The sequence below is a fragment of the Lynx rufus genome, unplaced genomic scaffold (assembly GCF_022079265.1).
Source record: "Lynx rufus isolate CCGP_SWC_20201006 ecotype Redwood Valley unplaced genomic scaffold, mLynRuf1.p SCAF_8, whole genome shotgun sequence".
Classification (NCBI taxonomy): Eukaryota; Metazoa; Chordata; class Mammalia; order Carnivora; family Felidae; genus Lynx; species Lynx rufus.
The window spans coordinates 4359428-4501367 of NW_025814896.1; the positions used below are offsets into that span (position 1 = coordinate 4359428).

General features: G+C 49.9%; 2 protein-coding genes and 1 pseudogene across 9 annotated transcripts; all 3 read right to left on the bottom strand.

The window, feature by feature from the left end:
* Positions 1 to 38579: 38579 nt before the first annotated feature.
* On the bottom strand, positions 38580 to 48134 carry LOC124503273 (phosphorylated adapter RNA export protein-like; annotated as a pseudogene).
* Positions 48135 to 48509: 375 nt separating this feature from the next.
* On the bottom strand, positions 48510 to 103183 carry GNAS (GNAS complex locus). Of its 8 annotated transcripts, none has more exons than XM_047067720.1 (14): positions 101344 to 103183; positions 63254 to 63326; positions 60059 to 60103; positions 59531 to 59533; positions 55738 to 55792; positions 55528 to 55647; positions 53553 to 53650; positions 50358 to 50412; positions 50151 to 50224; positions 49977 to 50035; positions 49750 to 49870; positions 49480 to 49610; positions 49093 to 49160; positions 48510 to 48866 (listed from the first exon to the last, which is right to left on the bottom strand). In XM_047067720.1, exons 1-14 carry the CDS (start codon positions 103181 to 103183, stop codon positions 48720 to 48722), a joined length of 2889 nt encoding a protein of 962 aa, XP_046923676.1. In that variant the 3' UTR covers positions 48510 to 48719. The 8 variants fall into 8 exon arrangements, with proteins under 8 accessions (XP_046923676.1, XP_046923674.1, XP_046923675.1 ...); XM_047067718.1 differs by lacking the exon at positions 59531 to 59533 and adding an exon at positions 101029 to 101148; XM_047067719.1 differs by lacking the exon at positions 59531 to 59533.
* A 12314-nt stretch (positions 103184 to 115497) lies between these two features.
* Positions 115498 to 116247, bottom strand: LOC124503255 (neuroendocrine secretory protein 55). The gene has a single exon (XM_047068155.1). It carries the CDS (start codon positions 116245 to 116247, stop codon positions 115498 to 115500), a length of 750 nt encoding a protein of 249 aa, XP_046924111.1.
* Between the last annotated feature and the right edge of the window lie 25693 nt (positions 116248 to 141940).

Below are 141940 nucleotides of genomic sequence, written 5' to 3' on the forward strand. Positions count from 1 at the left end.
TTTTATTTGTTTTTTTTGTCTTTGGTTTTTTAGTTTTGGAACTTTCTATTGTCATATTCCCAAGCTCAGAGACTCTTTCTTCAGCCGCATCCAGCGTACCAATAAGCCCAACAAAGGCATTCTTCTTTTCTGTCACAGAGCGTTGCCTGTCCAGCATTTTACTTTTTCCTAGAATTTTCATCTCTCTGCCTACATCCTCCATGTGTTCTTGCATGCTGTCTACTTTTCCCATTAAAACGATGAGCATGTTGGGGCGCCTGGGTGGCTCAGGCGGTTAACCGTGGGGCTTTGGCTCAGGTCACGATCTCACTGGCTTGTGAGTTCAAGCCCCGTGTGGGGCTCTGAGCTGACAGCTCAGGGCCTGGAGCCTGCTTCGGATTCTCTCTCTCTCTCTCTCTCTCTGTGTCAAAATAAATAAATATAAATAAACATTATAGTAAAAATGATGAGCATGTTACTCTTAATTTTTAAAAACTGCTGTCATCTCCGAGTCTGGTTCTGATGCTTGCTCTGTCTCTTAACAGTACCTTTCATTCGGCCTTTTAATTACCTGCCGAGAGCTGGGCATGATGCGCGGGGTAGAAGGCACCGCAGCGAACAGGCCTTGAGAAAGGCCGCGGCCAGGTGCGGGGGACCGAAGCGTCTGTGGCCCGCGGGGTGGTCCCAGTCCCTCGGTGAGGCTGCGCCCACTTCCCCCCTGCTTCTGCTCCTGCTTTCCCTCCTCAGGCGGGACAGGAGCGCTGGAGCGGCCCCGGGTCGGGGGTTCGCTGCCCCCAGGCCGGCCATGCCCCCTAGCACCCGGCTGGAACGGCCTCCCTGGCGAGCACCCACCCGGGAGCAGAGGCACGGAAGGCGCCTGCGTGCGTGGAAACGCTTCCGGCCGCCCTTCCCCCACCGGAAGCAGCACGGAACTTTCTCTGATACCCACAGCCGAGGCCCCGGCAGGCTCCGGGACGCGAACAGCAGAAGTGGAGGTCTTCCTAGCTCTGCTCGCCCCCCCCCCCCCCCCGCCGGAGTTGTGACCCCTCAGAACAGTGCACACGGAGCCTCCGGCAACTGGTCGACGACAGTTCGGGTGTCCCCGCCAGGCGCTGCCCCCGCGCCCCAGTTGCTGGGCTCTCCCCACCTGCGGGCGCCGCCGATTTGGGGGACGGCGGTCGGCCCCGTGGCCTTGTTACCGCCTCGGGGGACTCGCCACGCAGCGCCAGTCGAGGAGGGACGCGGCACAAAGGGAAGGGCCCCGCAGCCTGGCCCCGGAACAAAGGCCCGGGTAGGTTTTCCCCGAAGGCGGAGGCGGGAAAAGGGCGGCTTCCGGGCGCCGACGGGGCGGGAGGGACACCCGGAAGTTGTGCGCACGGGTGCGGTGGGCAGAGGCCAGGCCCCTCGTGCGGCCACGGCCCTCCAGCATGTTCGATCTCCGGCCCCTGCTCTGTCTCCATCTCACCCCTCTGGAGGATCCCAGAGCCCTTGTCGATTTCTCAGTTTGTTCAGGTTTTTGTGCGGTCTTTTGCTTTAGGATGGAGCGGTGACTTCAAATCTCCTTACACGCCAGGCCACCGGGCAGGAGCCCCCCCCCCCTTTTTTTCTTCTTTTAAAAACCGTGTCGGCATTTCCTTTCTTTGTCTTTCCCTATACATGTTAGAATCAGCTTGTCTATTTCTACAAAAATCTTCCTAGGATTTTTGATCGGTGTTGTACTGAACTTATAGATCCATTTTTTTGGGGGGGGTGGAACTCACACCTTGATAAAATCTAGTCTTCCAACCCCAAATACAAAGATACAAAATATCTCTGCATTTCCCAAGGCCTTCTTTGATTTCTTTCATCAGTTTTTGGTATTTTTCTGCATGCAGATTTTGCACGTTTTGTTAGATTTTAGCCTACACATGTCATGATTTTTAATGCCTTTGTAACTGGTATTTCAAACTTTTTCATTTTCTAATCGTTCGTTGCTAGTGTGTAGAAATGTAATTGATTGAATCGACATTGTGTACTGTGACCTTGCTAAATTCATTTATTAGCTCTAGAAGTTTTAAAAATTATAATTTTGTATGAATTCTACATAGACAATCATGTCATCCGTGAATTGAGAGTTTTATTCTTTATCACCAATTTATGTGACTTTTTTTTCTTATTCTTCCCTTATTCCACCAGTTAGGGCCTCAAGTATGATGTTGAATGGAAGTGGTGACAGTGGGCACTCTTGCATCGTTCTGATTTTAGGAGAAAGCTAAAACTGTGTTTCACGGTTCAGTACGGTGTTAGCTGTGGATTTTTTTGTAATTGCATTTTTATCAGGGCGAGGAAGTTCCTCCTACTCCTGGTTTGTGGGAAGTTTTCATCATTAATTGATGTTGAGGTTTGTCAAATGCTTTTTGAATTTTTCTTCTCTTTTTTGTATTGAGGTGTTCATACGGGTTTTCTCCTCTGGTCTATTGGTTACAATTAATTGGTTTTTGGATATTGAACCGATTTGGCCTTTCCAGGATCACCTCCTCTACTTTGTCATGATGTATGTATTACTGCTTTTATGTATTGTTGGGTTCGACTTGCTAAGAGTTTTTGACAATTTGATGTTCGTGAGGGATAAGGACCTGAAGGTTATTTTTTCTTGGAATATTTAATTCAGGTATGGGTGTTGGATAATGGCCTAAACAAGTGAGTTGGGAAGCAATTTCTTTCCTTCCATTTTCCAGAAGATTTTGTGAGAGTTCGTATTATTTCTTCCTTAAATGTTTGGTGGAATCCACCTCTGAAGCCATCTAGGCCTGGAGTTTTGTTTTGAAGATTTAAAACTACAAATGCAATTTCGAGGAATCAGGGTTGTTTTTTTTTTTTTTTTAATTTTTTTTTCAACGTTTATTTATTTTTGGGACAGAGAGAGACAGAGCATGAACGGGGGAGGGGCAGAGAGAGAGGGAGACAGAATCGGAAATCAGCCCAGAGCCAGACGCGGGGCTCGAACTCACGGACCGCGAGATCGTGACCTGGCTGAAGTCGGACGCTTAACCGACTGCGCCACCCAGGCACCCCATCGAGGAATCAGGTTTTGGTTTGACTAATTTTTCTCTATAATTTTTCTGTTTTCATTCGTTGATTTCTGCTTTTATCTTTATTGTTTCTTTCTGCTTTGGGTTCAAGTTACTCTTCTCGTTTCTCAAGTTTCTCAGATCACTGATTTGATCTCTTCTTTTCAAGTATTTAATGCCATTATTTTTTCTCTAAGTATTTTTTCTGCTTTAGCTTCACCCTTCGACTTTTGTGTTCATTTCATTTAATTCAAAATATTTTTAAATGTTTGTTTATTTATTTTGAGAGAGAGAGAGAGAGAGCAAGCGAGCATGAGCCGGGAGGGGCAGAGAGAGAGTGAGAGAGAGAATACCAAGCAGGTGCTGTCAGTGCAGAACCCAATGTGGGGCTCAATCCCACAAACGATGAGATTATGACCTGAGCCGAAATCAAGAGCCAGATGCTTAACCCACTGAGTCACTCAGGTGCCCCACAAATTTTTGTTTACTTCAAAATATTTTTTATATAAAAAAATTTTAAAGTTAATTTATTTATTTTGAGAGAGACAGAGACAGCACAAGTCGGGGAGGGGCAGAGAGAGAGAGAGGGAGATGGAGAATCCCAAGCAGGCTCTGCACTGTCGGCTTGGAGCCCAATGTGGGGCTCAAACTCACAAAACCATGAGATCAAGACCTGAGCTGAAACCAAGAGTTGGAAACTTAACCGACTGAGCCACCCAGGCATCCCATAGTTCAAAAAAATTTTTTTTTAATTTTTTTAATGTTTGTTTATTTTTGAAGGAGAGAGAAACAGAGTGTGAGTGGGGGAGGGGCAGAGAGCAAGGGAGACACAGAAGCCAGAGCAGGCTCCAGGCTCCCAGCTGTCAGCACAGAGCCCGATGCGGGGCTCGAACCCACGAGCCTCGAGATCATGACCTGAGCCGAAGTCGGACGCTTAACCGGCTGAGCCACCCAGGTGCCCCTCAAAATATTTTTAACTGCCCTTATGACTTTTCCTTGACCCATGCATGGATTGTTTAGAAGTATGTAAATTTCCAGAGTTGAGACTATTTCATGTATCTTTTGTTCTTGGTTTCTAGTTTAATTCCTTTGTGGGCAGAAAATATACTTTGTGTGAGATTTGCTTTATTTCCCAGAATATGGTCTAGCTTGGTCAGTGTTCCTTGTGTTCTTGAAAAAGAAAAAGTACGTCCCATGTGTAGTGTTCTATCCGTGCACTTGGGTGTTCTTCATGCAAAAGCCATTTTAATTGAGTTTTCTGTGTCTTGCCACTTGAAATGTTCCCCTCCCCCCCGCCCCCCCTGCAAGGAATTATGATTGGCATGAGATTGGCATGAGCCTTTTGCCCAGTCCTGTGACCTCAGGAGCATGGTTCTCTGTTTGGCTCCTCCTCCGGTACCACGTGACTGGCGTTGAGGGTCATTATTCCCCCACAGGCACTGGGGGTACCGGCCTGGCAAAACCAGTGAGCGTTCACTGCCATCCACCCCTTGGCTTTCCCGTGTGCATGCGCACATGTATATGTGGACAGGCACGTGCTCATAATGCCAGCATGTACAACGTTAAATATCCCCCCCATATGCCTCTCCCACGTAACTCAAACATCTCACTTTTTCTCCCCAGTGGAGAGAATGGGAAGTCGCGTCCAATTAAAACCCGGCTCCCGGTCCAGTTCTCTACTGAGATCCACATGCCTTTTGATAATGTCTGAGTATCACTCCTGCCTCGGTAACCAGTGTGCAGGATGATGAATGAGCACGCTCGTACCCCTCTGAGGGTCTCTTGGTGCAGAAAAGCCATTAAACAGATCCGCAGCGCAGCTGTTCCTTCCTGCCTTCCTGGTCTATCAACATGATGCTTTCAGTGAGCTGTCGCGTGAGGTGTCCAGGGGGACCGATTTCTGTCCCAGCGTGAGACAACTTTGAGGAAGGATTGGAAAGGAATAAAAAAGAACATCTGATGCGTGCGCTGAGTCAGAAGTGCACACCGGTTTCCGGGCACTGTGTTGGTTTCCTCCAGCAGGGAGAGACGGGACTTTCTCTACCAGTGGAGAAGCCGCCTGGGGAAATTTGTGCTCCCTCACCGACCTTGTGTTCAGTGGCGGACCGTGGGCTCTGTCGGGGTGTCACAGGGATCGGCGAGCACACCCCTCCCCAGTATTTGGTGGTGATGACCGTCGATAGTTTCCTCAGAGACACAATACTGCTTTTGATTCTGATTTTGGAGGCAAGGGGGAATTGCGTTGTTTTCCTCTTGGCCTGCCTACCGTGGTGGGACTTGGTCCACGCCCTCCTTAGTAAGCCCGAGAGGGGATTCTGATGCTGCACAGGAGGTCCCTGCCAGTTGCTTACATCGGAATATAAAATAGCCCTAGGATGGGCCTGGCTTGGGTGGCCCTGATCACAACCCCGTCGATCTCTGGAGCACATACCCCTTCCTGGGAATGGCAGATAATGGTAGAGTTCAGGGTACTTGGTATCCAAATAATTAGCACCCACTGAGAATAAATCTCTGGCAGACCAAAGACTTGGGGGGGGTGTGTTTTCTTCGAGCACACGTCTCTTTGGGGAATGCGAAGAAGAAAACTTAAAACTTGCCCGGGTGATCGTGTAGATCTCAAGGCCACCTGACATCTATTCGAGTCTGGAGCCTCGGAGTGGATGAAGTGATCCGGAGTTGAGAATTAGATAAAAGGCCTTGACTTTCTCGTGTCTTGAGTTTGTTGACGTTCTGACGTTGGGCCTGCTGTCATTGGATCTGGACTTACTTTATGAAGGGAAAAAGGGTCATCTGTCACTTTAATTCCTGAGAACCCTGTCATTAATTAACAGCAGCTAAAGATCCCGAGGGTATCATACTGTCTTGCCAAATGGAGTAGCCATGCCTGCCCTGGTGCCTGTCAGGATAACTGTAGCCAGTCTGCTTCTGGCCGGTAACAGTGGCCGCCTGTACAAGCCGCCTTCCGCTCTCCCCCGTCTCCACTGCAGTCGATCAGTAACCGATTGGAGCGCCTACCACCAGCATGTCCAGGCTAGGAGAACAGTCAATAAAAGCTCATTTTAAAAGACTGACGTCTTCCCCACCCGTCCATTCCTCAAGGCAAAGGTAAACGGAGTCTTTCCCGGCCTAACGGGAGACCTGATGGTTGGGGGTGGGGGGCGGGGGGAGTCCTGGTGAGTGGGAAGCATCGGCCAGTTCCAATTCAGCATTCCTGTCTCCTGAAGTCTTTGAATTCTTTCCTCTATCTTATGCCAAAGTGTTTCTGGCCTTTCCATTTCGTTTTGTACAGAGCAGCGTTCAGAACATTAGTCAAAACAGCGAACTGCTGAAGCAGCCGTCCGTGCCTCCTAAAAGAATGCCCTCAAATCAATAACCTCATCCCGGGGAAAGAGTGAACTTCCTTCCGTGCCCAGGTGCCCGCAGGTCCGTCCCCCCGAGTGCAGGCGAGCCGTGTGCCGATCCAGGTGGGCAAACCCGTGCTGTGCTTTCAGGCTGTAATTCTTTTCCTGCTCGGGTTCTGCCTTTCACTCCCGGAGCCCATTGAGTTTGGATTCTGGTTAGCGGCCAAGCGAGCCTTTGCGGTGGGAGGGCACGAGAGAAATGGTTATCTGTCCCCGAAGGGAGGGATCTTCCCTCAGGGAGGGGAGGCACCGCAGGAACAGCTCCGAATGGCCCCGGGGCTGGGGAATCGCAGACTGTCCCTGGGTGTCTTTGCCCCGTGCCCGGGCTGCCAGCTCTTCGTTTTCACCTGTCCCGGTAACTTTCAGTCAAAAGCAGTGTAGACGCGCCCGCGTTCGACTGTGCTAACTCAGCACGTGGGAGGGGTGGTCTCAGATGGGTTTCGTTTTCAGGGCTCTCGAGCCCACTTACAGGACCGCTCACAGAATCTTTGAGCACAATCGTAGAAAGCCTCTCTGATTCTATTCCCTTCCTTGAGGCAAGCATTTTGAGATTGAACCTACCGGTGTGTTAGCTGTAAGTTGGCTGACCCGTCGATTTCGGTGTCTCTGCATTTCTTATCTCCCTCAAATTGGCCCCGGGGTTAGTGGTGAGGGGAAAAGGCGAGGGGTGCGTGTAGTATATGGAGACATACTTCCTTTCTTACGGACACACACTTCTCGCGCCACGTGACTTCTCTCTTTAAAGTGTACAGGTCAGTGGTTTTTAGTGTATTCACGAGATTGTAGCAGTCATCACCATGATTTAGTTCCAGAACATTCTCATCACCCCAAGAAGGAACCCCGCTCCCATCAGTTGTCACTCCCCATTCCCTTCCCCCAGCCTCTGACAACCACTAATTTATTTTCTGTCTCTATGGATTTACCTGCTCTGGGTATTTCATGTAAATGCAGTCATAGGATATGTTGCCTTTTGTGACTGTTTTTTTTTTTTTTTTCCCTTAGCCTAATGTGTTTGAGGTTCAGCCTTGCTGTGGCATTCATCAGTTCTATTTTATTTTGTTTTATGTTTGTTTTATGTTTTTGAGAGAGAGGAAGAGAGAGAGAGAGAGAGAGCACGCGTGCGCTGGGGAGGGGGAGAGAGGGAGACACACAGGATCCGAAGCAAGCACGTTCCAGACTCTGCGCTTGTCAGCACAGAGCCTGACGCAGGGCTTGAACCCACAAACCGTGAGCTCATGACCTGAGTCGAAGTCGGACGCTTAACCAGCTGACCCACCCAGGCACCCCTAAGTCATTGCATTTTAGATTTGTGGAAGTGTTAGCTATAGAACTTCCTAAATTACTATGAACTTTAAAGATATGAAAACATTTATTAACTTACGGCAGGGGTTGACCGCTTTGACCCGCAGGCCAAATCTGACCTGCCGCCTGTTTCTATGTGCCCATGAGCTAATTACTTTTTTGCATTTTCAAATGGTTGAAAACAATAAAAGGAGACTCTTTTGTAGCACATGAGAATTACTTGAAATTCAAATGTCAGTGTCCATAAATACGCTTTTATTGGAACACAGCCGTGCTCATTTGTGTACATGTTTTCTGTGGGTGTTTTCCTGCCGCTGTGGGGGGGGCACTGCATGCGGCGCTCTCACCACTCTCCCCTGCTGCTCGGAACATGCACGCTGCAGTCACACAGCTATAACCCAGCGGCATCTGAGTGTCACCGGTACCGCACACGGGGGCTTCTTTGTTTTTTACTTCTTTATTTCTTAAAGTAAGCTCTCCGCCCAACGCGGGGCTCGAACCCATGACCCCGGGATCAAGAGTCGCATGCCCTACCGACTTAGCCGGCCAGGCGCCCCTCCTGTGACTTCTTTACAACAAAAAATGACCCGTGCGTGTCTTTCATGTCAGCACAAGAAAGGAAGACGAAAGCAGACTGTGAATGTCATGCTTGCAGGGCATGACGGAGAGTGGGGCCTGTCGTTCTCAAATTGCATAGCATCCATCACGGCGGCGGCACGGTGGTGCCACAGCCGCTCTGAAAGGTCCGATACGCGTTGCCATCGCCAGAGCAGGCGTTCCTGAGCATTCGCGCATCGCAGGAAAGTAACGGGCGGGAAAGAACCCGGAAGATTTAAACTGCTACCTTGTCGTGGCAGAATGTCTTCACGCGCGTAAAAAATAAAAAAAAGGATCTGCCGCCAAAATAAGTTACAAAGTGGCTCGTTTGTTAGCCAAGAGAAATAGCCGTTTATAACCGGTGGGTCCATCAAATGGTGTCTGATGGCAACAGCTGAATACATGTGTGTCCAGGGGCCAAAAACAAAAACAAGAACCGAACTTCAGAAAATTAGCCTGGCAAGGAGAACAGTTGCTTGCAGAATCCAGCACTTTGGGAGCCACGGCCGTTTAAAGACAGGGCAGAGGGGCGCCTGGGTGGCGCAGTCGGTTAAGCGTCCGACTTCAGCCAGGTCACGATCTCGCGGTCCGGGAGTTCGAGCCCCGCGTCAGGCTCTGGGCTGATGGCTCAGAGCCTGGAGCCTGTTTCCGATCCTGTGTCTCCCTCTTTCTCTGACCCTCCCCCGTTCATGCTCTGTCTCTCTCTGTCCCAAGAATAAATAAGACGTTGGAAAAGAAAAAAAAAAAAAATTTAAAGACAGGGCAGAGAGAGGTTACCGCGTGGTGGTTGCGGGTTCGAGGGCTTGATGCAGAGTTAGAAAGGGACCGAAGAATCAGCCTCTGCGAATAGTCGGGACTGAACAAGTCCAGGTGAGGATACCCGGAAGGCTGATAAAAAGCATGGGTGAAACAGGAATCTGGCACAACTAAGATGTGTCCCAGCTGGCGGTGGGGTGTGTGGGGCCGAGCTGGACAGACGTGCAAGGCTCGTGGAGATGGAAGGTGAGCGCATCTGTGGTAATTCACAGATTCATCCCTCAGCGGGCACTTGGAGGCACATATTGCAATCTGTCATGTTTTCATTGACCCAGTAGTGTCCATTGTGACCTCCATTTGCTCTGGTGGGCTTCATCATCAGGCCGGTGAATTCTGCCAGAAATACACAGTGAATATCCTGACTTGTCCTAACATGGAAATTTGAAGGCCTATCAGTAGTAAGGTTTTATCCAGGTGGTTTGAGCTCAGGGCCAAGACTGAAGTTTTTCTTTTTTTTTTTTTTTAATGTTTATTTCTGAGACAGAGAAAGACAGTGCACGAGCAGGGGAGGGGCAGAGAGAGAAGGAGACACAGAATCCAAAGCAGGCTCCAGGCTCTGAGCTGTCAGCACAGAGCCTGACGCGGGGCTCGGACTCACGGACCGAGAGATCGTGACCTGAGCCGAAGTCGGACGCTTAACCAACTGAGCCACCCAGGCACCCCTGAAGTTTTTCTGGGTAGAAAGAGCCTCCTTCAACGACTACTAGAATACATTGAATGGCTTTGGAAGTTGCATTTTGTCATGGACTTGAAAATGCTTTTCGGTACATTCAAACTAACGTTAACAGGCAATACAGTGCTTATATACAAAACTTATATTGTGATAAGGTCATTTCAACTTTGCTAATACGGCTTGAGTCACAAGTAACGTGAGCTTTAGCTACTTCCCACGCTGCCAAAAGTTGAAATTAGAGGGAAGATCCCACTCCTGTGCAAACTTGCGGTACGTTTTTGTTTTTTTTTGAGCTCACTCTATATTTCAAGCAGTGTTTTTTAGAACGTGATGCAAGCTCAGAGGAAATCTATATATTTCAAAATCCATTAAACTCTACAAAGAGCGGCTTCCACATAGCTGTCAATCGGCAGTGATTAATCTGTAATGGAATGACATGCTACAAGACAAATATCAGGAGAAAAACCTAATAGAATTCTGTAACTGCCTTGTATGTGATGAATTTGTTTAATTAAAATCACAGGCTTGTGGACTGGTCCCAGTTTGGGCAGTACCTTCGTGTGTACCCTTTCAAAGATGAAAAACAGAAGATCTCAGTACAGATCAGCGTTAATAGGTGAATACATGTGATTGGTTTTGATGATCGGGGACACTAACTTTGGTCACCAATTAAATGTTATTCCAGCTGTTTTGCTCACAAGGGTTGTTAGTGAAAAATTATTCTTTTCTTATGAGTAGACCTAATAACAAAAAATATATTTAGTATCACATTTCTCATTGTATCAATCAAAAATTTGTGAAGTTTGTTTCCTCTCTTGTTATAAAAGTGCATACATTATTGAGTTTCCCCTTCATCCACAGAGCCTAAGATATTTGCTGTGAGGTGTTTTCTTAAAAAGCTTACGTTAACACGTAACCAGACTTAAGAGGTATAGAAAGCCACTCTACCAACGACAGCTGCGCTCGTGCACATTCTTCTCAAGTGCACGTGGGACGTTTTCCATGATAGACTATATATAAGGCCACAACTTAAGTCTAAATAGATTTAAAAAGATAGATATCATACAAAGGATCTCCGCCAACCACAGCGGGATAAAGTTAGAAATCAATAACAGAAGGAAAGCTGGAGAATTCATAAATTTGTGCAAATGGAAACAACACTCTTAACCAGTGGGTGAAAGAAGAAATAATATAGGAAATTAAAAACATTTAGAGATAAATGAAAACAAAAGCACAACAGGCCAAAACTTACAGAATGCAGTGAAAGCAGTACTAATAAGGAAATTTTTAGCTATAAACGCTTACATTATTAAAAAACAAGAAAGATCTCAAATCAGCAACCTAAATTTACGACTTGAGGAACTAAAAAGGAGAGAACACTAAACCCAGAGCTGGCAGAAAGAAGGAAATAAAGATTAGAGCCGAGATAAACAAAATAGAGAAGAGAGAAACAGCAGAGAAAATGCATGAAACCAAAAGTTGCTTCTCTGGAGAGATCGCTCAAACTGTCACATCTTTAGCTACATGGACCAGAAATGAAAGTAGGGATATTACTACCGATTCTACAGAAACAAAAGGATTATAAGAGATTACGGTGAAAAACTGCATGCCAACAAATTGGATAACCTAGATGAAATGGGCAAATTCCTAGAAGCATCAAACCTACCAAGATTAAATGATGAAGTAGAAAATCTGAATAGGCTTATAACCAGTAAGGAGACTGAATCGGTAATCACAAATCCCCCAAGAAAGAAAAGTCCTGAACCCAGTGCCCTTATTGCTGAATTCTACTCAATATTAAAAGGAGAATGAATACCAAATGTTTCCAAACAACTGAAAAGCAGTAAACACTTCCTAACTCCTTTTCTCTTCTCTTCTCTTCTCTTCTCTTCTCTTCTCCTCTCCTCTCCTCTCCTCTCCTCTCCTCTCCTCTCCTCTCCTTGTTTCTTTTATCTTTTATATATTTTTCTTTCCTTCCTTCCTTCCTTCCTTCCTTCCTTCCTTCCTTCCTTCCTTCCTTCCCTGGGCAAAAAAATGGTGTGTGTGTGTGTGTGTGTGTGTTTGTGTGTTATTAAAGCACAGGGATAGGACCCATGGGCAGAAAGAGCTGCACTGTGATTCTGAGGAGTGATTGATTTTCATGAGGCTACCATTACCCCAATCCCAAAGCCAGGTAAAGCTGCAACAATAAAACGAAACTACACATCAGTGTAACATATCACATTAACAGACCGAAGGAATGAAGGGAAAACCTCACATGATTATTGCAATTGATGCAGAAGAAGCATTTGACAAACTTGGATGACCTTTCTTGATAAAAACACTCAGCAAACTCGAACAGAAGGAAGCTACCTTCACATAAAAGCCATCTAGGAAAACCTGCAATGAGCATCATAGTCAATAGTGAAAGGTTGAAATGTTTCCTCTAAGATCAGGAGGAAGGGATCACTACTTCTATTCAAAATTGTACTGTAAATTCTAGCCAGAGCAATTAGGCAAGAAAAAGAAATAGGGGTGCCTTGAACGTCCAACTCTTGATTTTTGGCTCAGGTCATGATCTCACGGTTTGTGAGATCGAGCCCCACACTGCCCCCTGACAGTGCAGAGCCTGCTTGGGATTCTCTCTCTCCCTCTCTCTCTGCCCTTCCTCTGCTCATGTGCATGTGCCCTGTGTCTCTCAAAATAAGTAAACATTTAAAAAAAATAAAAATAAAAGGCAGCCACATTGGAAAGGAAAAAGTATAATTATCACTGTTCCTGGCTGATATGATCCTATACATAGAAAACCCTGAAGACTGCACACACACACATACACACACACTGTTCGAACTATTGCATGAATTCAGCAAAGTAGCAGGACACAAAGCATACAAAAGTCAGCTGCATTTATGTACATTAACAATGGGCAACTTGAAAAGGAATGATTTCATTTATAATGACATCAAAAAGAAAAAGACTTAGAAGTTTATCAAGGAGGTGAAAGATGTACAATGAAAACTACAGAGCATTACTGAAAGAAATCAAAGCAGATATCAGTAAAGGGAAACAAATCCCACCTTCATGGACTGGAAGACGTAATATTCCTAAGATGTCCGTACTACCCAAAGCCATCTACAGAGTCGGTGTATCTCTATCAAAATCACACTTAACATTTCTGCTTTGCAGAAGTAGAAAAGCCCCATCCTAAAATTCCTATAGAATCTCAAGGAACCCTGAATAACCAAAACAATTTTGAAAAAGAACAAATGAATTGGAGGACCTGAAAACAGACATAAAGCTATAGTAATCAAAACACTATTGTGCCGACAGACTAATGGAATAGAGTAGAAAGATCTGAAATAAACCCTTACATGTATGGTTGGATGGTTTTTGATTAAGAGGGGCCAAGGCCATCCCAATTGGGAAAGGATAGTCTTTTCAATAAATGATGCTAGGAAAACTGTGTAGCCATATGCAAAAGAATGAAGTTGGACCCTTACCTAACACCACATGCAAAAAATTAATTCAAAATGGATCAGAGATCTGTATGTAGCACCTGAAACTGTAAAAACTTTAGAAGAAAACAGGACAAAAACATCACAACGTTGACTTTGGCAATGGTTTTTTTTTTTTTGGATATGACACCAAAGGCACAGACAACAAAAGAAAAAAATAAAACAGAAAACCTAGATTTCCTGAAAATTTAAAAATTTTGTTCATCAGAAGGCAGGATCAACAGAGTAAAAAGATCACCCCCAGAATGGGAAGAAATATTTGAAAATCAATAAGGGATGACTATAGAGAACTCTGAAAACTCCATGACAAAAATCAAACAACCTGGTTTTAAACATGGACAAAAGACTTTACTAGACATTTCTCCAAAAAAGATACACAGATGGCCAATAAGCACATAAGGATACCCGACATCACTAATCACTAGGGAAATGTAAATCAAACCTACAATGAGATACTCACACCCATTAAGATGGCAGCCATCAGAAAGAAAATAACTAGCGTTGGAGAGGGTATGTAGAATTTGGAACGCCTGTGCCCTGTTGGTGGGAATGCAAAATGTTACAGCCAGTGTGGAAAATAGTGTGGCATTTCCTCAAAAAATTACAAATAAAACCATCCTGTTCCATTTCTGGGTATATACTCAAAGAATTGAAAGCAGGATCTTGAAGAGATATTTGTACACCCATCTATAGCAACATTATTCACAGCAGCTAAAACATGGGGGCAACCCAAGGGTCCCCCAGTGGGATTGGAGAAACAAAATGTAATATATACATACATTGGTATATCACTCAGCTTTGAAAAGGAAATTCTGATACATATGCTACGACACGGTTAACCTGGAGAATATTGTGCTATGTGAAATAAGCTAGTTGCAAAAAGACAAATTCTGTGTGACTCCACTTACATGAGTTAGTGTAGACAAAATCATAGAGACAGACAGTAGGGCTAGGGAGAAAGGGAAATAGGAAGTTAATTGCTTAAAGGGCATGGAGTTTTGGTTTTAAAAGATAAAAAGAGGGACACCTGGGCGGCTCAGTCCGTTGTGTCCCCACCTTTGACTTAGGTCATGATCTCGCGGTTCATGAGTTTGAACCCCACGTTGGGCTCTGTGCTGACGGTGCGGAGCCTGCTTGGGGTTCTCCATCTGTCCCTCTTCCTCTGCCCCTCCCCCACTCTCTCCCTCTCCCTCTCAAAATAAATAAACTTTGAAAAAGAAAAGATAAAAAGAGTTACAGAGATGGATGGTGGTGCTGGTTGCCCAATGTTATGAGTGTATTTAATACACCTGAACACACTTAACACTAGTCAAGATCGTACTCTGGGCTGACAGCTTGGAGCCCGGAGCCCACTTCAGATTCTGTGTCTCCCTCTCTCTCTGCCCTTTCCCTGATCCTTCTCTCTCTCTCTCTCTCTCTCTCTCTCTCTCTCTCTTTCTCTCAAAAATAAATAAACATAACAAATTTTTAAAAAACTAGTTAAGAGGGGCGCCTGGGTGGCTCAGTGGGTTGAGCGACCGACTTCGTCTCAGGTTATGATCTCGCACCCTGTGAGTTCGAGCCCCGCGTCGGGCTCTGGGCTGCCGGCTCAGAGCCTGGAGCCTGGAGCCTGTTTCAGATTCTGTGTCTCCCTCTCTCTGCCCCTCCCCCGCTCATGCTCTGTCTCTCTCTGTCTCAGAAATAAATAAACATAAAAAATTTAAAAAAAAAGTAAAGATAGGAGAAGAGGAGGAGGAGGAGGAAGATCTTGCTTGGTGAACCTAACAGCTACTTGCTGTGCCTTCACTGCACAAGTACAGGCCTCTGCCCCCAACACACCACAGAGGCCTGTTCTTCTTTCCCTGGGCTCGTCTCTCTGATAACCCGGAAATACCGTTGACCGTAGAACAACATGGCTGTGAACCCCGCGAATCCACTTACACGCAGATTTTTTTTAATACGTGCAATATAGTACCGTAAAATGTATTTTCTCTTATGATTTTCTTAAGCTTAAGCTTTTTCTCTCTAGCTTACTTTATTGTAAGGATATAACAGACGATGCATGTACAAAATACGTGTCGTTTGTGTTATCAGTAAGGCTTCCAGTCAACGGTAGGCTGTTCGTCGTTAAGTTTGGGGGAGTCCAAGGTTATAAGCAGAGTTTTGACTGTGTGGAGGGTTGATGCCCCAAACTCCTGCATAGTTCAGGGGGCAACTGTAATCACCCTGAGTCTTCCCGCAGAATAGGGTCTTTGAAAAAAATATTAATAGGATACTAAATAGATTAGAATTTATGCAATTAGAATTGATAATGATGATAGTCACTGAAACCTACTTAGCCGCAGATGGAGGTTGTTGGAGGATGAACACATTATTTTGAACCCTATTTGGGTAACCAAATAATAGACTAGAGGAGGTTTCTTTTTCTTTTTCTTTTTTTTTTTAAGTTTACTTATTGTGAGAGCGAGAGTGAGAAAGGGTGCACGCGTGAGCCGGCGAGGGGCAGAGAGAGAGGGAGAGAGAGAAGTTTCTTTTTAAAGCAGCATTCCAGCGAATACGTGGAAACGGGATGCTACTATTCGTTTTTGACCGTATTTCAGCCCCTGATGAATTGGAATCGGACGGACGTATAATGACCTGTATCCGTAATTATGGTATCCGAGTAGTTTCACTGCCCTAGAAATCCTCTCTGTTCCATTTACTGATTCCCTCCCCCAACGGTGCCTGGCAACCACTGATTTTTTTTTTTAATTGATCTTTTACCATCGCCATAGTGTTGCCTTCTGCAGAACGCCATACAGCTGCAATCCTACAATATGTAGCCTTTTGGCTTAGTAATCTGCATTTAAGTTTCCTCTATGTCTTTTTGTGGCTTGGTAGCTCCTTCCTTTTTAGCAGTGACTAATATTCCATTGTCTGGGCGGTCCCACAGTTGATGTACACATTGACCTACTGAAGAACATTTTGCTTGCTTCCAGCATGTGTCGGTCATGTCTAAATCTGCTGTAAACACTTGTGTACGGATTTTTGTGTGGACATAAGTTTTCAACTCTTTGGGGTGAATACCAAGGAGCGTGACTGGTGGGACGTATGGCAAGAGTATGTTTCGTTTCGGAAGAGCCGGCCGGACTGTCTTGTGCAGCAGCTGTGCCATGTGGCATTCCCACCGGCGACAAATGAGACTTCCTGATGCTCGCATCCCCGCCAGGATCTGGTCGTCGTAGGGTTCGGGATTTTGGCTGGCCTGACAGGTGTGTGATGTATCCCGTCGTCGTTTCAGTTCGCGTTTCCCTGGCGAGATAAGATGTGGAGCGTCTTTCCCTGTGCTTGCTTGCTGCCTGTACATCTTCTTAGGTTTGGGGTTTGTTTTCCGAGAGAGCGAGCCTGTGCACGCAAGTGGGGGAGGGGCAGAGAGAGGGAGAGACAGCATTCCAAGCAGGCTCCACGCCATCAGTGCAGAGCCAGATGCAGGACACGAGCCCACGAACCTCGAGACCATGACCCGAGCAGAGATCATGAGTCGTTCACCCAACTGACTGAGCCACCCAGGTGCCCCGGCCACCTGCACGTCTTCTGTGCTGAGTTGTCTGTTACGGTCTTAGGCCCGTATTTTAAATGTTTTTTCATTTTTCTTCCTGTCGAGTTTTAAGAGTTCTTGGTATATTCTGGATAGCAGTCTGTTATCAGATACGTCTTTTGGAAATGTTTTCTCCTGTTCTGTGTCTTGTCTTCTCATGCTGTTGTGACACTGCGTTTTGCTGAGCAGCAGTTTTTACTTGGGGGGCATGTGGGTGGCTCAGTCAGTTAAGCATCTGACTCTTGATTTCAACCCAGGTCATGAGCTCAGGGTCGTGAGATCAAGCCCTGCATCGGGCTCTGCACTGAGCAGTGGAGCCTGTTTAAATTCCCACCCATCCCCCGACCCTCTCCCCCGCTTGAGCACTAACTAGCTTTCTCTCACTCGCTGTGCTAAAAACGACAAAAAAAAAAAAGTTTTTAATTGTAGTGAAGTCCAGCTCATCAGTCATTTCTTCCATTGATTGTGTCCCTGGTGTTTTGTCTAAAAATGTGTCCCTGTGTCCAAGGTCACCTTGGTTTTCTCCAGTGTCATCTCATAGGAGTTTTAGAGTTTTGTGTTTTGCATTGAGATGTATGATCTGTTTTGAGTTAAATTTTGTGACAGGTGTAAGGTTTGGGTCTAGATTCATTTTTCTGCGCATGGACCTCAAGTAGTTCTAGCGCCATTTGTTGAACAAACTGCCTTTGCATTTGTTAAAAATTAGTTGGCTGTATCTATGTGGGCCCATTTCTGAGCTATTTGTCTGTATTTTTGCCACTTCCCGATCTCGATTACTATAGTTCTACAGTAAGTCTCTTTTTTTTTTTAATTTTTTTTTCAACGTTTTTTTATTTATTTTTGGGACAGAGAGAGACAGAGCATGAACGGGGGAGGGGCAGAGAGAGAGGGAGACACAGAATCGGAAACAGGCTCCAGGCTCCGAGCCATCGGCCCAGAGCCCGACGTGGGGCTCGAACTCACAGACCGCGAGATCGTGACCTGGCTGAAGTCGGACGCTTAACCGACTGCACCACCCAGGCGCCCCAGTAAGTCTTTTTTTCTAATGTTTGTTTATTTTTGAGAGAGAGAGAGAGCACAGGCAGAGGAAGGACAGAGAGAGAGAGAATCCAAAACAGGTTCCAGGCTCTGAGCTGTCAGCACAGAGCCCAACTTGGGGCTCAAACTCATGAACTGCGAGATCATGACCTGAGCTGAAGTCGGACGTTTAACCGTCTGAGCCACCCAGGAGCCCTACTTTACTGTAAGTCTGAAAATTACGTAGCATCAGCCCTCCAACTTTGTTCTCGTTTAATATTGGGTTGGCTTCTCTGGGTCTTTTGCTTCTGCACATAAATTTTGGAATTTGTTTGTCGATATCCACAGAATAATTGCCGAGGCTTTGATTACGACTGCAGTGAATCAAGTTGGGAGGTCAAGTTGGTAGAAACTGACAGTCTGACAATAGTGAGTCTCTTACTTCACGCACATGGAGAGCTCTCCGCTTACTTTGTTCTTCTTCGATTTTGACCAAAGAAGTTTCCTAACGTAGTTTTCCTCACGTAGATCTTGTACATATTTCGTTAGATTTACACCCTAAGTATTTCATTTTGGAGCGCTGACGTAAATAGTATTTTGGAGTGCTAACGGAAATAGTCTTGTGAGTGTGCGTGTACGTGTGAGTTTATCACACTCCACTTATTCATTGCTGGGACGTGGGTAAAGCAGTTTACTTTTTGTATTTTAAAATTGTGTCCTGCAAGCTTGCTATGATTGCTCATTAGCTCTGAGAGTTTGTGGTTTTTTCCCCCCCATTCTTTTGGATTTCCTACATGCATGATCATGTCATCTAGATGCAAACAAAGACAATTTTATGTCTTCCTTCCCAATCTGTGTACCTTTTATTTCCTTTTCTCATCGTGTTGCATTAACTAGGAATTCCAGTAGAGTGTTGAAAAGCAGTGGTGAGAAGGGACATGCCCCCGTTATACCCGATTTTAGTGGAAATGCTTTGAGTTTCTCTCCATTCAGTGCAAGGTCAGCTGTGGGAGGAATGGGTTGCAGATATCCTTTATAAAGTTGAGGAAGTTCTCCTTCATCCCTGGTTTACTAAGAGTTTTTATCATGAACGGTGCTGAATTTTGACACATGGCTCTTCCGCGCTTATTAATTAATACAGTCATGTGATTTTTTTCATCTACTAATGTGATCACGTGGGAATGCATCACATCCATTGATTTTCAAATGATGAACCAAGTTTCCTTGCGCCCCTGGGATAAACCCCCTCGGGTCATAGTGTATAATTCTTTTTATACATCATTGGATTCGGTAGGCTATTTTTAACAGTTGACCTAGAGTTTGCAACATACAGTTACAACGAATCCAGATCCACTTTAAGTAACACTGTTCTGCTCTACCCCATCACAGGTGGTGCAAGAAACTGTTCCTTAATCTTTCCTCCCATCCTTGTGTTGCTGTGCCATTCATTTCACTTCTACACAATCATAAGTAAGCACATGCATATACGTTAACATGCATAACTGAATACATTATTGCTGTTACTGTTTTGAACAAAGTATTAAGATCTATTATTAAGAATATGAAAAATAAGGGACGCCTGGGTGGCTCAGTCAATTAAGTGTCTGACTTCAGCTCAGGTCATGATCTCATGGTTCACGGGTTCGAGCCCCACATCGGGCTCTGTGCTGACAGCTTGGACCCCGGAGCCTGCTTCAGATTCTGTGTCTCCCTCTCTCTCTCTCTCTCTCTGCCCCTCCCCCGCTTGCATTCTGTCTCTCTCAAAAATAAACATAATAAAATTTTTAATAAAAAGAACATGAACAATAAAATACAAAGTTTTTATCTGATCTTCAGTATCCTATTCTGATGCTCTACCTTGCTGTAGGCATGTCTTGACTCTTTGAGCACATTGGTTTTCTTCTCTTTAAAGAACTTTTAGCACTTCCTGCAGGGCAGGCCTACTGGCAACAAATTCCCTCAAGATTTGTTGGTCTGAGAAGATTTTTTAAAATGTATTTGTTCAGGGGCACCTGGGTGGCTCGGTCGGTAAGCGTCTGACTTCAGCTCAGGTCATGATCTCACGGTTCGTGAGTTCGAGCCCCGTGTTGGGCTCTGTGCTGACAGCTCGGAGCCTGGAGCCTGCTTCAGATTCTGTGTCCCCCTCTCTCTCCGCCCCTCCGCTGCTTGTGCTCTGTCTCTATCTTTCAAAAATGAATAAACATTAAAAAAAAATTTATTTGTTCAAATTCTAGTTGGTTAGCATACAGTGGTATTGGTTTCAGGAGTAGAACCCAGTGATGCGTCACTTACATACGACACCCAGTGCTCGTCCCAGCACGTATGTGCCCTCCTGAGTGCCCATCCCCCATCTAGCCCATCCCCCACCTCCTCCCCTCCACAAACCCTGCTTGTTCTCTGTATTTAAGAGTCTCTAAAGGTTTGCCTGCCTCTCTGTTTTTATCTTATTTTCCTTTCCCTCACCCGTACTTGTCTGTTGTGTTTCCATCTGAGAAGATCCTTATTTCCCCTTCACACAGTACAGACTTGTAGATCGGTGGGGTTTCTTGCCTCTCAACACTTTGCAACGTTTCGTTTTATTCTCTTCTTGCTTGCGTGGTTTCTGAGAAGTCAAATCTAATTCTTTTTTTTTTTTTATGAGTGGTAAGCTCTTTGGTAAATATACTTTTATTTTATTTTATTTTTTAAAATGCACATCCAAGTTAGTTAGCCTCTAGTGCAACGATGGTTTCAGTAGATGCCTCAGTGCCCCTCCCCCATTTGGCCCCTCCCCCCTCCCACAGCCCCTCCAGCAGCCCTCAGTTTGTTCTCCATATTTGTGAGTCTCTTCTGTTTCGTCCCCCTCCCTGTTTTTATATGATTTTTGTTTCCCTTCCCTTGTGTTCCTCTGTTTTGTCTCTTAAAGTCCTCATACGAGTGAAGTCATAGGATTTTTGTCTTTCTCTGACTGACTCATTTCACTTAGCATAATACCCTCCAGTTCCATCCACGAAGTTGCCAATGGCAAGATTTCATTCTTTTTGATTGCCGAGTAGTACTCCATTGTATATATAGACCACATCTTCTTTCTCCATTCATCCATCGATGGACATTTGGGCTCTTTCCATACTTTGGCTACTGTTGATCGTGCTGCTGTAAACACGGGGGTGCATGTGTCCCCTCGAAATGGCACCCCTGTATCCCGTGGATAAATGCCTAGTGGTGCAATTGCTGGGTCGTAGGGTGGTTCTATTTTTAGTTTTTTGAGGACCCTCCATCCTGTTTTCCAGAGTGGCCGCACCAGTTTACGTTCCCCAAATATAATTCTTACCTTTGGCCTCTATAGGTAAGATGGGTTTTTCCCTCCAGCTCTTTTAAGGATTTTTCCTATTCATCTTTGATTTTCTGAAAATCAGAATTTGAAATGATATGCCCAAGTGTAGTTTTCTGTTTTGTTTGTTTGGCGCTTATCCTGCTTAGTGTTCTCTGAGCTTCCTGAGTGTGTGGTTTTCTGTCTGACATTAATTTGGGGGACCTTCTCAGTCATTGTTTCAAATATTTTTGCCGTTTCTTTCTTCTGCATCTAGAATCCCCATCACACGTTACACTGTTAATTCTCTTTGCATTTCTGTTTTTGAGGATCCTACTGAGATGTCCTCAGCTGGGAGACTGTCGTCAGTCGTGCCCAGTCAGCTCCTAAGCCCAACAGAGACGTTCTTCGTTTCAGTGTTTTTTTAATCTCTACCATTTCTTTTTTTTTTTTTTAATTTTTTTTTTCAACGTTTATTTATTTTTGGGACAGAGAGAGACAGAGCACGAACAGGGGAGAGGCAGAGAGAGAGGGAGACGCAGAATCGGAAACAGGCTCTAGGCTCCGAGCCATCAGCCCAGAGCCCGACGCGGGGCTCGAACTCCCGGACCTCGAGATCGTGACCTGGCTGAAGTCGGACGCTTAACCGACTGCGCCACCCAGGCGCCCCAATCTCTACCATTTCTTTTGGTTCTTCCTTAGGATTTCCATCCCTGCCACACTGCCTACCTGTTCTTGTGCACTGCCTGCTTGATCTGATAGTGCCCGTAGCACGGGCACACGTCAGAGGCCTTGTGGGGCTGGTTCCAAACAGACGACCACAACAAAGCGAATACTGCAGTAAAGCGAGTGAAATGAATGTGTTGGTTTCCCAGTGCATATAAAACTTACGTTTACGGTATGACATAGTCTATTAAGTGTGCGAGAGCATCACTTCTGCAAAAACGATGCACATACCTTAATTTAAAATACGTCATGCTGGGGCGCCTGGGTGGCTCAGTCAGTTAAGCATCCATTTTCAGCTCAGGCCACGATCTCACAGTTCGTGGGTTCGAGCTCCGCGTTGGGCTCTGTGCTGACGGCTCGGAGCCCGGAGCCTGCTTCGGATTCTGTGTCTCCCTCTCTCTCTGCCCCTCCCCCGCTTGTGCTCTGTCTCCGCCTCTCAAAAATAAACATTAAAACATGTAAATAAGTAAAATACTTCATACTAAAAAATGCTAACCATAATCTGAGCTTTCAGCAAGTTGTGACCACTGATCGTAGATTACCGTAACAAATATAATAATAATGAAAGAGCTCAAAACAATTGCAAGAGTTACCAACATGTGGCACAGAGACACAAAGTGAGCATTGCTGTTGGTGAAAATGGCACTGATACACTTGCTCGACACAGGGTTGCCACAAACCTTTGGTTTGTAAAAAAAAAAAAAAAAAAAAAAAAGCAGTATCCACAAAGCACAATAAAAGGAGGTGAGGTATGCCTGTGTGTTTTCTTAATTGTTTAAAATTTCCTGTCTGACAGTTCCAACATCCCTGCTGTGTCTGGTTCCGATGCTCTGTCTCTTCCAAGTTTTTCTTTTTTCTTTTTTTTTTTTTTTGCCTTTAGGTATGCCTCGTCCTTTTCTCTCTCTCTCTTTTTTTTAAGAAACAATTTCTTTTTGACGTTCATTTAGTTTTGAGAGAGACAGAGGCAGAGCATGAGTGGGGGAAGGGCAGAGAGACAGGAAGACACAGAATCCAAAGCAGGCTCCAGGCTCCGAGCTGTCAGCGCAGAGCCCCATGCGGGGCTCGAACCCACAAACTGGGAGATCGTGACCTGAGCCAAAGTCGGACGCTGAACCGACTGAGCCACCCAGGCGCCCCTCTTGTCAATTGGTTTTTAACCTTTACCTTCCCTGTAGAATGTAGACTCCAAGTGGGCCGGGACTGTGTCTGCTTGTTCACTTGTCTTCTCGGGCGCTTGGAGTTGTGTCTCGTAACATGGAACACTCGAGTCATAGTTGCTGAATGAACCAGTGAATGATACCTAGAGCCAACCTGTCTTCTGGAAAGGTTGGGCCGATTGACACTTCGAGCAGCCATGCCTGAGCACGCTGACTTTTCTACTGGGAATTCAGTCTTTTAAAATCTTTGGTATGCACGTCTTTCACACATGTATCACACTTCCATTGTCCTGTCTTCTCAGAATTGTTTGTTTATGTCATTTTTTCAGACTTCCATCAGGGTGTCCATCTTGTATTCATCTCTAAGAACTCTTTAGCATAAATGGGGTACCAGTGCTCTGTGTGACCTGGGGGTTACAAATCCCCCCGCCCCCACCTGTCATTAGTCCCTTGATCTTGCTTGGAGGGATTCTGGTGGTTCAGCTTATTTTTGTGCTGTGGACGTTTAGTATGTGCCTGTGTCTTTATTTATGACGTTGAATTGTAGTGTCACGGTTGGAAAGGCATTTGCCAACTCTCTAATTCTTTCAGTCGCCAACATTTTTTGCCAGCTCTTGAATGGTTTCCTTCCCCCCCCTCCTTAAATCCTTGTCCATATAGAATACATACCAACGTAAGGAATGAGGCAGAAATCTGGCATTTCTGGGTCCTGCCTGTCCATTGTATTTTCTCTCTTTCACGTCCCTGTGGGGCGACCCGTCATTGCAGTGTCGGGTGGGGTGAGCCCATGTAGCACGCATGCTTGATCCACGTCTGATCCATCAGACTGTTCCGTCTCTCCAGCCACAGTGACTGGTCCAGGGAAGGGCTCGTCGTACAGGTTGGGCCAATCAGAATCTCTGCCTACGATTGGATTTTTTTCTCTCCTACCACAGCGATTAGGAAAGAACCACTGTCTTTAGGCTTAAATCTTCAAGGTGCTATGTGTGTTGGTTATTGGAAGTTACCACACACACATTGGGAGGGCTTCTGGGAGACACGGAAAGAAAGATGGAGATCTGATGACATTATCTGAGCACCTAGATCCAACTGTCCTACTATCCACTAGACTTTTGAGTTACTGGAACCAATATGTTCGTTCGTTCGTTCGTTCGTTCGTTCCTTCCTTCCTTCCTTCCATTCTTTCTTTTCTCCTTCCTTCCTTCCTTCCTTCCTTCCATTCTTTCTTTTCTCCTTCCTTCCTTCCTTCCTTCCTTCCTTCCTTCCTTCCTTTTCTCCTTCTTTCCCTTCTTCCTTTCTTTACTCCTTCCTTCCTTCCTTCCTTCCTTCCTTCCTTCCTTCCAGAGAGGGTGTGAGTGAGCAGAGGGAGAGAGCAAGAATCCCAACCAGGCTGCATGCTCAGCATGGAGCCTAATGGGGGCTTGGTCTTCCCACTGTGAGATCACAACCTGAGCAGAAATCAAGAGTCAGAAGCTCAACTGACTGAGCCACCCAGGTGCCCCCAAAGCATTCCTTCCCCCCCCCAAAATTAGCCTCAACTGAATGTCTGTCACTTACAGTCAGAAGCATCCTGGATATATGACCTTACTTTTTACATCAAACACTAAGTAGATTAGATTAGACTAATATTAGACTATTAGTCTAATAGATTAGACTAATCTCTTGCTTTGTCTGCCCAGAAGAGTGTCCGTTCCTTCCTCTCCGCCCACTTCCTCCCAACTTGTTCTGGGAAAGTTTTTTCTTCTGTTCCTGCCTTGTGGTTTGAATAGAAGCTGTCGGGGGTATCTAGGTGGCTCAGTTGGTTGAGCATCCAACTGGCTGAGTGACCGACTCTTGATTTCAGCTCATGTCATAATCGTAGGATCATGGGATTGAGCCCCACGTTGGTCTCCTTTTTGAGCATGGAGCCAGCTTAATATATTTTCTCTCTCTGCGCCTCTCCGCCACTCATGCGCACTTTGTCTGAAATGAAATGGAATGGAATGGAATAAAGTAAAAGCTGTCATTTTATAGGTCCACCTTCCCACTCACCTTTGATTGGTCCAGGAAAGGCTCCTGATTCAAGCCTGGCCTATCTTCCATTCTTGAGGGTTTTTTTCCCCAAAGAGTTGGGAGATGAGATGCAGTCCATTAAAATAATCGATTACTTTCTGGCAGAACAGGAATATATACGTATTTGTCCACATCCAAAAGATACTAACGGATATGCAGTAAAAATCTCTACAAGCAACTCTTGAAAATCAATAAGAAAGATATAGAAACCCTAATAGAAAAAATATGAACAAGCAATTTAGAGAAGAAGAAACCTAAAATCAATAAACATACAGAGAGATACTTAAACTCATTAGAAATCAGAGAACTACAATTTAGAGCAGTAATAGCTATCATTTTACACCTATTTGGCAAAATTTTCAAAACTGGTTATTGTCAAGCATCGGCAAGATGTGGGTACAAATGCCCGTAGCGTATGCTGGAGCAGCCGTTGTGGAGAATGATCTGGTCCTCTTAGTGAAATTAAATACGTGCCTGCCTGCCCAGAAGCCCCACTCCTGGGTGCACGTCTGAAGCGGTGGTCCAGTGGGCCTGTGGGGGACACGTACGGGAGTGTTCATCAAGGTTTGGGGTGGCAGGGGGGTGAAGGCAGCATCAGGGCGTGTGGGACCACTCGCCGGGACCGTCCGTGACTGTTTCGACTCTCTTTCTATAGCTGCCTGGTAGGACTGAACTTCCCCGCCGTTAACAGTTAGGTAGAACCACGTGACACGCTCTGGCCATCGGAATACTGGCAGAGGGGATGTGTGTCACCTCCGGACGGGACTCAAGTCAGTGCCTGCTTTGCTATGTTCTTTTACCTCCGGCATGGCACCTGGCAGCAACAGAGCTGATGCGTTCGGTCTCTGGGCGATTCCAGTGAGCAAAGCCCTCCTGCGGTCTGTAGTGGGCAGGCAGTATGAATGAGAAGTAAGCCTTTGTGGCTTTCAACCATTTCAGTCTGGGGCGTATTTGTTGCCGTCGTGTAAGCGACGCTGACGGGTACAGTGGCCACAGGTAGACGTTGGAAGCTGTGCACTAGGGCACACACAGCAGTGTGCATAGGTCTTAGAAAGAGTTCTGGGTAGGGGAGAAGCTGAACGAGATCTCTCCCACAATACCATTTACATCAGTTAAAAATAATGTGCCCCAAACAATTTACGCATTTTTCCCAGAACACGTAACACACAAAAGGCTATGCCTCGAACATACTAGAATTGCTGCTGATGGTGGGAAGGCAGATACAGCCAAGGGGGCACGAGTAAATCACCGAAAGACGTGACCTTGCACAGGCCAGTGAGGGCCTGGCCGGGACCTGGGGTGACAGTTAGCTCAACTCTTCTCCCGAGTTCCACTAAAGGGAAAAAGACTTCCCCCTTGGAACCCCCTCCTGAAACCATCTAATCATGCCTTGTTTACTGTGTATCCTGTTAGGGAGTTTATATCATAAATCTAGTGTAGTGTAGAATGGTAAGTTATATATACCTTAATATGTAATATAGCATCTTATACGTGTGTCATTATATGAGCTATGTAAATATGTAACAACATCATAATATAACACAATTTAATCTACAGTAAGATGAAATTTATGATGTAGTATAGCGTATAACTTATGTATAATTACATACAAACCATATTACAGAAATACATCCGTAGTGATGTGTTATGAATAATTTGTACTATCTTGCGACATGGCACAAATAGTATTTAAAATCTCTGAAAATTGATAAAAGTATTAAAAAGTGTTTGGCCCATTGTAAACACTCAGGAAATACAAAGTTTTACTATTACAGTTGTATGTATATGAGTAGCAAAATACTGAACGGTACTGGCACATGGTAAGTCCTCTGTCAGTCGTGGCTTGTATCACATAGTCGTACCTACGTGAGTCCTTAGCACAGTGCTGACTCAGTAGGTGTTAAGTGTAATTACAGTACACGCAGCGACTATTCTTTGGGGTTTTCCTAAGCTGTACGATCATATCATCCACAGGTAATGATGGTATTTCCTCCTACTTCCTCAGGTTTTTAATTCCGATAGTAATTATTATGTTTGTGGAATCGTACTGGAAGTGTAACCAGACCTTCCAGAGTGGAATTAAATAGCAGTGATGAGAGCAGGCACTGTTTTTGTTGCTCCTGACTTCAAGAATGGTGAGCATATCACTGGCTGGTGGACCCATGCTCACTTGGGAGATGTATACATGACGTGAAGGAGATATCCCTTTTATTACTCTCCTGCCAAGGGCTTTAAAAAACAACCAGGAAGGGACCCAAAGTTCTCCAATGTCTTAATTGTCAGGTTAGCTAACACACAGCGTATACAGTGTGCTCTTGGTTTCGGGAGTAGATTCCTGTGATTCATGACTTATGTACAACACCCAGTGCTCGTCCCAACAGGTGCCCTCCTCAATGCCCATCCCCCATTTTCCCCTCTCCCCCGCGCCCCCCCCCCCATCAACCCTGTTTATTCTCTGTATTTAAGAGTCTCTTATGGTTTGCCTCCCTCTCTGTTTGAAACTATTTTTTCCCCTTCCCTTCCCCCATGGTCTTCTGTTAAGTTTCTCAAGTTTCACATATGAGTGAGAGCATATGATATCTGTCTTTCTCTGCCTGACTTATTTCACTCAGCATAATACCCTCCAGTTCCATCCACGTTGCTACAAATGGTATGATTTCATTCTTTCCCATTGTCAAGTAGTATTCCATTGTGTATATAAACCACATCTTCTTTATCCATTCATCAGTTGATGGACATGTGGGCTCTTTCCGTGATTTGGCTATTGTTGAAAGCGCTGCTATAAACATTGGGGTACATATGCCCCTGTGAATCAGCACTTCTGTATCCTTTGGATAAATTCCTAGTAGTGCTATTGCTGGGTTGTAGGGTAGTTCTATTTTTAATTTTTTGAGGAACCTCCACACTTTTCCAGAGCAGCCGCATCGGTTTGCATTCCCACCAACAGTGCAAGAGGGTTCCTGTTTCTCCACATAGTCGCCAACATCTGTTGTTTCCTGAATTAATTGTAGCCACTGTGACCAGTGTGAGGTGGTATCTCGTGTGGTTTTGATTTGTATTTGCCTGATGATGAGTGATGTTGGGCATCTTGTCATGTGTCTGTTGGCCATCTGGGTCTCTTCTTTGGAGAAGTGTCTATTCATGTCTTTTGCCCATTTCTCCACTGGATTATTTGTTTTTCGGGTGTGGAGTTTAGCCTCCACTACATCATTACTTTACATCATTACATTACTAGTGTAGTCATCAAGACAGTATGGTTCTGGCACAAGAACAGACACACAGACCAATGGAATAGAATAGAGAACCCGGAATTGGACCCACAAATATATGGCCAACTAACCTTTGACAAGCAGGAAAGAGTGTCCAATGACAAAATGACATTCTCTTTAGCAAATGGTGCTGGGAGAACTGGACAGCAACATGCAGAAGAATGAAACTAGACCACTTTCTCACACCAGACACAAAAATAAACTCAAAATGGATGAAAGACCTAAATGTGAGACAGGAAACCATCAAAACCCTACAGGAGAAAACAGGCAGCAACCTCTTTGACCTCAGCCGCGGCAATTTCTTGCCCGACATATCTCTGAAAGCAAGGGAAATAAAAGCAAAAGTGACCTACTGGGACCTCATCAAGATAAAAAGCTCCTCCACCGCAAAGGAAACAATCAACAAAACTAAGAGGCAACAGACTGAATGGGAGAAGATATTTGCAAATGACCTATGGGATGAAGGGTTAGCGTCCAAAATCTACAAAGAACTTACCAAACTCAGATGCCTTTTGAACCTTCATTGAGCAGTGTGATGTGTCTGCTCTTTGGACCCATTGATATGGAGAATCCCATTGGCCAGTTTTGCGATCCTGTCCCGTAAACCCCTCTGGCTGTTGTCGGGATCCCATTGTCTCTAATGTAATCCATCTCTCACTTTATAAGTAGTGTGTCAAGCATCAGGGTCAGAAGACAAAGCCTCACTATCATTTTAGGAAGAACCAAATGGGCAAGAAGCAAGCCTAACACGACAGCATCCTTCTAAATGTTGCCAAGTTGTTGAAGCAGCTTTGACAAACGCAAAGCAGCAGTGGAATGCAAAAGAGCAATGGTCAGAATTGCTTTTTCTACAAGGGGGCATGGGTGGAAACCTAAATGCATCTGAAAGCTCATCTAAATTTAAACTCTTACATTGAAGGTTCGGGTTTCCGAAGATGCACTGAACTATACCTGAAAAAGCCCTTGCCTTGATCGCGTGTGTAGGTGAGTTAATTCTACATGCAAACTTAAAATTCCTAACTGAAGAAGAAGCAGGTGGCCCTTAAGTAGAATTTTTATTTGAGGTAGGTAGGTATAAAGCAAATCCTGGGTTTTTGTTTCTGTCTTTGTTTCTGTCTTTGTTGGGTAGAAAGAAACGCAAGACTGAGCTGTTGATTTCAGCACATCAGCGGGTTTCATTGAGGATTGAACCTTGGTCACGTGGACTCTTATTGTCACAGGCACACACTTGGGACTCCTGTGGCTTCCATATTAGTATTACTACTTAATAAGAGTAAAAGCCTTAAGGCAAATGATAAGCTACTATTACAACTTCAATTTATTGCTGAAACTATTATAAGAATATTTGAACCTCTATATGAAGATAATGGAAATGTTTGTAGTTGTGGATGGAAGCAATTATAGAATTCTATATGGGGTAATTTCTCAATTGGTTGTATAATAAGCTATAATTCTATGGGTAAAGGTTTAATGCTTTGTTACCATGTACTGTCGTTTTGCATTTAACCTGTATTACCTACTGATTTTTAGATTTTCACTTACTAATTAAGGAAAGACCTCTTCTCTTGTGAAACGTATTCATTTCTGTGTTGGACTCGTGTTCCAGGAGACAAATAAGAATTATTCTAGCTATTCCAGTGACAATAATTCCTTTCCGTGTGAAGGCAAGAAAATGTGAATTTTCCCTTAAAACTTTCTGTATTAACAGTCTGGTTTCTGCCTTACCTGTTAACCATTTGTCTTTAGGAGCCTCTGTTTCTTTGATCCACATCTTTGTATGGCCAATCTATTTGTGACCTGTGTTTTCAGTTTGAAACTAAGGAAAAAATTGTAGCACCAAATTACCCAAATGAAACTATATTGAGGGCTCCTTGAACTTTAGGAGTCTGAGACATTTCACACTTGAGAGGCATCAGAAAAAATGTCATTGTGGACACTGCCAACAGAGGCTGCTTAATAATTGAGAAACACAGAACAGTGGGAGGAGTACTGAATAATTGCAGATTTACCAAATACAGTGTGATTTTGTTTTTGTCGTGTGATTTTTAACGGGTCTTCAGATGTTTGCTAAGCACTATTAAATTATAAAACCCTAAAGAATGTAGTTTCACATGCCCTCACTGGCCACTTAGTACAATGTCGAAGGATCCCTAGTTTGAGGGGCTGTTTAGTAATCCCAGCCTTGTGTGCAGTTATCCATTTCTTAAAGTCTTTGTTCACTGAAACCCAATTTAATGGAGACTCTCTGTCTTTCTTTTGAGGTACCCCAACCTTGGTACCGCACAGCATTTTTTTTTTTTTTTTTTAATTTCTACCCTTTTGGAAAAAGGTGAGGAACCGATTCTTATCTGTGGCTCATGGATCCTTCTGACAGCTGAACTCAGTTGTTCTCAAACTTGAACTTCATCTCTGAAGCAGCCGTGTGTGTGTGTGTGTGTGTGTGTGTGTGTGTGTGTGTGTGTGAACGGTCTAGGTAAGTGGGGGTCAGGGAAGTCCTATGCTCACCTCCCCGATATCAAGAGCGTCACGTTGACGAGCTTATTCGTTTCACCAGAAAGTTGATTGAAATGCCGTCCTGTTTCTCCAGTGGGTTCATTCCACGACTGTCATTCCAACAGGTAGTCTTTCCATCATCATTCACGCTCCTGCTAATCCCACCCCCTAGGCCACCCCTCCCAGCCAAACTCTCCACTTTTGGTTTGTGTTTCTGGAGAACGTCAGTTTGGAAAGGAAGGACCGAGGTGCAAGGCCAGAGGTCCCAGGCGGCGTCGTAAAAGTCCTGAATTACAAGCACACATTTGGGTCTCAAGATGTGTGCTTCGGGGACATGGGGTGCACCAGGGCCTTGCTGGGGGCTGTGCCCTGTGCCTGAGCTCCCCTCTCAGCCCCCACCCTCTGCCCACATTTCTGGGCTCAGGCCAGTGTCACCCCCTCAGACACACTTCCCCGATCACACCTTCTTTTTTTATTTTTTAAATTAAAAAAAATTTTTTAAGTTTATTTATTTATTTTGAGAGAGAGAGAGAAAGTGGTGGGGAGGGGCGGGGGGGTGGCTGGGGGAGAGAATCCCAAGCATGCTCCACACTGTCAGCACAGAGCCGGATACGGGGCTCGAACTCCCAAACTGTGAGATCTTGACCTGAGCTGAAATCGAGAGTCAGATGCTTAACTGACTGAGCCACCCGGGCCCCCCTTGTTTTATTTGATTTTTCCCTGATCACACCTTCTAAAGTGATGCAGCCACCACCACATCGCAGGGCTTCAGGTGGACCTGGTGACCCGCTGAGTCACCTTGATTATTTATTACGTTACCCTTTTACTGTCTGAGTTCTGTCTCTAGAACGAGAAGGCTTTCCCTGCCCTGTTTGCGGCCAGCGGTGCCTACACAGCGCCGGGCAGATAGTAAGTGCCCAGTAACTATTTGCCGAGCGGGTGAAATAGTCTGCGCTATGGCAGACAGTGAAAGCATCTTTTTAAGTTTCTATTCAATCCAATGGTTAACACGCAGTGTAGTATCAGGTGTACGATACAGCGATTCAGCACCTCCATCCGTCACCCGGTGGTCATCCTGCAAACGCGCTCCTTAAACCCCGACCCCTGCCCGCCTCCCCTCTGGCGACCATCAGTGTGTTCTCTGTAGTCAGAGTCTGTTTCTTGCTTTGCATCTCTCTCTCTTTCTCTCCCTCTTTTCCGCCTTTGCTCCTTTGTTTTGTTCCATTTATTTATTTATTTTAGAGAGAGAGCGTGTGCGCGCAGGGGAGAGGGACAGAGGAAAAGAGAGTGGGAATCCCAAGCAGGCCCCACTCTCAGCTTGGAGCCTGACATGGGGCTTTATCCCACGACCCTGAGGTCACGACCTGAGCCAAAACCAAGAGTCAGACGTTCAACCAACTGAGCCACCCAGGCGCCCTCGCTTTTGCTTTTTAAATTCCACCCATGAGTGAAATCGTACGGTAATTGCCCTTCTCTGGCTTATTTTGCTTTCGCACGCTAATTACTAGCCCCATCCATGTCCTTGCAAGTGGCAAGCGTTCTTTCTTTTTTGTGGCTGAATGCTATCCCTGTGTGTTGGTGTGTGTGTGAACCACATCTTCTTTATCGATTCATCAGTCCATGGACATTGGGGCTGTTTGCATAATTTGCCAACTGTCGACAGTGCTGCTGTAAACCTGGAGGAGCACGTATTCCCTTGAACTAGCGTTTTCGTATCTGTCGTGTAAAAACCTAGCAGTGCCGTGCTGGATCATGGGGAAGTTCTCTTTTTAACTTTTTTGAGCCACCCCAGACTGTGCTCCAGAGCAGCTGCCCCGCGTTGCCTTCCACCAACAGTGCAAGAGGGTCCCCGTTTCTCTGCATCCTCGCTGACACCTCATGTTTCTTGTGTTGTGTTTTTAAACTATAGAAAAAATTACTCTTAACAGATTTATGCAGAGGAACTACCAGAATACCGTGTTGATAAAAGACTAACCCCAAACTTGATATCAACAGTCCCCTTGAGCCTGCTTCACTGAGCCCCGAAACAGTGAAATACCATGTTAGGAAAGTACTTTGCCTTCCTCCAGAGGCGTGCTTCGTGAAGACGGGAGCCACATCTGCCTTGGTCACCGTGATCTGCTCTGGTTCTGGTCTAAAGGAGGCACTCACCAAGTTTGCGATTAGAAAACATTCCAAACAGTGTTTTGTCAATGGGCTGCATCACAGAGTTTATTTCCAATCTACCAATTTGGGGTGGTTTTTTTAAATTTTTTTTTTTCAACGTTTATTTATTTTTGGGACAGAGAGACAGAGCATGAACGGGGGAGGGGCAGAGAGAGGGAGACACAGAATCGGAAACAGGCTCCAGGCTCTGAGCCATCAGCCCAGAGCCCGACGCGGGGCTCAAACTCACGGACCGCGAGATCGTGACCTGGCTGAAGTCAGACGCTTAACCGACTGCACCACCCAGGCGCCCCTTGGGGTGGTTTTTTAAATTAAGCGGGGTACCTGGCTGGCTCAGTAGAGCATGTGACTCTTGACCTTGGGGTCGTGAGTTCGAGCCCCACGTTGGCCTTAGAGATTACTTAAGGAAATAAAAAAAATATATAAATAAAAAAAAAATAAAGTGTCTTGGGTCAGACTTTAAAATCGCAGGGTCTGGGGGCTCCTGAGTGGCTTAGTCGGTTAAGCATCCGACTTGGCTCAGGTCATGATCTCACGGTTCGTGAGTTCGAGCCCCGCGTCGGGCTCTGTGCTGACAGCTCAGAGCCTGGAGCCTGCTTCCGATTCTGTGTCTCCCTCTCTGCCCCTCCCTTGCTCGTGCTCTGCCTCTCTCTCAAAAATGAACGTATATGTGTGTGTATATATATATGTGTATATATATATATATATAAACAATAATATATATAATATAAATATATTTTTTGCAAGTTCTGGAGCCTGACTGCCTGGATTTGAATCCTGAGTCTGCATTTTTGGCTGCGTGAACACAAACCAAAGAAATTGTTTGGCTTTTTACTCCTCAGTTTCTTCATCTGTAAAACAGGATACGAATAGCCCCTTGCATTATTCCTCGAAAAACACTTAAACCAGGGTGGAGCAGGTAGCACAGTAGCTGTTACTGCAGTCACGGACCACTGATGTGCTCATGCAGTTCCTAGTCATAATTGTTTGCAATGACCGATTGTAACAGTAAAAGATTTAAAAATTTTAGGGGCGCCTGGGTGGCTCACTTGGTGAAGCGTCCAACCTCGGCTCAGGTCATGATCTCGCGGTTGGTGAGTTCGAGCCCCGCGTCGGGCTCTGTGCTGACAGCTCAGAGCCTTGAACCTGCTTCGGATTCTGTGTCTCCCTCTCCCTCTGCCCCTCCCCTGCTCACGCTCTGACTCTCTCTGTCTTTCAATGATAAATAAACGTTAAAAAAAAAAAAAGATTTAAACATTTTAATCTTGAAATTTAGGGGTTTTCATTTTTTTTTGGAGATTTCTTGTTTTTTAAAAAATACTTGTGGGGTACCTGGGTGGCTCAGTCGGTTAAGCGTCCGACTTCAGCTCGGGTCACGATCTCGAGGTCCGTGAGTTCGAGCCCCGCGTCGGGCTCTGGGCTGATGGTTCAGAGCCTGGAGCCTGCTTCCGATTCTGTGTCTCCCTCTCTCTCTCTGCCCCTCCCCCGTTCATGCTCTGTCTCTCTCTGTCTCAAAAATAAACGTTAAAAAAAATTTTTTTTAAATAAAAAATACTTGTTTTGAGAGCGAGAGAGTGAGTGGGGGCGGGGCAGAGAGAGGGAGACAGAGATCCCAAGCAGGCTCCATGCTGTCAGCACAGAACCTGATGTGGGGCTCAAACTCACGAACCCTGAGATCATGACCTGAGCCAAAATCGAGAGTCAGACCCTTAACCGACTGAGCCACCCAGGTATCCCAAGGATTTTTCTTTTTAAATTTTTGGTTGAAATGTCAAGAATATACAGGATGACATGGGATTGTAATGTACAGCATGGTGAAGATAGTTTACTGTCCTGTATTGTGTGTTTGGAAGCTCCTGAGAGGGTAGGTCTTAAAAGTGGTCATCACAGGAAAAGAAAGGTTTTGTAACTATGAGTGGTGTTGGATGTTGACTAAACTTCCTCTGATGATGGTTTTGGGATATATATACATATATCAAATCATTATGTGGTGCACCTAAAACGAATTCAATGTTATGTCCGTGATAGCTCAGTAAACAAATTTAGAGAGAATAGTGTAACGAACCCCCATCCGCATCACTTGGTTTCAGCACATATCCAGTCCCAGCCCGTCCCGTTTCGCCTCTGCCCCCGTTGGTGACGTGCTGTAGCTGGGTCGCCCCGTCTGCCAAGATCTCCTCCCTTCCCAACTCCGTGCTGGGGGGGGTGTACTACTGGGAGCGATGGGCGTGCTTACGTCTCGGAAATTGGCAAATACTTCAGACCAGGACTCCCCTGCCCCCCCCCCCCCCGTGCCAGGGAGCCTGCCGTTGGGCCGTTACCGGCACGCCCTTGCTCCCTCTCCCACCCTGCCCTCCACCTGGCTAGATTATCTGGGAGCATCGTTATTTTCTTTCAGTGGGTACCCCTAAAAGATTAGAATTCCTTCAGACCTTTAACTCTAATTCCCTGTCACACATAAAAGAGTTCGCAGAATTTTTTGTAGAATGTTTTTAATGTTTTATTTATTTTGAGAGAGACAGAGAGAGAGAGAGGGAGGGAGGGAGACAGAAAGACTGAGGATGAGCAGGGGAGGGGCAGAGAGACAGGGAGACACGGAATCCAAGGCAGGTTCCAGGCTCTGAGCTGTCAGCACAGAGCCCGACGTGGGGCTCGAACTCACCAACCGGGAGATCATGACCTGAGCTGAAGTCAGACGCTCAACCGACAGAGCCCCCCAGGCGCCCCAAGGACTTCCTTCTTTTTTAAGACTGAGTAGTATTCTGTTGTGCGTCGGTGCAACATTTTCTTTATCCGTTCATCTCTAGACAGACTTAGGTTGTTTCCTTGTCGTGGTTATTGTAACACCAGTGAACACGGGAGAGTAAATCTGTCTTCAAGATACTGATTACATTCCTTTTGGCTCTCTGCCTAGAAGTGGGGTTGCTGGATCATGAGTTCGTTCTGTTTTAATTTTTGAGGTTTTCCGTAACGGCTGTACCAATTTACATTGCCATCAGCAGCGTACAAGGATTTCCTCTTCCACACATCCTCATCAACACTTACCTTTTTGCCTTTTTGACAACAGCCGTTCTGATAGGTGTAAGGTGATGTCTTATGGAAGTTTTGATTTGCATTTCTCTGGTGATCAGTGATATTGAACACCTTTTATATACCTTTCGGTCATTTGTGTTTCTTCTTTTGAGAAATATCTATTCAGGTCCTTTGTCTATTTTGTAATTGGGTTATTTGGGGTTTTTGCTATGCTTTTGGATATATATTTTGGGTATTAACCCCTTATCAGATGTATGGTTTGCACATACATTCTCCCATTCCATAGGTTGGTTGCCTTTTCACTCTGTTCATGGTTTCTGTTGCTATGCAGAAGGCTTTTAGTTTGATGTCATCCTATTTGTCTCTTTTGTGCTTTTGCTGCCTGTGCTTTTGGTGACATCCAAAAAATCATTGTCCAAACCAGTCTATAAGCTGTTCCACTATGTTTTCTTCCATTAATTAGAATTGCTCTTACATTTATGTCTTCAATCCATTTTAAGTTGATTTGTGTATATGGTGTGAGATAAGAGTCCAATTTCATTCTTTGGCATGTGGATATCCCGTTTTCCCTATACCCTTTAGTAAAGGATTGTCCTGTTCTTCATTAGTACTCTTGTCAAAAATCAATTGACCATGGATGTGAGGATTTATTTTGGGGCTCTCTATTCTGTTCCATTGGTCTATATGTCCATTTTTATGTCAGCACCATAGTGTTTTGATTACTGTAGCTTTGTAATATGTTTTGAAATATATTTTAAAGTGTGATGCCTTTAGCGTTTTTCTTCTTATTCATGATAGCTTTGATTATTTTGAAGTGTTTTGTTCCACAATAATTTTAGGACTTTTTTTCTATTTCTGTAAAAAATGCCTTTGGGATTTTGCCAGAGAGTACATTGAATTTGTAGATAATTTGGGGTAGTACAGACATTTTAACAATATTTATTTCCCAGTCCATGAACATGGGATGTCTTTCCATTCACCTGTGTTGTCTTTAATTTCCTTCATTAACATTTTATAATTTTAGTGTACCAGTCTTTCACCTCTTTGGTTAAGTTTATACATAAGTATTTTATTTTTTTTGTTGTTGCTGTTGTGAATGGGATTTCCTTCCTTCTTTTCTTTTTTCTTTCTTTCTTTCTTTCTTTTTCCTCTTCTTTTCTTTTCTTTTATTTTTTGCCAATGTAACATTTTTAATACCTAACTTTTTATTTTTTTTAATTTTTTAAATTTTTTATTTTTTTAATTAAATTTTTTTTAACGTTTATTTATTTTTGAGACAGAGAGAGACAGAGCATGAACGGGGGAGGGTCAGAGAGAGGGAGACACAGAATCTGAAACAGGCTCCAGGCTCCAAGCTGTCAGCACAGAGCCCGATGCGGGGCTTGAACTCATGGACCACGAGATCATGACCTGAGCCGAAGTCGGCCGCCCAACCGACTGAGCCACCCAGGCACCCCTATACCCAGCTTTTTAAACATAAGGCAAAATAGTCTTAGGCAGGCAACCACTGCAAAATTTTTAAATGTCCATGGTGATTACACAGGTATGGATCACATGTAGTATTTAGTGTATGGTCAAGCTAATTAAAAAGAAGTCAAAAACAAAGTTAAAGTTAAGAAACAATACTGCTTTGAAAAGCTTCTGATGTTAATTTACTTCTGGACAAATAAGTGGGAAAAGCCATCAGTAGGAACCTATTTTAATTTTAGTCTCTATCCTTAAAATTGCCTAAAAGTTCTTAGAACACAGAAAAACTAAATTTGAATGCATTTGTAATAGCTTAACAATTTATGTGCCTTATATTAAGATCCTTTAATTGAATGTTTTAAAATCAATCATAATTCACTGCAATGATAAATCAGAAAAAGGAAGCATTTTTAAACGGCATGTTACTATGGCCTCGCCAAAAGTAATTATCGATTAGTAACAACACATACAACAGATTGAGAAACTAAATGCTCTGCTATATACTTTTAAGTATTTTGTCAGACTTGAGAAATGTTTCTGTCAATAACATTCATTTCCCCACAAATGCAGTTCTTTTTTAAACAAGAAAACAGTTCTTTCTCTCCAGATTTTTTTGTTTATCAGTGCAAAGTGAAACAAAGCAATCTCAGTAGAAATGGCTTATTACAATGTTATTTTAGAAAGGCTTATGCTTCAGAATGTACTGAAAGATACCCAGTCCAAATCGTGAGAATCATCACCTTGATGGCTTCTCTGCGGCCACCTTTGTCTCTCCCCGGCCTCCCAGGGGCTTGTCAAGAGAGGCCAGCCCCAGGGGCGCCTGGGTGGCTCAGTCGGTTAAGCAAGCGTCTGACTTCAGCTCAGGTCAGGATCTCGCAGTCTATGAGTTCGAGCCCCGCGTCGAGCTCTGTGCCAGCAGCTCAGAGCCTGGAGCCCTGCTTTGGATTCTGCGTCTCCCTCTCTCTCTGCCCCTCCCCTGCTTGCACGCGCGTGCGCTCTCTCTCTCTCTCTCTCAAAAATAAACATTAAAAAGAGAGAGAGAGGCCAGCCCCTCATTCATATCACTTGCAGAAGTTTCTCATCATGTCTTGTCAACTTGTTGAACATCTAGATTCTTAAATAGCTTGTTTCATCTTTTTTTTCCCCCAACGCTTGTGTTCCTCTCTTCCGAGCAGTCTTTTTATGTTCATACTCCTTTTGATTTCCAGCGCATAAAACGTCCTTAATTTGTTCCTCATCGACACTAGGAATGGGTTTCAGGAGATTCAGGAAAACGCCACCTGGTCTTCAACCAGCGTGCATTGTGGAAAGGCCGCCATTGAGGCGACTTCAGCGGTTTCCATCAGAAGTTCAGCTGACCCTTTGTTCCCCAGTCAGCCTCACTGCTTATCAGATCTCTCTTTGGTTTCTGCAACCTGAATGAAATTTCATCAGCCACTTTCTCTTGCAGATCGTCCTCTGCGATCTCCTACCGGCCTTGATAGCTCATTTCTAGTCTGTCCCCCAGACTCTCTTTAGCAGGTTGTTTCTGTGTGAGATGACCTTGCCCATTTTCCTCTTCCTTTGATCCCCCCCTTTTTTTTTGCCACCATGCATGTATTCATCTACATGTTTGTCTAATTCTTTTTTTTTTTTTTTTTTTAATTTTTTTTTTTCAACGTTTATTTATTTTTGGGACAGCGAGAGACAGAGCATGAACGGGGGAGGGGCAGAGAGAGAGGGAGACACAGAATCGGAAACAGGCTCCAGGCTCCGAGCCATCAGCCCAGAGCCCGACGCGGGGCTCGAACTCACGGACCGCGAGATCGTGACCTGGCTGAAGTCGGACGCTTAACCGACTGCGCCACCCAGGCGCCCCTATGTTTGTCTAATTCTTTTGTGTATGTTCTTGAGATTTCCTCTTCAGTTTCTTAGCAAGCAAGTAGTTGTAGGTCTCTGATTGTCTGCCTCTGACAGTAGCAGTCTCCGTTCCCAAGATACCAAGTTCAGTGGCCACCGCATCTTGAGTCTATTCTTGTAGCACAGCACCCCCTGTGTTGTTAACCTTCTTTCCTCCAGGAACAGCTGGTTTCTGGCTTCTGAGGCCAAACTGAAAAGGCCTCTGGTGTGGGAGGAGAGTTAAAACATTTCTGTCGCTGGGGCGCCTGGGGGGCTCAGTCGGTTGAGCGACCGACTTCGGCTCAGGTCATGATCTCGGGCCGTTCGGGCCCCGCGTCGGGCTCTGTGCTGACGGCTCGGAGCCTGGAGCCGGCTTCCGATTCTGTGTCTCCCTCTCTGCCCCTCCCTTTCTCATGCTCTGTCTCTGTCTCTGTCTCTCTCTCTCTCTGTCAAAAATAAATAAACAGTAAAAAAATTGACAAAAAAATTAACTTCCTCTTTGGATAGTTTGTTGTTCGTGTAGAGAAACGTGACTAATTTTTATGTGTTGATTTTTAATTTTGCAAGTTTGCTGAATTCATTTATTCTAACAGTTTTTGTTTTTGAGTCTTTAGAGTTTTCTACATACGTGAATCCAGTCACCTGCAAACAGAGATACGTCTGCTTCTTCCTTTCCGATTTGAATGACTTTTACTTCTTTTTCTTGTCTAATTGTTCTGCTACAGTTTCTAGTATTATGTTGAACAGAAGTGGCAAGAGTTAGCATTCTTGCCTTGCACTGGATCTTGGAGGACAAAGCTTTGAGTTTCCCCCCATTGATTATGGTATTAGCTGTGGACCTTTTTCATATTGACCTTCACCGGGTTGAGGTGAGTTCCTTCTGTACCTATTTTGTTGAGAGTTTTTATCGTGAGTGGATATGGAACTTTGTCAAATGTTTTTCTGCATCAGTTGAGATGCTTACGTAATTTTTTATCCTTCATTTTGTTAATGTATTGTATCACATTGATTGATTTGCATATATTGAATTATCTTTGCATCTTAAGGGGGTAAATCCCACTGGGTCGTGGTGTATGATCCTTTTAATGTGCTGTTAAGTTTGGTTTGTTAGTATTTCACTGAGGATTTCTGCATCTGTGTTCATCAGAGATATTGGCCTGTAGTTTTCTTTTCTTGTGGTATCCTTATCTGGCTTTGGTGTCAGGGTGATACTAGATTCATAAAATGAGTTTGGATGTCTTCCCTCTTTCTCTGTTATTTTGGAAGAGTTTAAGAAGAATTGGTATTAAATCTTCTTTGAATCTTTGGTAGAATTCACCCATGAAGCCATCTGGTCCTGGGCTTTTCTTTGTTGGGAGAGTTTTGATTACTGATACAGTGTCCTTCATTGTTATTGGTTTGTTCAGGCTTTCTGTTTCTTCTTACTCAGTTTTGGTAGGTTATATGTTTCTAAGAGTTTATCTACTTCTGCGTTATCCAGTTTATTGGCATAGAATTGTTCATAATATTCCCTTATAACTCTTATTTCTTTTTTTTTTTTAATTTTTTAATGTTTATTTTTGAGAGACCAGAGAGAGAGAGACAGAGCACGGGAGGGACAGAGAGAGGGGGAGACACAGAATCCGAAGCAGGCTCCAGGCTCCAGGCTCCGGGCTGTCAGCACAGAGCCGGACGCGGGGCTCGAACTCACGAATCACGAGATCATGACCTGAGCCGAAGTCGGACGCTTAACTGACTGAGCCACCCAGGTGCCCCCATTTCTGATTTTTTAAATTTGAGTCTTTTCTCTTTTTTAAAAAACAAAATTATTTTTAAGCAATTTCTGCACTCAAGTTGGGACTCAAACCCAGGACCTCGATCAAAAGTCACTTGCTCCACAGACTGAGCCAGCCACATGCTCCCGAGTCTTCTCCCTTTTTTTCTTAGTCTGGCTAAGGGTTTGTTGCTTTTGTTTATCTTCTCAAAGAACCAACTTCTGGGGTTTCTTTCCTGTTGTTTTTATATTTGATATATGTCTGCCCATATCTTATTATTTCCTTTCTTTTGCTAGCTTTATGCTTAGTTTGTTTTCTCTAGTTCCTTGAGGTGTAAAGTTAGGTTGTTTATTTTGAGATCTTTCCTCTTGTTTAATGTAGGTGTTGATCACTATAAACGTCCCCTTTAGTACTCTGTTCGCTGCATCCGTTAGGTTTTGGTGTGTTGTGTCTTCATTTTTGTCTGTCTCAAGGTACTTCTAAAATTCCCCTCGGGGTGCCTGGCTGGCTCAGTTGGTGGAGCACGTGACTCTTGATCTCAGGGTTGTGGGTTTGAGCTCCGTGTTGAGTGTAGAGGTTACTTAAAAAGAAAATCTGGGCCACCTGACCTGGGTGGCTCAGTTGGCTAGGCGTCCAACTCTTGGTTCTGGTACAGGTCATGATCTCGCAGTTTCGTGGGTTTGGCCCCCACATCGGGCTCTGGGCTGGCAGCGTGGAGCCTGCTTGGGGTTCTCTGTCTCCTCCTCTCTCTGTCCCTCCCCCACTTGCACTGTCTCTGTCTCTCCCAAAACAAATCAATAAACCTAAAAAAATTTTTTAAAACAAACAATAAATAAAAATCTTAAAATTCCTTTTAATTTCCTCTTTGACCCCAAAGTCATTCAAGAATGTATTGTTTAGTTTCTACATATTTGAATTTTCTCATTTCTTACTGTTACTTAGTGATTTCTAGTTTTATTTCATTTTGGATGGGAAAGACACTTAGAATAATTTTGGTCTTCTTAAATTTGTTAGGATTTGTTTTGTGACCTAACATTGATTTATCCTGTTCCTGCTCAGAAGAAAGTTCTGTATATATCTGTTAGGTCCAGTTGGTCGATAGTATTGTTCATGTCAGCTGCTTATTGACTTCCTGTCTGGATGTTCTATCTATTGTTGAAAGACTACTGATTTTTCATGTTGATCTCATAAACCTGTTCTTTACTACATTCTTACTTTTTAGTAATTTTTCTGTGGATTTTTTTGGGGGACTCATGATACTTACATCATTTGCAGTGAAAGATAAAAATAGAAGTTTTACTTCTTTCTTTCGAGTTCTCAAGCCTTTAATTGCTTTCTTTTGTCTAATTGAATTAGTGTGTATTTCCAATACAATGATAAATAGTATGGCAATATGGCATCCTTGTCTTTTTTGTTTCTTGTTCCTGACATTAGAGGTTCCTGCTTGTTCCTGCTTTTAGAGGTTTCTCATTAAGTAAAATGTTGGTTTGGGGAGAAAAAAATTTTATAGATATTTAATATGTCTATAGTAATTGGTTGCATAATCAATTATTAATATAAATAATATATTTAAATATAATTAATATATTTATAATATTTAGTATGTTATATAAAACGTAGGAGATAAAGTATGTTTTAGGTACTATATATGCACATATACGGTGTACAATGTATATTATACAGAGATATATATATATATATATATAGTATACATGTAGTCATTACATTACCATTGATTACTGTTTTATTGGATTTCCAAAAATATAAATGGGTATTAAATTTTGGCACATATTGCTGTTCTGCTAATATTGAACCAACCTTGCATTTGTAGAGTACATCTCCCCTAGGCATGATGTCTTATTATTTTTTTTTAATTTTTTTACGTTTATTTTTGATAGAGACAGAGCATAAGTGGGGGAGGGGCAGAGAGAGAAGGAGACACAGAATCCAAAGCAGGCTCCAGGCTCTGAGCTGTCAGCACAGAGCCTGACGTGGGGCTTGAACTCACAAACCATGAGATCGTGACCTGAGCCAAAGTCGGACGCCCGACTGAGACACCCAGGCGTCCCAGGATGTATTATTTTTTAAGTGTAATACTGGATTCTGTTTGCTTCTATTTTAAGATTTTCACACTGATACCATAAGTGAGATTGGTCTGTAATTTTATTTTCGGATGCAGTGTTTGGCATGTTTTAGAATCCATGTTATACTTGCTTTACAATAATGACTTCGAAATTTTCCTTTGGTTATACTCTGGAATAATTTAAGCAGCATTAGAATTATTTGATCTTTAACAGTTTCGTAGAATTCTCTGCGAAACGACCTGGGTCTGGTGCCTTCTTCCTTTCTCTCATTTCAAAGTATACATTTGTTAAGTATGCAGACTGAAATCTGCATGAATCATAGGTGTATAGCTCAATAAATTTTCTCACAGTTGTTTAATCAGCAGTTAGGTCTAGAAACAGATGCCCCCAAAGCCTCCCTTATGTTTTCTTCCACTCACTGCCTCCCCACTCCAGCAAGAGCCCCGAGCCTTCTTGTCATGGTGCTTCACTAGGCTCTGTATTATGGTAACTGATTTGCTTAGAATTTATTTATTTATTTATTTATTTAGTCTCCCCTGGGGTCAGTTTTGAGATACAGTGTTTTTTCTGGACAACCGTCTATTTCATCTAGGCTTTCAAACTGATTTACATAGAATTCTACAAATTAATCTCTTATGATTTGAAAGTTTCTTCCTGTCTTCTTCCCCAATCCTTAAAAACTGCAGGAACTCGATATCTTTCTAGATGTTCCTTCAAGGTCTGTGCCACAGAAAATTATCAATCGTGTGTGTGTGTGTGTGTGTGTGTGAGATATTGTTATTAAATATATATTTTTCTGTCTGCCCAGCTACCTAGCTACTTATCTAGTCATCTAACTATCTTGCTCTCCAGGCATCTGTGTGTATTTCACATGGTGGAGAAAATGGAAGGGCAGCTACAAAGCATTTGCGTTCCTGATAAAAGAGGGAGTTGGCTGGACTGTCTGTCCCTGTCCTCTCTGCCTTGGGCTAAGATGTGATACCGTCTTGTGAGCCTGAGAGAGAAGCCAAGAGAATCGTGGAGGCCTCGGCCTGCCATTGATGAGCTGCTTAAATAACATCAGAAACCACCCTCAGTATTCTTCAGGATTCTTGTGAAGCGAGTTACAAGCCTCTTTTCATCTGTGCCACTCCAGGTCAGGGGTCTGTTATGTGCAGCCGGACACATTCTTAACCAATACAGAGGATAAATGGGACAAAACCAGAAAACTTGAGTTGTTCATAGTATATGAGTGTTTAATTAAGCACAGAAAGATGATCACAGAGACACCAAATCCCCTAACTCGAAAATAGGAACCTGGGTAGCAATCCCTCAAATTAAGTGCTTACTGCAGTGACGTTTTTAGTGTAACTGTTGTTAAAAGCATAATTTGCATAAATTATTCAGAGTGTTTTAGATACCGCTTTTCACAATTTTGTACAGTAGGGTACAGATTGGGTACATCTTGTACAGATGATAGGACGCATCCTCAAAGGGTTTCAAAGAGATTAAATGAGATAGTCCACAAAAAGGGCCTAGGACAGCACTTAATCCCATGGTAAAGTAACCCATAAGAATTAATTATAATGTGTGTTTTTTTTAGTTTTTTATTTAAATAATCGCTACACCCAATGTGGGCTTGAACTCATGACCCCCAGGTCAAGAAATGCATGCTCCACCGACTGAGCCAGCCAGATGCCCCAATTATAATGCTTTAATAATCAATATTAATAAAAAATACTGATGTTAGCTACTCATATATGGATGGCTAGCCCCTTCTCATCTTTTGCATTCCCATAAGAAAAGTCACCTCCCTCGAGAGGCCCTCTCTGGCTATTCTACCTCAAGTGGAATCCCTCCCTAAATACTTCCCATTCCCCATTTGCCCCAGTCTTGTCGTTAGCTCAGAGATGTTGTCACCATCTGGAATTCTTTTGATTATTTATTTAGTAAATGTATGCCTCCCCTGATAGAATAGAAACCCCATGAGAGCAAAACTCTCAGTGGCTGGCTGAGGTCCCACACGGGATCCCCATACATTTGTTGTATAAAGAGATGACCAGATGTCCAAGAAACCATTAGAAGAGAATGCCATTTGACATAGAAGGGTTTTGCAGTGGTGGTCATTTTGGGGGTGTGATTTTGCCCACATTTAAATAAAAATGAAGATGGATAAAGATCACGCTCGGGGCGCCTGGGTGGCTCAGTCGGTTGAGCGTCCGACTTCGGCTCAAGTCGTGATCTTGCGGTTCGGGAGTTCGAGCCCCGCGTCGGGCTCTGTGCTGAAGGCTCAGAGCCTGGAGCCTGCTTCGGATTCTGTGTCTCCCTCTCTCTCTGCCCCTCCCCCATTCGTGCTCTGTCTCTCTCTCTGTCTCAAAAAGAAATAAAACGTTAAAAAAATAAAAGAAAGATTATGCTCAATTCTAGACCCTCCTCATATTAGGCCTCATTGGGGGCTTGGTGGTTTATTACTATGTTTTTATTTATTCTCTAAAAGGTCTGTAGTTATATATAGTCTATGTACCTTTGGAAAGTGGTATCTAAAACACCGTGAATAACAAAAGTGATACCTAAAACATTGTGATTAACAAACTGTTACCTGTAGAAAAATAGGTTGTTCTGCATTCAAACAGATGTAAAATTCAGCTGAAATTTTAAAAATGAATGGCTACTTGTAATCGAAGATTTAAATGAAATTCTTCATAATTATTGGCTTTCTGAAGATCTTAGATTTTAGATTTTAAAGTAGCCCTCTACAAGTTATGTTTGGGGCCAGCTCAGAGGGAAAACAGAAATGGGAATGTTTTAAGTAGAAGGAGTAAGTCCTGAGGAATAGAAGGAACCCTCAGACACATTTGAGTGACTGACAGTGGCCCCACAGCAAACCTCTGAACTGGTGGGAGGGCAGGAGTATGTCCAACGCCACTCTCTGAGGGAACAGGACCCCCTCCCTGCTCCATCACCAACCCATCTGTCCCATGACCACCTGACTGGCTCTGGAATCCAGGAGAGCCCTGCAGGATTTCCCTTTGGGGTCACAAGTCATGGACTCCTGACAGCTGGCATCCTGGAAAGAACAAAGGAGACCTTTCCCTCTTTTTTCTGTATCTTCTAGAAGGACAGTATGGTGTGGTAGTCAAGCAGTGGGGTTTGGCTACCCGAGTTTGAAGCCCATTTTCCCTGTTTACTAGCCATGTTTCTTGTAGCAAGGTGCTTTGGCCTCTCTAGGCCTCTGTTGACTCCTTGGTAAAATGGTGGTGATGGCCAAAACAAGCTCATTGGGCAGTGGTTGGCACATAACAGGTACTGGATAATTGTGACTTTTATGACCCTCCCTCTGGAGGTCATTATAAAGTGTCTGCCAGTGTGGACCAGCGAGGGGGTAGGGTTCTGGGGTATCATGTTTTTGGCGTAATTGCTCTATGGCCTGAGGATTTGTTTGCTAATTTTGATGGATCTGTGGCTAGTGTTACGGTAATCTTATGTGGATTATTCAGAGAAGGTTCTGGGATTTCTACAGAGGGGGCATACAGGCAGCCATTTTGGAAGAGTCGGTCATCTTGGTGGGATGTGGTCTTGATGGCTGGTACACAGGTTTTAGTTATGTATTTGGAGTACTTTGGAGGATGATGGGGATTGGTGGGCTGGTTTTTGGCCATATTTACATAATCTCTTACGTAGATTGCTGTTAATTTGGGGGAGTGTGTATTAATTTGGGGGGGCTTTTGAGGGTTGTTTTGCGATTATATCTGCATAGCATACACACAGTTTTTATGTGGATGGAGTATGACATAGGAAGCTTTCGAAGGGTTTATGGAAATAGGTTATTTGCTACTTTCTCTGCCCTCCTTGGGGCTTATATTTTGCTCACTTCTGATGAGCTATGTATGCTAGAGGATTAATTTGGTTCGGATTAACTTTACCTGGAAAATAAGTGGAGTTTTGGTCTGATTTACAGAATCAACTTAATATTTCATTTGACCGGTTTCAGAGGGTGCAGCGGTTGGTGGTGCACTTCCTCCCGCTGCTCCAGGAAGCAGTGCCGGGGGGACCACAAGCTTAAGGGATGAGCCCGGGGATGAAGATCAAGGGGGCTCCAGTGGACCCCAGGTTCAAGCCACGGTTCATTATAGCTTTAATGAGTTTCATGTGGGGCCTATGAAGGCTGACCACCCCCACCCCCAACAATGCAACTTTGTCGTGCATTAGGAGACTCCCCATTTTTCCTGATGTTGTGTCTTCTTTTTTAAACTGTATGTTCGCATACTTTGCATTTCTACGACTGTTGATTAGCTTTTAAGAGGATTGTGCTTATTAGGGAAATCAACTCTTTGTTAGAGATCTTTACCCAGTCTCCACCCCATTCATATTTTGTTTCATGTGATCTTCGTATCGTATAGTCCACCCCACCCCCGTGGCTTTTGGATATTAGGTCATGCTTAGGCCTTCTACAAACCAGTATTTTAACTGTAAAAATATCCTTTTTCAGGTACGTGTTCATAAAATTCCCTGGTGTATGGAACAAGGTAGGGATCCAGCTTAAGTTTCCCCCCAAATGTTTAACCATTTGTTTCAAAACCGTTTCTTTCTATTCGATGGTTCCCGTTCCATCGTGTCCCCAGCTTCGAGGGCTAACCGACAGAATCGTTAAGATACGTAAAGTGCACGACGGGGTGATTGGCTCCGGGCCCACGTCGCACACCGTCTCACGAGTAACCCCACCTTCCCTCGTGCATTGGCAACACTGACTTCCTCCCATTTCCCCCCACATAACTGAGTCCATATCCTCCAGCTAGCCGGGGAGCCCCAGACCTGACACCCATCTGGGGGAGACTCCAGGTCCAACAGGCACACTGTGAAGACATGTACAAGGGAGGTTGATCGAACGGAGAAGGCGGCCATCGATGGTCAATGCCGAATTCTTTACACTGGCTAATGGTTTTGTGTGGGGCCCGGGCTTGGGTCCAGGGCAGGGGTGGACTTTATCTGCAAATTGTTTTCAGAAACCCACGTTAGGTTAACGACTTCTGATACGTGGTTAAGACCACGAACGAGGGGGCTTTTGCTCGAAACCGTAAATAACTGGCAGGACTCACATCCTTTTGCTCACATTTAATTTTTATTTTGATTTTTTTTAATGCTGCACAAGACAATATTTATTTATTTCATTTATTTCTTTTATTTCATTTATTTCTTTTATTTCATTATTTCTGTTTGCTGCTGTTATTTTATTTACTGAAAGAGAGAGGGAACTTTTGTGGCCTTTGTTTTTTTTTCTTTTTCTCTGTAGGCCGCCTTAAGCTTTCTAAATTTGGAATATTTAAGCAAGCTGAAGGGAAGAGGGGGTTTCGCAAAATCACTTGGGGGGAAAAGGAAAGGCTGCGTTGTTAATCATGCCCTATGGTGGGTGATCAACTGCGTGTACAATTACGTTTCACTCTTAATTAATTGTGCTTAAGGCTTGACTTAAATTTGGGTGTTCCCTTCTTAGAGCAGCTCGTACTGACGAAGGTGCATGCGCTGAATGATGTCACGGCAGTCGTTGAACACACGGCGGATGTTCTCGGTGTCCACGGCGCAAGTGAAGTGGGGATAGCAGTAGTGACGCCCGTCTCCACTGGCAGTGCTGATTCTCTGTGGCACAAACACAAGACGACACAGTCAGACCACACCGTCCCCACCGTCGCCCGCGGGGCACCTACTACAGACTATCGACCGGCTACCGAGGTTCCGCTAAAGTTCACACCGGTCCTTGTTGAAACCAAAGGGAACTGGAGAGGTCAGTCCCCACGTTTAAGTCAGTCAATTCACACCGCTGAGAAAAAGAACGAGAGAGAACCAGAGAAGGGTCTCTACTCACCAGAAATTCGTCGCGGATGAAGTACTTGGCCCGGGTCACGCGTGGGTCCTCTCCGGGCTCGGGAGTAGCTACAAAGAACAGAAAAATCGGGGTAAGGTCATTCAGCGAGCAGAGCCAGAGAGCTGGCATCACCGGGGCCCGCCCCTTCATTTCTCCATAGGCAAATAGGCAGAAAGAAGCTTCTCTTGCTTCCCTACAAGCTCCCTTAGAGTCTGGGGGCGGGAACGCAGAGAGGCTTCCTTTCTTCCAGAGGTTGTTCATTGAGGGGACTCTTAAACTCCACTGGCATGAAAACCCTCCGGGAACGGACACATCCGGCATATTCAGGAGCATACAGGCCCCGTGAACCCGAGAAGGGCCCGGCCCTCGGCAGGAGGTCGTACGTACCATCCTCGGGAGTAGTGTAGCGAGCAAATTCTGGAAAGTAGTCCTCAATTTTCGATTTTCCAGCGAGGACTTTCTCAGCGAGCAGGTCTTGCTTGTTGAGGAACAGGATCACGGAGATGGTGCGCAGCCATCTGGCAGAGAGGGTGCAGGTTTAAGGTCCGGGAAAAGGACGCACTAAGGGGTTGACGCGCTTGCACGGGGCCTGGAGATCGGGGACAGGACCCCGGGGTGAGAGAACTGGGAGAAGCCGGGGGGCGGGGCACCACACACCTGTTGTTCCAGATGCTCTTGAAGAGGTTCAGAGCCTCCTGCAGGCGGTTGGTCTGATTGTCCTCCCGAATGACCATGTTGTAGCTGCTGCTGGCCACCACGAAGATAATGGCAGTCACATCTGCGGCCCAAGAAAGCAGAAGCAGTGTGGGTTAGAGGCGAGAATGACCTTTAACAGTCAAGAGAGCGGAGTGTCCCCAGAGCAGAGCTCCTCGCGGCCTGCGTACCGTTGAAGCACTGGATCCATTTGCGGCGCTCGTCACGCTGGCCACCCACGTCGAACATGCTGCGGGAGACAGAGGACACCCGGTCACCCCACAGGGCTGACACCGTCCCGCCACTCTGCTGCTGGCAGGACAGAAGGAAACGCGTCCATTCTGAGAAGGGGATCGTTCACTTACTGGAAGTTGACTTTGTCCACCTGGAACTTGGTCTCAAAGATTCCAGAAGTCAGGACGCGGCAGCGAAGCAGATCCTAAAAACAAAACCCGGGTCAGTGGATCTCACCAAATCCCACTGGAATATTAACAACCGCCCACTGGGCGCAGAGATCCTGACGAGCTTGGAAAGGGGGCTCCAAGTCCTCTGATTCTGAGAACTCTGCATACCTGGTCACTGGGCACGTAGTCAGCCTGCTTGATGACATCGATCTTGTCCAGGAAGCTGGGAGGAAAAGACAGACACACCGGCGTGTTCCAAGAGCTCATGCCGCATTTGCCCGCAATTCCCGCCTCGCTGTACAGTTAGTTGAGCTCAATGGAAACGACGGTGTCGTAGTTAGGCGCAGGAAGTCAGTGGGGGCTTTGTCGTTCACGCTTAGGCCTCGATGCCTATGAGGGGTTAGCGCAGGCAGCGTTTAAGGTCAACCTATCTGGCTGGTAGATCTAGGGACCGGGAAAATGGACTCTCGCTGGGGGGGGGGGGGGGGGGGGGGCCGGCCTACAGGGAGAGCACGGGACGAGCGCAGGGCTGGCTCTGGTCTCAGTTCCACGCCCGGCAACCGGCAGAGGGCCCGAAATCAGGCCTATCTGAGCTTGTGCCGTTGATAAGGACTAAAAATTTAAAATTTTCAAGTTATCTGGCCTTGACTAAAATGACAAGTAATTCAAAAACTGTATGCTGCCCCACTTCATTCCACTTTTTTTGGGTAAAGAGTAAAATGGCACACTTAAAAGCAGCAAGGATTTTCCCCTCCAGGGACTCATGAAAATGAGATTGTTTGAATTACTCAGAATGGGTATCCCTTCCTCCTACTTTTTAAGAATCTCGCTTATTAAAAGAGAACAAAGGAGGCGGACACAAAGGGCCCCTTTCTGCCCTAACCACACCGAACAGGAAATAAGCACACAGTGCCCTTCCGTTCTGTTGGGTCCATGAAATACAACACTCCAGATAGGGGACTTTGCGTTTTTCAGAAACCTCACAGCCATCCAGGTTATGGGTCTTCCCATGGCAAGGGTCCTGCACAGAAGAGGGGCTCAGAGCCCCAGAGCCCATCGTGCCCGCTAAGGAGGCTCTCCGTGAGGAGCAGGCAGTGGCCACGACTTTCTTCCCAAAGCAAGGATGGTCCTGCCCGTGTTGCTTCACTGGGCACACCATTAGGAAAACTAACTTTGGAAAGATTGGGGCCATTTAATTAATATGGAAAATTAAGTTTAAAACCAGGGGGTTATTTTCTGGGGGGGGGAGAGGGAAGGGGGCTTGGAGTTTGTTTTAAAAGTGGGCTAATCAGAAAAGAAAATCCCCAAGAGAGAAAAATCTACTTAACAAAATTCTGTAAGTTTTGTTCCCCCCCTTCCTTTTTACCACTTTAGAGTTAGTCTGGCTTAGAGGATATACTAACTTGCCCAATCAGTCCTACATTAGAGCACCAGTCCAGAAATAGCTCCCCAGCCGCCCTGGCCTCCAGCACGTTGCCATGGCAACAGAACCACAGTTCTATAAATAGATCATCAGCACCAAATCTTGTGAGAGAGACATCTGGAGCCGGGCCAGCCAAACCCCAGCTCAACAAATAAAAATAGGCAGCTTAAGAAATAGTCAAGGTACCCGTATGGCAACCTGAACATAAAGGCAGTTCAACCAGAAACATGCTGGTCAGTGTGCACAGAGGGCTGTTCCAATCATCCCGCCAGGGAAACATTTTAAAAGTTTTAAGCCATGTTCATTCCACAACCCCCCCCCCCACCAGTTTCCTTAAAACTTTCCATAAACGGTGCAAATGTTGCCATTTTCTGATAAACTTGCAGGAGCAGTTTAACGTTGCTTTAAAAGAAAACTTTTAAATGGTGTGAAATAAAAACAAAACAAAAAAAATGCTGGCTAAATGACTGTTAATGAAACTGTCACGCCCTCCCCCTTCCAGAACACTGAAAGCTGGGAGGGTTAAACCCTCCTAATGTTGTACCTGTACTTCTGACTTGGATCCAAAATACAAAACGCAAACAATTCCAGGATTTCCATTTGTTTTGAGTTACTATAATTAGCACTTCCAGCTTTCAGTTCAAACTTTTGAGAAAATCAGGGACTTTGTTGCAGAAGTGGTAGGGGGTTGGGGTCACAGGGACTGGCCAAGATGGACTGTTTTTCTGTCCTTGAGAAAATACACAGATTTGCCTGCATACCCAGCCATGAAATAGCCCTCTATGTGACAAGTGGAAATAATCCACTGTGCACTTCCTATGGGAAGGCGGGACCAGGGAAAGATAAATTGATAGGTTTCACAGACCCTACCAAATGCCTCTGTGATTTGCAGATAACAGGATTCTAGGGAACTTGCTGTTTGTTTGCTGCTACCTCTTCCTGCCTCCTATTTATTCAACTGGTATTCACAATAAATTCCTCAGTAATGCAATTTCAGCTTCTGGTGAGCCAGCCTGGAACCCTGGTCCTGAGTACTTAGTATTTTCTACATAACAGCAAAGCCATTTCTGAGTTTCAGCTACCTATAGAAGAAAGGTTGAAACCCCACAAACGCCTTTTGCCTCCCCCACCCCCCACCTGCCCGGTCACAAGACACTCCAGCTTCCGAATATTTTAACTGCGACCCCTTAGCATGTTTGTGCAACGGCAGCCAACACGCAATGTTAATTTTTTTTTACGGCTCTGACCATCACGTATTTGCTATCTAACATTTACAGGATGAGGGAGGTGGTAAGCTATTTAAAAGGCAACTTTCCAGGTATGTGTTATCATGTCCACTGGAAGGGGGGACAGAGAAGCACCCCCCCCCCATAGGGGGAAGCATCCTTGAATCGAAGCCCAGTGTGGATGGATAAGGATAGGACATGGAATTCAACACAAAACCTAACTCGACTAACTGTAGTCACTTAACCTGATGGCAGAAATAGCAAGGCAACCGCTAGCTACCGAGGAGGGGGGAGGTATGTTTTTGTCCTCACCATTTCCCTAGGTTTTTAAATTATAGCAATAAAATACAGCATTTTTACATTATTCAAAGTACGAGAGCTGCCCGCTCTTTCTAAAAGCTTGGAGGTCAATCCAATTAATTACCTCAAGCTAATTAATTCCGAGCGTCACCTTTTTGCAAGTAATTATCATTTTGCTCTAAAAGGCACTAATTGTTTATATAAAATAACGTCGCTGCACTAAAAAAGTGTAATTAAGGGCTTTATAGAATAAATGACTCCAACTAGAACTTTCTAAGTGCAGGTGAGAATGACTGGCTGGCCTCTGTGAACGCAACTCTTCCGCAAAGAACTTGACAAGCGGGAGTAGAGGCTTCTAGCACTTTCTTAAGGCGTGCCCGTCCCGTGTGCGGAGGCAGGAGAGAGGTTACTCACTACTGGGCGCAGTCAATCAGCTGGTACTCGTTGGAGCGCTCATAGCAGGCACGCACTCCTTCGTCCTCCCACAGAGCCTTGGCGTGCTCGTAGAACTCCTGAGACACACGAGAGAGAGCACCGATGAGCTTGTGCCCAGGCCGTCACCGCGCCGCCCCCCTAACCCCCACACCACAGTCCACAGTCCACTGTGTGACCAGCACGGGGTGGGATTCCCAGTTGAGAGCCAAGTTAACGACTTCATGCTCAAAAGGATTTTCACTCAATTTGCGAAACGTAATTAAAAGCCAGAGTAATTAATTCCTGCTGTCTCTTCTTGTGAATTACGGGTCTTGGGTAGTTCTCCTAGGTGTGGTTTTTTTTGGGGGGGCGGGGGGGGGGGTGGTGCAGGACATAGTCACCTACCGAATAATTTTGCTTCTTTACACAATTGCTTATATGGGAAAGATATACATTAATCTGCATTAGGAGAATATGCCAAGAAATGATTCAGTGTTGTGAAAACAAGATATTTCATTTGTAAGATGTGCTTGGGATGAAGTTCCCTTCCAGGAAAATTTGAATTTTACCAAAAAAGTAATATGGTTGGGAACCACTGGCAAACGTGGCCCTGTCAGTGCCTGTCCTTTGGGAAGGGTCCTAATGGGAACAAAGGAGCAAATAAACTGTGTCGTTTTAAATTGCAATCGGTTATGATTCACGTGTCATTTGAACACATTTTTAATTCTATGGGGGCAGTCTTCCCTTACAAGGCAAGAGAGGGTTTTTCTTCAGTGTGAATTCAGCCAAGAGAAGGATTAAAAGTAGGTAGGGGACACAAAGTTCAGATGTCGGCACGACTGATAAAAGGTTACTGTTCTGGTGCATTTTCAATAGGCTGCCATTTTCCCCTCTATTAGAAACACGCATCATGTATGTTGTTCTTATTGCTGGAGTTTTCTTCAAACACGCTATTAAAAAAAAAAAAATTCACCTAGCCATACTTATTAATACTGCTTCCCTGCTAGCGTAAGTTTGCAGCCAAGCCCATTTAAAATACACAAACACAAATTCCCAGGAAAGCCTGACAAAAGGCAACAATAACTCATTGTTCTAACTGTAGACAAGTCTTTTCCTTCTGGGCCTTATAAACTGGTGCATCTTCCCATCTTGTTTCCCGTCCCCCTCTTATAAACTACTCTTCCCCTACAGAGGGGTCAAAACGTATGTTTGGGTATGGCTCCTTCTGTGTTCCCTAAAAATAGTTCTTTATGGAACAGAGAACCTTTGTAAACAGGGTCCTGCACATCAACCAGGATGGGCAGAAGAAACTCTCCCAAGTTATAATTTAGGTGAAAGTCCTTTCTTTTCTTTTTTTCAAAGGAAAAAAAAAAATGAAAAGGTTTCATCTGCCCCAAGGCAAGCAGATTTTAGAGAAAAATAAAAAGAAAAAAAAACCTTAATAAAGGTCAAATAGTAAACTGTTTAAAAGGAGAATGTCTTCCATTTATAAAACCCAGGGCCCGCACTTCACTTCTGCATTCCTTGGTATCTTTGGATACTTTCATTTAACTGGACAATTAGCATTTGTGTGCCATATTTAACATACAGTTTTGTTTGTCACAAGACGTGTACGAGGGAATAATTAAGGCTGCCACAGCTCACGACGTTTTCCTTTATAAAAATCTACAATCTAACATCGTGAGAATAAAGTGTGATGCTTACTTGTGGGGGGGGAGGGAAGATTTACAAGGGGTGACAGAATTCCACTCACCCATCTTGAGCAAAGCCCTAATGATGATTAGGATTTTGAGCCCTAACGGAATTCACTTTTTTTAAGAATCAGCATCACAGAAATGTGTTCGGCCCGAACTGTGGCTCTGACACAGGTGTGCCGATTTGCGATGCACAGGTGACCGGTCACCAGAGCTCATCACCCTGTGCTGCCCACTGTACAGGGGAGGGGGCAAAGGAATGATTCAAGAGCTTAGCTTACGGGAGGGAAATCAAAGTCGGGCACGTTCATCACGCTCAGAATGTAGTCCACTCTGAACTGGTTCTCAGGGTTGGCCAGCTCCACGGGGGGGACCAGGTTGCTCATGGCGGCCACGATGGTCTGAAAATGATTTAGCAAAGCAGTCAGGGGGACAGCACTATCTGAAAGGGGAGCTAAGAGAAGAACGAGACAAAGGACCCAAACACATACTTCGATGGCCTCTTTCAGGTTGTTTTTGATGTCCTGCACTTTGGTTGCCTTCTCACTACAGTGGGATTGAAAAGAAAAAGAAATCATATTGCATCACATTGGCAAACAGCGTCTCTTTAGTCAAGATATTCCAACTAAAAGCATAGTATTCTGTTCTTGAAAGACCTGCGGATTCAGATCTGTACAGAGTGGAGGTTCCTGAATAAAGGTGGTTTCAAATTATAACCTCCCAAATGTGTCCCGAGGACACGCCCGATTGGGGCAGATTAGCAGATTGGCATCGAGATAAGAATCAAGGCTACTGTACCAGAAGTCAGACCTGGTTCATGGACTATTTCAGATGTGGTTCCAGTTTTTTTTTTTGAAGCCCCCATTGCACACCAACACTTCCTAAAAGGCTCCTCCTGGCCCTTAACATCCCTGTGTGTGTGTGCGTGCGTGTGTGTGTGTGTTGGGGGGAAGAGGGTGATGTCAATCACATACTAGGGAGAAAAAGTTTCATGGTTCTTCTTGGGGCTTACTTGGTCACTGGCTTAGTATACAGAGAACCAGTGAATGCAGATGGTGAGATTACAGATTCTGAGGCTTTGAGGCCATTTTTATTAAGTCATCATGTCAGTCAGCTGGCAACGACATTCCTAGGTGATAATATACATTGGTCCCTCAATGTAAATAGGGATAAAATGAGATTCTGCCCCCAGAAGTCTGTATGGTCTGGGACTCGTGTGCTGGGGTGGGGGGTTGGAGGTTAGAGGTTTAGTGGCCTTTTAATTATGACCCGAATGTAAGTCATATAGGACATGGTGATCTTTATTCAGGGTCACTGGGACCATAAGTAAAGGTCACACCCTTTGGCTTCTGGGGTCCCCTGGAGGAATGTTTACACCCAGTTACATCAACTCAAGTGCTGTAGGGGTCTTCCGGCAACTGTCCTTCATTGGAGACACGACCAAAGAACATTCTAGAGTTTGTGTCTTCAGGGGATAAAAAGGACCTCTTGCTTGGGGTATAAATCTTAATACACCCATTGCCTCAACCTTGTGGTGTTGGGTGGGGGGCGTGGAACCAATATTCAGGACATACCTACGGTGTACTGAGCCCCGGGACAAGACAGCACGGTCACGGGGAGGTTAAGGTGCTCCCCCCTCCCAGAGGAAACTGAGGCTGAAAAGTGCGCCAGAGGCAGGAGAGGGGACGGGGCTCACTTTTCCTTGCTGTGTATAATTTTTAAAGAAAATGTCAAAATTCCTCATTTTTGACGCTTTCACTTGGTTGATTCACCAGGAGTCCCGGCATGGAGGTAGAAATTAAACCCGTGGCCCCTCAGGAGCAGAACGCGACAGTGTGTTAGTGTAGGGAAGACGCGGAGGGGGAGTGACAGCAACCGCAGCCTGGCAGCATGGTTAGGAGTGCGGAGTGGAGAAGAGAGCTCTCGAAGGGGGAGGGGGGCGGCCGTGTGCTCGCCTGCCAACAGCTCTGCCCCCGCCTCCGAAGATCCCGCTCGTGACTTTTTTCAAGGAGCTGTAATAGCTAGCATTAAGTATTTCATTCTTACCAAAATAAAGATCTGCCTATTGATCTGAGGGGTGGGTCCACACTTCCTGATTTCATTTCCCCCGTTTCCCAGGCAGGGTCAGCCCGCTTTCTGTTAAACTGGCTTTGGAGCAACTGCTTTTAACGTCAGACTAAAAAGCTGGTTTACAGGTGTTCTTATCTGTGGGGGAGGCTGGGGGTAAAAGACCGTGCCAGGAACCCCCTCACGGCCACTTACAAGTGCTGGGAGTCAGGAGAATTTGAGGAACGGGCAGGACAGCAAGAGGGGTCCTGCAAACCGCGAGCGTGGCATCCATGACCCGATGGCAAGGGTGCCCCTGGCCCCCAGACTCCTGCTTACTGCGGCCACCCTCCATGGAAAGGGACGGGCGCCCTGAGCCCTGTGGGACCTTTCTGCTCGTGTGTGTGCACCCCTGAAGCTCATTTCTGAAATCAGGAACCATGTCCAGACTTGGTGCTAGAGTCTGAGTCGGTTACGTAGACGTCAGAAATGTTGAAAGGATGCGTGTTTGCCCCTAATGTTCGCACACAGGCCCAGGTTTACCTAGAACCCCACAGGACAAATCCCATTCATTAAAAACGGCTCCATTTCCATGGTAATGAGAGCCATTACGTCACCCTAGCTTTCAAGGTCCCACAGTGGTTAAAATTAGAGATGTCCGGGTATTAACTACCCAGATGTACATGGAGCAAGAGGAAAGTACTTCCAGAAAGGAGGTTCTTTCATTCAGTTTGATATTTTGGTCTAAGTAGTAGTATGATAATTGGAAAACTTCCAGTCTTAAATACGGATATTTTGAGAACGTGTTCAGTATTCATCTACGTATGTGAATAGGTGTGGGAGTAGATCAAGTATAAAACAGCTAAAAGAGAAATCTAAAATCTAATTCGGGTGTGTAATACTAAAACATAAAATTCTTCCATTGAAGCAATTACTATGTAGATGGAGACATTATACTGGGACTGGCAGGTTTATCATCATTTTTACTATCGCTTAATGAATTTAACGTTGATTGTGAAATTCAGAGAGAATTCCTCAGATGTCTCTAAACTACTTAACAAAGCCAAGTTATGTATCAACCGCTACAGTTTTGATCTGATGGACTAAAACACTGGGTGGGGCTGGAAATGCTTTGGGGACGTGGCCCCCTCCCTCCCCCATGTCCATGAAGCCTGTCGCCTGGGGTTTTATTTTAAAAGTCCCTTCCCCCCCCCCCCCCCTTCAGCTAACCAAGTGGTGGGGGAAGGCTATGCTATTATTAAGTTTCTTTTGGTCCTACACCTTTCTCTTTGTGCATTTGTGGGAAAGGACAGACAAAAGAAGAAAGACAGAAGACAGACGCAGGATACAGGGATTGCTGAAACATGCAGAGAATTTTTATTTATCACGTATGTTAATACTTCTATTTACTTGCAGAACAGAGTCACAGATAGAAGTGCAGGCAGGTGTTAGTAGGGTTCAGGGGTCTAGCACAGCATCTAGTACAGAGTCGGGGGGTCAATATGGGCTTGTCATAGTTCTCAGATGCCAACTTTTGGTACAGTAAACTGTCAATTAGTCACTTTTATGTAGATGCCTTTTTTTGATTGCTGTTACAACACTACATTTTTGCCAATTAAGGATTTCATTCCATTTTTTTTTGTGGTTTTGTGGGTTTTTGTGTTTTTGTTTTTTTTTTTTTGTTTTGTTTTGTTTTGAGTTATCTTTAGAGGTTAGGTGGTAGGGCCCCATTCCCCTCCCCCCCACAACAGAATAGTATTCTTATTAGAGGTTCCTAAGACCAGGCAATTCCAGCATGCAAAGTGGGATAGCATAGCCGGGAAGAGGAGAAACTGTAGCCACCATCTAGGGATAATACATTCTAAAAGAAACAGATGAACAGACATGTGTAAGTCACTTTGTCCACCCCGGTATCCTTTGCCCCGCCCCACCCCGGCCACAGAAGCTATTTCTTTGAGATGCCCTAGGCTGGGTCAGTCGGCTCTGCGTGTTCTCATGAGAAATAGCTGAGCTGCGATGGCTACCTGGCATGCGTGTGCATGTCGGCGTGTGATGGGCAGCGGGGATGTAGGAAGTGAAGAAAAACAAAACTGATAATGAATGGGGAAAACAAAAAATAAAAAGCGGATGCCATCGTGAATTACCTATCCACTGGCTAATGCAAAGTGCCTCTGGTTAACATACATTTGAGAAGTTTTAAAAGATCAGAGGCTTTTCGAGACCATTCTTAACAATGACCTCCTCAAGGTGCCGAGGTGTTTTTTTCCCCCCTCCCCAAATTATAGATGGTGCAGCACCATGTATCTTAATAGAGGAAAAAGATTTTTTTTTTCCTCTCCGAAAAGTCTGAAATTTTAACATCAGACCAAGCAGCGGGTGGATGGAATTTAGTCTAGTTTTAAAAACGAGTAGCCAATTCAAATGGAGAGCTGGGGGGTGGGGTGGGTGGAGAAACAGAAACCATATGGAAAAACACCAATACTCGAAATCTTAAACTGATCGTCTAAAGCTGAAATCTGTTAACTTTCCCCCACCTGGATTTAATTACATTTAAAGGATGGCCAGAAAAAAAAAAATTATGTTTTGCACTGCACTTGCTCCGAAATGTGAAGAGATTATGTGTCATGTGCAAACATGTATACCAAGATGGCTGATGGCCCTGAGATGAGTTTTGTTTTCTCCCCGGGGCTCTGCCCTCAGTTTCCCAGGATGATCTTCATGTTTGTTTGTTTGTTACAAAGTTGTTGTGGTTTTGAATGTGCCTACCCATCGCTGTTGCTCCTGGCAGCCTGCGGGTCCTCTTCGCCGCCCCTTTTAAAGAGAGATTGAAAGCTCACCTAATCTGCAAGGCACCGCAATTTCCCAAAAACCCCACACAGCCTCTCTACATTCCTAAACAAACGGTCACCATCCTCCCGTTAATTCTTAGCCGCCTTTCTGGCTAAGTTGCAATGTCCACTGAGACTGCAGGCCGTGGAGGAAAGAACACCACACCTCTGCCGCAGATTAGCCGAGCCCTCTGGAGACTCTCCGGTAGGGTATACAGAAGGGACGGATAATTATTTTCTTGTGCTTTCACTAAATGTACATGCATCAGGGAGATAAAGCAGTGATTTATCTCACAATTCTTTGGAGAACAGAGCCGCGCATAAGGCTCCTGGATTCTCCCAGATCTCAATCTTTCACCATGTTGTATCTGAACACACAAAGGCAGAGATACGGGTGATTTTTGCCCATGATTTCCTGGTGCAGTATTAATTTCCTCCCTTCTTGAGGTCAGGGAAACTACCTAGGAAATGTTTTTATTTATATAGACTCGTTCCTGATAACTGTCATCAATTAAAACTATGTCTGAACTGTGAGACAGCAAAAAAAAAAAAAAAAAAAAGAAAAAAAAAGTAAAAGAACAAAACTCACTACACCTCCAAAAACCAAACAGAACCCAACAAAACAAAACAAAACCCAATCTTCATAAGTGGTAGGAATTTCTCCTTGAAGGTAGGAAGGGCAGGACGGCTAAGCGTTCTACAGAGTTTTTTAATTGATTAGCTTATTAGCTCAACCAGTGTTAATGGCACTCCTTCCCCCCGCCCCCCCCACCCCTGCCCTGGCACTAAATGTAAGGAAGAGTTAGCTTTGAGTTAGGAAAATCCGCACTTGACCTCTGTATTTCTGAAGGTCAGATTAATAGTACACCTTACTCTCAAAATGTAACCAGCACGGCAGTCTGCGGATAGTTAAGGCAAATCTCATAGCTTAGCCCAGCCCTAACAAAGCGCACATTTACGGGAGCGAGGAGGAGAAGGCCCCTGCACCACGCAGAACACCCTTTAGTGGATGGATGTCACCATTTCATAGGGAATTCCTAGTGAAGAAGGAAACCGCTTTTGTTGCAATACCGCAGTGAGGAAAAAGAAAAAAGGAGGCTCAGTTGAAGGAGATAAAAATAAGGTTTCTAGACTCACACGAAGAATTCCCCTGTATGTCACTTCCACGGGCTAAATTTAACGTCCTCAGAGATTACCTATGGCTTCCTCTACAAGGCAGGCAAACTGGGAATGTCGCTTCCTCTTTTTAAAAAGAAAATAGAAAAGAGAAGTTCTGGTTTAAATGCCTCATGTGCATTACAGACTGGCTCGCTAAGGGAGGAGAATCCTTGCTCTAAAAATTAAAAAACCGTAGGGCAGTCTGTAGAGTAATAAAACCTTAAGTAAATTATTGCAAGGATGTCCTATCTTCTACTGGACTCGAGCTAAGGTAAACAGTGGCTGCTGCATCCTTTTAAAAATGCTAGCCATGTCCAGTTTTAATCAAAATATTTATCTAGAGGATACATGGTCAAATCATTTTTGCTTAACTAGCCTCATGAAGAAGCACTCCCCGGCAAGATGCAAGGGAAATAATTATGCAAGGTTTTTCTTTAAATTACAAATTCACATAGCTAAAAAGTCGGTTTCTGGCTTTTTGTTTATCAACCGATGGCAATCTCTGGAAAGAGGGCTTTATTGAAGGGTGTGTCAGGAATTAAGAGCTGCGAGCGAGCTATTCAATTAACCGCCTGTATATCCATATTGATAACGAGCCATTCATAAAACTGGTAAAACAGCCCATCCTTCTGAATTCGAGGTTCAAGGATAAAGAGCATCCTAAACGAAACCGTCCATTTGTATGTGTGACATCATCCTTAGCCCCGATTATGTGACCTAAGAAATTCTAGAATGTTCCATAAAGAGCCGCCTTCAGGCGCAGTCCTTGTACCTCTGAAAGGTGAGAAAATTCATCTTTGTTTGCCCGGTGCTTGGTGCATAGTAGGTGTCAGTAACTGCCTCTTTATTGGTTTGTTCTGGGGGCTTTTGGCGCATAACTGAATTAAACTATGCGACCTTGACTCAATGTTCCCCCCCCCCACCATGAAACCAAACTGAGACAAGTTTTCAACTGAATCCAGGTTTAAGAAAGGGAATGGGATTGCTAACCAGCTAGTAATTGTAAACTAGTGTCTTCAGGTGTTTGTAAGGTTAACCGCTGTCATCCAGTGAGAACAGAGGCGGGCAGATTTAGCTCCTTCTGTTTCACATGGGAAGGGCCCATCTGGGGTCCGGGCAGAAAAAGCAAATTCTGAGGGTATTGAACGCTCCCTTCTGTTTGCATGTTTTTCATGGCAAGCGTGACCCCCCCCCCCATTCCTTACATCCCTAGTACACGCACTCTCTTTTCATCTTTATTCTCACTGTGGTATTGTCACATTGTCCTGTACCAAGATGCCTCGAAGGACTTTTCAAAGGCAAAAATGCCCCTTGACCCAGCCGGAAGTACCTAACTCCCAGTCTCCATCTTCTTTCTCTAGGCAAGACTACTGATTTTTAGAAAGGGAAACAATGATTTGCCCATAATGTTAATTTCCGGGGGGGGGGGCGGGGCGGTGAGGGAATGAGGAATTATTAACAAGGGCTGTTTCCTTCAACTTTGTTTTCATGTGAGAATATTACTGAAACAATGTCCTCCCTAATAGTTTAATACATCCCGCAATGGCGCATTGCGCTGAAATCTGCTGGGGGGGGGGGCGCTTCTCTGCAGTGGTCAGGTTGCCTGAAAAGGGGGGTGGTCACAGCAGGTGTCAGCTATGTCAGAGACCCACTGCACCAAAATTTGGGCAGGTCTGCAGCAGACCTGTCATGGGGCCAGCCAGGTGCTCGCTCCCTGGTGGTGGTGGGGGTGGGGGGGGATAGTTTTACAACAACACTGGTGCTTTATTATTACTTTGATTATTTATTGCTGCACCAAAGAGTCTAAGGGGGGGGGGGGAATCTCCAAAGAGCTCTTCCCTGGATTTTCTCCTATGTAGGCTGAAAAAATTAAGTGAAAATTGGCTGCCCAGCCCCCAAAATCTACCTAAACTTCCTAAAGGTTAGTATAAAACGTGTTAATCTCATTGTGCCCCAGCACAGAGTTGACACTTACTCTCCATTAAACCCATTAACATGCAGAATCCTCATTTGCTTCACAATGGTGCTTTTACCAGATTCTCCAGCACCTAGAAAATGAAAGTAAGTCTCAGGTTATGAGGGAGGCATTTTACACACTTTGGGCAGGGAAGAGGGCTGCCGCGTTTTCCACAGAAGCAGCACGCAAAAAAACAAACAACACAACAACAACAGGAAACACAAAAACACCAAACAAAACAACAGACTTGCAATCTTCCTTGACATTTTGACGCAGAGAAAACGAAGTAACACGTCCAACTCTGTGTCTACCTGCAGTGTTTTCGCCATCACAGTGACAAGAATTAAAGGGCTTGCTGTTTTCAGGGTTTTGTTTTCTTTTGGTTGTTTTCAAATTTGTGGGGTGGGAAAGCAAGGGGGGGGGCCAAGACAGGATGACGCAATTTTGTCATTTGAGGGGGTGGGGGGAGAAACTTGGAAGTCAAAACTGAAACTGAATAGCATTCACTGGTGAAACATACACATACATGTAGATAGCCACAGAATTCCCGGTTTGTCAGAGGTTTCATGGTTAAAACACCCAGGATTCACAAACAATGCCCAGACACCGCTGTCTTCAGCTCACGGACTGACGCAGCATTTCCCTCCCGCAAATTTTCACAATTCAGCTTCTTTAATGGACAGCTTTTCTCCCCTCGGGCTACTCAAAAATCAACCCCAACCCGCAATTTTCCATTTATCCTCCTTTTCCGCAAAGGGTATCTTCCTAAAGATAAATTCTCTTTGGATACAACCACCGTGTTGCGGGGGGTGGGGGGGGGTGGAAAATGGAAGACCATCCAGTTTATGTCATCTTCTCGAAAAATACATTTTGGTATCAAATATAGTGCTTGAAAACGACCACATTCGCATGCAGCAACAACTATGAAAAGTACTGTTAAAAGGACATGACTTTAATCATGAGGGAGCCACTGGATTTTCAGATTCCTCGAGCCCTTCTCAACTAAACAGTAAAAAGGAGCACATGCCTCCATTTTAAATCACCTTTCATTTGTAAACATATATTTTATGGAAAAAGCACAGTTCCACCCAGCAAGAAGGAGGATTGCTATTTTTTTCATTCTTTTTTTTTTGCAAACGTATACTCTCTTGAACAAGTACTGTGTATGTGAAAAATTTTTTGCCCTCCTCCCACACAAATCTGTTTGGTTTTTTTTTTTACCCCCCCCCCCCCTTTTTCAGTTTTAATTTTATTAATTGTTTTTGTTTTACTGCCCAGAGGGCAAAGCATTCCTCCTTCTCTTGCTTTTTCACAAGGCTGTAATCAATATCTGTAAAAGTTAAAATTAGTTTCCACAGAAACATTGATTTCAAAGCAAACACTCTATCTTAATGAGCCCAAGTCTAATAAATTAAAATATTAAAGGCACTATTAAGAGATTCCGTGCAGAGAATACAAGGCATTAATCAGAACCTCCAAATTCTTCTGTCAGAAGTGTTAAAATGTGCACCACCTCTCTCTTACAGGCACAGATTTGTGCCTCAGTTTCCACATTTATGTCATTAAGATGCATTTTGGGCATCATGAGGTTTCCTCTGGGGGGGGGCTTATTAGTTTGGTTGCAGACCCCCCCTCCCCCGCCAGAGGCTATCAATCAATCATGGTAATATGTAGCCATATAGACTAGGACACCTGGGGAAAATGAGCCCACAGGGATGTAAAAGGTGTATTCAGAGTAACAGTCTCAAATTAAGTGGAGACTGTTCACAGAGCAAAGGTGTTAGAAATTTAAGGCACTGTTAAGTGTCACACTTGTTTCTAATTAGTATTCAGGTAACAAGATGGCATTCCCAGGAAAAGATTCTAGACTTTTCCAAGCCGATACTTTGAAATCAAGTTATATGCATATTAATATTCAATAGCATAATTCTACCTTCAGAAGCTGTAGGCAAGACTTCAACATATGTATCATTTAATTATTGAAATTGCAAATGCATAGAACACCAGACTTGTTTCCACTTAATTAATAATTTTCTGCTTTATATAAATCTGGACCCAGGAGAACAAAGAGGTGACCCATCCAGAAACAGCAAACCAAGCACCACCACAAAGGAAAAAATCGGCCTTTTACGTTTTTATTCTTTATAGTCAAACTGTTTTTGAAGTGCGACCATGAACTAGGGTTTAACCTCGCAAATTCACAAATTAACTCAGATAGCCAAATTACTAAGGAAGTGGAAAACTTCCATGCTAATTAATGTTTGTGTCATTCTTGTGGTCATTTCAACAATTTCTTTTGTGCTTATGTTTCACTTTGCCTCCCCCCACCCCCATCAGCACCTTTAAGAAAAAAGGAGAGGCCATGTCCTTATAGTTAACAACCCCCACCTCCCCGCCTTTTTTTTTTTTTTTTTTTTTTTTGGCCAAAGAGGAAAAACCGCAATCAAGAGAAAACCCAAAACCAAACAACCAAATGTCACTTGACAAACAACTAATTAACGTCTGCCCATCTCCTTCCACCTGGAAAAAAAGTCTTCTCCTTAAAGCGCTCTCAATGCCCCCTCCCACCTTGGGAAGGACAAAAAACCAAAACAAACACAAAAAAACAAACAAAAAAAACCCCCACGCCATTTCCAGACCAAGAAGCCATTTACAGACAAATGTCATTTTCCAGTTCTGATTTATGAATGTCTTTTTTTTTTCTTTTTCACAAAGCACTCTCAATGTGGCCAACCAACAGGAAAATGTGTGTGTGCGCGTGTTAATGGTGTGTGTGTGTGTGTGTGTGTGTGTGTGTGTGTGTGTGTGTGTGTGTGTCGTGGGGGGGGGGGCGGGAGGGGGCTGTGCTACAATTAATTCTCTTTGCTTTTCAAAAAGCCTGCATGTCTGGAAGGGGAAAAAAAGGTCATACTGTAAAAATGACGTGTCATTTGGTTTCACTGGGCACTTAGCGTACTAACTCCATTTTTTTTTTTTTTTTTTTTTTTTTGGGTCTCATTTTATTTGATTCTCCTTCTCTTCCTTCCACGGCCGGCCCCGGCCCGGGACACGTCTGCTCCGCGCACACAGTGTGTCCTGCCCGAAACGCACCGAGTCGCGCCCAGCGGCCGCCGCGCTCCCTCCTCCCCGCCCCCCCCCCACTCCGGCGCCACGACTCGCCCGCGCCCCCTCCCCCTCACTGCACCACCTTTACCACTCCGATCCCTTCCGAGGGGCTGATGTCACCCGCCCCCCCCCCACTCTCCTCGGCCACTTCCCTCGCCACAGCCTCCCCTCGGCGAGGTCCCCTCCGCCACCGCGGCGCCCCCCCCCACGTCACCCCCTCCTCTCTGGCCCCTCTTTTCTTCTCCCTCTCCCAACAAATCACACACCCCACGGAGGCGGGTCCCCCTCCCTCTGCCCGCCACCCCATTTCCTGTCCCCGAAACCCTCTTTTTGTCGCAGTCTCCCGAGCCCTGTGGGGCTCCCCCTCCCCCTCCCCAACATGCACCCAAACCCCCGGCGTCGTGTAGGCCTCGCGGAAAACAGAGAGAGGAAAAAGAGCAAGGGGGAGGGCGAGAGAGAGAGAAACAGAGACGGAGAACGGGCGGGCCGGGGGAGGGGGCCCCACGCCCGCGCCGCCGCGGCCCCCCGCCCCATTTTGAGCCCCCCCGCCCCCCCCGCCCGGCCGAATCTGCGCCCCGGGGTCCCCCTTCCGGCCTCGCCCCCCAGAGACAGAGCCCGCGAGCGGGCGGCGGGCTCGGGAGCGCGCGCCCGGGGCGGGGGGCGGGCTCGGCGCGCGCGGCCTGCGGGGCGCCCCGAGGGGCCCCCGGGCCGGGCCGGGGCCGGCGCCCCCCGCCCCGCCCTTACCCAGCAGCAGCAGGCGGTGCGTGGCCCGGTAGACCTGCTTGTCCTTCTGCAGCTGTTTCTCGATCTTTTTGTTGGCCTCGCGCTGCGCCTTCTCCTCGTTGCGCTGGTCCTCGGTCTTACTGTTTCCGAGGCAGCCCATGGCGGCGGCGGCGGCGGGGCGCGGGGCGCGGCCGGGCTGCTGCGGCGGCGGCGGCGGCGGCGGCGGGGCCGGGCGCGGGCGGCCTCACGCGGGGCCGGGAGGGCCGGGGCAGCGCCGGGCGGGCGGGCCGGGCGCGGGCTCGGCTCCTCGGGGAGGAGCGCGCGGGGCGGACTACGGGGCGCGGGCCGCGGAGCGCGCGGGGAGGGTGGTGGCGGTCGGACCGAGGGGAGCGCGTCGCTCCCCGCCCCTCGAGCCGAGGCCGAGGGGGCTGATGGCCGCCGCCGGGCCGAGGCGGACCAGAGCAGGAGCTGCGGGAGCTGCTGCCGCCGCTGCCGCCGCCGCCGCTCTTATTGCCTCGGCCCGGGCCCGCCGCCGCCCCGACCCAAAGCTTTGCAGCGGGCGGGGGGAGGCGGGGGGAGGAGGAGGAGGCGGCGGCGGCGAGGGGGGGTGGAAGGAGGAGGAGGAGGAGGAGGAGGAGGGATGAGGAGCAGCCGCGGCAGCGGCCGCGGCGGCGGGGAGGGCGGGAGCTGGCGGAGGGAGGCGTCCCCCCCCCCACTCCCCGGGTGCCCGGGAAGGGGGGGTCCCTCCGCCCGCGCCCGGCCCGGGACGGGACGGGCCGGGGAGCCGCCCCCCCTGCCCCCCTCCCCGGCTCGGGCCCCCGGGAGGGCCCGGCCACGGGAAAGGGGGGGGGAGAGGGGGCGGCCCCGAGCCAGTGACGACCCCTCGCACGACGCCAACGCTCCACCCCCCGGGCCGCGTAGCCCTTGCGGCCCCCAAGGCCGAGCCCCCCCCCCTCCTCCCGCGGGCGCCGCCGAGGGGCCGGGGTGGGCGGAAGGGGAGGGAGCGCCAGCCCGAGCCCGGACTTCGGAAAATTTTCGAAAAGAGAGAGAGAGAGAGACACAGAGAGAACCAGAGAGCAGGGAGTGTGGAAAAAGCGAGGCGAGCACGAACCAAAGGACAGAGCAACCGAAAAGGAAAATGTGTCCAAACACATACACAAATACTGAATAAAAATCCACACGACACAGCGATGGTGGTTTCTGGTGGGGGCGGCGGTGGCGGGGGGCGGGGGGCGGGGGTCTGACTAGATGAGCCGCTCGTCGCGCCCCCGGCGCCGGGCGCCACTGCCCGGGCCGAAGGCGCCGCTGGCCCCCGAGCGCCCGCGGCCTCTGCGCTTGGCGCGGCCGCCCAAGTAGGAGAAGAAGGCGCAGCCCAGGAACACTCGGAAGCAGCAGGTCGCGCCGAACACGAAGCCGCAGCCGCGGCCCTGCTCCGTGCGCTTTTGCAGCAGGAAGTTGAGCACCCACGAGGGGCTGCGCACCGAGAAGACCAGGAAGACCACGAGCGGCAGGTGGGCGCTCAGCGCGCCGGCCTTCAGCGGCCCGGGCCGCCACACGACGCCCCCCACGCGCGGCGCCGTGTAGTAGGCGTCGTCCTCGTCGCCCGAGTCCGTGTCCCACGCGGCCCAGGCCCTACTCGTGCCCCCGCCGCCGGCGCCCTCGCCGACCCCGCCGGCGCCCTCCGCGGCGCCCTCGTCGGCGGCGGCGGCAGCGGCGGCGGCCTCCGGGCCTCGGGCCTCCTCCCGGGCTTCGGGCGCCGTCTTCTTCTTCTTCTTCTGCATCTTCTCCAGCTTCTTCCTCTCCTTCTCCTTCTTCTTCTCCTCTTTTCTTCGCTGCTCCAGCAGCTTCTTCTCCATCTTCCTGCGCTCCTTTTCGGTCAGGAACTTCTCGGGGGGCGCCTCCCGCGCCGCGCTCTTCGGGGTCCTCTCGGAGTCCCCGCTCTTCCGCGGCGCGAGCGGCTCTCTCGGCTCGGCCAGCGCCGCAGCCGCCGCCGCAGCTTCGGCAGCCACCTCGGCCGCAGCCGCCGCCGTCTTCTTCTCGCTCTCCGCCGCTCGGGCTTTGATCTTCATGGCCATCTTCAGCATGGTGGCTCGGCCACCTCGGGGTGCCGGGCTCGCGCCTGGCCCGGGCGCCCTGCTTGCCCCCGGCCTCGGCCTGGCCGGACCCCGTGCGCCCCGTGTCGGGGGGGAGTCGGCTGCGATCCCCGCCGCTGCGCTGCCCCCGGGGCCGCGGAGCGCGGCTGGCCCGGGCTTCGGGCTGCTGGGCTGGCTGCCTAAGAGTTAGCGCCAAAAAGGATGAGCAAACGAAAAAAAGGGGTGAGAACAAACCAAAAAGCACCCAACAACAGCGAGAAACCAAAAAGCACCGAGAAATGTCAAACAACTCAAAAAAGAAAAGTGCAGAGGCGCGATGGCACGAGTTTGCTGTTACCCTCAGGCGCTCCTCGGTTTGGCTCTTGGGCACGCCAATGGAGAGGAGAAAAGAGAAAAGAGAGAATTGGGGGGTGCCCGGCAGGCGCGGGGCAGGGCGGCGGCGCCGGGGCGCCCCTGCCCCGTCCCGGCCCCGGCGGCTCTTGCCCCGCGCCGGGCGACTCGCACTTCCGCGGGAGGCCACGGTGCACCCGGACTTACATGTGAGTGAGATGCACTCACACGCAAGGCAGTGCCTGCCTGCCTGCCTGCCGGCCGGCCGCCCGCCGCCGCCCCGCGCCGGGACAGGGGTTCGCTCCAGCCGGCGCCGCAGCCCCGAGCCGGAGAGCCGGCGAGCGAGCGGGCGAGCGAGCGAGCGGGCGGGCGAGCGCCGCGCCGGGCCAGCCACCTGACGCAGCCCGCTCCGCGGTGCCGACGCGACTGAGTGTCCCCGCCGAAGACCGGCGCTCCTAACCAGCCCGATGACGCCCCAGCCTCTTCAGAGGACGGACCCACAGCGGCGGCCCCTATAAAGCGAAGGGGAAGCCGAAAAATCGGCCCGCCGGGGACGCGCCCAAACGGGCCGCCGCGCACCCAGGGGGTGCGGGCCACCGTGCGGGTGGTGCGGGTGTGGGCGGGGGGCGCGGGGGGCGCGGCGGCGCGGGGCGCGGGGCCGCCCAAGGCGGTGGGCGCCGGACCCCGCCTCCCAGACCTGCCTCCCAATTTTCGGTGAGTGGTGTAGCCCTGGGCGGCGTACAAAGTGTGCGACGGCGGCGCTTACCCCTGTTGCGCGCCTCCTTACCTCCAGTTTCCCGGTTAGCGCGCGCGGGGACCGCCACCCCACCCCTCCCTTCCCCGGCGGCGCGTGCCCGTGGAGCTAGGTGTCGGCAAGACTAATTAATCGCGACGCCTGGAAAGGGTTTCGCTCTTGCGGTGAGAGGCGCTGTGCGAGCGCAAAGCCAGCCCTACCGCCAAGGAGCAGGAGGCGGGCGGCGCGCCGGCGACGAGCGCGCGAGAGCCTGAGCGGCGGTGGCCGGAGGCCGCAGAGTTGGTGCGCGGCGGCGGCGTCCTCCCAGGCCGGAGGGGTGGAGGGCCGAGGGGTGTCCTGGAGGCCAGCGGCCCGGCCCGGGCACTGCGGGGGAGCCCCTGCAACAGACGGAGAAGTAGTTTATTGACCACGAATTTGTTGGAAAACTCTCAAGTGTCCCCACCCCAGGACGTGGTAGGAGCGCACTGGGGTTCAGGGCAGCGACGCTAAAGTTCCTCAGAGCCGTCGCTCACTTTTCCTGGGACCCTGGATGAGTCACTTGCTGCCACATGGGTGTCTGCTTGGGTACAGTTCATTCATTCATTCATTCATCCATTCAACAGGTGGTCGGGCCATGTGGCCCACCTGGCGCCCAGGTGATAAGGCTAATAAGACTCGGCGACTGCCTTGGGTGCGTGGCCGGCCTACCTGCCAGGAAACCCAGACGGGCAAAGTGGTCACGAAACTCTCTCCCTTACTTTTGGCCTTATCTGACTTTCTCAACAGTCAGGAAAGCGTGGGGTGGCTAGGGAAAAAGGAAGGAAGGAAGCCCACCTGTAAACGGAAACACGCTTAACAAGCCCCCACCTGTACCGGGAGGGGTGGGGGCTGTGGATCCTTCCAGAGGCCTTGAGTACACTGTCTGTAACATTCTAAGTTTTCTTTGAAAGCAGAAGGACACTGTTAACCATTCAACTGAACTACTGAAATCCCCCTTTGCCGAAAAGTAAGAAGAGGTGGAGAGAAGGAGAGGTTACCTATTATTTCTCTTGGCCCCGTCAGGTAACACCTCTATCCCTGCTCTACAAGGCCCCCCCCCCTTTTTTTTTATGGCTCTGAAAGACAACGGAGGGCAACGCAAAGTCGCTAAAGACCCTGGGCACGAAGAACAGGAAGCAAAAGCCGCTCCGGACCCTCATAACCTGCAGCTGCTAGGCCTCCGAGGGCCTCCGACCTTCTCCAACCTCCGCGAACTGCTGAGCGCGCCTTCCCACCGCACACGCACGCAGACGGAGCCACGTCTCCCATCACACTTCCGGCTGCGGCCTGGCCTCCCTTCCACCCCAAAATGCACCTTCTTCTGAAAAGAGCTCCAAAGAGATATGTTGGAGGTTAATGCTTTTCCCCTAAACCCTAGTGGATGAAGATGGTAAAGGGATAGACCCAAATGCGCCTAGAGGCCGCTTGGACGGGAAGGCCTCACGGGCAAGGATTCCGCGGCTTTTTGAAGGGGTCACGGCTCACTCACAATCATTCACCGACTAGCCCCGAAACGACTGGTTATCTTCCCCTATTCAATAAAAACTTCTTGATTGAATTCGACGAACTGATCGTCATTTTTGAAAACTGGCAAAGACGGATAAGGAGGAGGAACAGGCCAGAAGTTTCTGTTACGCTCCATTTGTTCAGAAGCATCTTCCTTCCTGCTTCGGATGTGGCAAAACACAAATACACTGTATTTAAGAGGAACAAGCTAAAGGGTAACCAATACAGACGGCCTCCATACTTCTGCCAGTGGCTACACATCACTGGGGTGACTCTATTGCTGAGTCTCCTTATTTGGAAATCCTGGAGCTGGGTTACCGTCTCCCCCCTTCTCGATAAACATCACACCTGAACTCTGAAAGGGGTGAAGCTGTCCCATGTCACACACAGACACATATTCCAGGCAAAGGCACAATGGGGGCTATTGTCCCAGAAACGTATCCAGCAAGGTCAGGGCTTCACTCATTTCGACTTCTAACCCAGCAGGCCACCCTCCAGGGGTTTTTGTTTTGTTTCGGCATAGGCTTCACCTATATGGCGTTGTGGCCGCTGGCGGACACACAAGGCATTTACTTTGTAAATAAATGACAGCAGGTGGAATCAAGGGTTTACAGGTAAGCAAACGGCACCGAGCGCCCTGAAACACAAGCTCGTTGTGGTCTGTCCGGCTTTCTGTTTTCACCCAACACAAACGGAAAGACGAGATTTTACTTAATTGGTGTGGTGAGCTGACACCGGCTATAGTCTTCCGTCTTGCATTTGACCTACCCCTGGCCTTAAAAGTTTTAATTTTTAAAAAGGGCTTTCACATTTGGAGGCCACCATGCGTGACCTTTTCATATGAATTAGTAATTTATTCTAATAGGTCGTTGCCATTTTAAGGACCTGGTTTACGCTTTGAAAGTACAAGCCATCCATTAGCATGATCCTTGGAACAGCTCAGACTAGAGTTTTGTTTTGTTTTGTTTTGTTTTAATGGAGGGGGCCTCTCGTTTGGCTCAGGGAGAGATGGAGGTCGTGGAAACTTCAGGCTCCAGAGAGGAGCAAAGGGCCAGAATGTCCTGGGCATCAAACGTCCAGGGAGGGCACAGGTCCCTGGCTCAGGTGACCTGCTTCCTTCCAAAGCCAGCAAATTGGGATGACGCACCCTTAACCTAAAACACGAGGTCTCCTAATGATACAACTGGGTGAGACAGACGCTGTCACATGCTACCCAGAGCGACGGCCTAGCGACAGGTCCTTCCAACGCCACATTTGACGGCGAATTCACGTGTCCGAGTTTGAGTTTTGTGGTCTTGTAAGCTTCGTATTTACGGATGGATGTGTTCCTTGGCTCTTTTACATTTTCCTGTCCGAGCAAGAATGCCTTGTCTGCTTTTAGAAGCAACAGACTCACTATAGCTCGGAATCGTGAAAATATTGTTACACTTAATGATGTAATTCAGTTTTTGGACAAGGGTGTTCTTGGCCTTTCGTCAGCTGGGGTCATGGAAAGAGCCCAGAGAAAATATAATAATATTTTAATAGCCTAGGAAACAATAAATAGGTTTCCACTGAAACAGAAACCTCAGCTATAAGATTTTAATAGCATTTAATGCCTCCACACAGTGTTTTCGGTCTTTAAGGCACCTTCTGCGCTTTATTTAAGTAGAATCAAATTGTTGCAAACGGATGTGACATGAAGCCTGTGCCATACAGATGTTGAAAGTGCCGCACAAGACCCAGGGAATCCCTGCTAAAGAGGTTCTATCGCTTATGGCCACAAAGTTCTTAAAATCTAACCTAGCGATGACCCAGGGCATTTTTTCTTGTCATATTCCCTAGTTAGTGACTTCAATCACAGTGTACTTCTCAACTTGCGTTCTAGATGACACATGATGTTCAAGTTAGTAAAACTTCACCTCAGAAGATTCGAAGTCAAAGAATTAACCACCTGCCACATGAACACTTTCCCTCTTTAGTTTCCGTTGACTAATTCCAAAACAATCTGTTTCAAATTTAAAACACAGCTAATCCAAACGGACTGTGGGGAACACCCTGGCCAAAGTGTTTGGACCCAATTCCTCGAGCCAGTGCGTTAAGACGCCATTCAAGCATCTATGGTAGACCACGGTGCACAACTGTGAAGGCACCTGGGATTTTCTGCACCTTCATGGAACTTTTTGGACTCTTGATGAGTGGGCCCCATTTACGAGGGGAGCTTTCTGGTCTCCACGGATGCCCAGTCGCCAAGGCTGTTAGTGCCTTCCTCCCAACATCCCCAAGAGTCCCAGAGTGGTTGGGAGTAGACTTTTAACAAAGCCACCACCGACCTTAAAAGGCGGAACCGGTCAAAAGGAGACTATATGCTTTACTTAAGTTTATTTATTTATTTTGAGAGGGAGAGAGAGAGATATCAAGCATGAGCAAGGGAGAGGCAGACAGTGAGCCACGGAGCACCACATGGGACTTGATCCCGCGAACTGCGAGATATGACCTGAGCTGGAATGACACGCCCCCCCCCCCCCCCCGTTCCTTTTAAAACTTAAATCTAGGGGGCTCCTGGGTGGCTCAGTCGGTTAAGCACCGGACTTCAGCTCAGGTCATGATCTCACTGTTGGTGGGTTCAAGCCCTGCGTCGGGCTCTGTGCTGACAGCCCCGAGCCTGGAGCCTGCTTCGGACTCTGTGTCTCCCTCTTTCTCTGCCCCTCCCCCACTCGTGCTCGCTCGCTCTCTCTCTCAAATAAATAAACATTAAAAAAAATTTTAAACTTATATCTAAATAAAATGATACCCATGGTAGCCTTGACTGAAGATTCTAGAGGGACACGCTTTGGACTTGGGCACAATGACATCAAACAGAGACCCATGGATCCACTGACTGGAGTTTGTCATTGGGTTTAAAGAAAAAAAAAAAAAGAGCTGTACAAGTGTTAACTGCTTGAGAGCAGGACAATTAATTCCCCTAAACATAAAATATTTTTAACTCCCCGCGGGGGGGAGTTTTTTCTTGAGGGCCAAGGTAATGGCAACGCCTGTGGCTTAGAGCTTTTGCGTTGGCCATGAGGATGGAGACTCATCCAGGATGGGGAGTGACGGAAGGAGGGCCGGCTAACTTCTGTTTTCATTTTCGAGGTGCCTTATTTAAGTGACATTTTGATCCAACATCTTACTGAACAAGTATCGACAGGAAGAAACAAAACGCCAGGTGGCCCAATCGATAGAGTGGCATCCTAATAAGACCTCCTCAGATTTTAAAGATTTTAGGTTTTTGCCATCACGTTCAATTCTTCAAATTTAGCCCCCTATAATTAAGAGTTTAGACAGTCAAACGCCCTGGCTTCACCGGGTAATAAGTTTCCTTTCATTAAATGCTGCTTTGGCTTTACCTACGTACCAATGCAACGACTTCGAGATACAAGTTTTCCATCTCGGGTTTTACTTGATCGACCTACCAACGGAACGTCGGCGACCCCTTTCAAACAGCCTTGCAACTACCGACCAGCCTGTGTTTCAGATGCCCGAGGTTCCGGCCAGGCCTGGGCGCTGGCCTTCCCCGCTGGAACCCCTCCCGAGGCTCACTTCTACCTGCTGTTGGTAAACCCTGAATTAAGCAATTAATGGCACATAATTAGTCACGTGTCTACTTCATCTAGGAATGGGTCTACCTTTTCATCTTCTTGTGTTTGCCCACACACGTTGAGACTGAATTAGAAAAAAATGCGTAATTATACTTCAGGTCCACCTATCTGCCCGGGTTTTTATTTTGAGGGGGCACAAACAGCCTGGCTCCCAGACAGGGAAGGCGGCCTTCTGCTCTGCACTGAGGCTCCAAGCAAGCCCCAGCTCTCCTCCCAGCCGCCCCCCTCCTCTTCCCCCCAGTCTCCATTCAGCCACCATTTGGTGAGATGCCCAGGCTGCACCCCCGCCCTGACACCCTCCCTCGGGTGCTGGGGTCTGCAGGGGTGCACCGCGCCCCGCCGGCCTGGGGGGAGCCCGCTCAACAGCAGCACAGCCCTATTGGCACGGTGGCTTCCCCAGGTCTTTGCCGACCACTGCAAGTTAGGAGGAGAAAACCGTTTGGCCAAAGCATCGGCCATTTGCCCCCGGTCTGGGGATCAGATGAAAAGGAGAGGTTTCCACGAGCTCCAGACCTCAGTTCTACCCGCAGCCGAGTCTCGGGGGTCTCTGCACGCCGCCCGGGCTGTGAAAGCTGCTGGGCAGCTTTCTTGAACATTCCTGCCTCTCCGTTGCCTGAGTCCCTACTACCTTCTCAGATTACGGGCCCCTTTTGTGCTAATTACACTGAAAAAATTGAAAGAATGTCGCTGACTTTACAAAGAACACAAAGCAGGATTGCCTTAAAACCTAAATATAGCCGATTTCTTTCAGGAGGCGCACAACTCAGCTTTCACGACTTGTACCGCGTGGATTAATTGCAGATGGCCCGTTCATTTATTAAGACCCAGGTGACAGAAGGGCCCAGCGATCGGGAGGACAAACTGCTTTGGGGGTCCATTTACATAAAATGAGAAGATCGGATTATTGATGAACCCCCCCACCCCCCCCCCCCCCACACACTTCCTTAATTGTAAATTATGACTCGCCAACGATGGCAGGCTAATGGAAGCGACCGCGGAAAGAAAGGAAGTTGGCCACCTGGAGAAAGCAATACCTGTACTATGCAGGTAAAGGCATCGATGAAATGAAAGTCTAACTTCTCCCCCCTCCCCACCCCGGGGGAAGGCGGTGGCTGTAGCACAGCGAGAGGATGCGGGTTCCACTGCCCCTGTTCTCTCCTATGTGGGAAGCGACTTGTACAAGCCAGCATTGGGAAGGACGAGCTATCCCTGCAAAGCCAAGGGAGCTATGGGTTAGACCGCCCCCGCCCCCCGCTCTGAAATCCCCTAAGGGTTAATAGGTGAACAGTAGCAGCTTGGAATGATTTATTTTTCTAAGGAACATTAAATACTGAATTGCTCAGGCTGAAATAATGCCACAGCTGTGCCCCGCAGGGCTGGATTTTGGACACCGGCTCGAGTGACAGGTGTACTTAATGAATGCCCAGCTTGGCTGAAGTGGTGCCCCACTCAGATTTTCCCCACCGATTAATTGGTAGGGGACTCTGGAGCCAGCCAGGAAAGTGCCTTTCGCCACAGACACAGAAGACCATGTGTGCTCAGCCATCAACAAAAACGCCAGCCTCGGGGTGGCGGGGGGGGTGGCGCGCGGAAAATGGAGGCATTGCTCCCTGAACATAAAACAAGAAAATCCGGACCCTGGAAGGTGGGGGAAAGACAAGGTGGGAGCCGAGAGAACTGATCAGGACCAAACCCTTCCAGGTTTTCAAGCAAACAGGTCTGTCCTATAACCGCCTCTTGGGAGGGTTTTAGCAACCGAAGCGAGCCCGGGATTCTAGGAGACGTGTCACCAAAATTGGTATTATTAGAGCAAGTGGCACCAAGCTAGAAACACGGAGTCTAATCTGCAACATACTAATTATACCTATTTTTACCCCAGGGTTGCAGTGACCTAACGCCAAGAAATGAAATCTCTAGAAAACTAGCCCTTCACGTGTACGAGACGCAAACACCTTGGGGGTGGGGGGCCGCGGGGCATCGGCTCCACGGAGTCCGTGGGTCCCCTCTGGGGTGAGAAGTCAGCGGTCACCTGCGAAGGCAGCGGATTTTCATGGGAACTTGGCAGCAGTGGAGGAAGCCAAGTAAGGCTCTAGACCAAACCTTGGGCGTCCTGGGCTGATGTCAGCATGCTGGTTAGAGGGCCACTCTGGAATGTCAGTCTGGCCTGGGCACAGGTGACTACTCCCACGGGGTGTCCCGGTCTACAGAGGGAAGGAAGGCGGCCAGGCTTTTTGTCGAGCCGACGTGGATCCTTCACAAGGCTTTCCTTGGTCCGTCCCCCGTGTGCACTGGGCCCCTGTCTCTTGGCAAGATGGGGCTGATGGTAGGGGACCAGCTCCAGATGCTGCCACTTTGGAGACTGGTTCTAGTAACGCTGCTTCTAAGAAGATGGTGGAAGGTGTCGAGCGGCTGAAAGCAGTGTCAGGCTTTTTCGCTTCCTACCCTTCACAGGTAATCTCTGCCTCGTGAGCACCGGGATTCCCTTCATAATTGGCTCCCCAGAGCTGGATCCCACAGAGCAGAGCCGTGAAAGAACCTTTCCAAGGAAGCTGATATAAAACTTAGTTGGGACCCAAAGACCTCTAATCCGCAAGTTAAATGGGCACTTCGTTTACTCACAGCCACTAAAAGCATCCCCAAGTCTAGGAAAACCTAACTGACCCCCAATTCCTACTATGATGTTATTAACCCAGTGCCTCAGGGGGGCGCCCCAGAGCAGGGTAACTGAAAATCATTCTCAGCCTTCAAAGAGAGTCTCTTAGATGGTTTGCTATTAATTAGGTCAGCAAGCACTCTAAACACATCATTTCAATGAGCTGGCTGAATGCAAAATGTGGGAAAACCAAATTGTTGACTAACTGACGTGATCCCCAAGGACACTTAATGTTGGCATCTTAGATATAAAATACCTGTGTATTCCCTTTACCTTACACGTTCTTAAATGTGCTAAATAAACGTGTTTTCCTCAACCTGGCGTAACGTCACCACGTTATCTGCGAGATTTACTGACGGTACAGAAAGCAGAGAGGGGACTCGGTAAAAAGAAAGAGGAAAAAGGACCAAAGGAGGGAAGCCTGCCGCAAAAATTCTCGTCTCTAAAATGGATGCCAAAGGCAGGAGATTTGGGGAGACAAAACACGCGTCGCTTCTAAAACGTGTAAAGCCAAACAGCACGTCTTGCAAATGAAAAATTTTTTAAAAGCTATAGCGGCACGCAAACCCCAGGGAAACAAACGAGAAAAATCACTCTCATTTATCGTAATTGAACCCTTGCTTAACCTTCCTTCCAATACCTGGTAATTCTGTGAAATCACCCAGCTGTCACTCTCTTCCTTTCAGAAACGTGACATTGATTTGTCCGGCAAACACCCATTATTAGAATTCTGAGGTCTGCCTAATGGGGCTACTAATAAATCTAAGTCATCAATTTTTGACCTTTTTCTCCTGAAATTCGCGGTATGTGGTAAACTGCTGAAAACACATTTTCAAGGTTCTGTAACTCTGACATAAAAATAAAGGATCAAGGCTGGGTGGTTCTGGGGGTTTGAGCACATCTGGGCTCTGTCCTGCGCGCACCCCGGAGGGAAAGGAAGAAAGACGGGTTAGAGACAGTATCTGGGGGTAATAGCAATGCTCCGCTCTGGGCTGAGCTGTCTGCAAATAGAAATGAAATCCACAAGGCTGCAGCACACAAGGGAGGTGTGACAAGGCAGCCGGTACCCTTCCCCTGCTTCTCCTCATCCCCTTCCTCCTCCACCTGCCTGGCTGTTTACCGCATTGAAAGATCCGGGGGGAAAAAAAAAAACAACGTAGCCTGGAGAGTCTAAATTTGCTATCCACAGGAGAAAGAAAGAAAAGGAGAGAAGATTGATGATCTTGTTCTGGTTTGGGGGACCGTGAGATAAAAGGAGGGGGGGGGTGTCAGCTTTTTTGAGAAACTGAATCATGGACATTTTTTTCTTTTTCCATAAAAGCTACATTTCTCATCCTTATTATTATTATTTTTTTCCTGGTGGGACTGAGCTGGTTGTAACCTAAGGCAAAACAAGGGCAGGCGTGACTTCAGCTTCCTCTAAATTCTAAGATGGCTGCAGGCACCAGACAAATCTTGACCTCGATGATGATGTTGCCGAGAGCCAAGTCATAAAGATGTCTCTTGCACCAGCCTGCCTCCCCGAGCCGGGCTGTAAGGACCGGCTTGCCACTGCACCCCCAACGTCCCTCTGCAGACTTCAGATGGCCACGGCAGAGAAAGCAGGACCCTCCAACACCTTGTTCATGCCCCGTCTTCCTCGTCCCTCAGAGCGCAGCCTCGCTTCTACGGTCTCTTCCCTCTGGTTCCAAAAAATAAGTTGATCTATGGCATTTGGGCTGTGTTGGGGTGAAGTCAGGGTAGGTGGTTGGATGAGCTGTTCCCCTGAAATATTCAGGCAAACTGGCTGTCTGTAGACGAAACAGCCAGATGCCTTTTCACAATTCCATTTTTGACCAAATCCTTTGGACGCTTCAGTGTGAAGAAGACAAAAACTCAAGTCAAGAAGGTCACCAGAAGAGACATTTGGGGGCAATAAGAAGTCATAGGATGGTGGAAGGCGTTCCATTTTCCTAGCAATGAAAATCCGAGTTTTCAGATTGTGGTGAGTGACTCAGAATTTGCCAGAACAAAGCCATAGCAGAAAGAATGGATGTTTTTAAGGCTTACATTGTTCCTGTTTATTTGGTGTTGCTGTGGCCAGAAAGTGGCTCGAGCCCTCCTTTTTAGCACTGTATAAAGTGTAAATGGTCTAAATTAAGAAGCCATCTAATCCCAACCAATATTGATTCTGACGTGAAAAACGAGACCAATTCTCCAGATAGGATTATGACCACCATGGCTTGACATTAACCGATCACTTCACTGTGTTTCTCAAAAGAATGGGATGTTTTCCTTTTCCGAAGGGCCCATTTCTTTCAAAGAGGGGATGAAATCCTCACTATGTCTCTCTTCTGTCGTTGGAAAGGCACAGTCTCCCACAGTGGGCTAGCGTGGACCGCCACCCCCCCCCCCGCCAGCTTCTGTATCTTATCTGTTTTCTTTTTCTCCTCCAAGCTATAAAATAAAATATCAAACTACCCCAAGGTTTGTAAGTCAAGATACTGTCCTGGAATGTTTCTCCTTGCAGACGAAGCTGCCGGCTCCTAATATTATTTTCCAAGCAAAAAAGGGAGGGGAATGGGTTTCAGCGTATTTTTCTAACGTTCTCCCCTCAACTGGCCCATTGAAATTAGCAGGATCATGGCGCCTCCACGATCCACCTCTGCAGCGGGCAGAACCGCCGCGTGTCTAGCTAGAGCAAGGATTTGCATCTCGGCTTGGGGAGACTGCGCTTGTTCTAGGGGAAGGAGGCATCTCAGCCCAGCCTGCAGTACCGCCTCACCATTTCCAGACCGCTGGCCCCTCCTCTAAGATTCTGCACATGTTGCATTTCGCTTGTTAATCCTCTTGTTAAGTGCAAGAAATAAAGCGGGGTTACTTGTAAATGTCCATAATTCATCCACCACAAAGCCCTAAGTCCGCGCTGTTTCATTATCTGCTGCCCGTTAATAATCGTCAACATCGGAAGTGTCTCCAGCAGCATGCCAGTTTTTAGTGAGGGGGATAAGGAGCCCAGAAAAATCGCAAATTGTTTGGGGGACGTCACCGCAGAGGGTGCCTCCTGGGAGGGAAATAATGCCCATCGGTGTTTAATTCAAGGCCGAGGGGCGCTTTCGGCAGCGACATCACTTTGAGCAGAGACACTGTGTAATTCAGTTACACAAAAGCAGCCTAGATGAGCAGGTTCAAATCATCTCTCCTGTTCTGTGTGATTCTGTGCTGGAGGCTCAGGAAGCTATCTGCTGTGTACGTTGCAGGGCATGAAAGAGCCCTAAGAGGAAGGAGGGAGGTGAGAGGTGGCAGGAAATCATGCACCTTCCGGGTCTGTTTTCTCTTTCCTCTGCTCCCTTCATCCCTGGGGACCCCGCAGCTAACCTGCATGTGTTTTGCTCTTCTCTAGCCTACGTCCTCATTCACAGGAGCCGAGGCCGTATGCAGCTGAGAGAGTCTCCTTTTCACTTTTGTTTCTCTCTAAACGCTGCCAGACTGGAGTCCCAGGGCCACCTTCAGGGGGTGCAGCAACCCGCTTGCGGGGGGGGGGGGGGGCTCCCTATGGGCTCAATGCCTAAGGTCAGGGCGGGGATTACAGACAAGCCCAGGAGGGTGGGAGCGGGGGAAACGGGGCTCCTTCCCTGATTCTTGCCTGAGCCAAATGAAGGCCAACACCTGCTTTGCTGACTCTCTCCTCACTCCAAAACACGGCCTCTCTGCCCATCAGAGAGCATCGGTCCCCGGCCCTCCCTGCGGCGCCAAGGCCCTTGCTCATCCATCCGAGTCACGCACCTGACTTTAAAGAAAAACATTATTTTCAGCAATGGGGTGTGTGACCGCTCAAAATCCCTCCCCGGCTTTCAAAGCCGGTGGAGAAGACAGGCTCCTCGGGGTGAAAGTCACAGCTCACCCGCATGGAAAGGAAGGCAGAGGCCATCCCCCAGCAGCTTGCTGAGCTCTGTCCTGTGGGCCCTTCCTATTCACACTTCACAGCAAGGCGTGACGGGGGGGGGGGGGGGGCTGGGGAGGGGCCCGGGGGCCAAGGGCAGGGGGGCGCTCCCCCTCCCGGAGCATCCATCACTGGGTGACAGGCTCTGCAGCCGGCACCTCTTCCAGAGGCCCCTTCCCTTCCCCCCGCCCCCAGCCTCCTCTGTAAAAACCAAAAACCATCTTGTTCTTTCATCATAATTAAAGTGCTGTCAGGGAAAATGGCATGGCTGATTTTTGCCGCAGTTGAAATGACCCCCTCATTTCTCTTCTCTCATTTGCTAAAGTGGTCCTTTCTCCGCCAGAAATCAGACCCTTCGGGGATGGAAATTTTAGCCGGAAGCAGAGAGTTCGAAGCAGAATCCTAACCTTGGGGGGTGGGGGGGAGAGAATCGATGTTTGGAGCGGCCTCTCTCTGCGGCAAGGTGCTGGCGAAGCCATCTTAACGGGCAGGACTGGCGGCCGCGGCTACCTCTGGGCTCCCATCCACGCGGGCTCCCTAATTACCAGTCATTGTCAGGGTGCACAAGCCAGCCGCATTTGGAGGCTAATTCTCCCCGTTGACTTATCTAAGGGGCAGGAGGAAGCTGTTTGGGAGGAAGGTAATAGGTTCTGGATCTGGGAAGATAAAATCCAAATGCCTTTCACGCTCACAGGGAAAGCGTGACTGCGTATTTAATACCGTCCTCGGCCTGCGTGTTTGTGTTTGAAATAAAGCTGTAACTTACACGCATAATTAAATGCCCTCCTCCTCCTAGCCAAGCGCCACTGAGCCGCTGGGTGACACTCCTTGCCTGTCACGGACACTGCAGTGTTTAGGGCTCTTGCTAAAGTCCTGGCAATGGCGTCTCATGTCATTTTGTGAGAATGTCACTCTGATCCCGTCGGCCCTCACAGAACTTTCCGAAAAGAGCATTTCAGGTAGGGCACGCGTCGGCGTGTGAGAAAACAAAAGAGGGCAAAGAAGGAAACAATGAGGAAGACCAGAAAAAAGGAAAAAGAAGCCAGAAGAGAGAACCCACGGCCCTGAGTAGCTTTGAGCTCTGCCGTTGGAATCCATGACATATGTTCAAATACGTGTTACGTGAGGAAATCATAATATTCATCCTAGCCTTCAACTACTTTCATTTTAAGGAAACTCATATGTCAGGAGCTTTCAAAATGAGCTTAATTTCCTTTTCCTAAAGATCACACATCTTGGAAGGGCCCCTTTTGAGTTACACTGGGGAGCTTAACTGGCAGGCTTCCGGGTTTCTATGAGGGTATGCTAATATCTGGCAAGTCAAAATGGCAATCCAGGCCTCCCTCCGTTGAATCATTAGTTGTTAATGCATCTCTGAGTAACTGGAAGCTAAGGTGTGAAATCAACCCGAGTGTCACTAAGCACCAGTTTTTCCCGAGGCTGTAACGCAGGACAGTTGGGGGGGCTGTTGATGTCGCATCTCGGCAACAAGGCTGGTTCGGCAGCCGGGTTATTGTCCTGGTCTGGCCTCCTGCCTCTTTGCTCCTCTTCCCCGCCACCCCCGACATTTTTTCTCCCCCTTCTTTTTTAAAGAAAGGAAAACAACCATATAGCACTCGAGCCTTTTATTTCCTGACTGTTCTGTGTGTCATAGCCGTGGACGCTAGAGGAAAAAACACGGGCTTGTTCTTATCGATCTGAGCTGAAATGAGTCAGGCACCTGAAGGCTTCGATCTGGACCTGACTGCCACTCAGATGCCCCCCGCCCCGCGTGCACCCTCCCCCCCCCCAGCTGCCAAGCGGAAACCAGCAAGGTCGCGTGGTTGTACCTGGTGAGCTGGGAGGGGGGAGGGACCCCCAAGTCCTAGAGGGTCACAGGGGAAAAAGCCAATTCAGTGAATCCACTGCATTGGGGGTGCTGGGCTGGGGAGAATGGGGGTACAACCGGGACAAGGAGTGAGGAGGGAAGCCCACTGTCCAAGAGCCCCCTCCCCTAGCCTTTCCCAATGCCTCCAGTTAGAATTCTACTTTTCGGGGCTCCATCATTAAAAATGTGGCTCTCTGGGGGCGCCTGGGTGGCTCAGTCGGTTAGGCGTCCGACTTCGGCTCAGGTCACGATCTCACGGTTCGTGAGTTCGAGCCCCGTGTCGGGCTCTGTGCTGACAGCTCGGAGCCTGCAGCCTGCTTCGGATTCTGTGTCTCCCTCTCTCTCTGCCCCTCCCCCGCTCATGCTCTGTCTCTGTCTCTCTCTCAAAAATAAATAAACATTAAAAAAAAATGTGGCTCTCTGCTTTTTGGGCCTCAGAGAGCTCTTTATTAAAATGCAAATTTCCCTTAAGGGTAGCCCTGTAAGCCTTTGCCAGCTAATGGGATTAACTGAACCGAACACAGCCACCTGCAGGGAGGTAAGGGGGCTTGGGGTCAAATCTCCGCGTCTCAAATTTGTCTTTGTCGCAGGCTCATCTTAGGGCGCCCAGAACGCAAAAGACAGGCACCCATCCCTGCTTCAGGTCTCTCTGAAAGGGGACTCTGAAACCAGGGCCCAAGTCCCAGCTGTAGGATCAGGGGCTCACTGAAAGTCTCTGGGCCTTGGCGTCCTCCTCTCTTTCAATCAATTCCCTGAGGACAGACGCCGCTTTGCAAGTATCCCGACAGCTCGGTCGGGATTAGCAGAGTAGCATCAGGCTGGCAGTGGGAAAGCAATTGCACAGAACTAATTCATTTATGGAGGCGGCCTCTTGTAATAAAGGACGCTTTCAAAGGAACTTGGGCGACTGATTTTTCTGATCTGGCAAACAAGCTTCGGTTTATGTCCTGAAAACAAGTTTTTGGTCGCGTTGATGGCTCAGTGAGCCCCCTGGGTGCAAACAAGGTCGGGCGGGGCAGGGGTGGGGTAGGGGGGCTGAAACTTAATTCTGTAAACCTGAAATGCACGCATGGAACAAATCCAATCTGTCATCCGGGAGCTCCTTCAGTCCGGTGGTCTTCACTAAAGCGTTTCCCTGGCCTTAGATCTAAAGTAAAGCATCTCTATCTGCAGATACCCACATATTAAAAACAAAACAAAACATTTTTTTTTCTTTATAGAAAGATCACGTACGTGGTGAGCATTACAGGAAGCCTATGGGTAAGACACTATTCCAAGGGTAATGAATAGATAAAGGTATTTGTTAAAAGAGAGCTGGAAATTAATTCTGGAATTCAAGGTGTGTTTTCCTTCCACAATGACTGGGAATTAATTATACTACTTGACTATAGAGTATTTCCATCTGCATCAGAGAACAGAGAGAAGAGGCGCAAAGCCAGGGTCCAAGATGGAGGCCTGGACCTAAGAAGATGGAGGTCTGGAGCTAACATAAAGGGCAGCCTAGAAGCTAAAATGAAAGCACTCCACTGTCCATCAGGACCTGTGGCAGCACACTCCGAGCACTTTTCCCAGCCCGCTCTCAGAGAGGAATCTCAAAGAGGACTCTAAGGTTGGGTGAAAGACTTTGGGCCCATCCCCTAAGAGAGTTTTCAGTCCTAGAAGATTCTGGAAGGCACAGCTTGGTTCCAGACAGAGCAGAAAAGAGAGAGAGGCTGACTAGGGGCATTTCCCTGCACCAGCCCCAGCCAGGCCTCTGCAGCCCTTGAGAAAGCAAGCCTGTCCCCCCAGCACGCCAGCCGCCCCCTGGTTACACCTGGGGAGGAAGGCCTTGTTTCAGAACCAGGGAGGATGCCCCATCACCCATGGGGCCCGCACTGTGACCCACTATAGAAGGCTCCATCCCTGCCAGGGTACAAAGTTTCAGCCTCAGCCTGAAATCCCAGTGGTGGTGCCTGTCCAACATGGAGACTCCGTTGTTTGTTTTGACCCAAGCAGACCTTGCAGGTTCCCTGCGTTTTAGTTAGCGGGGAGCAGTCATTTACGTGAGCCCCGATTAGGTTTGCTCAACCAGCTTGGAGAAGGTTTCTGAAGTCAGTGTTTTGAGTCTTTCCATCTGATCTTAACTGTTCTATCCGTGCACCCTTTAATTCGTCAGGAGAGACTTCTTGGCTTTGTTCTGCTTCTAAGACCAGCAAAGGAGTCGCAGTCTTATACCTTTGTCTTCCCCATGGGGAAGGGCACACCTTAGGCACTCAATACACGTGTATCGAACAACTGAGTGAATGAATGAACGAATGAATGAAAATGCCCAAATTAAGGCAAACTCACCGACCCGGCAAGGAGTTCATCCTTCTGAGAGGCTTGGCAGACACACCCTCGGCTACTGCAAGCTAAGAGATGCTACTAGAAAGGCAAAAAGGAAACAAAGCTGTTTCAACATTCAAGTTAACCCTCAAATTAGGAGATAACTTATCAGCGAGGGAAAATGGGTACATCTGCCCCACGAACCAGGCAACATTCCATGTTCTTTGCCAAGTTGGACACAATCTGCCTATGAGGTAAACCTCAGATCTGCCAATAGTCAAGAATTTGAAAAATTAATTTGTGACAACTGTTTTCATTTGGAACCACGATCTTCTCCAACCGGGCATATCAGTTTGTGCTCAATTCCCATTAAACATTTCCCAGCCACCCTTCTCTTTTTCTGAAGAACAACCACGACCCCCTTCTCCCCCCAACAATTCCTAAATGTCATAGAAGGCCCATTTTATAAACATATTCGTGCGAGTCCCTTTTCTTGGCCATTAGAACAGCAATTGTCCCCCGCCCCCCCACTGGCCCCTAATCGACCATTTGCTGAGTCTCAAAGCAATACAAATTTAGGTCAAATCAATTAGTAACACATTTCTAACTCTTGGCACTTGGGAAGAGTGTGAACTTTTCCTGATGGAGAGAAGCTAACCCTTGAGAGCAGACTCAAGCAAGGTCAACCCAGCAAATGCCTTCTGCCTCCGTGGGCTGTGCTTTAAAAAAAAAAAAAAAAGGCAAAAACTTAGGACACTGGGGTCCCGCTACAACAGATTAGGACAAGACTTTGATTTTTTTTTTTTTCACTTGAGTTAATGAATAAAGCCCAGGATAGAGAGGCAGCTGACAGAATATTTTCCCCACCAACTCCAGGAAGCTGAAGTTCTGTTGCTCCTCGGTACGGCCAGAGAGATGAGCACCTGGGTGTGGTGGTCACTCTTGACCGCCCCAGACAGAGCCATCAATCTTGTGAGTCTCCTGTAGCACACAGCCCTGCTCCCCCCTTCCTCCCCCCATTCTTCCTTACTGAATAGAATGTCTCCCCTCTCTAATGAACATACCCAGGAGAATAAAACTTGTTTTTCCAAAGGGGGGGGCGGCGGGAAGAAAGGAAGGAAGGGAGGAAGGAAGGAAAAAAAAAAAGAAAACAATGCCTATACTCGGTCTGGCTGAAGCCAAATTCTCGAGGACAGCAACCTGTAAACTTCTAAGGATTTCCTCAACATCCGAGACGTATACGTAACGTACAGGGCGTTTGCTTTTAACTTATGATTTGCTTTGTTTCGCTTTGACTAATTATCGAATCGAAGAACTCGTGAAGACTGGATTTTTTTGGAAGGACAAAAAGGTCCACCGTGCGCCAGATTTCTTAAAGCAAAACCAAGCCACTGGGTGGGGTAGGCATGTGAAAAACGGCTTGGAAAATCAGGTTGTGTTAGAAGGGGCTTGTTACTAATTAAAAAAAAAAATCCAAAAATTGGACAATCACCATAGGATGGGGAAAGGAAACTGGGGAGGCGGAAAGGGCCTACTGTGTGCAATGGAGGTGAGGGTCAGAGTCGCTGTCCCTGGCCCGCTCACGCAGGTACACACACACACACACACACACACACACACACACACACCCAGCCCCTGTTTCTCTCAGTGAGCTCCTGGCACCAATGTGGGACCCTGGGGGTGCAGAGGGACGGGGAGTGATGGTGCCTCCCCACTCCTGCCCCGGGTCAGGCCCTCAGCTCTGCTGGCCACTCCTGGGGGTTGGCCGCCTTCCATCCACTCTGCCTGCTGGCACAGCCCGCACTTGGAATCAGATCTTCCCTTCTCCGCCCTTCTCAACTAGAAGTTCCCAGAGGGCAGGGACCCCGTCTGTCTGAGGCTTAGAGCTAAATTTAGGAGAGGTGCCTTTTCTCTTTCTTGCTTTTTAAAAAAATGTCATTTAGTCTCTGTATTTGACCCTTAACTTCCTTCTGCCCCTTCTTTTTTTTCTCTCGCTCTTTCAACAGTAAAGATCAGGTTAAGGGGAGTTGGGTTTTTAACTGGTGAGTAGTTCACAAGCATTCTGGGATTTTACAAGTTCAGAGGAGTAAACACAAAGGAAGGGAGTTCAGATTCCTTTTCCCCTTTTCCCACCCCGGAGAAAGGACTAGAAGGACTAGGCGAGCAGAAGATGTGGAAAGTGCAATGGAGAACGTGGGGAAACATCTGAGGAAATCAGTGTGTGTGTGTGTGTGTGTGTGTGTGTGTGTGTGTGTGTGTTGGGGGGGTGAACAGACACAGAATGGTTTGTATACTGTGCTTAATACTCTCTCTAGAAATATCCATACATTTGGCTGAAGAACAGGAGATAAAGATAAAGTAAAATCATGGCAGGATAAGGGCGGGGTAGGGGGATTTCCTGGAACATTATAATGTCATTTTTACAGTAAATACAACCCTCTGGAAGAGAAAGGGAAAGGGGCCAGGGAAAGTATGGGGTGCAGATTCCCAGTCCTGTGGGCAACCCAAGTGGGCAGCGTGGTCACATGGGGAGGCTCTGAGCTCTAGAGGGCGAGGTCCCCTATAAGGAAAAGGGGTGTCTGTGTGTGTATGTAGTGGGGGGGGGCTGCACACACTGGCAAAGAAACCCACCAAATGAACAGACCAGAGCCCCCTGTTCCCCTCAAAGCACAGAACGGCGGGATCGGCGTTGACACTGATCCCCCCAGGGACCCAGGACAGAATGAGACCCCAACCTAAGATATCCCTGAAAGGTGGGGCTTTTTTGCGTCTGGGCTTCCTACATTCCATCTAGAGAATTCTAAGTGATCCCACTTCCTGCCAGCGGGCTTAGCCATTCTGAGCTCTTTGCTGACCTCTGGTGGGAGAGGAGCTCTCACGGCCCAGAAAAGGTGTTTCCCAACAGGGGCAGCCCACCTGTCCTGTTCCCCAGGACCCCCACCATCCGGGGTAACACCCCCAGGGGTGACCGTGGTCACTAGCCCTGGCCAAGGTTCAGGGCTAGAAGTTGGGAGGTGTGGGGAGCGAACTGAGCAAACACGGCTTTAAAGAAGGTCCCAGAAGATTATGGGCTTAAGGCAGGAATGTTAGAACCAAGTTTGTTAACTGAGAAGAATTTTAATAGCAGGGTGGGGGAAGCTTATGCCTGAAATTAATACATTTTGTTCAGTTCCTCTGACTTTTCAACGATAAAAGAGTGAGGGAAAGCATCCAGGCACGTGTGCAGAGGATAAGTTTCGTTGGAAAGGAACGAATTCCCATTACAAGACTTCGTAAGCCCTCGCGTGAGAAGCTCACATGGCCCTTCTCAAACGGATGACCTCATGATTTTATAGCCGCTGCGGGCAGGGAGGGAAGGGGGGGGGGGGGCGGAAAGAACTGGCCAAAGGGTGCCTGTTCTTTTTGGAACCAGGAAACCTGGCCCCAGATGCTGTCAGGGCCAGCTTCCCCTCCATGGAATCTTGGCCGGAAGAAGGCAGACAGGGCCTGCCCCACATCCTGAAGTAGAAGATGGGGTCCCATCCCGAGGCAGGAAAGCCTCAGTCAATAAGAATGCCCTCGGTGCCTTGTGGGTTTGTGGCACTGAGGAGTAGAGAGGGGCTGAAATGAAAAAATTAAAACTGGCCCTGAAATCTCAGAGGCTCTGAAGACCCCGGTGACTCCCCGGCGACTGAAAGAACAGTGGGAATTCACCCTCAGCCAGCACCTTCTCTCGTAAGAGAGACAATATTGAATCTTCCTATACTGTCTCAAACGCTAACTCCTCCAGGAAGGATCCCTGGGTTTCCCTGCTAGAAAAGGGACTCTGCCCACCTCCGAATCTCTTCTCTAGCCCTCGACCGGGGTGGGAAAGATACGCCACTCACCCCTGCTTCCTGCAAAGATTCTCCTAGCAAGGGGTACCCAGACGTTGCTAATTATTTACCGAAGGACAACGGATTGGCCTAAACTTTCCTGTACCATCTGCCATTTTGGAAAGGACACTTTGGGGGGGGGGGAGGCAGCATACCTGTTCTAGTGAAACTTTTTACAAGAGAAATAAAGTTTCACCGTGAGGAGGACACACGTCTAATTGTTCAGATGAGGAAAACTGGGACCCAGAAGATAAAGCCATTTGCCCAAGGTCTCAGAGCCCGTGCCTAGAAGAACCAGGGCACATGTGGGGGCTGGGAATGTGGAGGTCACGGTGATAGTGGTTTTTTCCGGCCCTTGGCTCAGGTCTCCGGAGCCGCTAGTTGAAAGTGACAGGAATTTGTCCTCAGATACCAACTGTCCAGCTGAAAAAGTCTTGACGACTATCCCTAGGCCCTGAGAAAGAGGATTAGGGAAGGGGTCACAGAGGCCCGCCTGAGGCAGAGCACACGGGGAGTTTCGAAAAGCCAGGCTCCCAACAGTAAAAGCCGAGTGCCATCTGCCGGCCAGCTCTGAACAGTTTTGCTCCATTTTACTGTTCATTGTACTTCCCAGCCCCAAATACTGGGGGTTCTCACCTCTTTCCCTCAAAGCCAGCTCTCTGCTGCTCAGAAATGCCCCTACAACAAGAATCTAATGTTTTAAGAAATCGCAAAAGAGAGGAGAAGTAAAAGGAAAGCAAGAAAGCAGTAAGAGAATCTCCCCAGAAGGCTGATTTCTGCTCCCATTTCTGAGCTGGGCAGATCTCGGCGGGGGGGGGGGGGGGGGGGTGGGAAACAGGATTAGCCCTGATGGTCTTTTCTTGACCCCTTCCTCCTCCAGGATGAAAGGTCAGCTCCCAGTTTTGAGCCTGCCCTCATCTGTGAAGTCAGACCCCATCTCTGGGGAGTCAAGGTTTCAGGGCCAGAAAGAAAAAGAAAAGAGAGCCCTCCGCCCCCTGTCAGCTCAACTCTCAGGTGAAGACGTCTGCAAGGGTTCTGATATCCTCTACCCAGAATCCTTTTCCCCAGCCCTGCCCACCTCCCCACCTCGTTACACATAAAATGAACCCAGAGATACCGCCTGGTTTTCTCTTGGACCACCCGTCAAACTTAAGTCCCTCCCTTGACCATGGCAGGACCCCAGGACTACTAGGCAGAATCATCACAAAATGAAGCCTTGTCAACACTTTTCAGAATCAGACTTTGGCCCTTTCTGGATGTCACTTGGCAAATTCATGGAATCCTGGAATAGAGCGCTAGAAACAACCAAGGTCCCAGGAATGAGAATCCCCTAACGCCTAAGCCAGTGCTCTCTTTCCACTCTCCTAGGGCCCTCCAAGAAAAGTTGAGGATCCTCTGCCCACCCCCTCCCCCATCAGATCAGACTCCCTCCCCCATCAGAGCAACGCGCAAAGAACCATCACCGATGCCAAACCACCCCACGATAAATGATTTCCTAAGAGTGCTCTGAAACGACTGGATCCCATCAGGAAAAGTTCCCAAAACTCCCACTCGGAAAGGGGAAACCCTCCTGCCAGTGCCCATCTTAAAACCAGCCCCGGCCATTTGTGTGTAAAACAAAATGATCTAATACGCTTCCCTTTTAGCAGCTAAAAAGGAAGACGTGAAATCACAGAAATGTTTAATTACAAATAGCTATTAGTTTTCTGGCAGCCCAACTTTTAAAAATTTTCCCCTAATGTCTGGCATTTGTTTCTGGGTTCTGCCCGGAGCCTTCTAAGCATTTCCTTGGAAAGATATTGTACTTGGTCCCAGGCAAGATGTCAAGATCAACATTCAAAAAACACGCCTTGGATAATATTTCGAGGATTCTGTAACAAGGATGTGTTAGTTAGGGGAGCCCTTCACTTAGCTAAACTCGAAATATCTAAAAAAAGGATATCTTTAAATTTACATGTCCAATATATAATTTATCAAACTACCAATCACTTTCCGCCCCTCCCCCAAAAGTAATCCTTATACTAAAGGCAAAAGTGTTTCAATTCGTACAGACGTCTGTGGGGGGAGAGTAGTTATTCTCTTACTCCCCCCCCCCCTTCTGGACTTTGCAACTAACTTAAAGACCACAAATTCCAAACACTCTAAGAAAAAAAAAAAAAAAGAAAAAAACCACTTTGCTTAAGAAAAATTAAGTTTCTGATGAATCTGTAACATCTAAAAGTTCTGTCAAAAGACCAGACCGGGGCAAGAATGTAAATGCGTTGGGCTCAAAATATAATAAAGAAGCAATAAAGTCTTCTTCCATTACAACTACCTGGGGGAGAGGCTGTTTAGGTGCAAGGTAGTGGGGGAGGGGGGTGTCGGGCCGCTGTTCAAAAATAAAATTATGATTTAGTCTTGTTACGATTATTACAAGAGATACTGCTTATAGAACCTGCCCTAGCATGGCCCAGGGGGCGTCAACCGTCTTATCAAAGACCAAGTACAAGACTCTCCATCAGGAAACGTCCTTGGGTTATCATTTCTATTGGCACAAGTACGTTTTACTTCTAGAAGATCCTATCTTACCTTCCTTAGGGAGTCATTCAGAGGCATTTCTTCCACTGCCCCCCAGCTCCCTGCAAAGGTAACTTCCTGCCTTGAAGTATCAGTGGCTAAAGGTTATGGGTCACCTCCGTGCGGTGGGCTGGCTCCCCGTGGACCCGGGACTGAGGCGACCCAGCTGACTGAGTCTACATTCTCGTGTGTGCGTGCGCACTCCCAGTTTAAGATTCCATTAATGTTCTGCGGGAGTCATACGCAACGTGGGGCCCAGCCATCCCAGCGCGGATATATTAACTGCCTTCTGAGTATCAGTCCTGATTACCCTGGCATCCTTCTCTAGGCTGCAGAGGGAGTTAATTTCGTAGACACAAGACAGAGGGAGAATTCCCAGCCTGCGACAGACAGAGGCCCCCGAAAGAACCTCTGAGCGGCAGGAGTGATCATGGAAGGGTTAAAATCTGTTTAAGCCTTGATTTATCCCAGCCCATTGATTAGCCATGGGACTGACCTCGTTAATCAGAGTCTTAGAGCAATTCATTACTTTCTTCCCTGGAATCATTCCCTTTCCTGTTCTGTGTCGGGTCATCTGGGTCACCTTCTTTTCTGAGATTTTTTGGAAATGACTTCCACCCAAGAATGCTGGATTGCTACCATTGCAGTAAACATTTCGGACTGGTTATTAGTAACTGAAGTCAACAACCTTTTCCCTGACGGTATCTTCTCTTTTTAAGGTGTTCAGGTTATGATATGTATGATCTGTCTTCCCCAGAATTGGATATTGATAACGTTAGGGCAGTCTGTTGTCAACTGGGGATGATATTGTCCCCCAGAGCACATTGGCAATGACTGGAGACAGTTCTGATTGTCACAATGTGTCCGTATGTAGTGGGGTTGGGGGGTTGGTGTGCGTGGGTGTGCGTGCGTGGGTGTGAGAGAGAGAAAGACAGAGAGAGACAGAGACAGAGAGAGGTGGGCATCCAGTAGGCAGAGGTCAGGGATGCTGCTAGACACCCTACGGTCCCTCTAACAGGCAGCCTTCGTGACAGAATATCAATACGACTGCTATGAGGGCCCTCCGGTAAGACACGGCCCCTAAAATGCTCGGAAAACCCTAGGGCAGAGCCAACAGGGAGATGTCACAGCTTAAAAACAAAAGGCCGGGTTTGACGGAAGCTTTGGGGCCTATTAGATGTGACTTTGTCGGGTGGGGGTGAGAGCAGAGCAGGACCCTCCCCCATCCCCCGCAGCCTGTCCCCTTCCCCTCTCATTTCATCGTAGATGTGACTGACACCTTTCTTCTGCCTTACGCCGCCTCACCATCTAGTGGCCACCTGAAATATCAACTCACCTTCGCCATCTCTGGGCCCTACTAAAGTCACTCGTTGAAAAACTCATCCCTGTGGGGGCAGTGGACAGAAAGACCCCTGAATGACGGATGTGATTTCGTTCATATGTTAATTAAGCACCTTGCAGGCCTGAGGTACCTATACAGACAGGGCTGTAAGGAATTAAAATGGACACTTTCTAAGATTCGAGAAGCCCAAGGCCAAAAAGCTCAGGGACTGATGACAAATGTCTGACTCGTTATAAACGAGGACCTCAGAGACTTTTGCTTAAGTCCTTTGGACACTCAGGAGTGACCATAGACAAGAAGATGACACCTGGTGAGAACAACGTGTTCACGTGCCCAGGAATCTCAATACCCATTATCCTTCCTGAGTAATGCCATCTACTCTGGACAGGTTGGGGTTTTTATTTCCCTTTTGCAATTGGGCCAAGGCCGGTGAAACAGGCCGCCTCGGCCTCGGCCTCCATCATACCGCCTGGCTTTAGTTTTGGGCTATCAACATAAGCGTTATTGCTTCTTTGCAAAAATCCTGCAAACCTACCTGAATCTGGGCTCCCTGTAAAAAAAATCTCACAGTCATCTACACGCTAGCAATCAGTTTGATGAAAGGAAAAATTGTTCAAAATGGAACGAGGAGGGAGGCTACAAGGTTTGTCGGCTGGGGGGAGGCAAGGGCCGTGGTAATCAAGGGCGAGCCTCTCGCCCCGATGACCTCCCGGGGAGACGCGACTGTGGTCTCCTGGTGACACGGGGCTGGACCATGGCACTCCTTAGAGAGTGGGTACAAGACATTTTCCTTCCCTTTTTCAACGCACTGAAGGAAGCTTCAGGTACTTAACTCTGTCCCACACACCAAATGTGTGAGATGTGGGAAACGCTGACTGACTCATAATAAATTGGGGATCAGATAACAATTTATACCTTTACACCTCTTTCCTCGCCCCAAATTGAATCATTAGGAAGCATTTAGTAAGATCTAATGTTCAAGTTCTGTGGGCAGAGCTCCACGAGTCAAAGGCTCCCGAATTCTCCTGAGGTTTAACAAATTACTCTACAAAGCAATTTGGGATTTTCCCTCTAAGAGAGTACGAGAGAGGCACACTTTCTCTTCATCTTCACTGCTCTGTCACAGATCGGTTCCTGAACATTCTGCCTGTGCCACAGCCCCCCGCTTTCCACGGGGGGGCAACTGTAATTCTAACTTGCAGGGGGAGCACCTGGGTGCCGTTTGTCGGGGACCAGAGAGCATCCTACGTCTCAATGGAGTGTGCGTTGATCGACAAGAATTAAAAGTCAAACATTGCTTTTTCTTGTGGTTCCTACCTCATTGTCGGAGGTCTCTTCTTCAATCCCCACTGGCCGGCCTGCTTCACCATCTGGCTGTCGGGAAGGAAAACTAAAAACAATCTTTTTTTTTTTTTTTTTTTTTGCATGTATGGTAAACATAGAACAATCTGTGCTCAGGTCCCTGGGTTCAACCACAGTCTGGAGTTGGTTTATAGAGAGGAGGATAATATAAATAATAAAAAGAGAAGGGTGGGGGGGATGGGGGAAACTTTTTCAGGACAAGCAAAAAAAAAAAAAAATCTCCCCTCATCTTTTGGCCAGGTCACTCGCCTGAGAGTGACTTCACGCAGTCATAAATTTGGCAGGTGTCGTCTGTCTCCTGCTTGAGTTGACCTTTACTTATAAAATGTGGACAAAGAGCGTACTCTGAAAGGTAGGGACAGAAAGGATGGGCGCCTAGTACTTTTAGAACTTACAAGTAGCCATCTCGTGGGGAGTATAGAAAACAGAACCCCCTCTCCCCCAAAAAATATCTTACCTGGAGCAGGGAGAGAAAAGTCTGAGAAGTAAATTTCTAAAAACAATGGTTACCATTTATTGGGCACTTACATGTGGCACTGGGTTGAGAATTTCTAGAGGGAAAACTTCACTTGTAGTATCTGGTTCTCTCTTTAGAAGAATCCAGGAAGAATAACGTCTCTTCCTCGGCTTCTGGAAATGGCCCTCTCCTCCCTCATTCCGAGGCTCCCTGGCCTCCGTGGTAGTTTGTATCTGGGGTACCCCACCTCTCCTCTTCATTTTGGGAAAGGCCACTGAGGATTTGCTGACTCTCCGGTAGGAGAATCTCTCCAAAGAGGGACAGACTCAGGCTGAGTCTCCTTCCCTGAAGAGGTCAGGGTCTCCTGCCCAAGGTGACCACAGGCCAGAATAGGAACTTGATGGGACAAAGTCCCTTTTGGTATAACCCAATGAAGTCTGTTAAAGGAGAGCGCAGCAGGGCCACGGTCTCAGAGTTCCTGTTACTGCGGGACCACCAGGGCTGGAGAGGGTTAATGAGGCTGACCCGGGCTTGACTGTTTCACTTGGTAGGGGGCGACCCTCTCTTACCAATTGGCCCTGCCCCTCCTATTTTGAAAATTCCTAATCTTCCTGCAAAAGGGGACTTTGAAATGGACAAATGGCATGTTAATTTCACATTCCAACAGGAACCCTAGGAGGCATGAGGTGGGTCTGGAAAGAACCCCTTTGCCACCAGTTAAAGAAACCAAGTGTAGAAACCAACTTTAATTCTGTTGAGTGAGGGGCTGTCTCTGTACCTCCTGAAAGTTACTTTAGGTAGAGGCATGGGAAGTGACACAGCTTTGCTGGGGGTGAGGGTCAGTTTTATTTGGTGGGAAAACTGACTCTGAAAAGAAGGAGAGGCATGACAGTATGAGAAGTCTAGGCAATTAGGCTACCTTCTCTTAAAAAAGGTATACATATATTTATTTACTTTTTGCTTAATACCAGCATTCCTGCATAAAAGTCAAAGGTGATCATTCTAAGGCTATGTACTGACTCTTGGTAAGTAGGAATTAGCCCCAACTAAAAGTAAGGACTACTTAAAAAAAAAAAATCACTAGGAAGACTATTAAACAAGAATTATTGTAATAGGGTTATTAGATCCAGGCCAAGATGATTTTAAACAGTCTGTTAGTCTAACACTAAAAATGTAGGGCACCTATGCATAAAAGTACATCTATTGTTGTTGTTGTATTATTATTATTATTGGAACTCTGAGTAAGAAGGAAAGCTTTAGACCCCAGTGAAGGAAACCACAGAGGATTTAAACAAGATTCCTAAGAAAACCTGCAGTGAAAACAGAAAAAAAAAAAAAAAAAAAAAAAAAAAGCCCAACAAACAAAGACTGCAGTGTTGGCAGATGAGTTAAAGCAAATGTGGAAACCAAAGATCACCATAGCGATGACAGGTTATCTCAGAAATGGGGGAGCTCACGGTTCACGTACACTCAATGGACATTTATAACCCAGGATCTGTCCGGCTTGGCTACACTTCAGAAAGCAGACCTACTAGGCACCTGTCCTTTGACAAGGGATTTGAAGAGCACACAGCACTCTTAACAATCATGCTTTACATTTACACAACGCGTTATCGCTTATGACCACAGCTTGTGTTAAGCACTGTCTTATCCGAATTAGGAACTTTTGCTTCCTTTACTTACCTTGCAGTCTTTGAGCAAAAGTCCCTGACATTTTAATCTCTGAGCTTTTGGTTTATTTGCCTATGAAATGGGGTCCTATCACATTTTTATTGCCCAAGGCTGTTTCAAAGGGCAAATGTGACTTAGATGAAAGGCTTTTAAAAATACAGAAAGAAGGTGGTATCATGGCTATGTGATCATTACTATTACTGCTTACTAATACCTGAAGGCAGGGAGGCTATCCTTTCAAGTCAGGAGGGGGTATGCAAAAGGCCCAGGAACCCTACTTTTCTTTGCCTGATTCCAGGTTCCCACGATACACATGATGTGGGCAAATTATAAAGAGGAACCTACCTGTATAGAAAACTATTTTTTTTTTTTTTTGCAAGAAGCCTATGGGAAATTGGATTTCGAAAGGCAAGGAAGAATTTTGGCCTCTGAGAAGCATGAAATATTAGTGGGAGACAGAGAAAATTGTAAAAGTCTCTCTCAATTCTACAGATTTGGTGGCCTGATAAGCTATGTCCTTCCCACTGCACCAAAGAGTTCAGTGGAGGCATTCTGAATCCAGAAAAATGTCTGTGCTGGGGGCGAGGTGGGGGGCAGGCACTCCTGCATGATGGGACGCAATGTAGCCTTGTTGCACCTGGTGCCATAAATTATCATACAATAAATTGAGATTCACCGTATAAATAAAGTGTCATGGCAGGATGGCGATTATTATGTACAGCATTTACCCAAACACTTTTAATAAACGTAGCAGATACTACAAAATTCTCATCTACAAGCCCCTCAATTCTTAAAAAATGGGGGATTCATACCCAAGTTGGGTTTCCAAAAACATGGAAATTCTATTATTGAATACTGTCAGATAAGAAAAAAGCCTCCTCTCTTACGTATTCTAGAATTTTAGTCATGTTATTGATGTATCTACCTACCTATCTCCTCTAAAAAGTTCCCTGTAATGTGGTTAAAGTGTTTGGGCAGGAAAAATGGAAATGGTATCTATACACACACACACACACACACACACACACACACAATTGTTAAGCACGTCACAAGTCAGGACCCATATGAAAGGATGGTCTTTTGACCTGCATTTTCAGTGGTAGGACTATATGGATGGCTTGTTTTAGGTTAGGATGCTAGGATTTGACTGTTAGTGAGAACTCTTGTCCTAAAGGTAAGGAAGTCCTCATCCTTCCTCCCCCACCCTCCTCCTCACCCAGATGGGGGACCTCTCTCGTCACTTTGGCCGAATGAAGCCTGGCGGGAAATGAGCCTGGTTGGACAAATGGCATTTACTGCAGCAGGTGACCCTGGCTGCCTAGTTCAGGCTCATGTCTGATGTAGCCTGAGGTCAGGGCTTCTGGACCCGTGGCACCCCGAGAGCAGAGTCAGGGCAATCGTAGGATGACCCCAGCAAATTTCTTTTCGTTAAGGTGAATTTTTCACCCTGGATACAAAACAAGGGTGAGCAAATTAAGCTTCTAATATTCTTAAGACCTGGCCCCAGACATGGACGGTTTGCGGCAGGACTGGCATTTGCATAATCTGTGGTTGAAGCCAACAGTCCTGGTTTGAGGGGACTGTGCTGACACCCCCACCCCCCCACCCCGCCCCCAGAATAGGGGTCTCCACACATGGAGGTCTGCTGGGAAAGCTTCACTGCACAAACAAGGCAACTGAGGCCCCGGCGTGTCAGGGACGCGCCAACTAGGGGTCAGGTGGACACGGTCACCTGGCTTCCCGTCTGTACCCCCTTGTGTCCCCTCCTCACCAGAGGCCAGCTTCTCGGGGCTATGCTTGGAATACTGCAATGAGACTGTGATGGCAAAACCAGTCGTCCGCAGAAACACAGAGCCTTGTCATTTAAGGGCTCTGTGTGTGGCTTCAGCGGAGTTGGGACATCCCACGTTTAAAGCTGCTTCCCTTCTATTGGTGTTTGGGAAAATGATGATGTCGTGATATCCCTGGGTGGGCACAGCTAATGACCACTGCATTTAAAACTGTGATGTGTGAAAGGCACACGTGTCACAAAAGCAAACACTCACGTGCCTGATGTCATTACTAAAAAACCATCACACGTTATATGATAGGTAACAAACAAATGGAGCACGGCTTTAGAGATTGTGATCTTCAAATCCCTTGAAAGGTCTTAGAGAACACAATAAAGAAATTCAGACTGTGAGCTTCACTTGGGAAATTTTCATTCAAGCCACACATGCAGACCACTGCTAACGACTGCTCTAATGACCGGTGTGACCCGAGAAGCCCATGTCTCAGATGGGAGCTGAGGTGAGGCTGGAAGAGGGGAAGGAGAGGAGGGGAGGGGAAGGAGAGGAGGGGAGGGGAAGGGGGAGGGGGGGAGAGGAGGGGAGGGGAAGGGGGAGGGGGGGAGGGCAAGGGAGGGAGGGAGGTGGGGGGGAGGGCCCTAGAGAGGGGAGGGGGCGCGGAGAGGTGGCAAAGATGAAGAGAAGGAGAGGAAGGTGGAGGGTGGCGGGACATACCCGATGTGCTTAAAGAACACAAGACCTTTTTACATTTCTTGGTATCCCAAGTCCATTGGCAGAGGATGTTACCTTTGATCCTCTTTGCCCCCAGCTAAAGCTGCTTGGAAAGATTCACATTTACATATTTCACGAGTCATATTCACAGTTTTTACCACACTTCGTCCACATGCTTAAAATACAGTCGAAGCATTTAAAAACAATTTTTTTTTATTTTAATTGCATTTCAGAGACAAGACAACATTTCACTCCCAACGCCTAATACTCTTTTTAAACCAAGCCCCTCCTACTGTGCTTTGTAAAAGCGTAAATGATTGGCTTACCTCGGGCTCTTCCCTAGGAAAAAAAAAATCATTTCATATTTTTTAAACACAGCCACGCCCACCCTCTTGGAACCAGCCCCGTGTAGGTTTGGATCCAGACCTGCCTTTAGCAGATTAAGTGGGGGTTTTGGTTGTTGTTTGTTGGTTGGTTTCTTTTCTTCCCCCTCCTCCCTCCATCCCCCCCCACCCCGGGTGAGCTGAGTGTGTGCAGAATATCGAACTTAATGTGTGTCGCCCCCGACGCCCCAGATACCTGAGTGTCTGGTTTTTCAACCGTAAAGGCGGGAGGGTTTGGCGAACGAATGAGAAGTGAGGAAACGCTTAGCGCAAAGGGAAAAAAGAGAAAAAGACACACAGAAAAAAGGTTATGGAGGCCGGCGAGAGGCGGCCCCCTCTCCCCCGCGCCAGGGGCCCAACTCATTCCCCGAGATGCCCCACCACCTTCTCCTCCGCATTCTTCGCGCCGCCCGCCGCAGAGCGCCAGCGCTCAGGTACCTCCAGAGTGTGTGCAAACACGGAAAGTTTTTGCCCGCGCCATGGCGCAAAACACAAGACAGCCCGTTCCCCAGTACAAGTACACGGTCGGCGGGTAATTTGGGGGTGCCAGCGATGGGAACTGGGGGACACTTGAGCATATCATGCACAGGCGGACACAATATGGACACCAACAGACACCAACGACAAGCTGTCTGCGTCCAAGCAGCAGGGCCAGGCGAGGCGGGGGCGCACCCTTCCCCAACGACCCCAGCCCCCCCCCACCCCCCCGCCCGCGGCCCCAAACCGGCTCAGCCCGGGGGACCCCGGGGCCCCTCCCCGGCAGTTCCTGGCTCACCTGAAGCCCCCGCCTTCCTTGCCGGCCCCCACCCCAGGACTCGGGGGCATCTTACGGTCGCTGGCGCTGGCTTGTCCAGCCGGAAACGACCCTCAGTGTTGCTCGGCACCACTTTTCTCCCTGGAGGGCACATACTTCGACCACCCACACCCAGCCGAGGCCCCCTCCCGCTCCCAGGGCAAAGTTCGGGCCCCTCGCTGGAACTTTCTAGCAGTCTCTTCCCGCCTCGGCCTGGACACCCCCCCTCCTCCCGCTGCCAGGCCCCGAGCCCCACCGGGCAGCCCTGCTCCCCGCGGGCAGAGTCCGCCGCATTACCTAGAAGCAGCAGGCGGTGCGTACACATGTACCCCATCTTTTCTTCCTGGAGTTGTTTGTCGATGAGCTGGCTGCGTTTCTTCTCTGCGCGCTTCTGGGCGCGCTTCTCCAGGGCTTCCTTGCGCATCTGTCTGCGCTTCTCCGCCAGGGGAATCTTCTTGACCTTGGGGCTGGGGGCGGCTTTGGGCTGGGGGCTCTCGGATCGGCCGAAGCAGCCCCCGAAGGCCTGCATGAGGAACTTGCGGAGCAAGTTGCGCCGGGGCTTTCGGCGGCGGCGATTTCGCCGGGGCTGCAGCCAGCGGCGGCATCCGGAGGTCCCATCGTCGGATTCATCGCTGCTGTGGTCGTCGTCGCTGCTGACCGACCTCTCGTCGTCGTCGCGGCCGCGGCCAGACCTGCCCCGCCAGGCAAATGCGCGAGTAGGCTGCGGAGTAGGCGGATCGGCAGCCTGGATCTCGGGGCTGGGGGGTCGGAGGAAGCGGAGCTTGGGTCGGGCTCCAGACGCAGGGGCGGCAGGGGCTGCCCGGGCGGCAGGAGCTGCCCCGGCGGCCGGAGCGGCAGGGGCGGCAGGAGCTGCCCTGGCGGCTGGAGCTGCCCCGGCGGCCGGAGCGGCAGGGGCGGCAGCGGCTGCCCCGGCGGCCGGAGCGGCAGGGGCGGCTGGGGCTGCCCCGGCGGCTGGAGAAGCAGGGTCGGCCCCGGCCGCTGGGGCTCCGTCCCCGGGAGAGGGGACTTTTCCTCTCCCCGCAGCAGAGGCGGCGGCTGAGCCTCCTTCCATCTCGGCTGCTTCTCCCTCAACTGGGGGTCTCTCTCCCTCTGCTCGCTCTCTCTTAACTGGGGCTCCGGAGACCTCGATGGGCGGGCCGTCAAGCGCGATTGGGGGGCTGTCCATGTTGACGGGAGCGTCGTCGACCCCAACGGGGGCGCTGCCAATCTCGAGCGGGGGTCCGGAGATCTCCATCGGGGGGCTGTCGCCCGCGAAGTGTGGAGGAGATCTGACAGCCTCTCGGGACGGGCTGCCGATGGCGCCGGGGACCCAGAGGGGGGGCTCGTTCGCGGCGGGAGCGAGGAGGACCGCACTCGGGACCGCGACTGCCGCGGGCTGGCCGACGCTGCCGCCGTCGATTTGTGGGATGGCTCGGGGGAGCCCGGGGGGTGGGCTGTCGTCAAATGGCATAGCCTCCTCAGGGGGAGGACTGCGGTCTCCTCTGAAGCCTGTGGTTGCAGGCTTGAGGGCTCCGGGCTCCTGGGGAGGAGTGCTGAAGACCCCTGCACCTGGGCCTCCTGGAGCGAGGTCTGAGACCTGCAGGAGAGGCTGGCTGCAACCTCCCTGTGCAGGCTGCTCAAACTCAAAGGGCATGGCTTCTTCAGGTGGAGGGCTGTAGCCTCCCAGGCCGGGTCTGGCATCATCGAAGGCTCCGGGCTCCATGACCGCTGGGCCGAAGACCTCAGGGCCTGCATGGGCCCCAGTGGTGTCTCCGGGGTGCTCCAGGGTAGGCCAGAAGCCTCCTGGGCTGGGCTGCTCGACCTCGAAGGGCATGGCTTCCTCAGGAGGTGGGCTGTAGCCTCCGAGGGCTCTGGTTTCCTCGATGGCCTGGCCCAGGTCCTGGCAGTTGGGTCCGGAGACCTCGGGGGGTCCACAGGCCTCGCCTTCAATCTCGAGGGGGACGGGCTCGCTGTGAGGCGGTTCGGTCTCCATCTCTTCGGCTGCGCCAGGCCCAGGACTGGGGGCAGCTGCCCCTGGGGCCTCCAAAGGTGGTTGCTCGGGCTGTTCCCCGAGTTCAAGGGGGATATCGCGTTGTCCTGACATATTATTGCCGTCGAGGCAGTTGCGCACGCCCATAACACGGTGGCGGACTCTTAAAATAAACTTGGGGCCCCGTGAGACGGAGCACCCAACCGGACTAGGGTGAAAAAAATATCTTCGAAAAAATTCAAAGTATCAGCTAGAAAGTTCTTCCAACCTCACTTTCCAACCCTCTTGAGGTCTGGGGCTTGAGGGCCTCAAACCCAAGACCAAAGCGGAAGCAAGTCTATTGTTGCCGGTGCAGTTTTGGCTCCTTCCTGGCCACTTTTTATCCCCTCAGGCTGCCCCTCGGCGCCCCTCTTGGCCTGCCCTTGTCCCCTCCTCTCTCTCTCTTTCTCTCTCTCTCTTTCTGTCTCTCTGCTCCAGGCCAGCCCCGCCTGCTTGGATCTGAGGAGCGTGCCGATTCGGTCCGAAAATCGCTCGTAGTGCTCGCTCTCTGCCACCAGAGGACGCCGGCCCCGGTGCCAAGGCGGCTCCGGGAGCCGGATCCTGGCGCCGGCAGCCCCGGACTTTGGGTAAGGGGGCCGATGAACGCAGGCCTCGCAGGGATGTTTTGGCTCCTTCCACTCCTCTCCCTGACTGATTTGGAGTCTTTCTCCTCTCTTATCCCCTGGCCAGAGAGAGAGAGAGCTCTCCTGCGTTGCGGGACACGTGACGCAAGACGTGGGCCCGGGCTGCTTGAGCGCAGGAGCTGAAAACCCTCCCTCCCAGACCCAAATGACTCTCCTCGGGGGAGGGGGGAACCGCAGGAGGGTTTCATCACCCCAGGATACCCCTGAACCCCTGAGCCGCAGCCCCCAGACCTGGGCAGCCTCCAATCTTGAGCTCCAAGTCCGGAGTACGAGGCTTTGGGCGCGTGGGAAGGGGGCGCGGGCGCGCGCGGGGATGCGACAGGTGGTCGCAAGCCCACCGGCAGAGTGGAGAGAGGCGAGGGGCGAGGGGCTGCCGCGTGTGCGCCCACAGTTCGTTTTTAAAACGCCTTAGGGTACTTTCCACCGCTTCTGCAGCGTTTGTTTGCCGGTTTGCCCAGGCTGGCTCCTGTAAAAACACTCAATGTCCCCCATCCCCATCACACTCTGGGGGTCCCTGCGGTAGTCTAGAGTGGCGCAGGCAGGGTTTTCCCCCCGATTATTTGGACGATGATGCAGGGGAATAAGAGGGTCTTGGGCGCGCACCACGGAGACCCTCTAAGTGGTAGTTGCCGCGGCACGGAACGGGGGGGGGGGGTGGGCGCGGGACACACGCGGAGACCCCCATCCGGTGCAGGCCTCAGAGTTCCGGGGGTTCCTACTGTTCTGGGGAAGGGTTAGCGGGATTTGTGTTGGGACCTGCGGCTGGCTTAGCGTGGTCTCGGAGACTGGACAACCCTGTGCGCACAGAACCCAAAGATACACACTGTGCCGCGCCGGCAGCAGCGGCTGTGATGTGCCGCTCTCGGCCGCGGGCGCCGGCTGCAGGGTCGGTCGGTCCGCCGCCCCAGTTCCTCTCCAGCCCCTCGCCAGCCCCCCTCCGGCCCCTCTCCTTTCGCTATGGGTATCCCAGGGCAGTCGCTTTACTTTTCCACTGCTAGAGCCCCCAGAGGCGCGGCATTAAGCCCGGCCACAAGTGTAGCGGTCGCCTGGCTGCGCTCCTGTCGCCGAAGCTCGTGTGGGTTTGGAGCCGGCTGGGGTAAATACCCGCACCGGCGGGGTGGGCTTGGCGCGTGCACGCGCACTGCTCTGGGTCTAGGGTCCGGTGTCTGCGGAAGGATTTGAGTCGCGGGGGGGCGGGCGGGAATTGCTGCTTGCGGGTCACGTACGACCCGGGACGTGGGCATGAGGGCTGTCTCGCCAGCGGGTGACACGGACCTGCCAGCTACCTTTAGGTGCAAGGCAGCTGGGCATGAGGCAGGTGGTCGCCTGGCGTGCGGGCGGGGGAGAGATGGCAGGAAGAGTTTCACGAGGGGTGGGCGGCGGCGAGCGGGAACACCGCTTGGGTGGCTGTATCTACGAGCCGCAGGCGGGTGAACCACGCACGGTCCAATCTCGTTAAGTCCAACGCATCCCTCTTAGAACGATGGGACCACAGCCACGGCGCACCACTGTCCCGCATCCGCCACCCACGTGGCCGTGCTGCGGGAGAAAGCTGACCAAGTCGGACTCTGGGCAACGTGTGGGGCTCCCCAAAGGCGTGACAGGTCAGCTCCATGGGTCTACACACTTGGAAATGCCAACACTGAACTTTGGCTCAAACTTTGTCCAACTATCCCCGTGAGCGACGGCTCAACCCTCTGAGCATCCAACCGAATGGGCCAACTGGGTCGCGACCGTCCACTCACTCCCCTCCGACCCCAGTGCCGGGTCAGCCATTGGGCTGGGGTCACGCCAATCAAGGTTGCCTGGCGAATGAGCAGGGGGCGTCCGACCGGAAACCGGATATGAATGGGAGGTCCAATAGGGGGCGCCGCGTTGGAACGCCCTAAGAGGTTGTGCTGCTGGGGTGGTTGGAAGCGGTTGGTGGGCGGGCGTATGGCGGCCAGGCCTGGGACTCCTCGAGGCCGGCTGGCGCCGTGGGGTCACTCTTCCTGATGCCACAAGTCACAAAGGCTGGAAGGGAAGGTTGGGGGCTGACAGGGGTCAACCCTAGGTCTCGCAGGTGGCGGTGGGCAAACCCTCCCGTCCGGGGGAACCGCTGCTGAGACCAGGCGAGAAGGAGGAAAATGTCCAGGGCCTGGAGGTAGAGGGCCAGGACCCTGAGGAGGGAGAGGGCTCACTGCCCCGATGCAGAGGAGCAGTCCCAGACGGAAAAGGAGTTGAGGCCCCAGGGATGCTGCGCCCTGCCGAAGTAGAAGGTCAGTAGACACTGGGGTTTGGAGCCCCAAAGGGACGGGTTGCTCCCGTTCCGGGCCTTGCTTCCCCAAAGCACTATTCATCAAGGAATGGGTACAGGGTCTCTTTGTTTGACATCCTCAGGGGCGTCTGGGACCCTCTTTGTTCAGCACTCTTTGGTGTCTTTGGTTCTTTGCCTGGGGAGCCCATACACTGAGGGGATAAAGGCCGGGTAGATACCAACACTCCATCCTAAAGGATAAGCAACATAAAAATGAGAGGAAAGACCTCTACTGGTGGTGGTGGTGGTGGTGGGGGGAACTCGAAAGTGTTGGTGGGGAAAGTGGCGTTTCAAATGGGCCTCCGTGGATGGCTGGGGGGGGTGGAGGGCGGGTGGAATGATAGGTGTGGGCCCACCAGGAGCAAAAGGGGGAAGCTGGGTAAAGAGGACAGGCCACAGCGCAGAGTCTTGGAGGCGCAGTGGGAGTAAAGAGGGACGAATGAGGTAAGATCTCTCTGAGGATACCAGGAAGTTTCAGGGCAAGCACTCTTGAGGCTGTTCTGGTAGGAAATGGAGATGATGAATGTTAATTGTGCTGCAAGGGAGGCTTTGCGCTTAGTTTTAGTAAAGATGGAGGGAGTGTGGAGGATGGTCCCACCGGAGCGAACAAAGGACGCTGGCCTTGACCTTTAAGGTGGGGAGACCCACATGCAGTGAAGGAAGCAGCAGGGCTGAATGAGGGGACTCAAGAGGGATCCCAAAGGGCCCTCGAGCATCTCCTGTGCTCCCAAGGCACAAAAGGTGGAGAAGCCAAAGTGTGGCGCCTGGACAGTGGGACACAGGTGACACAGGGAAGTGGGGAGGATCTTGGGGAGGGGTGGCATGGTGGCGGAGCCAATTTGGGTTTGGACTTGGCAGAGGTGAAGGAAGGATGGGAGTCGCAGTGGAGTTTTTCACGGCCTGTTAATTAAGAGCGTGGGCCTGAAGTTTCGAAGGAAGCGCGAGACCTCAAGTTCAAAGTGACAACCATCCTTACAGGATATGGAATCAGTGGGTCAGATACCACCCTCAAGGGGAGGAATATATCTGGTAACAGAATCTTGAGCACTTAGCGCACTAGAGGAGAAGAAAAGCTGCCTCAGGAGAGAGCAGTGGGCTAGGAAGGACTGGCGGGGGTACACGGGAGGGGAGGATCTAAGAAGCGCCACGTACCTAATCAGGATTGTGGTTTCTTAGCCTCTGCTGTAGACATCGGGGCCAGATCATTCTCTGCTGTGGACTGTCCTGGGCACTGTAGGGTGTTAGCAGCATCCCTGGCCTCTACCCACTAGATGCCAGTAGCAGCCCCTTAGTTGTAGCAACCAAAAATCTGTTAGATTTTGCCAAATGTCCTCTGGGAGGCAAAATATCGCCCCCGGATGAAACCACTGCTGTAGGCTGAGAAAGGACCCTCAGATTGGAGTAGGAATCATTGTAATTGAAAGGTAAATTAGGACCAGGGAGAAAACATTACGCCGTTTAACTGCGATGCTCCCTATCGTCTACTCTTACTATTTTTTTTTCTTCCGTAGGGACTGGCCACCAGAATCTGAAACCTCAAATCACTCACGTGAGGGGGTTCAAAGCTGAAAGCATCACAGATCAGCAGTGGGACTTGAGACGCCTCAGAAGTGCGTCCAGATGTTTGAGGAGCTGGCCAACGTGAACGGCAGCTGGCGGGCCTGGCCACGGGGACCTGAGGACCCCGCTATGGTAAGAGCTGGGGGCGATTAGCTGGTGGGTTGACTGGGGGCGGGTGGGGGGAGGTGCTGCCTGGTGAGCATACTCTAGACTGGTGAGCTTTCTGGCTCAAGACAGAAATGGGGCCTGGCCCTGGATGCAGATTGGCCAGTGACAGGTGGTAGTGGGTAGCCTAGGCCACATTGCCAATTCTGGATGGATTTCTATCAGAGAAAGGGGTCTGTATCTGGTAGGAATAAGCAGGAACAAGGAAGGAAGGTCAGTGAATGAGTTCCCACCGATGACGAAGAGGAAGGCAAGATAGGCTAGTCACAGGGTGCCCGAGAGAAGGGGGTGCTGGGGTCAAGGGCAAAAACTGTGTGCCAGGGTCTGGGCCCTGTCCCCACAGGGAGCGAGCGGGAGCAAAGGCGTGCAGTGAGACGGGTGTATCCATCAGAGAAGGAAAGGGCGGGCTGTCAAGTCCAGGTGAAGGTCTGTGGGAAACCGCGTATCCTTAAAAAGATCCTTAAAACTGCTACTTAAAAAGAATATAGATTGTCTACACTCCACGAGTCAAGAGATGCAACACTGCTTATGTTTCAGTTAACCCGCATTTCTGAGGAAAGTCCGCCCGTTCACCAAAAGGCCCAGGTCCCTCAGGTAGGCTCGGCTCTTTGTAAGCGAGTAACCCCCAGCGGAAAGCAGGTATTTCTTCACTCTTGGCTCTCTGAACAGCACCGTCGCCATCTGTAGGGACATGGCCCCCTGCCTCGGTGACCCCGTGTGGCGCCCTGGGCTTCCCAAACTCCCATCTTCCTGCTGTATTGACACCCACACCAGCACACGTCACGCTCCGCAAATGGCCGTTAGTACACTTACATTGGGGGGTTCTTACTCGTTGCCAAAAGCACAAGGCGCATCCAAAGTTTAAGTAGCCGCCTGTCAGCGTTCTCATTTCATCCCCGTATCCAAGAAAGAGAAAGCAAAGCAGGCAGACGAGGAGGTGGTCGAGAGGGAAAGGAGCAGAAACCAGGCAAAATGATCTTTTCTTTTTTGGCAGTGGTATTTCCTCCTAGCCTAGCGTTTGGGGTGGGGGCCGTCTGCAGAAGAGCACTCTGCAGACCACTCCCGTCATTGCTGTGTGTCCATGGATTTCTTTGGAACGCAGAAAAGGAGAATCTTTTCACCAGCTGGGAGGAAAAAGCCAAAGCCAAAAGCAAAGAGAACCCGGGCAAGAGGATTCCGGCAACTGTTCTGTTTTTCCACCTCCCGGTGACCAGTGTTTTCTGAGTGCGAGAAGACTTTGAAGCTGTTCGGTTAATCACCGTTCAGTTAAGACCTGCCGTGCTCATCTCTCTCCGTTCTAGCATCTCCTCTGCCAGCCTCGGCCGGTGGAGGCAGCAGCCTCCTGTCTGCAGAAGGGTCTGCGTGACCAGGCTGTTTCAGGCAAACGCCAGCCGGAGAGAAAACGCCTCAGATGGAGGTCAGGGGCAGGTGCACGGCTGAGATTACAGATGGGCCGAACCAGACTTAGGGAGACACTTGATCTGCTCAGATTAACAAACCCCGTGCTGCAGCCCCAGGGGCGGAGGGTCTCCTCCCAGGAATTCAGACCCCTTCATTCAGCTCGCTAGCTAAACTCAGCAGCCCTCGACCTGGAAGGGTTACCCATTTCTGCTGCGGCCAGGCACATGGCCGTCCTCTGACGGCCTGTGCTAGCGCGGTGGGCCCGCACATTCTCGACAGTCGCTTGAACTGGGCCGTGGGTTCCTTCTCCAGGCTAGCTGATGACGCAGCAGAGAATGTGGAGGGGAGAAAAGATGAACAGTGCCCCGGGAAGGGGACTAAGAAAGGGGTAAAAGTGGGGACTAGAAGGGCAAGAGGGAATCCCAGAAGATAAATCTGGCTTTAGAGGGAGCTCTGTTTAAAATTCCGGGAAATCATGGCGGAACTTCCAGGCACTCTGGGAGCATCTGGGCACCGTAACCGCATTTAAGAGGAGTGGTGGGTCTCATGTTAGCGCAGAGCCTCAATTTCCCAGGGTGCGTTCTCCTCTTGAACTCTAATGGAGACAGCAACATAAGCCAGAGTATTCAGCAACCGGCTCTCGCCTGGGGGAGGAGAAACTTGTCTTCAGCTGGCCGCCGTCCTTGGCCAGTGTGAGAGTCGGGGCCTCTCCCTGAACTGAGATCCAAGATTTAGGACTTGAGCTATAAAACGACATTTCCTAGATTGTAAATCTTTCATTTTGGTTGAAGCCACTGAGGCACGTGTACAAAAACTCCCCTGTACCTATGGAATTGAGACCATAGAGACCCTCCAGGGAGAGGTGACCTTAAGGGTACCTAAGCTGCGAGCCCCAGGGTGGCCCTCCACCGCTATGCCTGGCTATTAAAAATGCTGTTCCTGACGCTGCCTCTGCTGCCACCAGATTTTTGAAGACGGCCACAGAGTTGCCCCTGAATCTCTTTGTCCCTGAATCTCCCCTTATTTGTGCGTGCTAGTCTTTATAGCTCTAACACGGACGGCCTTTGTGATTCCTGTCTCCAAATCTTCTCTTCTGTTCCTTCCCTACTGTTCGTGTCTCCCACTACCTTCCAGTTTTTTCCGTGATCCCCCAACACCTTCCTTTCCCTTTTTTGTTCGCAAACCTTCCCGCACGTTAACAGGCACCACTACCTTCTGTGCACGCTGACCCCCCCCCCCGCCCCGTTACTTTGCAGCGTGCCTACCCTAAAATAAGCTCATAGAATAAAAATAGGCCGTGTCCACATGCAAAGCCAGGAAAGCGGCCCCCCCAATTCTACCTTGCAGTGGGGAGTCTGCTGGCAGGCGGGGGCTGTGGCGCCAGCTCCTCTTGGATCTTGGATGCCCTGCCTTTACTGGCTGAGCGTTGTCAACAGGTGACAGGGGCCCTGCGCTGCAGACTCTCGGCCTTGGGAGAACTAAGTCACTAGGCTGTTTATTCTGGCTTCTCTGCTATGTGAATCGACTGGGCACCAGCACCAGGATAGGTACCAGGGGTTTGGGGGGGGGGGGAGATGTGAGATTTTTTTAAAAAGGGAAAACCAAACATTAGTAAGATTTATCTTATATGTAGCCTTGTAATGTGCAGCCAAAAAAAAAAAAAAAAAAAAAAACCAAACAAAAACACCAAAACTGGGATGTTCAACCATTACTTTTTTTTTTTTTCTTTTTAACTCCATTTTCTCCGCTAGCCCGTGCATTTGCCATGGAGGAAAATTGGTTTAGGGGAAGTGCAAAAAAAAAATCTTAGCCATTACAAGGTCCTGCAGTATAGAAACAGATATACAGTACATTTCTATAACTATGGTATTAAAATTTCATGGGAGAGAAGCAATTAAGGAAAAAAAAAGTCTGAAAAAGCTCTTGGGAGGGAAGGATAATAAAAACAAACACAGGAGCTAAGGAAATGGGTTTATCCTAACTAGCTGCAGCCTCGGAGCTGCGTTGGCAGGTCTGGCCTAATCAGGACACTTACGAGTGACTGAATAATACATTCAAGCACTCGTGGTCACTTGACACGAGTCATTGCTGTCAGACCGCTCTCTCCCAGAGCAGGTAGCATCATCTCCAGGCTGCAGTAACGCTGGCTTCAGGCCCCCTGCTCCCACTCGGAAAAGCTTGTTTTCACAGACGAAGATCGGGGAGAGCAGGTGAGGGGACCAAGCAGGCACAAGACAAACACTTAAAGATCTGCTCCGAAGGATGGCCATTTTTCCCCCTCAGGCTAGTGACAGGACCCAGTGGGATTCTGTATTCCCTAACTTGCCTGTTGCACCGTTTTTTTGCCACCCATTCAAAAACAGATCGGATAAAATCAAAATGAGAACAACGCAAAACAGATTCCTTCACAACTGGTGCTTTTTATTTGGTCACCCTTGAACAACTTTTTTTTTTTTGGCTCCGTTAGCGTTAAAGTCACGGACGGAGTGAGACTGGGCAAGCCTGGGCTTTATCGGCCTGCACGCATTTGGAGCTGAAGGGGATACTGTGAACATCTCATTCAGTTCCTTCCATTGTCCGTGTGAGGAAACTGAGGCAGTGAGGTGCTGGGGCTGGCCCAGGCCTAGAGGTCCTTGGGGCTTACAGGTCCTGCTGTCCACTCGTGGGGCAGCAAGATTCAGGAAATGGTCATGAATGTCAAAACCCTGAAGGGAGGGCGAGGTGTCCCATCCCTCATTCTGGAACTGGGGGGGTTAAAGATATAACGCGAGAGCCTGATCCCTCTTGCTGGGCAATTTCTAAGAGCAGGGCAGCACTTGAGCCGGCGTCTCACCTCTGGAAGCTTAATTTGATTTTAGTAATTTGTTTTTTGTTGTTGTTGTTACAGATACGTGCTTTTCCCTACACCATGGTTTCTGCTCAGTTTCCTCTCAATAGCTTCCGTCTGCAGGAAGAGCGGTGATAACACAGGTAAATTAAGTAAACTCCATTCAGATTATTTAAAAAAAAAAAAAAAAGACCTTATTCTTACCCACATGGAAGTTTCAGCTTCCTCATGAAATCTTCCATCCCAGCTGCTAAAAGTGAGGGCTAAAGAGCGAAACGGCTGTAAGCAGTTCCAGGGGGCGAAAACCAGCTTCGAGTGCATTAAAGAAACATCCTCTTAAAACAATTCCAAACTTTACACTTCCCTGTTCTTGAATTCTGATAAACATAAATGAAAAGTTTTGTTTGCCAAACTTTCGAGGTCAACCTGGGCCAGATGGCTGGACAGCACACAGCATGTGAACACTGCTCTAATTTTCCAACTCAGAAAGTTGAGTTTTAAGAGGACCTCTGTCCAAGAAAAAGCAAATTTCTATTTAGTAAATGATTCACGGAGCAAAGGAAAATCCTAATGCCAGAGCAGACCATCACATTTAAGTAGCTTTATTCTCCTCCCCCCCCCCCCCCCCCCCGAGAAATAACTACAACTGACTAGTAATTCACTTACGGGGTCAACTAGCAGGGGTTTTTTTTTTTGAGCAAATTTCCTCACCAGACACACCCCACCTAAACTGAAAGAGCCAAGTGAGCCCATTCAAATGCTAACCCCAGTTCTACTGGGTGAGACAAAGGGCCAATTTGGAGCCTAGTGAGTCGGGAATGCTTGGGAGAACTTGCCAGAAATGCCTCTGGGGAAAAGAAAAAGGTAGTGGAGCCCCAGTGTCTCAGGTAGTTAGAGGGTTTGAAGTGTCTGTAGGGCAAAATCTCTTCCTTGGGGGAGGGTCTAGGGCACTTCCTCTGGGGGGGGGGGTCTGGCATATTTCTCAGCTGTTCTGGATCGTCTCTGATGGCTGTTCCACCCTGACACAGGGCTGGAGGGGTAGGGGTGGGGGTGGGGGAGGTTGGGAGGGGTGGAGGGTGGGGGAAGGGAGCTGAGTGGGGGAGGGGCGTGTGGGTGGGTCACAGGCTTTCACAACCGGAGGCACTTTATGAAAGAGGGCAGCCTATCTGTGTGTTCCTAGACGGGGACTTCCACCCCCCCAATAATGAGCTTGATGTGTATTGCTGACAGTCAGGAAAGCAAGTGTCTCAACATCCAGGCTTTTGCTCAAAAACAGACCAAGACCGAGGTGAACGTTGTGGGCTTGGGCACTGAGGACTTCCTAAAAACCTCGTGTATTCTCCCTGCGACACGGCAACATGCTAATTCCTCCAATGAAAAACCTAGCTCTGCAGGCCGAGCGGACCCCCCCCCCCCCCCCACTACCCGGTCTGGGAAGACAGCTCCCGCACGGAAAAGCACACCAAAACCAGCCAAGCAAACCCTGGCTTCTTGTGCAGATTCACCAAAGACGTCGTACTTGGTGAACGCAGGCTGCTAAGACGTTACCACAGGAAAAAAATAACACGTAATGCCCCAGAAAGGAGCCATATGCCCACTGGTGACCTGAAGTAGAAATTTCAACTTCGGAGAGCTCCATGTCACTTAGGCAATTTCACACCGGTAAGCCAAAGGCAGCGCGCGCCTGGCCCTGCTGCGCCACCTCCTCGGCAGCCTCCGGACCCCTGACCCCTCCCCGCGGCCCAGGGAAGCCCCCTGCTACCAAACCGCCCTCCGGGTCCATGCTAATGAAGACACACAGGCATCCAGCAGCCATTTGCGCGGCAGCCAGCATAACTAAGTTCTGGGGCGCCGCGACGCCTTTCCCAGAGAAGAGACCTGGAAGGAGGACCAAGAAAAGTGTGTTCCTTCCGGCCTCATCCTTCCCCTAGGAGTTTAAGAACCCGACTGATCCTTTCCTTTCGAGCCTAAAAACGGTTCACTCCCCCCTCCCCCCAAATCATTCTCCGCAGACTAGCCCAAACCCGCGCAAAGCGAGACGCACGCGCGCACCAAGAAAACATCAATTTCCATACCGGGTGAGGTTTTGTAAAATACATTTCATTTGTCAGTCTTTTCCTCCAGGATTGGCAGGTAAGACACACTTTACGCACCGAAGACGCGTTACCGGATTGCAGCCGTTTTTGTGCTCGGACACCAGGGCGGTTTCACCTCCAGGTTACGGATTCCAAACTTAGCTCCACCCGAGCCGAAAATGGCCGGTGCGCCGCCTCCCCTCCCCGAGGCTGCCGAAGCCGCCGCCGGCCCCTGCCCCCTCTTGACCGATCCCCCAAGGACTTGCGTCGGATCGGATCCAACACCTTTCCCCGGCGCGGTAGTGCCGTGCTCTTTGGGGACGCATTGTAGGGTACCCCGATGAAAGACGCGATCCCCTCTCCAGCCCCGTTCCTTGTGCCGCTTTACCTTTCCGCTCGGCACCGCCTCGCGGGCCTCTTAGCCCCTCTCTTCTATCCCCAGGTCCGTGCGCAAACAGCCCCAGACCTCTCCAGCCAGGCTGCACCCGGCCCCGCCGCCAGATCAGCTGCGCCAAAAGGTTAGCGATGCCCCGACGTGACCAAGCCCGCGCCACTAACCCTGGTAGCCGGTAGGGGCATCCCCTAAGACTCCCGTACCTTCTCTGCCAGCCCTCCAAGTACGCGTGATTCGTGGGGAACCGCGGGCGGTCCCGAGGAGGTCGGCTCTGGAGCGCGCGGGCAGGTGCGCACGCTCTTTGCAGCGGACTCCCGCCCCGTGAGCGCCCGGAGAGGGGTGGTGGCGGCCAGGACTAGCGCACAGCCGCGGGGAGCTCTGGCGCCGAGGTCCCGCGGCTCCAAATTGGCAGCGCTGGGACCTGGGCTCCAGGCTCGGAGTGTCTTAAAGCGCCGCGCGCGACTTTTCCGGCGCCGGCAGTCTCCGGAGTTCTCGCCCAATCCCGGTGTGATTACTTTTCGCACATTGCAACAGTGTCGCTACAGCGCGGCCGCTCTCGCACGGTGAAAGTTGGCGCGCGCACCTCCGAACCCCGTTTCGGGCGCCTGCCAAGGCCAACCGGTTTGAGGCCAGTGTTTAAGAGGGGGAAAAGAGCGCATGAAACAAGTGACTTACCCGTGCCTTTTCGGTGTGCAGCTGGAAACCTGGGGCGCGCCGGGGATTCTGGGCGCGCGTCCTGGGCACCAGCTCGGAGACCTCAGGCTGTCTCCAGCCCGGCGCCAGGAGCGCACCGTCGTGCAACAAGCCTTTGGCCACCTGGGCGCCCCCGGCGCCGTCCCGGCGCCCAGGGGAGCCTTTCCCAGCCTGCCGGCGGCACCCCCACCCACCTCCCGGGCTGGCTAGCTGAGCCTGCTATCTTCCCGCCTTCCTCCTAACCTGCCTCTCCGTCTCCCTCCTCTCCTCCCGCGGGCTCCCACACCGACCCCAGGCTTCCCCAGTTTAGCGGTGGACAACTAACCTGAGTCAAAGAAAACAAGGAGAATCTGGACGGCGTCCTCCATTAGTGACGCCGGATGGGGATGGGTCCCCTTTTGGAAGGGGACTCCGGGGATGGGTCGCGGCGGGTGGGCTTCTTCGGCTTGCAGCGGCGCTGCTGCTTCTTCTCCTCCTCCTTTGGCTCCTCGGACTCCTCGGGGTCCCTCGGATCCTTGTCCTCGGGCTCGGGCTCGGGCTCCTCCCCCTGCCTGGGGTTCTGGGGCTCCTGAGTGCTGGGCTGCGCGCGACTCGGGGAGGCGTCGGGGCTCCGCAATCTCAGAGCGTGCAGACGCTCGGTGAGAGATTGGCCGAAGGTGGTGTGCTTGGGCACCACGGGGCCGCGCTCGTCCTCGGGCTCGGTCTCGGGCTCAGTGGCGGGGGCGGTCTCAGGCTCGGTCTCGAAGTCGGTCTCGGATTCGATTTCAGACTCGGTCTCGGTCTCGCTCTCGGATTCGTAGTCAAACTCTTCCTCGTACTCTAGGCACTCGGGGAGGGACAGCTCGAGGTCTGCCTCCTCGTGCTCGTGGTCAGATTCGGGGGGCTCGGGGAACACCTGGGCGCCGGAGCGGTGGTGGGCGTTAAGGAAGCTTCGGCGCTGCTGGGCGGCCGCGCGCTGCTGGGCGCGGGCGTTGGAGGTGGCAAGGGCGCGGAGGAGCGCGATGGAGCAGGAGAGCCAGAGGAGCGCGGTGGCTGCCCGGCGGCCGATAGGTGGGCACAGATCGTTGTAGTTGTGGCGAGCTCGGCGCCACTGCTGAGCCCGGGACCTACGATCCATTCTCTTAGGCGCACACCGAGAAGCCCACCCGCCCTCTGGCTCTGCAGAGAGCGGCTCCGATGCGCATCGGCTGCTGGAGCCGAAAAAGGTGCACCCCACGAGGTGAGAAGCTGGGTCCGGAGGTCCCAGCCCCACCTCAGTGTGAGGGGGGAAAAGGGAAGCACCTACCTTCCTGACCACTCAACTTTCTAAAGCTCCGCGCCTCCGCTCGCCGCTCTGAGCAAGAAGAAGGGATGGGAAAAAGGGGAAGAGAGAGTCTGTCTCCTCCCAGGCTCCTCTCTCTAAGTCTCAGACTCTGCGGTCTAAGACCCGGGAGAGGTGCCTCCGCTGGTCCTCTCGCCTGGGAGAGGAATGAGGAGACTGAGGCGGGGAGGGACGCGGCGGAGAGGTTCTGCAAAGTTGCGCGCCCGGACTTCAGCCGGGCATGTGCAGTAAGGAGGCGGGGGCGCCTCCCCGCGAGCTGCGCTGTGGCGCCGAGCCCGTGGCGCAGACCCTAGTGGGCCGGCAGGTGGCAGGAGGGAACCTTGTTTGGAAGGATTGGGGCGAAGCGAGGGGCGGGGGCCCTGGCGGGTGCCAAGGAGCAAAACGAGTGAGCGAGCTAGCCACAGGTTAGGGTGGGTATGGGTTCTCCGAGGGGTCCATACCCCTCCTCGGCTGCAGCATCCTAGGTAAAATAAAGCTGAAAACCAGACCGCTGAGTTGCAGATACTCGGCGGAATGAAATGAGGGTCTATGCGTGGGTATTAATGATCCAGCCACAGGCGATTTCCAAGGGCTTAATAGTTTGAGGATGGTAACCTCAGGCAGTCATTAATCAGGAAACCACCTTTGGCGGATCTGTTACAGAGACTGTAATTAAGAGCGTTTGGGAAAAATACTCGCCCCCCCCCCCGCCCCCCAGTCTCAACTGGTTAATTACCTCATGGACAAACAAGCATCTTTCCAAGGAAGGGCCCCACAGGCGGGGTGATGGGTTGCAAGTCCACAAACCCATCGGTGGACCGCCATGAGCTCTGGCTGAGATCGGGAGCTGGAAGACAGACTTTAATTAGCTGGAACCACTAGTTAAGAGAAGTCGTTCCGAGCTGATATTCAGCAGGTCTAGTCAGTTCTCTGCCCCTGTGGGGCGCTGCAGGCTGGTCAGCTATCAAGCAGATCTCATGGGGTACCCCTTAAAGCTCTTTCGTTTCATACAGAGATAGGTTTTCAACAAAGCTAATTCATTCGGCGAATATTTATTGACTGCCTAGCATGCGCCAGGCTCTGCTCCAGGTGCTGGAGTTAAAAAAAAAGAAAAGAAAGAAAGAAAAACGAAAACTTACATTAATTAAGGAAAGGCTAGTTAGGACTAATCTGCTGGTAATCAGAACGTTAAACGACTCAGAATCCCTCCTTGCCCACCAATGCTTGATCCAGCTGGGGTTCTGCAGGAGAAAACTATCGGGTAATCAGAGTCTTGGGGCTAGGTGGTGGCTACCCACCCCAGACCCTGTTGAACCCCGAAGGCTAAAAGGTTGGAGGAAATGAATACATCTCTTTTTCAGCCCTGCAAAACCAAATGCGTCCTCCTGAAGGGGGATCCCTGGAGTTATTATATCTTTGCTCAGGAAAGGATGGTCCTCCGGAAGCTTTTGAGTTCCCTCTGTGATCCGACCGCTTCTTCTGGGTTGTGCACGATGCCTTCCCTGGTGAGGTGTGGACCACAGTGGTGTGATTCAGAGCCAAATCGTCTTCCTAGAGGCCCTGGATGTGTCAACAAAGTTGCTCTGCCTGGGACAGGTGGGGTTTTGCTGGTTTGTTTTGTTTTTGTCTTTGACTCAATATGGGGGAGCTTTGGAGAGGCATGACCTCTCATTAATTCTGGTTTCCCTTTCGAGCTGGTCTACCAGGCTTTCCCTCGTGGTGCTCCCTTCTTGGTGTCTAAAGAGCCCTGCCTCTCTCTACAGCGGTTAGGCGGCCTGGTGGAACTCATCCTCATATCGCCAGCACCATGCCCGCATACAGCTGTCAAATCCAGGGTATAGACCTTAGCAAGATTCTAGCCACCGCTTGTGCCACGTTGAGGTTTTTTTGTTTGTTTCTGCATCTTAGCTGGGGACATTCTAGAATGTTCCTGACCTGGCTTCTTGGCTGTGTCTCTCTTGCATCTTGTGTTCTTCGAGTTAGTTTGTGGCATTCAAGTACTGATTGGCCTAATCAAGTGGCATTGATTTGGCAAACCCCATACAAGGACACGTGTCTGTAGTCTAGCTGTGCCCCACTCTCACACTCTGCAGAGAAACTGAAAGCGTTTTACTGTCACAAGTGCCTGGCTCCCGCCATCATGTGGAAATTAGTGTGGGACGCCGGACGGGCTGTTTGGAGCCGCCCAGCTCAAATCCTTCTCGCTCAGCCCCCGGTGAGGAGGGACGGCTCTAAAGGTTTTACTCACGTTGACCCACCTGCTTTATTCGTTTCAATTAGCGCAGCCTCCCTGACGGCGTAAGGAACATAAAGACATCGTTCAAGTGGTTTTTCAAGGCACACTGGGAAAAAAAAAAAATCAGGAATATGTGGGTGCTGGTGAATGCCCTTTCAATGGAGACGGATGCCAGCTGTCAGCAACGAGGTGGATTATGATTCTTTAGGGTTCATAAGAAAGTACTCCGTTTTTCAGAAGGAGTGCTCTATGCCTGTAATGGAGATGGCAGCCGCGAGCCGATCCACTAATACAGATACACGGAGATTGCCTGCGTTATTAACAAATGTGCGTTACATAATACGTATTTTTGGACTAGATTCTGCATTAGTAATGCAGTTTCTTTGCAAGATGCATTTTAATCAGCAAATGAACATTTAACAAAACACTGCATCTTAGAGCCCCGGTCCTGTGCGGTTACAAATACGTTTCGGTACGCATTCCGCACGGGCTCCTGGAGCAGCAGGACCGCACTGAGATACTGTTCCATCTCGCACTCAGGGCCGAGGTCGAGCAAATGGATCTGGGCAGAAAATGCTGTTTAAAATGCATTACGTGCATGACTTTAAAAAGTGCTTGCTGCTCGGTGAATTTCAAAAAGGAGCAAGCCAGTGACGAACGACCTCGTGTTGTTAGCAGGCTGAGGAGTGAGGGGCTCTGTCTGTCTGCCGGTAAATAAAGTGTGGTCATATGTCACCTTCGCGCTCCGCCGGAGGGAGGCTCCTCAACCTGTCGGACAGGAAAGCGCGGTTCCCGGGCCATCAGAGCATCATACAATAAGGTTCTGATTGGGATGAATTGCGGAGAACATTGTCTTCAGCCCCTTAAAGGATTGTCCTGTGGAACGGGCACTGAGATGTATTTTATGTGGCTCCAGAGGGCAAAATTATAAGCTATGGGTAGTAGTTACAACAGGCAGATTTCAGCTCAACCCCAGGAAGAATATTCTAACAATTAGGGCCCTGAAATGGAACGGCTGTCAGGAAGCAGTTGGCTCTTTGTCAGAAGCGGTGTTAAATCAAAGGACAGATGAGCACATATTGGAGATGTTTTCCATGGGACTCATGAGCCGGGCAGAGCTGGAACTTGATGCGTGCCAAAGTTCTCTTCAACTCGGATTCTGATTCCATGAGAGGCATTTGGAGACCTTGGGAGAGGGGCTGGGGGCTCTGCTGATGGACATGCCCTTCCGAGTCTGCTTCTATTTTAGAAGCATTTGAAAGTGCGTGCGGCTCAGTGACAGGAAGGAATGTTCGGGTGGCAGTTTCGGGACATGAGCAAACAGGTGTATGCGATGGAAGCGGCTGTCCGCTGTGCACAGCTTTCATAGCCGGGTCCGGGCTCTGAGGCGCTTGGCTCCACAACTCACTTGTCGGAGCAAAGAAATGAGTGAAGTCTATTAACTGTACTCCTCCTCTGCCTCCCAGAGCCGTCCCGGAAATTAGGAATGAAATTGACTCTTCAGCCATGAGGAGTTGAGTCACTTCCGTGAGCGGGATGCTGTCTCAGGCACCGTGGGGGGGCGGGGGGGGGGGGAGACAGTAGTAATCGAGGATGAGCCGCGGTCTCACCCCCCCCAACACGCGTGCAGCGCGAGGTGCCCCCAAATTCTAAAAAGGGGGCTGCCAACAGGTGCCGAAATAACAAATCCTACACGAGGTACATAAGCTGCTGAGGGAAGAGGCTGAGGAAGTGTTTATGCGAGCAGAGGGGGGAGTTCATCTGGTGGGTTTCTGAAAAAGGTGGGTTTTTTTTTTCCCCCCTCATCTGACTTTGGAGATTTTCTTGTTTTTTAAGAAGCCGTGAGAGGCTTGCTCTCAGTCCATCTGTTCTGTGTGCCTACCGTGCACGAGCTGTCGCTCTGGGGGAGACCGAGATGGAGTACGGGGGTTCTCAAAAGGCTTGACAGGCTATTGTCACGGGTCCCCTAGACACCAACACAGCTTCCGAGATGAGACATGAGGTAAAAGATTGGTTCTGTTCTGCCAGGGGAGTGGGTATAGTCACGCTTGAACGTGTTGTGTGGTTTTTTTTGTTTTTGTTTTTGTTTTTTTTTTTTTGGACAACCGTTGGAAAGGACTGCTTGTCAAGATGGAGAGCTTTACAAACTTTCTTTTGGGTAGAAATGAATTCAGAGAGTTTAAAGTATCCCCTACCCCTGCCCCGTGGCAGTGAGCCGCAGAGGCTCAGGCCCGCTGAGAATGTGGTGCTGCCCCTCCCACCTGGCCCCCGAAGAGGTCTGGGTACAGTACAGAAGCATTTGGCTCACGTCCCTGGGGCGCTGTTTCGCTGTTATTCAGACCTGCAGCGGTGTCGATGGGCTCTCACCAGTAGAAACCGTGACAGCCCCAAGCTCCTGATTTTGTGATTTGGGGGGAATGCCATCTGGAGCTTCAAGCAAATGATAGGGGGAAAATAACCTTCTTTTTGACCCGTCGGGCTCGTGTCCGGGCCATCGTTGGGGTTATGGCACCCTATGTATGTCCTTTGTTTTTACAGGGAGCCAGGATCAGAAGTGAACCCTGTTCCCGTGTACAGAGCAGTTAGGAGGTGTCTTCCCAGAGTGGCCTTGCCGTCCCTTGGGTTTGCGCTCTACCAAGGTTCTCCCGCCAATCCAACACCCACCCACCAGCCTCCCTGCCCACCCTCCTCCGCCACAGGAGCAATTTCTAGGCTCCTGATCCAATGGGAAGGGTCTGGAAGCTCCCTCATGGACACAGAGCATAAGCTTGGGCCTGCAGGTTCTTGTTGGTCATGGTGCCTGCCTTGCCCTGCTTTGGCCCTAGCTCTCCGCTTCCATATGGTCCCTGGTTCGCACTCTGGACTCTGGCCATTTGCCTGGCCTTCGTCCTGTCGAAATCGGGTCGGGTTCTGCCCATCTGCCCGCCCCCAGCTGACACTGTAGCTCGTCTGGTTCTTTCCCACGGCCGGCTGACACCTCAGTGTCCCAAGTCGCCCGCAGTCTGGGTGGTTCTAGTCTCAGACGTGCCTCCTGCCCTGCACACCAGGCTCGTCCTGTGGCTGGTGGGCTGCTGCTTGCAGAGGACTGGGCCACCCGGAACATCCTGCGGTGCGTGGTTTTACCTTGCGTCCCGCTCTCCTGGCCACCCCACCTCTTCCTCCAGCCAGCAGCACTGACACGGAGCCTCAATGTTGTTTTTCTCCCATCCGCCGAGACTCTGACTCACCCCTTCAGACTTGGTGGGGGAGTGAGCAAGCGAGCAGCGAGCCCAGAGGAGAGAAACTCTTAGTTGGTGTCGTGGTTCAGGCTCACGCTCATAGAAGCCCTTTCCGCTCGAGCTCTTCAAAATATGATTAGACCAATTTTACACATCTAGTCACTGAGGCTCTGGCAGATTGGGACTGTTTCTATACGTGCGAAGTGAAGTGGGGAATTGAGGCAATTATCTTCAGGCAAATGGCTCTGGGCTCTGTAATCAGGCCGTCCTGGTAACGGGGGGAATCAGCCTCATTCACTGTAGCGCTGCTTTGAGTTCAAGAGGATTCGAGGCATTGTTTGTTGTTTGAGCCGGGCTTTGTTTCTCCAAAAGGCGGTCGGCCGGTCTGGTGAAGCTGCATCCGGCCCGGCACAGGTGTCGGGGTGTGTGGCTCCCTTTGGTTTTGCGGGGCGCCGTGGCCCAGGCGGACGTGGGGGAGAGTGATGCGGCGCTGCATGCAATCAACAGCGCCCACCTCCGCTTCCGGTGGGGGCGGCCCTGGGTTCGCCTTGTCTTTTCTCCCCGGCCCTTCCCTCCTCCCGAGACGCGCGGCCCCGGCGATCTCCAGGCCCGTCCCCGTACGGGGACCGTACAGATTCCAGCGGGGCCCACAGTTGGGACACCACGCCGCACGTGCTAAAGGCAATGTCCTGAAACTCGGGAGAATAACACAGCAGAAGTGAGCAAAATCAGAAACGAAAACTCCTAGCCCGGCCGTGGCTTCTCCCCCTTCCACTCATGGTTTTGGCTGCAAATCATTGTCCGTTGGGAGTTTTTCCCTTTGCTGGTCTAGACGCGGCCTCACGGCCAGCCGTCTCTTCCCTCACGGAACGAGAGAGAGAAGACTCGTGTTTTTCCAACGCGCAGGGGTCTCTTTTGCTTTGAGGCCAGTGCAGCCTTCAATCCCAATTGCCCTTGAGAACAGTCCTTGTCATTAGGAAGCTAACCAGCAGGTAACCCGGGCCGCGTGGGGCCTGCTGGGTGACACGGGGCGCAGGGCCCTGGCCAGGGAGCCCGGCCGGAAGATCCGTGTCCGTCCGCCTCTCGCGTCTCCCTCACCCACACTCGTGCTTAGAGTCCGACAAGAGGATGTCATTAATAAACACGCCAGCAAGGAGACAGTGGGGCTTGAGATGGCCGTGGGAAAACACAGAGGAAGCAGAAAGGTGTTTTGTTTTTCTTTTTCCGATTGTCGGAAACCTTCATCTTTGTCGCTTTGAAATTTCCTGATGTTGCTTAATTAGTTAAACCTAAAACTTCCTGTCCACGCTTGAGATAAGAGGGTTTTGAAAAACATCCAGCCAGACTATTGTGGCATAATGTGGCTTGTGTATTTTTTTTTTTAGAGCTGATAGCTAGTTTATTCCTGCTCCGTTTGTTAGATCGTAACATCTTTCCCCAGTGTTTTGCTGTGATTGGTTTACAGCCTTAATGATCATCGTTTTATACTGTGTTTTAAGATCTGCTGGGGCAAATGCCTTCTTACGGCATACTATCTCAGAACCCTCTGATCGTTTTGCCCATTTATTTTCCTCTAGAATTTAAGAACCATTTTTATCAAGTTCTGTAATGACCTTGGTGATATTTTGACTGGAATTGCATTCAGTCTATAAATTAAGTTGGGGAAGACTGTCATCTTTTCTGCATTTAGCCTTAGGCCCCAGTATGACCTCACTCTTCATTTACTTGAGTTTCTGTCTCTCTCATTAAGGATTTGTGTTTTCTTGACATGATTCTGGTACATCACATGTAGAGTCTGAGATGTGAAAATATATCCTGTATCTCCCAAGCATTTGCTACTTGTGTTGCCATTGTGAAAGGGCTCTCTTTTTTTATTATATTTTCGGGCTGTTTATTATGTGTTTATAGGAACAGTATTGATTTGGGGGCGTTTTTCTCAGATTCGGCGACTTTCAGAATTGGTTGTTTTATGAGGCAGCCAGCAGCCTGCTCAAGCAAACCCTCAGTGAAGGGTGCAGAGGATTTTGTCGAAGGGATTCCTGCGTGAGGGAGAGAGGTGAAGTCAGTGATCCTTCCTTCCTTCCTTCCTTCCTTCCTTCCTTCCTTCCTTCCTTCCATCCATCCAAGATTTTAAGGAATCTCTACACCCAAAGTGGGGCTTGAACTCACACCCCAAGATCAAGAATCCCACGCTTCCTGACTGAGCCAGCCAGGCCCCCCCCCCCCCAGACTGTTCTTGATAATGGAATCTACATAAGCTGCCTTCCTCTTAGTATTTCACTGTCCTCTCTTCTTGAATCACAATAGATAGTAATTTGAGTTTTTTGTTTTAAGATTTTTGAGAGTTTTTTAGGCTTTTTCCCAAAATTTTGTTTTCATTTCATTTTTTTTAAACGATTTTACTTAACATTAAAAAAATAAGTTGGCAACCTCAGGTTGGCAGCTCACATGTCTTTGAAATTTTAGCATTGTCTGAAATCTCTAAATCAGGAACTTCCAGCCCATGTCTGGAATAGTTTGTAATATTTGGTCATTCTGGGCTTTTTTTTTAAAAGGTCTTTTAAAACGTGTATTTTTTTTTTTAATTTTTTTTTTCAACGTTTATTTATTTTTGGGACAGAGAGAGACAGAGCATGAACGGGGGAGGGGCAGAGAGAGAGGGAGACACAGAATCGGAAACAGGCTCCAGGCTCCGAGCCATCAGCCCAGAGCCCGACGCGGGGCTCGAACTCACGGACCGCGAGATCGTGACCTGGCTGAGGTCGGACGCTTAACCGACTGCGCCACCCAGGCGCCCCAAAACGTGTATTATTTTTGAGAGAGAGAGGGAGGGAGGGAGGGAGGGAGGGGCAGGCTCCCGAAGCAGGCTCCAGGCTCTGAGCTGTCAGCACAGAGCCCGATGCGGGGCTCGAAGCCAGGAACCGTGAGATCATGACCTGAGCCGAAGTCAGGCGCTCAACCGACTGAGCCACCCAGGCGCCCCAGGGCTTCTGTTTTTATTTAAAAATAAATTTGGTGTATTCTTCTGGTTAGTCATGTCATTTCGTCAGGTTGATGTTTAGGTCTTCTCACCCTCCCTAGTGCCTCTCCGTGCTCTCTGACGGCAGAGTAGAGTCCTTACTCCTTTATTAAAGAGGGGACGGGATGGGGACATCCTCATGGTGTTTCTTTTTTTAAAGGGGTTTTCTCTCAATGTCCTTTCTTTGACAGTATTTAGGTGACTTTTAAGAGGAAACAAGGTGGCATCTCCTGAGAGGGTCCCAACAGAGAGGTGGAGAGGGGTAAGAGGTGAGAAACCAGACTGGGGACCAGATGGCCCTGGATGTGCGTCTTGTACCCTTTGCTTCATAGCTGACCAGTGGCATTAACCTGTCTGGCTTTCTGTCTCCTCAATTGCAAAAATGGCCTTTTAAAGGTCCCCAAACCCCTGCCTTCCAGGGTTACAGAGAGGATCAATGAGGAAAGAGACAGAGAGTGCCTAGCAGTGGTCTGTAACGAGCAAACTCCGAACCAGCGGTTTGACTGGTGGCAGCTGTCACTGACGGTGGTGGCCGGGATGATGGTGGTGGCGAAGGTGGTGGCAAAGGCCAGTAGGCAGGAGAGCGATGGTAAAGATGGGAAGGAGCCCAGTGAGAAAGCACCTGCTGGAAAGTTGGAGAGGCCAGTCACGTCAGGTTTTGTCCGTATACGTTTCCAGTTCCCCTGTGGTGGCTTCTGTACCTGGTTTGAGTCCAGAAAGGCACCGAGGACCCGCTACGGACGTGCTGGGCACCAGGAATATGCTGGTGAGCTGGATCAGACTCGTTCTCTCCACTTGGTGCATTCAGTGGGGGATCTGGAAATAATGAATCATCATATTAAGGAGAGTGTTGTTGCAGCCCAAGCTAAGGGCACTGGAAAAGAAACGTGTTTTCTTTTTTCAGAGTGTACGGGAGAGGAAGCTGTCCTAGATTTGGGCATGTGAGGGAATACTTCCCTGAGAAAATGATACGTGCACACTTGAGCTGTGAACTGAAGGATGAGCATGTGGCGGCGGGGGGGGGGGGGGGGGGGTGCAGTTCCAGGGCAGGAATAGCGTGTCCGCGGGCCCTCTGCTGGGAGGGACCGAACGTGTGAGGGGAACCTGCAGAAGGTCAGCGTGAACATGGGGTACAGAGTGAAGTGAGTCTGGGGGGTGGACGGGGGCCGCCATGTCGGGCCTCTGGCCCGCCAGGACGACGTGTAGTCTTGTGTGTTGAACGCCCTTAGGATGGTGGAAAACCCTTGTCCTGATGGCTGGGAGGCGCCACAGTCAAGCCGTCTATTTCAAAAAACTCTCTGGCCATGGGCTCGGGGGCTGGAATTTGAAGGAAGCTAGAGATGATGGGAGTAGTTGGGTCTACGGAAGGTCGATGGTTCTATAAATGCATAAAACCAGTGGTAGTGAGAGTGGCCTTGAGAGTCACTTGGGAAGTTGACTAGCAAGGCTTGGCAGCCGCATGGATTCAGGGAGTCCGCCTGGCCAGAACCAGAGGGAAGCCCGTGCCTTTCGCTGAAGGGGCAGGGGTGGGGAGTGGGGTGAGTTCTGTCCCTGGCTCCTTGAGTTAGAAGTGCACCGCACGACCTGTGAGGAGGAATCCACCAGGCAGAAGGATGGGGCGGGTCTAGAGCCCGGGGGAGGCGCTGGAGTGGGAGCGGAGGAGTCTAGTGGGAAGGGCAGTACAGGAGAGGCCCCCAAGTTGAGTTTCCAGCCAGAGTCGTTGTGGATAGAAGCTGTCCGGTGCTGCGAGGGACTGGAGATCGAGTCGTACGTAGCCCCTTGGTCGTTCAGGTGAGGAAACGGAGGCTCGGAGAAGGCGGCCCTGCTGGTTTGTGGCAGAAGCCCTCCTAGACTGGATTCTTCACCGTCCTGCTTCGGTCCCCGTGCGGCGGCACACCGAGTGGAGTATCTTCACGTAGACACAGAACGTGAACCCAGGGCTCGGATGTCCACCCCCTTGATAGCAGATCTATTTTTTGTTAGCATCCGAACGGACAGCTCACAGCTTCGCCTTCTCCTCTTGATCACTTTGGAACTGACATTCTGCTGGCTCCTTATTAAAGAAAGAGCAAAGCAAGAGCCGGCTGGGAGTGGTTTCAAAGCTCGAAATAGAACTATACCATGCCCTTAATGCTCGAGCCTGGCAAGGCCCACACGGCAGCCGGGAAGGACTCGGGCAAGGTTAGAGCTAAGATCATTTGGCGACACTCTTTTCCTGCTGGTCATTCAAAAATCCGGCCAAGTCCCAGAGCACCGGTTATTACTTAAAGCTGGTCCCCAGAATATGGGGATTACGTACAAGAAAGGCAAATCCGTCGTTCTCAGGACCCTTTTTCAAGATGCCTCCTCTGTGAGACCGGTGAGGTGTCAGCAGCTTCTCCTGGCTGTTACTTTAAAAAAAAAAAAAAATGCAGTGTTTAATTACACGTGGAGCGTGTGGGTTCGGTGTATCATAAATAAGTTAATAATACAGACTGGGGCTAGGCCAGCGTCGGCTTTAATGGCCCCCACCAGCCATGGTCTCCGTACTCCACCTCTCAAATTCCCCCGAGGCTACCCGCTTCACGTAGAAAACTGCCTTGTTGCAAAAAACCCAAGTCACGTTTCTGTCACTTGGCAGAGTCAGCTTGGAGGCCCTTGGTTGGTTCACCCAGGATCTCCCTTGTTCTTTCCAGTCGTCACCCTGTCATCTCTGGTCCCGGTAGGAGACCGTCGACGGTCACTTCCCAATTGATGTCCACTTTGGCTTATTTCCACTCGGTCCCCTGTCCTGGCACATTCTTCTGCGCACACGTTTACAGGGGTTTCTCTAGGGTCAATCTTAAGCGGTAGGACTGGTGGGCCACAGGTAGACACGGAGCTTTGACTCAGTTTTCCCTTTAGTACAAGACTGCCAGTCTGTCCCCACCAGCAGTGTGTGTCTGTCCTCACACCACCCAGTTGCTCTGGCCAAGAGAGCAGTGACACCAGGTCTGTGGCCAGACCCCCTCCAATTTGGAGCCAGATCCTGGAGCTGTTTTCCTGAGGGCCATGACCTTGGCGGTTGAACTTCAGTGAGATAGATGTCCCAGACCTGCCACCAAGGGAGGTGGGGAGAGACCTCACTGAGGGAAATGAGGCGAGAGGCCGCCGAACAGGCTCTGCGCCCAGTTTCTTCGAGTTCTTACGAAGGGGACGGAGTTCTCTGAGGCACAGCATTGACACACCGCTCTTGCCGGTGTCCCCTCGGGAACTCTGAGCAGTGCTCTGATCACGTGATCATTTTGGACCTGCTTGGTAGGCATCCTCCCCCGATCCCTGATCTAGACAGTGTAGATTGGGAATGACCACGATTGAAAGAATGCTCTCCAGCCAGCCTTTGAGATCGAGGACCCTGTCCTGTCCCCCGCCCTCCTTCCTGCCCGGCTCGTTGCCGGCATAGACGAGGTAGTCACAGCGCATAACCAGAGTTCCCTTATGATTTATCATCCAACACAGACATTTTTGAGTGTGAAAAGCCGCGGTAACTGGAGGGGGTGCTGGGGTGACAGGGGTTAACCAGGGCTTTCCTGCAAACCGAGTTGTAGGGGCATCCTAGCTTTTCTTAATAGTGATATTAGTATTGTTATTAATATGATAACATTGTTACATATATACATAAAATTAATGACATTAACATTGATATTACTTTTAGCATGTTTAAAAGAGTAACTTCCCATCTCCAACTAGTTTTAAAATAGGCTTCTCTCCGAAGAGAGGAAGGTCTGCCGTGGGAGCCCCTGTTAGTTAAACTGGTTGAACTCTCTGCATGAACAGGGAAATTTGCCCAACTGTGTTTCTGAAGTCACGGTGGAAACGCAAGGAAAAGAGTAAACTGGGGAGAAAGAAAACAGGAACTTTCTCTGAGACCTTTCCTGGGGGTTTCTGACCGGAGAGCCGAGGTAAGTGACCACATGGTTGTTGGGGGCTTGGTTCGGCATCAGCGGCCAGGACTCTGGGCCCCTCCTCCCCACTCCCCTTCCCCCCCCCCCCCCACCAACCCACGCACTCCATGCGGAGGGCCCAGTGTACCCTCTCTAGCAGGGCCATTGGAAGTGCCCAACACGTGGCTTGCCTGGAACAGAGAAGGTGGGAGGTGGCCTGGAGTGTGGAAGGAGTGGCCATTTTTAGGCAGAGAATGTAGGCAAAAACTTTCTGAGTTCGAAAGTACTATAGAAATTAGAAAAAAATCTATAGTCCTTTAGAAGTATTGAGATTCTTGCTCAAACTTCAGTTGTTTCTGTACTAGCTGAATGATTTTTGCCTTATTCCCGTTCTATAGCTACGCTTCACGGTGTTCTTTAAATCAACTTGCTGTATTTATGTAAATGAACTTAGTTTTAAAGGAAAATTATTCCAATATCACTTGGCTTCTGGCTAAGAATTTTTTAAATGCGCAAGGAGATAAATGCATAGCTCTTAAAATGGACAGCATTGGCTCTTGGCCCCTTGGAATCCCCTCGGCACCGCCTTCGTCCGGGGCGGCCCTGTCTTCCCCGCAGCACGCGGTGAGGGGCTGAGCCCGTTCATCCACCGGGGAGAATCCTAGCGAAGATAGCATGGCAGGTGGACTTCCTGTCTTGTGTGGCGTATTCTTGCCAACAGACATTTACCATCGAGGGGGACGGAGATTTCGACCCTGGTATCTAGGAAGGCAACTCCTGGCTGAGGAGGTGGTGGGAAGGAAGAATTCTGCTTCCAACCCGCTGAAGCCTGTGGAGCTCCGACAGGACTGAATTACTTGGGGCATATTTTCTTTCCATGACATTTGCCTTCTAATAATAAATCGACAGATGTAGTTGTCTTGATCTGCCTTTACCATGACATTTGCCGTCACCTCACGTGTTTTTGTTTGCAGACGCAGCCAAGAAACGGGCTTATCGGTGAGGCTTTAACCCATGCCCTTGGCCTCCGCAGAGCTCTGTCCCAAACAACGGGAGCGCGAGCCCAGGCACCTTCCACTTCCTGCCGACGTGCCTCGCAGGGGCCCACCCACTCCCCCGCTTTGTGCTGAGGCCTTTTCTCTCACGAGGGGCTTTTCCGGGGATTTGGGGCGGGCGGGGGGGGGAGGTGGCTCTTTTCTCCCATCATGTGCTTGGTTCTTGAGCAGATGCCAGAAAATGCCAGAAAAGAGCCTGTGCCTAAAAGTACAGATCCAGAAGTGGGGTAGGATACGCTTTTCAGACAGGTCAGAGGCAAGCGAAACTAGGCTAATACGTACACGATAAAAGGAACACGTTTGAGGCACGCGTGTGATAAACCGGAGATTTGTGGCTCTGCTCCTTTGGCACAGAAGGTGGGCGAGGGCGGGGGAGAAAGGCCGTCCAGTAGATGCGGTTCCCGGCTGTGTCTTGCTTGGGTTGGCTCATTGTGTGTTTGTAAGTCCTAAATTTAAAAAGTATGTGTTGAGACGGTCTCCATGGGTCAATGGAATGGGAGTTGCCCTTGAAATGAATCCAGGGCATGCGGGGAGGGGACCCGTTGTGTCTCGGCCGAGGACGTGGTTTTCGGGCCAGGCTGTGACCGGCCGGCGCACCGGGGCTCCGCTCCCCGCCCGCCCTTTCTTTCATACCAAGTGAGAAGTGTTCCTGGCACGTGCTAGGTTCTCAGCAGTTTGTTGGGGTTTTTTCCACACATGTGTTGTGAATATGTGTTGGGTATTTTTGAACGTCGAATTCAAATTTTGTTGTGTTTTGGTTGACTCTTTTCTCACGTGCGTATTTTTAAACTTGTCAGCCTGTTGTTACGGAGGTTTCCAAGCGTGCGGAGGTGGAGGTGAGACCCCGGGGCCCCGCACAGCTGCGGTAGCCTGTCAGCGACTGCTGCCTCCTTCACCCCTCTGTCGTCTTTGGGTGTCTTTTTAAGGCCTGGCCTGGAAATCCTACCGTTGCACCAGCTCTTTCTGGACTCTTCTGGGGTCTGGAAGCCAGTGTCTTCCCCGCAAGGAGAGCAAGTCAGGTAGCTGAGCCTGCTCCCCGGCCCCCCCCACCCCCACCCCCACCCCCGAGGCACTCCATCCCTGCATGGATCTAGGGCACCCTCGCGAGGGGAGGAGACGCCAACCCCTGGAGCCCCAGGAACCTCCTGGAGCCACCGCCCCTCCCCTGGGTCCCCCGGTAGAGGCCCCCACATTGATCGCTGGACACTTTTCCGATTCCCAAAGTAGCGCAGACCCATTTTTGGTGACCAGGCAAATCCCGGCTCTGCTCTTTCTAAAAGAATGCACATTTGGAACATACAGAGCCCAAATCAGTGTGATGTCAGTTGTCACTGTCCGTGTGGAAAGATTTTGCCACGGCCAGCTGCCGGGCCTCTTCGCGCTGTATTAATAGCAGGGCTGTGGGGCCCGATGGGGTCGGAAGCCAGGGAGAGGGGAGGGACAGCTGTGGCGGACATCACACCATGCTCCAGGCATGTGCTCCCGTGTCACGGGCACACAGATGGCCCACACCTTGCCCTGCCGCTCAAAGCCCCCCCAGGCCTGTGCCTGTCTTCTCCTTGTAGGGTCAGGAATGGGCTCCGGCGGACGGTGCACTTGACAGAGGAGCCAAATTAAGATGGGCACGATTGGAACAGAGGGTTCGGGTGGCCCCGTGTTGTTCTGGGTCAACTTACGCCTTTACTGGAAGCACAGGCATGTGCCGGCCGAACGAGGCGGTGGTATTTAAACAGCTGGGGGTATTGGGTTCTATATGCCAAGGCTGGACAGATATTTTTAAATGTCACAGGCCAAATGGAACCTCCGCTGGCACCGGCCAGAGGGGCAGGGGGATTTGGAGGACACCGCACCACCGTGGCTGGATATGGTCCGGAGAGCGGGGGGAGGATTAGTGCCTGGGAAGAAGCCCAGCGCGTGAGGTTCAGCGACGACAGAGCGGGAGGGTCATTTGAGTAAGCGGTAGGCGCCTGGCGGGTGGGGTCAGGGGCAGGTGGACATGTGTGGAAACGCCAAGGACTCATCCAGAGCTGGGAGGTCAGCAGGGCGGAGACCCCGAGCTCACGGGGGAACGGGCCGGGGAGTCAACCCTGTGGTCAAGGTTCCTGGCTTTGGTGTCCTACAGAACTGAGCGCTGACCTCAGCACCCCAGTGCCCGCCCCACTCCCTTGGGGCAACTCATTGGGTGGTTTTCCCCCCGAGTCGGAGGGAAGGGACCAGGGCTCCTGGAGGATTAAGCTGGACGAGTTAGCTACCTGACGCTCAGGAGCAAGCCCCTAAATGGTGGCCGCTGTTGTTACTAGCAAACGCGAATCTGTGGAAAACCGCCATCGTGGAATGGCTTGGAAACCGCCCTCCAGGCCCATCCCACCCGGAGACATGTTGTGTTTCAACTGCACAGAGTATTGTCTTTGACGTCGGAGTTCTGGTAGCCGCCAACGTTTGGATACCGGGAGATGCTACCAAAACTTTTGGAGAGTTGACTTCTCCCGGCTTGTGGGAGCCTCGGGTCGGCCAGGACTCGTCCGCCGGCAGCCGTAACCGAGGGGCGGCTGCCCCCTGTCGGCGAGCTGCAGACCACGCCGGGCGCCACCTGGCCCCATCACTCACCTCTGAGCAGGGCCTGGCCTCTGTAGGCATTTGCACTTGCTGTCTCTGCAGTCAAGTGGAGCTATTATTATCTCAGAAGGGGCGAGGGCCATCAGAATTAGCCACTGACTTGCTGGCTGGGGCCTCCTTGACTTTGCCCTGACATTGGTCTTGGGAGACCTGGGCTCATGGAAGAGCACTGGGTGGCCCGGCCTGGGACGGGGGAAGCAAAGGAAGGGGCGGCGGGCTTTCACGAAGGCCCCTGCCAGGCCCCCGGAGGCAGCTCGCTGCCCGCTTTTCTCCCCGTGGCCCCTTAGTAACCTGAGCAGAAACACAACAGGGTTAGGGCAGTTACTGTGGTGATGCCAACGCCCTTGTGGCCCTGGGCCTCTCGGTCACGAGGATGGGGCTTGGGAAGGCTCGAGGGGGCCAGGGTGGGTCTGGAACCTGGATGTGGCTTCTTAGCACTGGGAAGGAAGGCTAAGGGGGCGTTCGGTGGCGGGGGGGGGGGGAGTCTTGGGGCCCTCAAGTTCATCCCTGTTGCTGCGCAGAATCTCTTGCTTGTCCCGTGCGGTTCAGACTCCCTCTTCCTTGTCCAGGCCCCTGGGAAGACCCCGTGGCACCAGTGACCCAGCTGGGCCTCCGGGGCCACCTGTATGAGGGCTTGGGGGACCTTCCTCTTCTGAGGAGTCTTCCCTGCGTACACACAGCCAGGTTCAGACTCGGAGAAGCCCTTCCTCCTGGTACGTCTGCTCCTTCGCTGGACTTCCTCTTTCCCAGATGTTTGGGAAATACGTTGATTTCATCTTCACGGCGATTTTACAGGGAACCTGAGGTTCAGGGAGGTCAGATAACTTGTGCAAGGCCATCCAGCCGGACAGTAGTAGAGTCTGGGTCTGAACTCCAGAGTCCACCTTCTAAACCACTGCCTTTGAATGCTGCTTGGGAGATATGGGGGTGCTCCAGGGAGGAGTCTGGGATGACGCTTGGGCTGAGGCAGGAGCCCTCCCTGGAGCCAGTTGGGGGTAGGCCCTGGGTCGCGGAGAGCGGGCCATGGGCTCCAGGGACAGAGGGACGCCAGCCCGGCTGCAGGAGTTGAGAGGGAGGCGAGCGGGGGTGGGTGAGGGCGTGTGGAGTGCCGAGGAGTCTAAGCCGTGGTCTGAATCCACATCTTCTAATGCTTTTTTCTGCTACCCCATGGAAGAGGGGTTGGCAGAGGCAGAGGAGTGGCTGGGAGACCAGCTGGTCTCGAGGACGCCCGGCTGGACCCGCCAGTGGTCATGATGAGTATGTTTGCGATGCATTTGGGAGGCTCGCGGCCCCGGCCTGTGGATGTGCAACAGGTCAAAGGTCACTCTAATTTGACCAGGGTCTGAGCTGGGTTAGCTGGGGCCTGCTTCCTGAGGTGGCCCAATCTGGGGAAGGCTTTCCCTCTGAGGCCTCTCTCTCTCTCTCTGGTTCCTTCCAGCCTGGAGCGGACATGGCCTCAGGGCAAGGCAGCCTTGGAGAGCCGACGGGTGTGGGTGGTAGGGGGGATGTCATGGTTAGGAAGACCAGCCACAGGCCGGACGGACACCAGTGTGCGTGTGGTGACCCGATTTCCAGCAGTGCCTTCCCTCTCACCAGCACTTCTGGAAGGAGCAGTAGGACCTGTTGATACGGTGTCATAGGAGTTTTCTGATTGTAACTTTCTGGCGGACAGTGAGCCTTGAGAGGTCTGTGCCTGAAGCCCCTCCTCAGGCCCATGATGAAAATGGGCAGCCGGATTGGGTGTGTGGGTGGCCCGTGCTCCCTGTGGGTGCACCGTGAAGGGGTCTTGTGGACACCCCTAGGTTCTCCTGCAGCCCCGCCCTCGTCCTCTCTTTGGGTGAGGGACGTTTCTGGGGGCTCAGGGGGTGGCACAAAGTGCCCCAGTCCCTCACCACTAGGTGGCGCAGCTGCAGTGATGATGTTGACGGGGCTTTCGATGCCCCTTTCTCAGGAGAATCCCTGGGTAGGGGTTCCTGTGGTCCCCTTGGCCCTGGACGCTTCCAGGACCTGCTCTGGACCTGGCCGTGTGGTCTCGGGTAAGTGATGGCACCTGCATGGCTTTCCGGAACGACAGTTGGGTCCGGAGATGATGGGTTTCCACCAGCGCAGTCATTTCGCGGTGCGTGAGGCCCCAGGTCCAACCGCCTCATTCCCTCTGTTCCCCAGCCTCTGTCCCTGCTCTGTGGTGTCATCGGGACCGCCGTGGTTCTGTCTCCTTCCTAAAGGCTTCTGTGAGCTTGACTTCATGTGGTCTGCTCTTACCGGCCAAGGCTCTGAAGTCAACTCTGAGCCGGCGATTGGCCCAAGGTCCCACCAGAAGGCCTTGGAGATCGTGACTCCCAGCCGATCTCGTTAAGCGCCGGGTCTCTCTCATCAGAAGAGGGGCCACACTTCCAGAACCATTACTGCTTCTCTCAAGTCCACAACAGACAACAGTCCGAAGATGGCCCCTCAATAGGGGTTGCGCTGATGGCTGTTCTTTGGAAGAGCGACATCAAGCTGAAGAGCCACCCGAGTGTGGCCGTGGGGTGTCGTCGTGTGTGTGCACGCGTGTCTGTGTGTCTGGTTTGTTCGTCCTGTTAACCCTTCCTTCCCCCTCTTCTCATCCTTTCCGTCCCCAGCCTCTTTGTTTTCGGCTGTCCTCGGAGCCTCCAGCAGCCATGTCCCCGCTAAAGCTCTGGCAGCACTGTGTGTCGATGCTCCTTGAAGCTTCAACCTCTTCTCGATGGGAGTTTAACCTTTGCTCTGAAGCGAGGTTTTGCTCAGAGACACGGGTCTGTACAAACGAGGGGAGATCAGCCTTCGCCTCTTACCAGAACCGTTGTTCGGAAGGGTTTCTGTGCCTCGTTGTCTGCAGATGTCACTTGGGAGTTGAGTCCTATTTAGCTTTGAGGAACGGCCCAGCAAGGGGGCCCCTCCCAAACACCTTGCCCGAGCTTACTTTGGGTTCACCCCCAGGCTTCTTGAAGATTAATTCACGGTGGCGGCTCCCCGCACCCCCCCCCCCCCGCCCCCCGCAACAGCCACCTGAGCTGAGAGGACTTTTACCCTGCCGGGTTACCCTCGAGCTGTATCAGGTGAAAGCGGGAACCTCCAGACCATCTGTTGTTAAAGAAAAATTAATAACGGAACACGTATAGAGCAAACACTTTGTACTGCTGCATAATAAATGTGGAATGCAGTGACCTTGGTTGAGGTAGCCACGGGCTTGTCGCCCACTCCCTGCTCGTCTGGGGCTCCAGGCGGTTAGGTTTGTAGTCTTCTGCCCTCCCCCAACCCCCCTCTCCCCCCAGGGAGGAGAACTCGGGAGCCCCAAGCCCCCGACAGGGCCCCTGTCCTGGCCACGCGGGGATGTCCTCTTCCAGCTCTGGCCACATTCAGAATTTTCTGTCTGCTCCGCGCCACGGCGAACATTCCAGGCGACACGTCCACTCCCGCTGGTGTTTCTCATCCGCCAGTGCCGTCAGGCCAGAACCTCCGGAGGCTGTCGGCCCCAGAGGAGGACACGGGAGGGTGCAGGCCGAGGGCAGAAGGCAGGCGGCGCTCCCGCGGTCTCCCACGGCCGAGAAGGACCAGCCTCGTGCTCGGCTCAGGAGCCAGCTGACAGCCCCTTTCTGATTTGCAGCTTTTGTTCAGAACTGGGCGGGGGCCCCCCATCGTCCTAGCACTCGAGTTAGGCAGTCGTTCACAGACTCTTCTCCTGGGGCCCCATGCACAACAGCACCATGGCGCGTGCCTGCCACTCAAACCAAGGTAGCGACAGAACCTTCGGGGAGAAGCCTTCAGAAGATGAAATGTTGAGGCCGGCTGTCAGCGCGTGAGGCCACGACAGAGCTGTGATGAAGTTCTTTTCCGTGGTGCTCGGAGCCTGCCACCAAGGCCCCAGCAAACCCACGTTCGAAGGCCGTTGCTTCAAAGTAAACAGCGCTGCCTTTGAACCGGGAAGGGAAGCCGGCTGGAAGGCAGGTCCCCGTGTGCGTGTTTGAATGGGGTCCACGAGGAAAGGTGTCACGCGGGTCTTTGGCTTATGGGTCGCATAAGCCCTTGGGGTGCAGACAGGGGCCGCCGGGGTCCTGTGACATCTTTGTCCATCTGGGAGCACCCTAGGTTCCGACGTGGGGCAGGGTCGGGAGGAGGGGCGGCGGGAGCCCCCGGGGCCACGTCATGAAGTCAGGGAAGGGTGTGTGAGGCACAGCCCTGGGTGGGAGGTGATGATGCGGGTCCTTCCGGAGGGCCCCCCCCAATCCTGTTGTGCTCAATTCAGAGGGTTGGGTGGAGGCTTTCCTGAAAGGCTCGGAGGAGTGCTGCACCCACGGGCTGTGCGGTCAGGAGGCGAGACACGGGGAGCCACACAAGGGAAAGGCCACACCGTCTGCTTGTCCCCCCCCACCCCCACAGAGGCCCAACTCCACCGGCGGGTCCCCCACGTGGTGGCCAGAGGCCACTGACCGTGTTGTTCTGCTCCAAGCCTCCGGTGGCTACTTGGAACACAACCCCGCTCTGAGCTTGGCCTTGACCACCTGCGTTTCCCCCACGTGCCCCACGTGCCCCACGTGCCGTTTGGCCCCAGCTGCCTGAAGACCCGGACCCGGGCCTGCTCCTCCTCTCCTTGGGGTCTGCCCCCCTGTCACCCTGGCTTCCCGCCTGCAGGGAGCACCCCCTGCCATCCAGCTGTCACCGGCATCACAGCCCCTGTTGTCTGTGTCCCTTTGCCAGTAATGTGTTTGCTCCCACCTCTTAGAGTCTGTGAGCTTGCAGGATGAGGGCTGTAGCTGCCCTGAGGATTATTACGTTCTCCAGCTTGGTCTCCTCCCATGGTATGCAGTAGGTGCCTAATCAACGTGTGAAACTGAAGGGCGCCCGGGGGGCCCAGTCGGTTGAGTGTCCAACTTCGGCTCAGGTCATGATCTCAGTTTGTGAGATCAGACCCCGCTTTGGGCTCAGCACTGACAGCACAGAGCCTGCTTGGGATTCTCTCTCTCCCTCTCTCTCTGTCCCTGCCCTGCCGATGCTCCGTCTCTCTCTGTCTCAAAAATAAATAAACATTTTTAAAAAAATTATCAAAAAAATAGATGTTTGAGAATGAGTAGGATGAACATCCTTCTCTGTGTCCGTTCTCCACAGAGCTCTGCTCTGCACCTGCTGGTGTCCTAGAGGCAGGCGCGGGGCTGTGGCTCACCTGCCTTCCTCAGTTTCCCTTGGTTGCTGCTGGGGGGCTTCTCGGGAAGCACGATGCCCTGCCTCCACCCAGGCCAAACCAGGTTCGGTCCCCCCCCCCCCAATCTTCTCCCATTACAGTTTGCTCTTTGCCTCCGTGGCATTTGCCAGAATGTGGAACTTAAAACTTATCCTCCTAATGCCTGGCTTCCCCGGCCGGCCGAACCCCAACGGGCAGGGCCTGTCTTTCTCACATACTTGGAACAGAGCAGGCATTTAGGTGATATAATTGCTGGCTGGCTGGATGGATGGACAGGGCAGAAAGATGAAAAAGGCAACTGAAGAAGATCCCTAGTGCAGAGTGGCTTCCTGACAGTTGAGGGGACACTCTGGGCGTGGGACATGCATGGGAGTGAGAGGTGGCCCAGAGCGTGCTGGGAGTCAGATGCCTCCTTCCCGGTAGAGGAAGTGCGTTCTGGTGAACAGACCTCGTTGAGAAGCTGACACCCATCCCCATCACAGCAGAGCCGATGTGGAGTCCTCTGGGCTTGAGGACACCCTGGAGCCCAGCTCTGCAGGGAGGCGCGAGGTGTGCATCAGCGTGGAATGGGGGGGGGGTGTCCTAGTGACAGACTCGGCCCCCGGGCTGCTCTGCCCCCCACCCCCGGTTATAACAGCCAGGCTTGGGTGGCCCCCGCCAGTGAGGTACCAGGCAGAGAAGGGGGCCTAGGCAAATGGGACGAGGAGGCCCAGGGCGTGGCGGGAGGCCCCCCGGAGACGGGAGGGAAGAACGGGGCCTTTGCCACCAGACAGCACGTGCCACGGGGAGGGCTCTAAGCCAGTGGCTTTGGAGACGGTCTGGGGGTGTGTGTACAGGGCGTCCTGGTCCAGCTCCGGCCCCCTCCCCTTCTGAGTGTTCCCCTGCACCCAGACGGTGGCACAGCCAGCATCCTCCCCACCCCTGCCCTGCCCACCCCAGTGCAGCCGCTCGGTGTTCAAGGAGTAGCTCTGGATCAGTGTGCATCGTGGGCAAGTGCACATACACGGCTCCTTAGCTCTCTGTTCGGGGCCCTGGAAGCCCTAGGACAACAACTCCCCCAGCAGCAGGCGTGTCCCACCCTCAGACTTTGGTCTCTGACGCCTTTGTCCAGTAGAAGCAAGCAGGCTTCTTGTTAACGAGAGCTTGGTGCTGGGCCTGCTGAGGCAAGGGCTGCGGACGAGCCGGGGAGAGTGTCGCGGCAGGAAGGTGAGGAAGTGCTCCAAAACCAAAATGGCGGCACGGCAAAGGACACGGGAGCCCCGGAAGTGCTCCCAGTCGCCCCGAGTGGCAGAGTCTGACTCACAAGCTAGCCCTGGATTACGGTCCCGGTGTACACTATAAATATGCATGAGTCTACACGGTTGTCAATAACGGAAATCAGAGAAATGGGTACGAGAGACCAATCCCTTGTGTGGAGAATTCCAAAGAATTCAGGTAAATGCCCCTCAAGAAGCGGGGACGTAACTACACGTCCCTTTAGTCTGCAGAGTAGAACCTTGGCCACAGTGGGCACCACACACCCGCCGGGGCCAAGGCTCACGTGGTCTGTGACAGTCCCGCTGCCCGCACAGCCCCAGACAGGACGAGAAGACCTTCGCGTCTGTGAGCTTCCTCCCACATCCGTCACCCCAATACGAGCGTCAACCAAACGTCAGGGACATTTTATAGAATACCTACCAGCACCCTTCAAAATGGTCAAGGTCATCAAAAACCGGAGAAATCTGAGAAACTCACAGCCAAGAGGAGTCGTAACAGCTGCGTGTAACGTGTCCCGGGTGGGATCCTGGAACAGAAAAAAAGGGCATTCGGTAAAAACCACCCATGATCCGAATAACACGTGGAGTTGAGATCAGTTAATAACGTGTCAATGTTGGTTCATGAATTGTGACGAACGTCCACAGCAGCCTAACGGTAGTAGAAACCGGGTGCTGAGCACACAGAAGCTCTGCCCCATCTTCATAACTTTTTTGTAAGTCTAATTAATTGTAAATTAATTAATTGTAAATTAATTAATTAATTGTAAATGTAATTAAAGACCTACTTACTTTTTAAAAACGTTTATTCCCTTTTGAGAGAGAGAGAGGGCATGCGCAAGTAGGGGAGGGGCAGAGAGGGAGACACAGAATCCGAAGGAGGCTCCAGGCTCCGAGCTGTCAGCACAGAGCCCGACGCGGGCCTCGAACCTACGAACCACGGGATCATGACCTGAGCGGAAGTCAGACGCTTAATGGACTGAGCCACCCAGGCGCACCGAAAGTTTATTTAAAATACAGGTGTGTGTGGCTCTGAGAAACAGAGAGCAAGGCCCCAGGCCCTCCTGTATGCAGCTCCGGGCTACACAGAACTGAGGCCAAATGCGCCCTGACAGCACGCCCACGTAGGCCCTGGATCCCCACCCCCGCCCCCCATCCCGATCTTCTCTCTGTGCCGTGACTCCCAGCATGTGCGTGTTTACGATGTATGCGGTTCCTCTTCTGCCTGAATGCAGGCTGCATGGTGGGGGCTGCTCCCCTCTGCCTGCCGGGGTCGTCCCCGTCCTGGCCAGTGTCCAGGTTCACCCTCATGTGGGTGAAATGGACGGGAGGGAGGAGGTTGGCGGGCGGGACGCACGGTGAGGCAGGAGAGTTGGTGTCTGGGAGGCGCCCGGGACCCTGGCTGTGACCACACAGGGTGTGGGCCAGAGGGGCAGTGTTGGGACGGAGGCAGGGCCCAGGAGGGCGGCTGGGCTTTCTTGCCCCGGAAGAGCCCCCGCCCCCAGTGTGTGCACCCGGGACCGCTCGGGCGAAAGGCCCGGGCCTCCTCGGGCTGGAACTGCTGGTTCCAGAGCCTCCCTGTCCCCGTGGCCCTGAGTGTCCGTGGGGCCCGGCCTGCCCAGCCGCTGGCAGTGGCTTGCCGAAGTTGAAGAAAACCCAGGGCGCTCTGTGGGCAGAAGGAGATACAGGGGAGGCCCCGTCTGCCCCCACATTATCTCTCCATACTCCCCTGACGTGGTTCACTTTCTCAAAAGGCAAGATGTTCTCATAATCTGAGGTGAATTGGGACCGATGCCATCTTCTCAGAAAGAGAACGTGCCCGCGTCCTGGGCATTCGCACTCCCCTGCGAACGGGGAGCCATCTGCGGCCTGGTCCTTCACAACGAGCTGTGATGCCTGTGGCCCGGGCCGGGGCTGTGAGGGCGGTGCCTGCCGTTCACTACCCAGACTGGGGAGCTTGTGGGGGGCACCCCCCCGCCCACCGCTTTCCTGAGGCCCAGCTTCCTTCTGGGAAGAGTTCTGAAAGGGGCTCGGACAGCAGCACCCACCCGCCAGCCCGAACTTCAGGCACCACAACGTACACTGTGGTCCTCTCTGCCTTTGATTAAACAGTTAGCTGTCCTCAGCCGCAGCCCATGTCCACAGCCACCGGGTGCCCTTTCTGCATGGGTGACTCACCAGAATTAACGTTCATTTGATTTTTACTATAAATTACGCCTCACATAATTTCTCCATTACGGGTGGAGGACGGCCCCTCGGAAAGGCTGGAGCGGGCCATTCGGTCCCTCGTGCCGGGGACACGCTGACTTGTTCCTCCTCCCACGTGCTGGATGGCGGACGGCCATCGCAGGTGGCTTAATGGACGTGCCCCCCCCCCCAGCCCACATGGGAGATGTTCACCTCGGGCCCCCAGGAGAGGTGGAGGGGGCAGGCAGAGAGCGAAGATATTCGCGAGCCACTTGAATGTGGAAGGTTGGGATGTTAAAGGTAAGAAAAAAAAAAAGACGCTTTTAAAGATGGAGGGGTCTCCCCTCCCGCCTTCCCTTCGTCCTGCCTGCCTTCCTTCAAATGCTCACTGACTGTGCCCAGCGTTGTGTGAAACACTGACACTGGCAATACAGTACTGAGCAAAATTAGGGCCTCCGCCCTCAAAGCGCTTGTGGCCCAACAGGACTCATTGGATAAACACAGAAGCACATGTCAGATCGCCACCAACAACGATGTGCAACAGAGGGGCTGGTCCCTTCCTTCCCAGAGGACGCCACGTGGGGCCGAGGCCCAAAGGACGGGGAGGCATTACCAGGCAAAGAGGCGGGACTGCATGTGCAAAGGCCCTGTGGGAGGGGACCGAGGGAGCAGGCAGGACCCAAGGAAGGCCAGGTGAGCAGGGGGGAAAGAGGAGTCCAGGCAGGGCTTGTGGGCCCTGGAAAGAATTGTGCTTGTTATCCTGAGGCCAGGGGGTCGCACTGATGTTTGAAGGAGTGGGGGTCATTCTGTGAAGCAGTCAGCGGCTC

Coding starts and splice junctions, on each gene's coding strand:
- GNAS (XM_047067718.1), bottom strand. CDS start 103,183: ATGGGCGTGCGCAACTGCCTCGACGGCAATAATATGTCAGGACAACGC. Junction 60,104..63,253: donor GTTAATGGGTTTAATGGAGA/GTAAGTGTCAAC, acceptor TCTCTTTAAAAG/GGGCGGCGAAGAGGACCCGC. Junction 49,871..49,976: donor ATGGATCCAGTGCTTCAACG/GTACGCAGGCCG, acceptor CTTGGGCCGCAG/ATGTGACTGCCATTATCTTC.
- LOC124503255 (XM_047068155.1), bottom strand. CDS start 116,247: ATGGATCGTAGGTCCCGGGCTCAGCAGTGGCGCCGAGCTCGCCACAAC.